The sequence below is a fragment of the Bidens hawaiensis genome, unplaced genomic scaffold, assembly GCF_021521415.1.
Source record: "Bidens hawaiensis isolate Kalapana, Puna unplaced genomic scaffold, B.hawaiensis_p1.1 tig00007840_1, whole genome shotgun sequence".
Taxonomy (NCBI): domain Eukaryota; kingdom Viridiplantae; phylum Streptophyta; class Magnoliopsida; order Asterales; family Asteraceae; genus Bidens; species Bidens hawaiensis.
This window is the reverse complement of record NW_027491543.1, coordinates 454,889-599,067: the sequence shown is the minus strand read 5'-3', so window position 1 is coordinate 599,067 and position 144,179 is coordinate 454,889. Positions and strand designations below refer to the sequence as shown.

The 144,179-nt window shown below is 36.4% G+C and overlaps 9 protein-coding genes and 4 pseudogenes across 12 annotated transcripts; 6 read left to right on the top strand and 7 right to left on the bottom strand.

Moving 5' to 3' along the window:
• Positions 1 to 2,500: 2,500 nt before the first annotated feature.
• On the bottom strand, positions 2,501 to 3,551 carry LOC143636240 (protein FANTASTIC FOUR 2-like). The gene has a single exon (XM_077103885.1). It carries the CDS (start codon positions 3,405 to 3,407, stop codon positions 2,646 to 2,648), a length of 762 nt encoding a protein of 253 aa, XP_076960000.1. The 5' UTR covers positions 3,408 to 3,551; the 3' UTR covers positions 2,501 to 2,645.
• A 34,560-nt stretch (positions 3,552 to 38,111) lies between these two features.
• Positions 38,112 to 40,168, bottom strand: LOC143636239 (RAN GTPase-activating protein 2-like; annotated as a pseudogene).
• Positions 40,169 to 44,379: 4,211 nt separating this feature from the next.
• Positions 44,380 to 46,945, top strand: LOC143636259 (cyclin-P3-1-like). The gene is made up of 3 exons (XM_077103904.1): positions 44,380 to 44,571; positions 45,313 to 45,725; positions 46,445 to 46,945. Exons 1-3 carry the CDS (start codon positions 44,548 to 44,550, stop codon positions 46,677 to 46,679), a joined length of 672 nt encoding a protein of 223 aa, XP_076960019.1. The 5' UTR covers positions 44,380 to 44,547; the 3' UTR covers positions 46,680 to 46,945.
• A 314-nt stretch (positions 46,946 to 47,259) lies between these two features.
• LOC143636258 (ARM REPEAT PROTEIN INTERACTING WITH ABF2-like) lies at positions 47,260 to 53,740 on the bottom strand (annotated as a pseudogene). The gene is made up of 19 exons (XR_013154206.1): positions 53,493 to 53,740; positions 52,238 to 52,386; positions 51,247 to 51,419; positions 51,036 to 51,156; positions 50,894 to 50,968; positions 50,702 to 50,796; positions 50,042 to 50,117; positions 49,841 to 49,948; positions 49,351 to 49,479; positions 49,183 to 49,251; positions 49,037 to 49,096; positions 48,815 to 48,938; positions 48,618 to 48,757; positions 48,468 to 48,531; positions 48,295 to 48,374; positions 48,124 to 48,188; positions 47,922 to 48,039; positions 47,713 to 47,837; positions 47,260 to 47,612 (listed from the first exon to the last, which is right to left on the bottom strand). The product of XR_013154206.1 is annotated as an ARM REPEAT PROTEIN INTERACTING WITH ABF2-like (transcript).
• Positions 53,741 to 58,323: 4,583 nt separating this feature from the next.
• On the bottom strand, positions 58,324 to 62,244 carry LOC143636219 (uncharacterized). Its single transcript, XM_077103870.1, has 11 exons — positions 62,022 to 62,244; positions 60,857 to 61,011; positions 60,222 to 60,394; positions 60,013 to 60,133; positions 59,867 to 59,941; positions 59,681 to 59,775; positions 59,209 to 59,284; positions 59,026 to 59,133; positions 58,707 to 58,835; positions 58,542 to 58,610; positions 58,324 to 58,446 (listed from the first exon to the last, which is right to left on the bottom strand). Exons 1-11 carry the CDS (start codon positions 62,242 to 62,244, stop codon positions 58,324 to 58,326), a joined length of 1,347 nt encoding a protein of 448 aa, XP_076959985.1.
• An 11,701-nt stretch (positions 62,245 to 73,945) lies between these two features.
• On the bottom strand, positions 73,946 to 75,706 carry LOC143636238 (putative inactive patatin-like protein 9). The gene is made up of 2 exons (XM_077103884.1): positions 74,771 to 75,706; positions 73,946 to 74,322 (listed from the first exon to the last, which is right to left on the bottom strand). Exons 1-2 carry the CDS (start codon positions 75,701 to 75,703, stop codon positions 74,101 to 74,103), a joined length of 1,155 nt encoding a protein of 384 aa, XP_076959999.1. The 5' UTR covers positions 75,704 to 75,706; the 3' UTR covers positions 73,946 to 74,100.
• A 13,483-nt stretch (positions 75,707 to 89,189) lies between these two features.
• Positions 89,190 to 93,242, top strand: LOC143636237 (uncharacterized protein At5g02240-like). Its single transcript, XM_077103883.1, has 7 exons — positions 89,190 to 89,436; positions 91,772 to 92,043; positions 92,133 to 92,169; positions 92,238 to 92,335; positions 92,441 to 92,502; positions 92,726 to 92,849; positions 92,946 to 93,242. The coding sequence occupies exons 1-7, from the start codon at positions 89,256 to 89,258 to the stop codon at positions 93,063 to 93,065; spliced, it is 894 nt and encodes a 297-aa protein (XP_076959998.1). The 5' UTR covers positions 89,190 to 89,255; the 3' UTR covers positions 93,066 to 93,242.
• Positions 93,243 to 96,587: 3,345 nt separating this feature from the next.
• LOC143636217 (blue copper protein 1b-like) lies at positions 96,588 to 99,443 on the bottom strand. Its single transcript, XM_077103869.1, has 4 exons — positions 99,302 to 99,443; positions 98,361 to 98,713; positions 98,281 to 98,310; positions 96,588 to 96,689 (listed from the first exon to the last, which is right to left on the bottom strand). The coding sequence occupies exons 1-4, from the start codon at positions 99,441 to 99,443 to the stop codon at positions 96,588 to 96,590; spliced, it is 627 nt and encodes a 208-aa protein (XP_076959984.1).
• Positions 99,444 to 99,695: 252 nt separating this feature from the next.
• LOC143636236 (fatty-acid-binding protein 1-like) lies at positions 99,696 to 105,604 on the bottom strand (annotated as a pseudogene). Its single transcript, XR_013154204.1, has 4 exons — positions 105,164 to 105,604; positions 101,117 to 101,363; positions 100,096 to 100,187; positions 99,696 to 99,994 (listed from the first exon to the last, which is right to left on the bottom strand). The product of XR_013154204.1 is annotated as a fatty-acid-binding protein 1-like (transcript).
• Positions 105,605 to 108,161: 2,557 nt separating this feature from the next.
• On the top strand, positions 108,162 to 110,188 carry LOC143636235 (uncharacterized; annotated as a pseudogene). The gene is made up of 2 exons (XR_013154203.1): positions 108,162 to 109,012; positions 109,684 to 110,188. The product of XR_013154203.1 is annotated as an uncharacterized LOC143636235 (transcript).
• Positions 110,189 to 111,545: 1,357 nt separating this feature from the next.
• On the top strand, positions 111,546 to 117,100 carry LOC143636257 (F-box protein At4g02760-like). Its single transcript, XM_077103903.1, has 12 exons — positions 111,546 to 111,826; positions 113,424 to 113,599; positions 113,715 to 113,918; positions 114,009 to 114,119; positions 114,238 to 114,323; positions 114,405 to 114,526; positions 115,406 to 115,470; positions 115,554 to 115,626; positions 115,820 to 115,882; positions 116,439 to 116,503; positions 116,589 to 116,660; positions 116,739 to 117,100. Exons 1-12 carry the CDS (start codon positions 111,596 to 111,598, stop codon positions 116,905 to 116,907), a joined length of 1,437 nt encoding a protein of 478 aa, XP_076960018.1. The 5' UTR covers positions 111,546 to 111,595; the 3' UTR covers positions 116,908 to 117,100.
• A 6,520-nt stretch (positions 117,101 to 123,620) lies between these two features.
• Positions 123,621 to 125,470, top strand: LOC143636234 (membrane protein PM19L-like). Its single transcript, XM_077103882.1, has 4 exons — positions 123,621 to 123,864; positions 124,695 to 124,914; positions 125,006 to 125,051; positions 125,152 to 125,470. The coding sequence occupies exons 1-4, from the start codon at positions 123,738 to 123,740 to the stop codon at positions 125,260 to 125,262; spliced, it is 504 nt and encodes a 167-aa protein (XP_076959997.1). The 5' UTR covers positions 123,621 to 123,737; the 3' UTR covers positions 125,263 to 125,470.
• A 1,133-nt stretch (positions 125,471 to 126,603) lies between these two features.
• Positions 126,604 to 142,932, top strand: LOC143636255 (membrane protein PM19L-like). Its single transcript, XM_077103902.1, has 5 exons — positions 126,604 to 126,730; positions 134,922 to 134,942; positions 141,016 to 141,208; positions 141,339 to 141,384; positions 142,822 to 142,932. Exons 1-5 carry the CDS (start codon positions 126,604 to 126,606, stop codon positions 142,930 to 142,932), a joined length of 498 nt encoding a protein of 165 aa, XP_076960017.1.
• Positions 142,933 to 144,179: the final 1,247 nt, after the last annotated feature.

Sequence of the window (144,179 nt, the reverse complement as noted above, 5' to 3'; positions counted from 1 at the left end):
ATTTTCAGGTGTCAATTGCTAGATATTAAAATATTACGTTTTAAATTCGATCGGGTTTTCATTTTGTATAACCTAGATAGTCATTATTCATTACATCATCTACAAAAACATTACCTTCAATTTTTTTTCAATATAAAAGTAAAAGTTATTATATATAACACAAACTGAGCTACATCTGAATAATGGGTAAGCGAGCAACAAGCTGCGCCGCTATCCCATTTTGAATCGCAAAGTCTATTCTACTAAATATAAATCCTTATCAACTGTTTTATAATATAACAAATATGACTATCTTTCAAATTCTCATCAACAAACTGATGACGCAAATCTGATTTCACGCAATTTATTATTCACTGCATATGAGCATCCCTCAATATTTGTTGTTGCTACGAGTAAAACGAATGTTAACTTCAATAAACTAATTATTATCTTGCAACAAGTTTTAAGAAATTTGTTGTATTCCGTCTTCCATGAACATCACTTCTGTAATGGATTCATGCACTAATGATAATAAACTTTTTACTTCGTCTTCCATGGTAACACTCGCAACACCAACCAAGGAGATCGTGATTTAGGGTTGGATCGATATAAGTTATAACCTTCAACGGCAGAAATCACAACCAATGATTCTGGTTAATTTGCAATTGATTTTTTGTATTTTAGATATGTAACTAAATTTGGTTTGTTTGCAATCAATTCTATTTTAGGTTCTCTTCTTCTCAACAAAGGATATTTGTATATAAGTTTGATTAGTTTATGTTAATCTAAAATGAATTTTGTTGGTTCATTCATTTTGAGTTTGTTCGCTGTTTTTAATTTGGACTGCGTTCTCATTTTATTCATCTAAATATAAATCGTTTACATCAAGACAGAGGACGAACGGGCAACAAGTTGTGCCGCAAGCCCTTTTTTAATAGCAAAACTCAATCTTTTAATTTTGGTTTATCGATAGGAGGTTCATGGAGATGTAGGTAATGAGATTTTGTGAAGAATGGGTATATTGGTAATCTTTGAAAAGTTCATGGAAAGTTTTAAATTCTAAGACATATAGAAAGGGTCGTTGAATTTCATCAATCAAAAGAGTTTGATGGAATTCATTTCATTCCAAAACCCTTTATTTTTTAACCAAACACAATTTGGTTGGAATTAATTTCAATTTCAATTCCTTTTCCAATGAAATCCATGTTTCATGAACCAAACGAGTCCTAAGAAAAGAGAAGATTATAACCAGATCACCCCCCCCCCCCCAAGACCTCGATTTTGAGAGTACGTTCACCTAACCAGTTGTGTTGGCTTCTCTTTGAGCATTCAAATCCTCTCCACGATTTTTTAATCTACACTTTAACAAAAAATCAAACTTTTCAAAGTTTCTCCCTCATTTTAAAGAAACTTCCACATCCCATCATCATTCTTATATTTATTCTAATCACAAACACTTATTTCATGGAATATAAATAGTAGTTTTTCATATGAAAAGCTACTATAGTAAGTTTTTATAATTATGTCAAATAAATGAAAATGTTGAAGGGGTGAAGTGTGTTTTTAGAAGAATTGCATGGTATTCTTTCTACCGTTATATGTTAATATAGAGATGGTTTCGATATAAATATTTTATTAATATAAAACACCAATAAAATGATATTTTTAAAAATAGGGGATGGTTGACGATGACTTGTGAATGCTCTTAGTAGGAAAGCTATTTTTAATAATAAACCTGAAATCCAATTCAAAGGATGTAGTATATTTCCACATAAAGAACATATGTGTATTCACTATTTTGTAAATAAAGATTGTATGGATAAAACGATATGATAGTGACTAAAATCTTGAAAATGTCCCAAATGTTGTCGTATTGAATGGAACATGTTTATACAAGTGGCTGTTCTTTTTATTTCTGTTCATTTCATATAATAGTTATTCATTTGGACATGTGTTTTCTGATCGAAATCATCCATGATTTGAAATAATGTTTGGTCCTTTTCACTTATCTACGTATGTTTTTATTTATCTAGAATTAGCTAAGTAGACATTCGTACCATACATTAATATCAAAACTTGATCTTTACACCTACAATTTACACCTACAATTAGGTAACTAAATATCTGAACTTGATATTTAAGGCAATAACATGTTCATATCAAATGAGTCAATCGTACATTCAAACTATCACCTTAATTATGATTCTATTAAGAGATTACATTTAAATCGGTCTGAGATTATATTTTAGTTCATTTAAAAGAAACATATTAATGTAGTAAAGCCTTTTAATGGGTAAGTTTTAAAAACATGTTTACTGATTCAGAGGCGTCCATTTACTATCGGTCAAGCGTCTAATCTTAATGACTTAATACAAAATTGTCAAACATCCTCAAATCTTAAGTAGTTTTGTTACAGTGATTAAATGCCATACTCATTTTTTTTGTTTGTTTAAAAAGATTACACATGCATTTATATACTAGTTAAAAAAATGGTTCACCCAAAGACAAAAGAGTCATCCAATAACCATAATAACTACCAACTATATTAGAAATACCCTATAAATAGGATATCAAAAACATGAAATTAGAAGGGAAAAAACATTAGAAATCACATGTAGTAATCAAGCATATAGCTTTTTCTTAAACAACAATCAAATTTTTTATTTTCAAGAAATTGCCACCCGACAAGAACCCCAATTATTTGTAAACACCTTGTTCCCATTGCCACCCTCTTTGCACCTTGTTAGCACTTTCAACTCTCCTTTTCCAGATTGAGCTTCAACAGAATAATTCGGAGTTCCAGTTAGCTGCCACTGGTTTCCGTCCATATCCCACCGCCAACCGCCCTCATCCTCCTCAGCTGCCACCGTCACCGTCACTGCCACCACATCCTCCTCCTCCTCATCAGATTCCACCTCACCACCTTTTTCATAATTTTCAATTTCAACCCTTCCACTTTCATAATTTACAAACCGGTCCCTCAACAACGAAAGGCGAAGCCTACCGTTTGCACGTTCCGTTTGAAAATGTGTACCACAGTTAAAAAAGCTCACAGCTTTTATAACCAACCTCCCACCTTCCCTATGCTGGTTGACCTTCACCGCGCCATCAGAGCCGCTGATGGAGGTCAACGGCGGCGGGAAGTCATTCCGACGGACTTTCCGGTCAAAATTCCGGCACTTGGACCTTTGAATTGCCCTCAATCTCTCCCTTTCCTCCATTGAAATTGCATAAAAATCATCACCACTTTCACTAACATCACTTCCAGTCTCACTTCCTAAACTCTCAGTACACATCTCCAAGCTCTTGGAACTCAATGCGGATGCGGACCGTTTGACCATTGGATGAACGTAAACTTCATCAAGATTCTTGGAATCCAATGATGGGTTCTCAAGAACTTTCAAAAAGCTCCAACCAGCGGACGCCATTAGAGCTAAAAAGAGCGGAAAAATCAAGAATTTTGTGTGTGAAACTTGGAATTAAACCCTTTTTTTGAAGGGATTAAAGGTTCAAAAACAAGTAAGATATGGAGAGGAGTGTGGTTATGGCATGAAAGGAGAGTGAGAGGGTGAAGGGTGTATTTATAGGTGAAGAAATGTGGGAGAAAGGCTGCAAATGGAATTTTTAGTTTTAATAATATAGTGTTTTTATTCCAGCCTTTTACTTGTCCACACATTTTATTATCAACTTGGATACATACAACGCATACACAATCCGTGCTCAACTGTATCTAAAGTGTGTCCGGGATAAAACTTTTAAGAGTGTGTTTAGCTGGTTGACACACAAAAACTTGTCACATATTTTTTAATAGGGATGAGATCGGTATCAGTGTACTTGTAGCGAGAATGCACGTATAGAATATTAACAAAACTAATGGCCTGTTTGGTAGCATCCTAACAGTTATTAAGAGGCTACCTCTTAATGGTTAAGAGATATTCTTAAGTCTGAATGGTTAAGGTTACTTCTTAACCATTAAGCCACTCGTAGTGGGCGACGGGCTTGGGTGAAATCTGGGCGATAGGGGGGGGGGATGTATTTGTCAGGCGAAATGTGTGTGTAAATAGTATTATTATTATTATATGTGTGTGTAGTATATAAATATGTGTGTGTGTATATATATATTCACTTCTCGCAAGATCCATCACAAATTTCTACCATTTGCTAACTGGGCGCTACGTGTCGCAATTCGTCCAATTTGTAACTCCTTCACTGTGCATAGCCTTTAGAGGTTATGAGTCATTAAGAGATAAACTCTTAATGACTATTAAGAGGCTACCAAATAACCCTAAGAGCATCCACAAAATGAGACATAAAAATATCAAAAAAAAACATTATCTAGTTAGCTGTGACGTCATAAAAACATTATTATTTAAAACCACTTAAAAAACACACCCAACAGAATCCTCATAACATCGAAAAACATTGTCTCATCACCCAACTAAAAACACTACCCCCCTCCCCTCACTCGGGCCCACCACCAGCAAAAGATCCTACCTCCATCTCGTTTTTTCTGATTTTTAGCCAAGAACTTATGAGAAAAATGGGTCATAAAAATAATACATACAATAGCTAAAAATGGATGACGTGTAAAAATGAGAAAAATATACTACCCAAAAATGAGCTATTGTGGATTTTCTAAGTACCGAATACCGTACCAAATAAGGGTATCGTACCCGCTTTACCACTTGCCCTTTTCTTCTTTCAAATCACTAATGATCTTACTTTCGGTACATGTTCGAGTAATAAACAGGCTAACTCGGTGCGATACGAGACGATTGCCAAATTTTCAAAATTGTTATGGAAGTAAATTGGAATACGTAAGAAAAACTAGGGTTATCAATTGGAATATGCAAGACTATATAATCGATTGAAATGTGCAACTCTATGTTTCATGATTTGAAAAGCCGACTTGATCTAAAGAGCATGACGATTCGCATGTGTTGGACCTATTTTTATCTCTTGAATATTGAGACTTCCTAATAAAACCTCTGCGTATTCCAAAAGGGTACCAAATACCGAAAAGTAATCATACGCGTAATTATCGTATACCGAAATCCTAATATATTGATATCGACACCGGTACCAGATAGGCTAAATTGGTACGGATATTTGGAGAAAAAGTCTCATCCCCATTTCTATTTAGTGGAAAAGGCTAAAACTTATCATTGTCACGAGTACCTTCTAAATAGAAACCCTAAACCCAGCCTCGCCATTCCGTTAGGCCTATCTACATGAACGAGTACCCCAAATATTAAGACACAAAGCCCAATGCTAAAAAACAAGCTCGAACCCCACATCATCACATAAACACCTAGTAATGATGGCCTTGGAGATTCTCTCAAGAGGTTTACAAAACTTGTAACAAAAACTTTGATACTAGTCTGCAGTTTGGACCGTTTTCCCAATTTGTTTCAACTTTATCTTACTTGTATTGCAACATTGTAATACAATATAATGTATAACATTATAGTGTATATAGTAATAAAATGTGAGTGAGATAAATATACAAAGTAAAAGTTAAAATAACAAATCTAATTTCAAAGTTTAAGAATTGTTTTACATGCCTTTAAACCTTGTATTCTTAAATTAAAACCCATAATTTGATGCTTAAACCCAAAGCTATATCCTTTCTTTTAGTTGTATTCCAATATGGTCACTAGTAGCACCTTTGAGAATGTAGAGAGCCAAGGGAAAAAAGGAAAGTCATGACTAAGTTGCCAAAAATGAGATTAAAAAAATGTTAAGTTGGAAACTTTGAGGAGAAAAGTTGAAACTAGTTGAGGGCTATAAACGTGAAGCCTTTAAATTTGATTGGCTAATATGAAAAATACCTAAACCAAATGGTAAAAAAAAGTTTTATGTTGGGGTGCAAAAGCATTATGATTGGCACATCCTTCTTTTATAAGCAAAAGTGAGCCTACAAAGGGACAAGATCCCTTAGTGATTTTTTAGGTCATTACTTTGCTTTCCATTCCTCCTCTTAAATTATTGCCTTTTATTACTATTTTTTATATTTGTTTTCATGTTTGCCTCATCCCAAAGGTCAAAACCTATGTTGGTTTAGAATATTGGTACGTATGCCAGCCTTATAGATTTTTATATTGGGTTAGTAACATGAAAATATAACATTCTTATTATATTATATTAATAAAATACCTGACCCGGTTATAAGAATTATTTTAAGTTGTTAAACTTGTTTAAACATAAACTGTTTTTAACTACTAGTTCTCATCCATAAATCACAATATTTTAGTATCCAAACAGAGTTGATTTGAACTCCTACGACTTGAAAGAAACACATTTTTTAACATTTTAATATCATTAGACTACAAGCCCTTTGGTGATAAGAGTGTGTGTAGTGGTTAACTTTAAAGTAAAAACGTAGACGTGGAGGCTCTTACTAACTTTTTGCTAAAAACGCGTATTGGTTTATCTAAAAACAAAATTATCTTAAATTTTTTTTATGAAAGTGTGAGTTTGATGGTTTGATTGGTTAGAAGAGTCTGGCCCCACACCCAAGCCCATAGCGCCTATCAAACCCCTTTCACGCCCTTGGCGCCCTACCACGTTTCGTTGTTTAACACCCCCAACCAAGTGATGTGACATAGGGTGCTATTCCAAACACTTGGTCTGAACATCAATTGCTAGCCGAATCATTACACACATTAATGTTATGTGGTTGATTTGTTTTCTTTCTAACAATGTTTTTTCGAGTCTAGTTATGACTAGATTTCAATCGTTCCTAGTTGTTAGACACTTCAGGTCCAACTCGAAAAGCCCCCATAGAAGGAAACCCAAACAACCAGGTAAACCCGTCCCCCAACGTAGTTGCCAAGGCTAGAACCAACGACCTCTCATAGGAGAAGCAACTGGGCTACCGCTACGACATAAACGTGAATGTCATCCATTTTTTTATACAAATTCATATCATGTTATACTATTAAAGAATTATCTCTGTTAGCATTTTTACACACTTTGTTTGAGGGTAACCAATGGTTTTCTCTATGAAAATTTACTAGCAAATATGTTAAAAGGTTCATAGATCTGAATATATCAACATGGTTAAAACATATTTCGAACAAACATATATAAAATACTAAGATTATCAGTTTATAAAATTTACTCTTGTATTCCATCTTAAGTAGAGTAATTTCATATTCACTTTATATGTGTCAAACTTAATCATTTTCTTTTTGATCATTCATATGACGTGGTGTTAAATAAAATACATGATGCTGATAAAGAAACTAGGTAACATACATACATATATATATATAGAAAAGAGTTCAAATAAAAAACAAGTGTCTTGTGAGAAGTGTAAGAAAAGCTTTAAAATAAAATAAACCACCTAAATATGACACTATACAATGTAAATAGTGGGTTTGGGCTACCCAGCAAAACCTGCGATTGCGGACGTTTGAGACCGTTTTTTTCCACTGGTTACCTCAGGTAACCGAGCTTTGTTTGTTGATATTTTTTTAGAAAAAAGATAATAAATTGTTTTTAGACATAAAAGGGTTAGGTACGTCATTTTAAAAAAGTAAGGGCATAATATTTTACATTTCCCTCTTTATATATTTGCTTTGTCCACAGGTAATGACAAGAATAGTTAGACTTGTTTAATCATGGTTTACTAAAGTATAAATGTCACTAATATTTTATTTTTAGTAGGAAAAAAAAGTAAATAAAATAAGATGCTAAAAAGATAACTGAAATCACAAGTCGTGGAACCCACTCTGGCCTACGTCACTTGCCTTTTTAGCATGTGTTTGTATCGACTTTCATGCTGGCCAAGATCAGGATTTGTCTATTAAAATCAATGTAATCGTACAAAAACATGGTGTCATGTGTTAAAACTTGAGAAAGGGGCCGCTATGTTAAAACTTGAAGAGAATTAGGAGAAGTGGTAATTAGGACACGAAACATGTGCGTCACCGCAAAACATAAAAATCTGGTAACATTAGGCTGAGTTAGTGAAAAATTGCAAGAAATGATTCTGACTAATCACATAATTTTCTATTATTTTTTGAATTAATAGTTTAAATGGGAATATTAGTCACGTGTCAATTTTCTTTTTTGAATTGTAAAAGTTTTTAATACATTTTCATGAGTCAAAACCTATGTATTCACCAACTATTTATAATCGACATGTTTTCTAATGTATTTCACGTATAAATGTTTGATGATTGCAAAATGAAAGACAGAGAAACTTTGGATCTCGTGAAATCAAGAAAAACAATATTATTATCTTTGCTTGTTATGTTCATGTTTTGTTGTGTGAACAATTTGTTTGTTGAATTCTTAAATTGTTAATAAATTATGAAACATTAGCCGATCATGTGCTTATGAACAATCGACGTCTCGCCCCGGCATATTACACCATCGGTTTGGATGTGATAGGAAACGCTTCATGTTTAATACAAAAATAACAAAAACACATAGAAGCAAGGTAAGAGTGGTACAGTGAAGGTGTCAACCCATTCACGATTTAGAAAGCTCTTCGTGTGATTGAAATACGAAATACATAACATACACTACCAGAACTAATCAAATTGTCTGAAGGAACTATGGTGGTGTAAGTCGTGTTGTCGGAGGAATCGAAGTAGTGTAGTGTCGAGGGAGGAATCAAGCAATAGTGGCCCTATGTTAGCATATTAAACTTTCAACAGTCAGAGGTGAACGCATCTGAAAAAATGAATATAAGTAGTTTTTTTGTAAAAGAGGACTTTGTGAAAAATGCAATGTTTTCAGACAATAGCATGGATGTTAGCCCGAATACCTTACCGAGTCAAAGATCGGACTGGTGACTCGGATGATGCCATAAATAATATATATATATATATATATATATATATATATAATTATAAATATAAAAAAATAATAATAATAACCAACTTCCTTGTGCAATTACATAGATTTTTTTAAATATATATTTTTTGAACGGCAGAGATTATATTAAAAAATGTTGAATTTGGCAAGAAGACGAAAACAAAAGAAACAACTTATATCAAGGGGAGATGGTTTTTTAGCCACCCATCCCAAGAAAATAAAACTTTATGGTTCCTATGAGCATACAAAAAATACGAATAATATAAAATAGAGTATAAATCTCTCCGTTTCTTAGCTTGGATGGTTGAAAGATGGATGTGTTCCTATATCTCCAAAGCACCTACCATGTACGACCACCTAAGTAAGCCTTTTCTTAGCGTTAATCCTCACACTATCAAGCAACCCCATCAACGTTTTAGGTCGTACCACCACCAAAAAATCAATGTCCAACAAGGATGCAATCAAGCTCCATGCCCACCGACATCACACGAACCACAAACATGATGGTTGTCCTCAACCTTCGTACTACAAGTGGGACAAAAGATAGATTGAATTTCACCGAGTAAGGGGTACGTTTGAAGAACTAGAAGGAAGGGAGGCTTTATCAATATGCTTTCTAAGATCCTTAACAGAAAATCCTTTGTTATTATTTAGAGACCAAATGTGACATTCGTCAATTTCGGGTCCTATTCATATTCGTTTTATATTTCGTTTCTCATTTAACCTGACCCGTTTTGTAAACCGAAACCTTTGAAAAAATCAAAATGATGGATTTTATGTTACATATTTGTTTCATACTTGTCGGATCTCAAAAACACCATTTTCTGTCCTTAAAATGCCTTAAAAACGTTTTAAAGCAACTCCAGGGGCCAAATATGCCAATTTTGCAAAGTTTGAAATGTCTGGCTGCCCACCCCATCACGATACGCAATGGGTGAGGACCTAGGGGTGTTCTTTGGGTTCGTTTTTTAGGTTTCGGGTTTTTCGGGTCGGGTTCTTCGGGTTTCAAAGTTTTAAATCTTGACCCAAAACCCAACCCAAATCTCTCAAGAGTTTTTTTGGTTTCGGGTAATTCTCGTTCGGGTTTTTTTAGGTTGGGTTAATCGGATTTCAAGTATCCTAGAAATAAAAAACACAAACCAAACTTTTTTTAAAAACTACAATGCTAACATTAAACAACATATTTTTATTTGCTTATAACACAAGTAATCAAATAATAAACTAACCGCACTTGATAAAACAATTAAAAAAAAGAGTAAAACTAACTCGAACCATAATTGTATTCAATCGGGCGTGATTTGGTTGCTTGATTACGGTTGATATTAGCAATAAACGGAAAACATAAATTAATAATAAGCAATTGATCCATAATGGTTAAAATGACAACAGTCGATTAAAGCCGGATAACTTTAATGGCTAAGACTTAGCCTATTACATAAAAATATGTTTTATTTCAAAACCAAAAAAGTTATTCGGGTTTTTCGGGTTGACCCAAATCTTATAAATCAAACCCGAGAACCAACCCGAATTACTTCGGTTCGAGTTAGTCTTTTCTCGGTTTGGGTTCTTCGAGTCGGGTTTGTTCGGGTTCGGATACGGGTTTTTTTGGGTTGGGTTCCGAGTTTCGGGTAAAAGTGACAGCCCTATGAGGACCTATATGGTCGCTGATGACCGTCGTTTGAGTCAATCAAAAATCTAATTATTCTAAATAGTTAGAGCAAGTAGGGTATCGTATCACAAGGAGTATGTGGTCAATGTATTCGTGTAAGCAACTTTAATATGAAGTACTGGTTTTTAGTGCTGATCACACAAGCAATAGTTTGAATTAAGAGAACTAAGCAACGAACAAGCAAACAAGTATTAAGCAGTTAACAAAGCAAACCACACCCGGGAATTCAAGTAAGCAACCAAACAGTATCTCATGCAACCTAACAGATTGATTATCAATGATTAACTGAAAACTGATCAACCAGACAAAACCTGAGACGTCAACAATTACTTTACACACGGCACTGGTTATCAAACAGTCCTTGCCAGTGTGACTTAGTTAAGGGTAAATGTACGTTTTATCGTATTCAATCTAACCAAACAGTTATATGACTAATTACCTAGCAACTGGTAACAGATTGTTCAAACCAACGTAAACCTAAACCGACCAAACACACAGAAATACTAAATATCAATAATCATATATCAATCATCAATAACAAAACATAAGTATTCTTAATCACATGAGAAAAACTGTAAATGGTTATAAACTATACATCCCGGGTGCGATTCTAAGAGATTAGCCGAGCCTAGACATCATTGAATCTTCAATATGGATGATAGAAATCATATGTAGGATCTTGACACGAGCTAGGATAGTGGAAATCGCCTATAGGACTGCTGGAAATCGCCTTTTGTTCGTAAAAACCGAGTTAGGGTTTTCTAAGATGAAAAATAAGATATAAACCAAAAATCCCGTCTGCACCTCCCATCGCGATACGCGATGGGGTCTTCAATGGTCCATCGCGTATCGCGATGGACCAGAAAATCAAAGCATAATTAACACCCCATAGCGATACGCTATGGGTCTTCAAGCGAGCCCATCGCGTATCGCGATGGGTCTCCTCGCCAGCAAAAATCATTTAACTTCTCGTTTCGCGTGCTGGACATCTCGGGTCTTCATTCCGTGCTACAACAGTTCCATATTGAGTACTTTAACGCATGTGACCTGAAATCCAATAATACACGTATGAAGTATCGATAGTTCTAGAATAAACAGTTAAAACTAAATAATAAACGAAGTAAAACATATACAAATTAACCGGCCATCACATCCCCACTCTTATCTTTTGCTTACCCTCAAGCAAAACTCTAAAGCAAATATCGACCTCCATCATTGGTATGTAGATTATCGCCATTAATACTAGTAAGGTTTAAGGTCATACCCAGTTTCCCAGACTGACACTGTTTTTAAATTGACATCTCACAAATACGGTTAAATGCTATAATAAAAACAATAGAGCCGCCTAGACAGGTGTACTTTGTTTCCGGTTAAGGCACACATGCTCATACCACTCGTAATATAACATCTCTCCTCTCGGTTTAATATATGGACTAGCAAAAGATGTGCCAATATCAATCAGCTCTCAATATCAATCATAAGTACATATTAATCCATCAAGCTGCTTTGGCACAAATGCAAATCAAGATAGATCATTAAAAGGGTTGTAACGGGGCCAGGTGTAAGGGTATGCAAGGGAAATATTTAAGTAGCTCAAACGATCCGACCCGACTTATTACAAAACATCTAAATAAACGAAACTAATGTACAACTAACTGACTGATTATATACATCTAAATAAACAAACTATCAACATCCTGATTTCACAAATTTTTTTTTTTTGACATAAACGAACTTCAACGATACAAAATACATAACTAAATATAAACAGACATCTTTTTATCTTTTTCTCATTTTTTTAAGCATAATAAGGTGAAGCTTAACAATGGAAATACAAAAACAAATACAATTACAGTTACAAATAAACCTAGTAAGATGGATCGTCTCGTAACATAATGTCGGGGTTAAACAAACGAAAAATAAGTCCAAGAAATGTTTTCTAAGGGAACCAACCTCCCGCCCCTCACATTACCCACGCTCATATGTATAATGTATGAGGCCTAACCCCCAGTACCCACACTCTCGATCATCCAGACGAGGCTTAACCTAATTGCCTCTATCACTTTTGCATTTTGTCAACTACGATCCCGTAATCCATGAACATCAGTGAAAGCACTCAAATGACATGTGTGTACTATATATTATATGTGTATTATATATATTTGGGTCAACTCACACACGTACCGGAGGAATAGGGTTGACGATATAAACATGTGTACCTGTCCCCATGACTCGTTATCCCCGCCTAAACGACCCCATTTTCAACTTCTCGTAATAAAAACATTTGTGAGCAAGACTAATGAGACGCTGAAAAACCAACCATGACCAGAAACCTATGACTTGGCATTAATGGCAATAATTAACAGTTAACAACTTTGGTTTCTGAACACTCTTCGAGGTACTATCGGGCTAAAATTTTTCAAATTTCCCCCATCCCCACACTTGAGGTTTACATTGTCCTCAATGTTAAAATAGATATAATGATTAATAAACATTTGAGGGACGGGGTTGAAATTGACTTTTTTACTAATAAGCAATTTTAAAATTCTGGGATCAAATGTGGTGGTTCTACTAATAATTATAAAATTACACTTTTAACATTTAAATTAATAAAAACAAAATAAATTATGAAACTGAAATCACCTGATATCAACAGGACTGGAGAAGGACCAGTCGGCTCGTGAACTCTCATAACACTCGTATACTCTCGTCTCATCCAATTACCAAACTGACAATCGAACATGCAAAAATCTCGAGATGTGTAGAAGCAAGCTTCTCACAAGTGTAAGACATAGTTCTTTTAGGAGTTAAGAAAATGAATATTTGTTAATTTTATTAAAACACTTACCGAGCCAAATTAATTCGTTTCATAATAAATTCTGTTAAATTAGTTAAAAACGTTAAAAGACCTAACTCGCTTTCGTAGGAATCACGATTGCATTTAGCGTATACAACAAGCCCTGTAAACCCCCCGGTAGCCCGGGAGGACGAGTGGGGTCTCGTGAGGGTTTATAGTGAACTACACCCACAAAGTTCAATTACAACATAATATACACGTACCTGGATTAACCACAGCAAAATGAACATGAAAGCACTCTGGGTTGCTTAACTGAAACCTCATTTTCTCGTGGAGCGGTATCCCCACGCTTAGCTTTTACTATGATGGTACGCTTGAAATACAATTAGTAATAAATAAAAAAAATGCAAACTAAAAATATACAAAATGTACAAATACCACCCTTTTGAAACTTGTATGCCATTCAAGGTGGGCGTCTGACCCGATCCCGTGCAACCTCATCATTATAAGCACGCTTCTCTTCAATCATTTGTTGCCAGTCTTCCGATAGGCTAGGATCTGGCCCGCACATCTTCAATTTCCACTCTTGATCATTTTGGTTGGGTGGATGTCTCACTTTCTTCTTCTTTGGTCGGCTACCTTTCTCTTCCACCTTCTCACTCTGTTGTTTCTCAAATCCCTTCTTATTTATCCTGTCAATCACAAAACATTCCTCTTTTCTGCGATCCTTGTCCAAGGATACACACTTGTCAACAAGAGTATTAGTAAAATTTTCAAAAAATAATAACCGTTTACCACAGTCTCCACACTTGATTCCCAAAATCCCATTAGCACAATCAATCACTGCATGTGTTGTGGCAAGGAATGGCCTACCCAATATGACTTGTGGTTGTGTATTGTTCACACGTTTAGCATAGTCAAGTACAAGAAAGTCAACTGGGTAGAAAAATTCCTCCACCGGAACCATTACATTAGTCACCATGCCCCGAGGAAGTGTATGAGTTTGATCCGCAGTGGTGTTTACCCTTTCTAACGGGTCAAAACTGATCATATAAACTACCGGGCATGAAACTAACACATGCTCCAAGATCTAGAAGTGTCTGATCAGTTTTAAATTTCCCGATTTGAATTGATAAAAGTGGCACTCCCGGGTCTTGGAGTTTACTTGAGGTGGTATTATTCTCCACCTCCTCATCTCTCATGTTGGTCAACTTTTCATTAAAACATTTATCACAAGAACAATTTTCACAAAAAGATGTTTCATTTGCTTTTAATTTTGAGCTATTTTGGAAAATCGTTTCATTTTGACCAAGACAATCTCTCTCATCACTAACATCTTCCACCACCCCTTCAACACACTGTGGTGGTGAATTAACTTCAACACTAGAAATTTAAAAATTAGGTAAAAGACTTACCGCATTGATGTGCACATTGTTTCCCTTCTTGGAGCTTGAGCAGTAATGGTTTGTGTTGACTGTAGTATCGCTCGGGAGTTGACCTGCGCTCTTTTGCAACTTTGCCATATCTGCTGCGAGCTGACCAATCTGCTTTGACATTGCGTCTGCTAACTTATCATGTAACTCAAATTGTTTCTTTATCTCAGCCTTATGATCTGTCATAAACTTCATCAATGCATCCAACTTTGAGTGCATCGACTCATCCGCATTTCCCGAGGACGCCCTCTGCTGCTCCGATTACCCGATGAATTTCCACCCCGGTTACCGTCTCTGTTATACCCCCGATTCTGATCATACGAACCTTGTTGCTGCTGATAACCGCCCTGGCGGTAATTACCCTGCGACCTGTTATGGCTCAATCCCTGAAAGTTCAGGTTCAACTATGTAGGCGCGTTCCCGTAACGAAAGTTCGGGTGATTCCTCAGGCCCGGGTGATAGGTGTTTGAATTCAACCCTTGACCAGTGGAATCCCCATAAGCATAATTAACTTCCTCAGTGTCTTCCTCCTCATCATCATAATACTCGGGGCAATTTTCTGCCTTATGCCCGAGTACACCACAATCTTCACAAACAGGGAATTTAACACCAACTTTCCCGACTTCTTTCTTCTTACCCTTTCTATACCCAGCCAGCTCACGTTCTAACTCAGCAATTCTTTCAGATTCACTCGTAACTGACTTAACTGACCTGGAGGAATTACCACGTCTTCGTCTTTCAGCTGCTGCTTCTACCTTGGAATCTTCACACATAAATTCCAAAAAATCCCAATCATCTTCCTCAGGCTGATTTAGCAACAGACCATTACACGAGGCCTTAAGATGCTCTCAGTCCTCGTATGTCAAACCATCAACAAAACACTTAACTAGTTCCCACAGTTCGATCTGGTGATGTGGGCATTTCCTGATCATGTCTTTGTATCTAGTAAAGGCTTCGTGAAATAACTCACCAGGTAACTGTGAAAAGTGACGAATGTCGGAACGGGCCTCGGTAGTCTTCGACTGTGAATAAAACTCGTTTAGAAAAACTTGTTGCATCTCGGCCCAGTTTTTGATACTATGCATCGGTAGCGAGTTAAACCAAAGTTTCGCTTTGTCTTTTAGGCAAAATTGGAATAACCACAACCGGACTTCATCTTGATCAAACGTACCGTCACCGATAGACCCGCAGATAGCCGAAAAATCAGTTAAGTGTGAATAGGGGTCTTCTGAAGCCATCCCGTTGAAGTGAGGAACGATGTTGATGTAAGATGGCCGGGACTTGAAAGTTGGTTGTCCCTGTACTCGTTCCTGTGGAACCAACGGGGATGCTCCATCTGAGATAGCCGGTCTGAACTGACTGTTAACACCATGAGCCGGGGCTATGTAATTTCTCCTCTGCCCCCCGGGGTTTCCCATGCCGCCCCGGTTAACCGGAATACCACGAACTCCTTCGGGCCGTTCTGCCCGATTTACCCTTTCTCGACCCCTCCCGTTTCTGTTGTCTGCTTCAGCCCGTCTTCGATTAACAGGCTCCTCCACCTCATCTTGATAATTATTATCACCCTCAATCTCTGGTTCACCAACCTCGTTCTCAAGCTCAGCCGCCCGATTCCTCCTAACCCATCGATCTACCTCATCATCCGCTGCCCGAAAACCTTCGTTTCTATTATTATATTCCCCATCATCCTCATCTTCAGTCGGAACACTCGATCGAACATCGTCAATATTTATCCGAACTCGGCGGTTGGGGTTATTGTTTGGAACTGATGGTCCTGCTTGGTCAAAGTTGAGGTTTAAGTTTCGGTTTCAGGTTTGATTTCGGGTTCTGGATGCACGAGCTGAGTTATTTTGGGCGTTTTGGTTATTTTGCTCGTTTTGTTTATTGAAATTGAGTGGTGGAGGTATGTTATCTGGGTGAAACTGGTTATTCTGTGGAGTGGGTCTTGGTTTTGGTTCTGGTTTTCGTTTTGGTTCTGATTTTGGTTTTGGTCTTCCATCTCAGAATTCCTGTTTTGTACTCGGTTCTGCCGAGCTAACCTCTCGATTTCGGGCACGTAAATTAACGGAGACTGTCGGCCCGAATGGCGGGTGTGCATAAACCTGTAATCTGCACAACTAACACAACCAGCGTAAAATACAGAAAAATAAAATTTAAACTAAAAATTGAAAACAAAATTGAAACTAAAATAAAAATTAAAATTAAACACAAAAATCAAATAACACAAAAAACACTAAGCGCACTAACTCCTCGGCAACGGCGCCATTTTGATGACCGTCGTTTGAGTCAATCAAAACCTAATTATTCTAAATAGTTAGAGCAAGTAGGGTATCGTATCACAAGGAGTATGTGGTCAATGTATTCGTGTAAGCAACTTTAATATTATGAAGTACTGGTTTTTAGTGATGATCACACAAGCAATAGTTTGAATTAAGAGAACTAAGCAACGAACAAGCAAACAAGTATTAAGCAGTTAACAAAGCATACCACACCCGGGAATTCAAGTAAGCAAACAAGCAGTATCTCATGCAACCAAACAGATTGATTATCAACGATTAACTGAAACTGATCAACCAGACAAAACCTTAGACGTCAACAATTACTTTACACACGGCACTGGTTATCAAACAGTCCTTGCCAGTGTGACTCAGTTAAGGGTAATTGTACGTTTTATCGTATTCAATCTAACCAAACAGTTATATGACTAATTACCTAGCAACTGGTAACAGATCGTTCAGACCAACGTAAACCTAAACCGACCGAACACACAGAAATACTAAATATCAATAATCATATATCAATCATCAATAACAAAACATAAGTATTCTTAATCACATGAGAAAAACTGTAAATGGTTACAAACTATACATCCCGGGTGCGATTCTAAGAGATTAGCCGAGCCTAGACATCATTGAATCTTCAATATGGATGATAGAAATCATATGTAAGATCTTGACACGAGCTAAGATAGTGGAAATCGCCTATAGGACTGCTGGAAATCGCCTTTTGTTCGTAAAAACCGAGTTAGGGTTTTCTAAGATGAAAAATAAGATATAAACCAAAAATCTCGTCTGCACCTCCCATCGCGATACGCGATGGGGTCTTCAATGGTCCATCGCGTATCGCGATGGACTAGAAAGTCAAAGCATAATTAACACCCCATAGCGATACGCTATGGGTCTTCAAGCGAGCCCATCGCGTATCGCGATGGGTCTCCTCGCCAGCAAAAATCATTTAACTTCTTGTTTCGCGTGCTGGACATCCCGGGTCTTCATTCCGTGCTACAACAGGTCCATATTGAGTACTTTAACGCCTGTGACCTTAAATCTAATAATACACGTATGAAGTATCGATAGTTCTAGAATAAACAGTTAAAACTAAATAATAAACGAACTAAAACATATACAAATTAACCGGCCATCAGTCACGTGGCGCGATGCCCTGCAGGTCAGCAGCTTGTTTGTTTATTGTTTGTGCTTTACATCCCATTATCCAATCCGAATTTTTATACACTAGACCTCATGCATAACCCTTTCAATCTTATCCTATATATACAAGACCCTCCTCTCCATTAATTCCTGCTCATACATCATCTTCTCTCTCAAATTCTTAAATTTTAATGTTATTTTTCATGTTCTTGGCAGTTTGACTTTCAAAAGTCAAACTGACCATAATACTTGATTCTAACTAACATATTATTACTATAACTTGTGGCACAACATATATATATATATATATATATATATATATATATATATATATATATATATATATATATATATATATATATAATATACACTCCTTGTTACCTTTGGTGGCTACTTCTCCGGTATCTGTCGGTGGAGTATCGGACCTCGTAAGGCAAGGCCTCATGGAGGACTTTCGTGGTCCTTGATATATATATATATATATATATATATATATATATATATATATATAACTTGTTTATGCTTACTAACCATGCTTAACTTCTGCTCATTTTAGTTTTTAATTCATATTTATTGAGTTCCATGGTTATGGGTTTGTAGAGACTAGCCTCGGTTTAATCGTAAATAGCTCTAAACCGTAAACCGAACTTTGTTTACTAGTTTTTGTTAAATAATTGTATAAACATGCTTTATGTTAGATTTAAATTTCTAAACTCATTTTTATGAGTTCCATGGTTATGGTTTTGTAGAATCTAACCTCGGTCTTGTCACACCCCAACCTACGGCGGAAATGCCGGGGCGAACTGATTGCTCACAGCTTTTCAAAGCAAGATTAGTAAATGACATTATCTATTTAATTTAATTAACTGTAGTTGTTACTATCAAGCAAGATTAGTAAATGACATTGTTGTAGTTTCTTTATATTTGATGTACTTAACTGTAGTTGTTACTATCAAGCAAGATTAGTAAATGACATTATCTATTTAATTTATTTAAATGAAACAACTACAGTTAAGTACATCAAATATAAAGAAACTACAACAATGATTAATTATTTGTATCCTAAAAGGCATCTCTACGTGATCTCCATCTTACTAAACAACCAAGCTGATAACCTGTAAATGCGTATAAAATATATTTTTGTCAACAACACATGTTGAGTGAGTAAAACACCAGTTTCAGACACAACAATAATAGTATATATAATATAAAAAGAAAGATGCAAACTGTTCCTGTGAGATAAACAGTTACACCATAGTACATACACAAACAATCAAACATAAAGAAAGGGCTAAACCGTTGCCAGATGGAGACTTCTCAGGAGGTCACCCATCCTAGTACTACTTCCACCTAAGCACGCTTAACCGTGGAGTTTTCATGTGCTTCAAAGCCAACTAAGCCCAAAACGCGTTGGTGATTGAAGAGGCATGACATTTACTTATGAACCAAGGATCTCTCTTGTCCACGGCCGATGTGGGATTTGCCTAAGAGTGGGACGATGTTGTGTTTGCCAAGGGTGTTACAAACAACCCCCTTTTGGACTCATCGTCCTCGATGAGACGTGTCCTATCATCCCGAATGGCACAAGAGTGGCTCTGATACCACCTGTAACATCCGGCCCCTCGCACCACCAATATTGTCCGCTCTGCCCACGAAGAGCTCACGGATTTGTTTTTGGTTGCTAGATGGTGACTTCCCAGGAGGTCACCCATCCTAGTACTACTTCCATCTAAGCACGCTTAACCGTGGAGTTTTCATGTGCTCCACAGCCAACTAAGCCCAAAACGCGTTGGTGATTGAAGAGGCAGGACATTTACTTATGAACCAAGGATCTCTCTTGTCCACGACCGATGTGGGATTTGCCTAAGAGTGGAACGATGTTGTGTTTGCCAAGGGTGTTGCAGGTCTTGACCCGAAACAAGATCCGAGCCGAAAACCGAACTTTCGTTTAAAGACTTAATTGTTGACTTTTTGGTTGTAAAACTTAAGTATCATCATTTATAAATTATTATACAAGTTCTTTGATGTTTGGGCATGTGGTGACCATTCTTGATCTTATTCCGAGTTGGAAACCGAACCAACCGATTTCACTCGCTTAAGACACACAAGTGTGTTTCTAGCTATCAAGACTTGTATATTTCTTTAAAAATCATTTATAAAATGATTTTAATTATTTTCTTAGAGTACTTGGAATGTTGAATCCAACTTGCTCTTATAACAAAGTTTGGACCGACGAAACCAAACACTCGCTTAACAAACATTGTTAGTTCTAAAACAATAGAACTACATACTTGGTTAAGTCTTCTTAAATTTTATTGAGTTATCTCATAATATTCATTGTTATGGAAAGTTGACTTTGAGTTTGACCAATTACCAAGACCCGAACCAACAACCCAAACACTCATTAATACCCGTTTTAGTATCTATAATATAAAGTGACTTGCAGTTTTGCATTTTACCCGCTTTATTACTTAATATAGGTTGAGTAAAATAAAGGGCTGGATACTTTAACCTGGTTTCTAGCAAACTTATATTTTTAAAGAACTATTATTATAACTTCTTAAATATTTACATTTTAAACCTTAAACTTTAGATTGTTTGCATTTCATATCATTTATTTTATTTAAAGACTCCCTATACAACCCTTCTAATACAAGATTTCCTTCCATCTAGGCTTTAATCGTTAAACCTCATCCTTGCGGTTACTTGTCATTTAACCAATCAAGTTTATTACTTAAATGTGAGTACTTTCATCCCCCATTTTTCCATCTTTCGTTTTGGGGGTGATATTGCATACCTATTCAAACTAAATGTTTTATACTTGAGTTTTAAACCACAAACTTTATTGTATACTTTACATAAATAAATGCTCGATTTGGTGTTATATGTTTACATGCTTAAATGTTAATGTGTTTACCGCTTTTGGTTGGTTGATTCATAAATCCGAGTATATTTGGCATCCCCTTATAGAAATGTGTCGTTAATGTATTCTTATTAACGATTTCATATAAATCCGAGCTATTTGGCTTTCTCTTATAACAATGTGTCGTTAATGTATTCTTATTAACGATTTTATACAAATCCAAGTCTATTTGGCATCCCCTTATAGCATTGTGTCGTTAATGTATTCTTATTAACGATTTCATTATCTAAATTGTTGCTATTATTTATTGTTTTGTATACAAGTTGTGGAATTTCCTAGTATATTTTCAGTCAACAACCAGATTATATATTGTGTATGCTTAATAAATAATCAACCATTTCAAATAAAATTAGTAAAATAACTCTACAATAATAATTGTATAGTATTAGTAAATTAATAAAAAAAAGTATAATTAAGAATTTAAGGTTTTACATTGAACCTTAATCATAAGCATTAAGAATGAGTTCCATACCAAAACAACAAAAGGTGCCGACATTTATTTTCTTTTTTAGGGTGAAACCCCACTACGAATGGTGCAATGTTTTTGGGCTTAACATACTATCAACAAAGTCAACCATTAGCATATAAGTAATATAATATTATAAACTCATTAATAAGTCTAGTTTATATGACACACATGAACCGTTTGTCAACGCATAACGTTGAATGGTTAGAAAATCTTTATATGTTATTTATGCATGAAAATACAACCATTATATGATCATACATACATGATACAACATGCATCCAAATATAGCATTTATAAAAAATTTAAATCAATGATTGAAATATTTAGTGGTATTAAACTAATTTAAAGCAATTACCAAACATCAATAAAATTTGTTGGTTGAAACAGAAATAGATAATTATCAGAAATAAATTAGTAGATGATAAAAAATAAAATAGAATCTAACTTTAGTATATAGCTAAATTTGTATCTATAAAATTTGTTTTTGAAGACAAAAAATATCTGCAATATGATTTCATCTGATTTAATGTCTGCAACTGAAGATGTGGTCTGAAGGTCTGCAATCTGAATTTTCAAACCCGAAAATACGACCCGTTTTAAATTTTCAGTTTTTATTTATAAATATATGTATAAAAACATATTATAATATCCAACTCCATAATAAAATATATATATTCAACATTTCTAATCCCTGATGTGACACCCGACATTTTCAGTTTAATCCTGTTGACTGTGTCAGTAAACCCAGTTAGTTCTGTTAACTAAGTTAATTAACTCCCCTGCATATAGTGTCATGTATGCATATATTGAGTCAGTGGTGTCGTTGGTGACCTAAGTGAGAGTAACCAGTTATTGATAACTAGAATAATAAACTTGTCACACATGTTATTATATATGATAGGTTATAATAAATTTGTCACACATGATATGTTACATGTATTATATGTGGTGGGTGAAATTGTGTTACATGATATATGATTAGTTGTTGTATACTTATATGTTGTAGGAGAAGTGAATAATTAAACTAACATAACCTGTGATATATTACATGACAAGTAACAAAAAGACTAGTACACAACATATGGTTACTAGAAAATGTTTATAATAGAATGTAACATGTCACATGTAATAAAAACTGACATAACCTAAAGTTTAATAAAATTAATTATGTCTTAATGATTGTGTTAATGATGAGTAAATAACAATTAAGGTTATAACTTTTCTTTTTCTTCCTTTTGTCCGTCCATATCACATCACACACACATACATTTTATTTTTCTAAAACACTCTCAAAATATCATAATCAAGTTGGGTGATTCTTGGAACAAATAGTGATATAGCGATCAAGCAAGTAAGTAAGCATGGTTAATATATATTTTGTTTATGTTTCTTTGATTTGGGATTGTGGTATTGAGTATCCAAACACATGTAATCATAAGAAATAAAAAGATGATCAAGTTGATGGTTTTAAAAGAAATTGTGTGTCTTGTCATAAAAGAAAATATGAAAACCTTTTGTACATAAATATTATTTTATAAATCAGTAAAATAATGAAATACATGAGATTTGGTAATAAAAAATGGTTCCTTGATGATTAAAGATCATAAGGATATAAGAATCATGATTTTTGTGACTTTTGGTTTGAATCTTCTTGTTGACAGATTCTGTATTTTAGATTGTAGATTGTATAACTTGATAATACGTTGGTGTTTCTGATTGATTTGTGACTCTATGATTACGTAATTTGAATCTACTTTTCAAAAAGTCAAGAATCATAATTTTTGGACTTTGTTTGACTAGCTTTTATTAATTTACAAAATCGGGTTGCAATCCTGATTGAAAGAGAAATTTTCCGAGTTGTGTTGTAAATTGTATAACTTAAGATTGAAAATAGATATGGGTGTTATTCCACTTCTAGAATGCTATAAATTGAAGTAGGATTTTAATCCAATTAGTCTTGCATCAATTGGACAAATATAGAATATTTGGCAAATATTTGTGTTTCATGAATTTATCATAATTGATTGTTGTAGATTTTGGAAGGTGGGAAAATTTTTGGAGGAAAGGATGTTATTTTGGATAAGATTATAGGAGACATAAAAGTGTATGGTTTCCTTTGATTCAAGTATAGGTCTAAATAAAGTTAATTAGCTTGAGTGAATTTGTGTGTTTTTTATTTCATGTAATTTTTGCTCATTTTGAAGGGTGATTTCCGACTTGTGGTGGTGGCCTTTGGGTGTTGGGTTAGTGTTTATAAAAGTTTGTCTTTCGGAAAAAAAATAACATTACACACCTTAATGAGTGTAAAAAATGAAGCCCATCCTGCTAGTGACAATGACGATAACATAACATCTTTTCACTCTAATGAATTTTCTCAATTTATTTAAGTAAAATTTCTAATATCATTTCAAATTGTGTAATGTAACAAAAAGAAAACCAGAATCTCTCACTATCTTACCAATGTCAGCACTAGTTTTGTTGTAGCCAAATACGAGAAAGTATGTATTGATAGCCAACACGTGTTTATAGTTTATACCACTTGTATTTGATACTTTTGGCTTACTTGCACTTGAGATTGTGAAAATACTTAGTTGAATCCAATAGGTAATGCATAGTAATAACTATGATTGTGAAAATACTTAGGTTTGCGACAGGGCCGGCCGTTTCCAATAATTCTTTAAAATTTTGGGGCTCGGATTAAGTAGAAAAATGAACCCCTAAAATCATGTTTTTAATAATGTGATAAATAAGTTGACAATCTTACCAATTTGGTAGCATTATCAAAGCCTAATACGAATCAAAGTGAATAACAACATTAACAATAATACTAAATGAGTTACTAAAATGACCATATAAAATATAAAAGAAAGTTTTTTCTATATATAAAAAAAAACACCATTCGTGAAAATTGAACCAATGACTTTTGGCTTCACGTACTAGCACTCTTTTCCATTGAACTAAAAAGTGATAAAAGTTGGCCTTGAAGGTTTTCGTTTTAAAACAAAATTATATATAAAATATATAATTCTTTTGTTAATAATTATTGGCCTCTTAGAAGACCGGCTTAAATCAGTCGCCCTTTTTTTTAGCCGGCCCTGATTTACTATCCATAAAGGGTTCGTTACACGAATATTAATGTAAAAAACTATATGATTATAGTTTTAATGAGAGATTAAATTAAGAAGAAAATTAATCTATAATATATATAAACGAAAACCCAAAAATCATAAGTGTCGCGATGTGGTCGCTCCCCCCTTTTTAGGAGTCACCAGATCTGCTTGATTTTTAAATGGAGGTTTCTCATGCATTTGACCCGAATTCACGGGTATGGATCTTACCAAACCCATATATTTCTTAAACGGGTTATAACATCTCATTAAATTAAAACTTAGTATCACCAAATATTTGATGTAAAAATCCTACAAAATAGGGATATATTAAAAATTAATATATGATACTTTTAAAATATATTATTATAAATAAGAAACAATTTTATGGTAAAACAATAAACGGATCTTGGGTCCCATCAAACTCATATAGCTTTTAAACTGGATTATAACATCTCATTTATTTGTGAAACAATTTAATATCAAACCATAAGTATATTATTAACTTTCATACAATAAAAAAAATAAAATTCAAAAAATAGATAAATATTAAAAACAAATAATATAAAACGACCCCCGTAATACGGGGGATAAAAACTAGTCTATATATAAACGAAAGCTTTTTAAATTCTCTTAAGCCATCAGATTGCTTTATTCTTAAAAGAAGGTTTCTCATGCATTTGACCCGAATTCATGGGTATTGATCTCACCAAACCCATATAGCTCTTAAACGGGTTATAACATCTCATTATATTAAATATTAATCTTATTAAATATTTGATATGAAAATCCTATAAAATAGGGATATACTAAAAAATTGATATCCATTAAAAAGATATTATTTATAATTAAGAAACCCAATTTTATAGTAAAATAAATAAATAAATAAGCGGGTCATGGGTCTCACTAAATCCATATAGCTTTTAAACCGGTATAACATCTTATTTATTTATGAAACTCTTTTATCATAAATCCCAAATATATAATTAACTTCCTTACAATAAATAAAATTAAAATTCATAAAAATATATATAAAACTTATAAACGAATAATATAAAACAACATATGAGGATGTAAATAAATTACAATACATGTTGCGTGCAAAAAAAATAAAAAAGCAAAAGGAAAAGAAAAGAAAAATCATAGAACTAAGAATTTTAGTCTTAAATATATATAAATGAAACCTTTAAAAGCTCTTTGGTTGCTTCTTATATTCTCTCAAGCCACAAATTGTTTTATTTGTAAATGAAGACTTTTCATATATTTGACCCGAATTTACGAGTATAGGTCTCATCGAACCCAGATAACCTTAAACGAGTTTATAAACATCTCATTATATTAAAATTTTATTTCACTAGATATTTGATATGAAAATACTATAAAATAGAGATATGCTAAAAACAAATATCTAATTTTTTTAAGAAAAATATATTATTTATATTAAGAAACAATTTTGTAGTAAAAGAAAAAAAAATAAGCGGGTCATAGGTCTCACCAAACTCATAGCTTTTAAGCGAGTTATAAAATCTCATTTATTTATGAATTACTTTCATCATCAAACCCTAACTAAATTATTAACTTTCTTACCATAAATAAAATAAAAATCTAAAACAATATAAATATTAGACACGAAAAATAAACACAATCCTTGTAATACGGGGGATAACAACTAGTAATAAGTATATATCCAATCTTTTCGAGACACCTACCATCAAATTTGCTAATCCACTTAAAATACTATTACTTCAAAGATAATGCCCACATTTCTTTTTCTTTTTTTTTTGAAAAAAAAAATTGGTTTTAATATTGTTCAGGTCTTTAGGAGGAATTTATATTTTGAAGGTTAATACAAATCTAAAATAAAAGTATATAAGATTGTAAATGTTTATTTACGTATATAAATTTATTCAACATTTTTGGTATAACCAAAGAATTATTATAATGTATAAATTTACAATCGTTCATAATCATTGTCTATTTTTACGATATCGGCAACACATTTTTCCTTACTTCTTTATCACAATTTGTTTTCTCTCCGATCCCTTAGAGCCTTGTAGCATCCCAATGCGGGATCAATGAGTTTCTGTCCGTTGCTGAATTGATGCCTGGGGTGGGGCATCTGTGTGACGTGGCCCGTGGGACATCTATGGTCACATATAGCTAATACCAGTGAGATAGGGTTGATTTGGTAATTTTCTCTCGTTTCATAATTAATCGGGAGATTGTAGATAACAATGGAAGCAATTTATGTATGGAGAAATGAGGATAGTGATGAATGATGATGGATCAAATAAAGAGGAGAGTGTGTTTATGGTGATCGAACTTAACTTGAAACAACAAAGATCTTGACTAGGTTGGGTGGATGCTATGCTAACATGTCAGATGAATAATTGAAACCAAAACAAATAATAGAGAAAAAAATGTCACTATGCACACCCGATGATATTAATTGATTCAAATGAATGTTAACAATTATGCTTCTCTCTAAAAGCGATAGTGATCACCTATATACAATCTTCTCTTTAAGATGGAAAACATCAAATTGCCTATATTAATCGTAAGATATAGTGAAATTAAAGATTAAAATCTAAACATTAGTTGGTTTGTAAGGAAAAGTTACAACCTTCAAATTACCTTGTATGTATATATACGAAGAGATTGGCAAACAAGAGCTAGACACGTCATAACTCAAATAGCCAATTTTGTCCTTGAAAAGGTCTTCTATCAATCTATCCTCCATGACAGGAGTACCATGTTGTACTTGCAGACAAAAATCCAACCTTTGATCATATTCCAATATAGCCTAGTACCATGAGTGGTAAAATAATGGAATTTTACAACATTTGTGACAAGAAGAGAGAAATCTTGTCAAAATTATTCTAGAAATGAATCTCGAATGTAGGTTTACGCCATATAACATCAAACTATCAAAATACTTTTTTTTCTTGTAAGAAATAAATTATTTACCAACGAATGAGAACATGACACGGCAAGATCACCCTTTTACTTAAAACCAAAACAAATCATAGTTGTTGATTGGTGGACACTTAGAGGAGATCTTGGTTGGATTCCAAAAAATTATAAGATGCTGCTATTTAATCTATGTTTTTTTACACGGCGTCTCAAACCATTTTCAACCCCTGACTTAGTAACGACTTAGCGTTACTGAAACCATATGCTAACCTTTCATACTAATTTTGAATTTTGACACTCTATAGTCTATACCTGACTCACCATAAACACATCAGTGAGCATTGTGGTAAAACCCACTTAAGTCAGATTTTGAACCCGATACCTTAGAGATCCCAAGTCTTAAACATCACTCTCATGCTATTGAATCAGAATGTCAATTAAGGTGATGTTTTATGATACTCACACCTATACATATCTTCCATTTGTATGCACATTTTAGATTATAGTTATATAATTTCGAAAACTTACAAATTTGATCATCAAGGTTTGTCAGGCCATAGCGGGTTTGGTTCTTTCAATCCAAGACGTTAAAAAATATGTTAAATCCATGTGAAATGGTTGTGTTACCCTTCTTCTTGGAAACTACTATTTGCATGTGAAGAATCAAACTTCATACATACTTGATTGTTACAGGTGAATGCTATCTTAACTTTACGAATTCGAGTCATTTATAAGATTCTAGATTTGACTGCACATGATGATAGTGGTTGGCTCGCTTGGATCCACTAATATCTTGGCAGCAGTTATGAAATATGTATCTCTTATATTCGTTACCTATCGAACTGGATTTGCATGTTTTATGTGCATAACAGTTGTTCAATATTCGTTTTTTCATGTTTAGTTTTAACCTAATGTTCAATGTTTATGGTTCTTGAACTTATTCCAAGTCAATCAAGTGAGTCTAAATATACTTTTGATATCTCTTTTATGCTACCTAGCAAGTTCCAATCACAAGTGATAGGAAACAACTCTAGACAATAAGATACGATAATATATTATACCAATTATTCAAAATCAACATAATCCCGGTTGGTATAAAAGTTCAAATATTACCCACACCATTTGGTGTGGGACAAAGATGATTTAGTTTTATAATTATGGTTAAAAGTCCGATTCTCACTAGTGGTGGTTTGTAAACATATATTTGGTTGTTCAATGAAAAAAAATTCAAATATCCGGCTTGTGTAAAACCTTTTCTCCATTTCTGGCACGTGTGTCTCGCCCTTTCCTCGCCATCTACTCCATTTGTACACATGTAAGGGGTTGTATGGTAGTCTTTTAATGATTATATTAAGAGAATCTCTTAATCAATTAGAGGTAGATCGAGTGTGCTGGTTCATTAAAAAACAACTTTTAATGGTTCACAGAGCCTCTTAATGTTTAAGCTTCAGAGACATATGAATCATTCAGAGACTGCATCTTAATCAATCAGACCTCTTAATGATTCTGTACAAGATTACCAAACAACCCCTAAGTTTCACTAACTAATATGAATCCCATGTAACTTGTAGGAAAATGATAAAATTTTATAGTATAAGTACAACCCCATCATATGTTATTTCTTCATTTCTTCCAAGTACTCAGTGGGTTTGTTTATCAATGACCGGTCACATTTTGTGGAAACAAACCTCATCATCCTTAGGTTTATTTACTCTGCAGTGAGGATACAATTTGGTCATACGCTTTACATTAACAACTTTTGATAATACTTGTCAATAAATGGACTTAAGACCAATTATATTGTTTTCATGGGAAATTTAACTCCAATTAACACAATCCAACTATGGCTATTATTTGGTCATGTTGGATGTTAAAAACTGGAACTTGAGCTCAAGGTTCCATTTCTATGCGATCCAAATAATAAAAATGAGTTTAATTACCTCTAATATGAATTTTAAGGTTTATTGAAACCAATTTTAAAACACATTTAGAAAAGCAAATTTTATTATTAAAACCAATTTTAACTCATTTGGCTAAGACCACTAGTTGCGAGGCTTCAACAAGGGCGACAAAAGTGATGTAGCGTGGTAACGGGGCTTTAACATCGCGTCGGGCCGTTAAGACCCGAGCGGTATACAAGAAAACGGTAACGTGGTAATGAGACTTTAAACCACAACGCAATGTTCAATGGGCGTGTTGATTAAATCTTCACTGCCTACGTGGCATTCGCGTGACGCTTTAACTTGACGTTTATAGTCTTACCACAACAAATAGCCTAATGAGTTCACCAAATTACCATTTCGGGTAAGAAGTAGTCGAAATAATCATTTTCACTGTTTTCACTTTGGACTTCTGATATTTCAAAACTTAAAAAACAAGGTCGACTTTTAGTCGATGTTGGTCAAATTTCTCTATGAGTACCAAGACTGAACTTAACTAGTAGCTTATAACACAATATATGATGTTCCTAAACTATGATACACTAGCTACATGTTTAATTCATGGTAATTTATGGGAAAAATGGATTTTAATAATCCTAACTTAATGCAATTGGCCAATAATAATTCCAACTTTGAAAATAGATGTCACTGGTCCCAACTTTCACACTATTTGTTTTCATTGAACCCCCGTTAAAAAAACTTAACGGCGTTAAGTTTTTTCCAAATTTCAAACTAATATTTTAGGGCTTTTGATCAGAATGAGAATATGAATCGATTGATGTAAAACATACCTCGAAACGACGTTTCAAACAACTTGATTTTTGTTAATTAAAAGTTTAAATACCAGAATTGAAGCATACTTTAGTCGTTTGGACAACCGTTTGGAGGTAAGTTTTATATCAGTCAACTCATATACTCATTTCGATCAAAAGCTCTAAAAATATCAGTTTGAAATTTGGAAAAAAACTTAACGTCGTTAAGTTTTTTTAACGGAGGTTTAATGAAAACAAATAGTGTGAAAGTTGTGATCGGTGACAGCTATTTTCAAAGTTTGGATTATTATCGGCAAACTGAATTAAGTTGGGATTATTAAAATCCAATTTACCTTAATTTATGACATGTTTAAAGCCCAAGTCTCCAAAATTAGAAAGTTGACCACAAGGAGCTTATCTTTATGATATTCTCTTGTTTCCCTTTAGTTCTCGGGCATGAAACTAAGCTTAAACAAAAATTTTGCAAATATTCATCGTTGGTTATCAACCTACTCCTTTTAATCTCGCAAAACAAAGTTCTTATGCACTAGAACAATGTTTATTTTTGCACCTTTATAAATAACATCCAAAATATATATTCAGATTTTAAAGGTTTACCATAATGATAGTTTTAGCCTCTTAAGTAACTAGAATAGGTAGTTGTAATTATGTCTGAGGTTGGGATATTCAAAGCTGGATATTCAAATTTCGGATCGTGAATACAAAATTTATTTATTTTTTCAAGTAATTATGTAGTAAGTAATATAACTGTAAAATCGGATTAATGTCGATAGTGACAGTGGTATGATTTTGTAAGCCGAATCCATGATTTTATTAAAGAAATGACAAAAACTACTATACATGCATATCAAATAAACGTCTATGTAATTCACTTTAAAAATATTAGTTTGTGATAGGAACCAAATAAAAAAGCATGACAAAGGTAATATAATATATTTAATAAAAATTTGACGACCGGTTAAACTAAATGGACGTAGAGACTATGAACTTAATTCATGAAAACTTTTGACATAAGAAGAAATTTGTAATTCACACCAAACCATACTTTCATTTGTTTGAAATTTTTGCTGCAGAGTTTAAAAAGCTGATTATAATGTTATAACTTTATTCTTTACTTTTTTTTATAATTTAAATATTTTCTTATTTATTCCTTTTAATTTGAACAATATGCTTTTATGACAATTCAAACTTTAAATTTAACCTAAATTTGTTAAAAAAAATTTGAATGGCAAAGATTGTATAAAAACAAAGAAATCGGCAAGAAGCCGAAAACAAAATAAACAACTTACATCAACATGAGAGGGTTTTTTAACAACTCGTCTCAAGAAAATAAAACTTTACTTTGCTGACTAAAATAACGTCAGAGAAATGAAATCGTAACTAATTGACCAACCTATAACCGAACTATAGTGTTAAGGAATTTTATTCACAATCACATAAGTCATGGTGTCTGAAGGTTAATTCTATTTAAAATTATTATTAGTTGAATGATTTTAATAAGGATTTTTGTGTACACAATAACCATATATGCTAATATTAAAAGGCAATCCATCGTATGACGTTCATGGCTAAAGGAGCTAAAGGTAGAATAGCATTAGGACGTCCACGACCAACCCTTGTTCTATGACTTTTTTGACCAATTTTAGTGCTTCCTCTCTTTAGATTTTTCTTTTTCTCTAAAGCTTCTCTTTATGCAATAATTTATATTTTACGTCACATTTATTATATATGTTTTTATTTCTTAATAGTAAATTTAAAAAAAGAGCTACTTAGTTGGTTATACTTATGGCAACATTAAAAAAATATATATCTAATAGCCATCCAGTGTTAATTTATATTTTCCTAAAACGATATAAAGTTAAAAATATACAACAACTTCCATTTGAACGCCAAAAATTAGAATAACTAAAGGATAAAATTATGGTGTAATGTAACACACATGCAAATACCCCTGTTATGGTCTAGTGTTAAGAGGCTTGCGTTCTTTAGTGAAGACTATGCATTTAGGCATTCTGCAAAGGTTGTTAGATTGAATTCTGAGCTCACCCGAGTTTTCGTCCCACCGTGTGTTACGTCAGAGAGTACTGCTCTTGTGGTGCCACAACGACTGTCAAGTTCCAGTCGGCGGTATTCCTGGGGGAACACCCAAGCCAAAGTCTGAAGTTAATAATCGGTTAAGACAATATAGTTTGGTCAAAGTAGGGCATCGGGGCTCCCCAAATTTGAAGGTGCCGTAACCTAAATAAAAAAAAAATCGTCGTTTTAACAACGAGAAAAAAAGAGAAATAAAAATAAAAAATTGTAACACACATGCCACCTTAATACACATTCATTTAAAGGAAAATTTTCAAGTGCTATATAACTTTTGGTTTTATTGGGCGTTCAATTGAAAATGGCCATGTGTGAAGCAATTAGTTTATTTGTTTTTTTTATTAACACCTTTTTGTTTACGCGTAACAAACAAAAGTTTATTATTAAAAAGCACATAAATAATTAATATGGGATATTATGTCATACTCTTTAGTTCACTAACAATTTTATTTTATTAATTCTAGCTATCGATTTTTCAGTCATTTCCAACTGTTTCTTCTAATCTCAAGCTAAAGTTTCATTTCAGTACGTAGGATTTTTGTTTAAACTACAACCAACTGTGTACTACTCATACATAAATAAATATAGAACGAGTCGATTGAAACACAACTTGAACAAGACACAATTTTAAACGGGTCCGACATGACACGCATAAGCATTCGGGTTAAGGTTTTTTATTTAAGCTTGCCAACCCATCAACTCGGCACGGTTTACACCCCTAGTATATTTCAAGTTGGTAGGTTATATTGTCAAACTCGAATATAATCTATACATTTATGTTTCGAATAGAGCAGTTCTAATATGGATACTCTTAAACCGTATAACTTAAACATGGTCATTCAGTTCATTTCATCAAAATGATCCAAACGAATTGATGGGTTATGATTGGATTATGATAAAGTTCGGAACATGTTTAACGAGTTTACGAGTTGTAATATATAAGTTAAATGGGTTGTAATGGTTTAACTAAGCATGTGAAAAATCCAAACACAACTTTTTTTAAAGCAAATTTCTTATACTTCCTAACTTTATTTTAAGACTCGAGTTGCCTAAGACATTTAGATGTTTAAGAGACTATCTCTGCAGCTGGACTACTAATCCCAGCACACGACATAGTTAACTAAGCATATAAACCTAAACCCACCCTATTTAGTTAAGCATGCTAACCCAACCGGCAACCACTACTCATTTACTAAACAGATTATATATGAAAACAAAAAATATGATTACTTAACTTTTAATATTGTCATAAACTTAAAATATCTCATCAACCCACTAAAAATGGACCCAGAAAAACTATTTAGTTATTTTAAAGTCATATGCACGTAAAACATATATAAAAGCTTAAAACAAGAACAGATGTTTTGCCAATACTAATCCAATTTGCTCGTATATTGTTTTTCCTTTTTGTGAACAAAAACTTTTAATATAGACCTTTTAAATTTGAGTATATTAATTCAACTTGTATTTAAGATGATGTGTACCATACAAGACCATAAACTAAACTAGTATTATGATATAAAAATATGATTTATGTTATATTAGTTAGATGCTTGTGGAACAAAGTTTGCATTATATATTATATTAGGGTACATGTCAATTATTATTATTTTAATTTTATGGTATGCTTTTATCATTGTGCATAAGACCCAAAAACGGAAAAGAATTGCATAATTGTCATCAACATAGAAAATGATCCTGATCTAGAACTTTCGTTGAATCCATAGGTTACCCGATTAAGTATACATTAATAGAACAACAAAATAACAAAATTATACTTATCGAATACAACTTTAATAGATATACGAGATTTGAGCAAGCGAATCAAGAACGCGAACACGAGATTTGAGCAACACACGATTGACTCTTTTATTAAGAAAACGACAAACGAGAAAAACTTAATAATTATGGTACAATGTATGGCTTATATAGAGCCCATACATGACTATTCCTATACTAACTCAAATACACAATTTGAATCTAAAACAAATAGGATTAAATAAAATAAGACTAACTTATCTTATAATAATAAACTAATTATTATATTAAATATTTCCGAGATTCTAGGAGCCTCCAATCTGATCTGGTGTTGGACGCGTTTAACACTCCCTCTCAACACCAAACTTCTTATAACCGTGACACACACGAAGCACCTCGACTCGAAACAAACCGCGACTCAACACAACCGGTCATGTCTTCCGACATCGGCTCAAATGCTGAATTCCAACGCTCCCTCTAAATTCATACTTTTTCCTTTAAGGTCTTTCACGACCCACAATACTCGTATATCTTTGTACCTGATTCTTTGACTCATCACACGCCTTCACACGAAGTTACATGAATCCATGTCTTGGTTGTTTACTCCTTAATCTACACAATATCTAGGATACCATTCAACTTACCTCTAAACACATTTGTTGCATGCCTTATCTTCGGTAGTCTCCTACGAACCCACTATTCGTAAAAACCCCAAAACCATCGAGCCCGCTATCTTCTATTTTGACAATCCCAAAACCATAACTATGTGGCCATTTTTAGCCACCGGTTCTAGCTCCATAACGCATCCCTCGCTGTTGTCAACAACCTGAACCGCTGCTGACCTGTACATTACGATTTGCTCCCGAAACCGGCCCCGGACATATGATGTTGATGTCTCGTTTAGACAGTCCGGCAACGCTACCACTCGGGACTATTGGGTCACCACTCGGGACTATTGGGTCATCTATCCAACCCACTAAACTACCCCGACAAACAAAGATTTAACCATACCGACACACGATTATGGCACAACATCATTGCTCGACACATAGAGATTTAACCATCTCGGCACACAGTTCTAACACTTCATCACTGCCCCGACACACGGAGATCTGACCATCCCGACACACAGTGTTGGGAACATTATCAGTGAAACCTTCAACAATTCGATGAACACCAAAACTAAGTTGACACACAACTTCTTTGCACTCCATTATATCGGCGGACCAAACCTCCTTGTAACTCCTTCGCCGTCACCTTTGAGCCATGACTTAGTGAGACTATACATTCACATCTTTGCCTTATCCATGCAAAAATTCAACTATGCAAGTCGGCTGCTACGTGTTCACCGGTTCGTCAGCCATCCAAGGCTGCTTTGCTCGGTTGCTCCTATGATTTACTTCAGCCTACCCTTCGATCGGACTCTTGCCATGATCAAATCTAGACACTTTCAAATTTCGATCGGGAACTTACCGTGATCGGAACACGGACACCCCATCGTTCGACCATAACCTCACAGCAATCGGTTCGACCGGAAACTCACCGCGATCGGAACATGGACTCACCTTTGTTCGATCGGTTTCCCTGTTCTAAACGAACTAAAACAGTCGGTCTTCGTTTCCCTTGATCAACTTGGATCAACTTTAAGGTTCCTCACCTTTGTTCGATCGGTTTCTCTGTTTTAAACGAACTTAAAACAGTCGGCCCTCGCTTCTTTCGATTGCGATCGGTTCAATCACCAACAAATACGACAACCACATGTCGATTCATTTTTTTTCTTTGTCGATCGCCAAATGAATTCCTTAGCTCCCCGCTCTTTCGTTTCTTCCGCGACACGGCCACTGGTTTTTTCCGCCATAAAAATTGAACTCCTCGCTGTGATTTTTCTCCTTAGCTAGAAAGAGTGTCCGACACAATAAAACACGATAAAAATAAAAACGTGTTAAAAACTCCCGCTTCTGTTCGATCATACCCTCATCATAAAGTTACCTTCATATCAAATCAATATGGTTTGATTCTCATGCAAGCCAATTAAGCATTTATCTCCACTGCCCAAGTTAATTCCCACCATATATAGGCACTAGGCACATGAACTACTTTGAACTATTATATATAAATTATAAAAACTCCCACCTGGATGTTTTCCACAATTTTGGAATCCATGATAATTTCACAGATCAACGGTGACTTCTTTTAACACTTCGGTCACTACCGAAACCGGCCGTTGTTGATCGAGCGTTTCTCCCCAGCCCCCGGACGTTACAAGGGCTGCTCTGTTGCTCGAAGGTCGACTCTCAAAACCACTTCCTTTAAGCCTGCCCTCCACCGACGGACACACCCGTTGGTGGAGGCTGCTCCGAATCTTCAAACCGCTTCCCAGTACGAGCCCTAGGCTCTGATACCACTTGTTAAACTTTGAGCAAGCGAATCAAGAACGCGAACACGAGATTTGATCAACACACGATTAACTCTTTTATTAAGAAAACGACAAACGAGAAAAACTTAATAATTATGATACAATGTATGGCATATATAGAGCCCATACATGACTATTCATATACTAACTCAAATACACAATTTGAATCTAAAACAAATATGATTAAATAAAATAAAACTAACTTATCTTATAATAATAAACTAATTATTATATTAAATATTTCCGAGATTCTAGGAGCCTCCAATCTGATTTGGTGTTGGACACGTTGTAATGACTTTTCTTCTAGGCTTCAAGATAAAGTGCACCATTCGATCATAATTAATATATCCTTCCTACGAGATTTCTAACCTTCGTATTATTTTCATGTCTAGATTAACATATCAAAACATATGGTATGATGAAAATTCATTTTCATCTAGATTTGTTGTCTATTTTTTTAAATGTCAAATAAACATGTATTCCAAATCAGTGTAAAAAGGCTAGCAATTTATATGAATCAATGTCATCAAGAGTATCAAAGTTCTCAATCATTACATAACCAGTTTCACGTTTCTCAAATACCCGATCGACGTTTACATCATATCTTTTCTCTCTATATCAGAATGTAAATCATTATAAATTGATGGCCATACACCCTTTACATCAATTAATATCTTCAATTAGATGCTTTCTCAAAAGCCTCATCTTCTAAATTCTAATTGAACATCAAGATATATTGTTTTGTATATGGCATGTAGGGATGTGTGTCGGGTTGAAGCCAGATCGATCGAACTCGAACCTGAAATTTATAAGAGTCTCAAAGTGGTATGCTAAACAAAAGCCTTGATAAGTTGGTATATTTATAAAGACTTTAACTAATGTTGGTAAATTTAAAAGGTATGATAAATAAACTAATTATATAAGTCGTATAGTACTTTTATAGATGCCTAATTCTATAAAAGAATTCAACGTTTTATAAATATAAGTCAAAATTTAAATTTTAAAGGAACCTTTTGTCATGTTAAGTTTTTTTACCGTTAATTGTTTTATCATTGGAATTGTTCTTGGACTAGAACAACTCCCAATTGGACAATGAGCTATCGGAATTATGGACATGTATTTCCCTTCTTTACGGGTCAATTTGAAAACAAACGAGGACAAATGGTTGTGGACATCGAATAAAATAGGGTTTTTTCGGTTAAATCTCGGAGGCTGCTTTATAGTGGGAAGGCCAAAACTAAACTGGATATTGTTTTAGACTGTAGTAAGTAGGTCCCAAACAAACTCAATCTCTTTGTTTGGATAGCCGATATGGGACGTGTCATGACCTACGATACTCTCCCCCCCCCCCACCCCCCCACACACACACACACAAATCGCACACAATGACAATTAGGTGATTATTTAGAATTCATTGTAAGCTTTGCGTTCCAAACAAACACATTTAAAAGGAGCATAGTTCATATGAAGAATAAACACAAAATTACATTCAAGATTGAACGATGATTTCATACTCAATTCCCATCCCAATGGCTCCCTATTAGTTATTATTTATTAACCACTTGCAATAGGCTTGGGCTTACATGGGCTGGGCCTCTTTTAGTGAGTTTGATCCACTAGTCACTCCTACTGTCCTACATCAAAGTACCAAACTCCCTATTGTTTTTGCTTCTTTTCAACATCTTTCAGCTTCGATTCAACCTCATTCAAACCATCCTCACCATGAGGATCATTCTCGTCGAATGGCCCGAGCATACGCGGAAAGCTCTTGAAGATCTCTCGCACACCTTCAATTCCCTTGTTCGATAACAAGTTCCCATTAATATTCAACAACCGAAACCCGAATTTGCCCACAACTGCTTTAGCCAATGCCATAGCTCCATCTGTTTTGATCTTGTTTTCACTCATATCAACGATACATAATCGTCCAAACTCGCCTTCGAGTGCCTTTGCAATCACGATGGCACCTTCATCTTTTAGTTCATTCGCGGATAAGTTTATTTTGGTTATAGAATGTTTCTTTGAAACAATGCAATCTGCTAAAGCATTTGCTGCTTCAGAACTGATGCTGTTTCCTGCCATCTCGATGATTTCAAGGGTTGAGTTCGAAGTTTTTAATGCGTTTGCTGTTGCGATCACACCCTCGTTTTCTAAATTCGTGTTACTTAAGTAAATTTCAGTGAGATTAGTGTGCATGGATAGGCTCTTACTCAATGTGACACCGGCTTTTGGTCCGAACATGTTATCACGTAAATCGAGTTTCTTCAAAAGTGTACATGTTTTAAGGGCTTCTGCTAGAGCCATTCCTCCTACTGACCCGACCCGTGTGGAGGAACACCTGAAATGAAATGGGCCGGGTTGGCCCGAGTGAATAAAATGGGTTGAGCAAGTACAAAGATGTTATAACTAAAACAATGTGAATAGTCATAATAAGTGTGTTTAATCTCATGAGCATAATCCAATTTAGTATTTGAAACTTGGGTTCGAACTTGTTTATTAAGCCAAGGGTAGATCTTTGTGTGGGCCAGGCCGTGCCACACCCACCTAGCTTTTTCGCACAGTGGTCTAATTTTTCTGAAAAAATTAAAAAAATGTATTGAGCCCGGCCCATCAAAATTATAGTTCAGGATCCGCCACTGTATTAGGCGTGTCAAACCGTAAACACCGCACCTAATCAAACTAAGACCCGTTTAAACACGTGTACCTGAAAGCCTCGAGATTCGAACACCCTTTCACGAGTTTAGAAATTGCAACCGCACCTTCGTCTCCAGTCTTATTATGATGAAAATGAAGAACCTTAAGTTTACTAGTCGCGGGAACCAACTCGCAAACCACCTTCGCCGCTTCGGGCGAGATCCCGGCATTCTCCAAATACAACTCCACAAGATTACTTTGAGACCTCAAAAGACTCCCAAATGCCCTAACCCCCTTTTCATTCAACACATTATTAGACAAATTCAAATAACTCAACCCGCACCCATCAAGAGCCGACGAAAACATCCTCATAACCTCAACAGCTTCGGGCTCGGGCCTCCTTGACACAATGTCCGATAAGTCAACTTCGGTCAACTGATCTTTGACACCCGACAAAACCGATGCAGCCACATGGGCTGCGGGTAACCCAAAGCTTCGGTTACTAAAACATATTTTTGTAAACTTGTTTCCAGGCTCTTTTTAACGGTTTCAACAGCTCCTTTGCTTCTTCCGCCTCAATAAACGCGCGACGACCACCAGAAATATCGAAAACATGATCTGATGCGATTATTTCCAGTACGGTTTCTCTATGTTCTTTCGGTTTGGGCCCGGTTTTGATGAATTCCACCATTAATTTACTAGCTTCTTTGGCATAAACTTGAACAGCTGATCCACCATCACTTTGGGGATCTTTTTCAAAGTGTTGGGTAGCTGCATTATAACCTGCTGATTCGATTAGTTTGGCCTCTTCTTCGGCTTCTTCTTTGCTTAACAAACCGCATTTTCTTGATAATATTGATGGTGTTGTGAGGTTTCTTATAATGCGTTCGACGAGCAGTAACCTCGTGCTGTGGCTAGGTGGCCATAGCTTGATTGAACGCATGTGGCTATGAGGTGACTCCATGTTAAACTTTCCTGAAAATATGCAGATTCATGCTTTCATTTTTGTAAATATATATATATATATATATATATATATATATTTTATAAATTGGTTTAGAATGCAACAAGAACTAAGTAACCTAACGGGTAAATGTTTCCAAAAGATTTTCAGGCATGTAAAGTATAGTATCCAAATAACATGTAACATAAAGTGTGACATAAACAAAACAAAGGTGATAGAAAAATAGTAGCATTAGACTACTTGTAACATAAAATGATGAGAGAATTATGTATTCAGATAAAGAAGCATAGTCTGCATAGATATGAATAAGGTAGCACAAAACTAAACTTTACGACAAGATCGTGCTAACGCAAAAAGTGAGGCTAAGAAAACCAAAAGTGTAGGAAAAACTAAGGTGCATGTAATTTGATGATTAATCTAATTGTCATACAACATCAATTATTCAAATCAACAATATCTTTGTAAATTGTAACAAATGCCTTGAGATCTTATATCTTTTTTATTGTAATTTGTAATAACAAAAATAAAAGTTTAGTTTTGCAAAATCCGGAAACATTATCATCTCCATCGAAGAAGAAATTACGAAATTTGTGAATTAAATATGAAGGAAAACAATGAGGTTGATGAAGATCTGAATCCAATGATTTGAAATGTGTTTCATAAAGACAAAGAATTTGATCAATGCGGTTTCAAACCGAAAGAACAGACATTGTACCGGTGATGAGGCCGGATAGAGTAGAACAGCCGGTGGGGGTGGATGAATGTCCGGTGAAAGGATATCAGATTGATGTGTTCTATGTTTTTTTAACGGAAAATAACAACTTTTCTGTAACTAAATTAACTGAAATATAAGACAGATGTTTTCTTAAGGGTGAAAGTATTATTTAAAAAATTAGGTGTTAAGTTCTACAAGTAACTTTTAACTAAATATAGTTATATAGTTGGTTATCGGTTAAGTGAATTGTAAACAATGATCGAAAATGTTGTAGCAAGGGGTTCTCACCTTTAATAATAAGAATAAATAACAAAATAATAATAATAAAGATACTCTAGTTATTTATGGGAAATTTTATAGTACATACCGTATAGAAAAACAATAAATAATATAAAAACTTACAATGTTGTATAAAATGCTTCGAACTGTTGTCTTCTCCAAGAATTTAAAAAATGCATGTCTTCTTGTAGTAATATTGACATGAGTCTTCAACTATGATGATCTTTTAACTTTGTTCTTGACTGCAAATTTGAACAAAGTAAATGTTAATGGTTGTGAATCGTTTAATTTCGAGCTCGGGCTCGATTCGTGAACAGCCCTAAATGTAACACGCGGGATTCTAACATAGTAATATAATGCATAAAATAATTCCAAAGTTTCCAAAAAGAAACATCTAAATAAAGGTGAACCGAAAAACAAATCAAAATTACTGGCCTAATAAATATATTTTGGGTCATAAAAACTATATGGTATACGGATCCTGTCTTGATCGATTTGACGAAATCCATGCCAAGTTAACCGATTACAAAGTCGAGTTGGCCTATTAAGCTCAATGTTAACTAAATCGAGTATCACTGACCGAATTGTATATAAGCCCGATTCTAAGGCTAAATTGACTGGCTTTGACAACACTTCTAATTCTAATACTAATATGTATATATAAAATAGTTCCGAGTTACAAACAATCTAAAAGTACCAAAAATTTAAAAATAACTAAATTAAAGAAACAGCCAATAAAAAAAGACTTTTTTTGTCGGTTAAAAATTTCTATAAGTGCTTTTTGCGAAGATTGATAACAGAATCCTTGATGACCTTTATATATTTTTTTATAAAGAAAAAGTTTAAAAAATAACTTATTATTATTTTCATACGCAACTTATTATTTGTTGCTTATTCTTCCTTTATATTTTTAATAAGCTTGCTCATATGTGATTTAACATTTTAACCCTAAAAAATTGGATTTATCAATTGAATTAGTTTGAATAGTTAATTTATTAACTTAACCTTGTTCCAATAATTGAATTAACATGCCATCTATAACCGGAAACTTTAAATTAGTTTGAATTTACTTACGTTCAAAGCTGAAAATTAACCGACGGTTAACCGAATCATATTCCAATAACTACATTAACTCAATGCTTATAGCCTAAACCAAAAAGTTATGAAAATCTAAAAACCAAGTAAATCACACACTCTTAAAAGCTACTTCTACTTTTATACATTTGTTCTTTAAACCGTGCATATTGGGTGTTCAATGTTAACCCGCTGTCACATCACTACAAGCTGACGCCAAACACCATTGCGAATAGGGAGAGAGGCGGGCAATGGGATGGAGGCTTTATGACAATGGCGCTAGAGGATAGGGTAATAGGTGGGGCCATAACTTTTTTCAGTCAATCATACTCGTCTATACATACTTTTTCATAATATAATAAATAAATAACCTAGTTAAACCATTAAACATGTTTATTGGTTTAGCTAGTGGATGCCCATCCGTCTACGTTACGTAACAGTGACGGGATAACGCTTGGGGTCTTTTTGGTATAAAGTTTTGTTTGACTTACAATGCGTGAATGAGATGAATCATTACTTTGGGTTAGAGGTGCAAAAAAAGCCCAAACCCGAAAAAAACCCGGAACCCGTTTTTTTATACCCTGTTTTTAATACCCGAACCTGTAACCTGTACCCAAACCGGGCCCGATTTGTATTTGGTAATACCCGAAAACCGGCACTGGTTCTATACCTGGAACCAGGTGTTTCCGATACCCGACATTGGGTTTTTCAAATACCCGATCTATACACGAAATTACCCGGAAAATACCTGAATCCGAAAAATACGTGCAATCCCTTAAAAAATCTAATCTGTACCCGAAAAATACCCGGTAAAAAGCCCGACAAAATAGGGGGTTTTTTCAATACTGGGAAATAGGGTATTCAAACACCTGGTTTTAGAATACACTGTTCTACACCCGACCCGAACCCGATACATAGGGTATGGTTTTTAAAGGCAATACCGAAACCGAACACGGCCCGGGTATTGCCAATACCCGATTTTTCAATTCCCGGTCATACCCGAACATGGTTCCATACCCGAAACCAGGTATTTGAAAAACCCGATTTATGCACCTCTACTTTGGGTTGTTTAGTTGACGAAGAAGAATATGAAGTAATAAAATAAAACTGATGGAAAGTGACGATGACGATGGCAGGTGGCGGGAATATGTAATTCCATTTCATTAACCAACCAAATACTCTTTTATTCATTTATTAGTAATTTATTTCATTACAAATTTCATTCTTGCAACCCAACAAACTAGAGGTGCACAAATCGTGTTTTTCAAATACCCGGGTTCGGGTATGACCGGGTATTGGAAAATCGGGTATTGGTAATAACCGAGTAGGGTTCGGGTCCGGGTATTGCCTCCAAAAACCATACCCTATGCATCGGGTTCGGGTAGGGTATAGAACCGGGTATTCTAAAACCGGGTATTTGAATATCCCATTTTCGGGTATTGAAAAAACCCTATTTGTGGGTTTTTTCGGGCTTTTTTTCGGGTATTTTTCGAGTATATATTGGATTTTTTAATAGGTTGCACTTTTTAGGAGTATTTTTCGGGTATTTTTAAGGTATTTTTCGGGCATACATCGGGTATTGGAAAAACCAGGTTCCGGGTATTGGAAAAAACCGGTTCCGGGTATGGAACCGGTTCGGGTTTTCGGGTATTACCGGGTACAAATCGGGGTCCGGTTCGGGTTCGGGTTTTAGTGCCGAAATGCATACCCTATCCGTACCCTACGGGTAGGGTCGGGTATGGGTTCAGGTATTAAAAACCCGGGTATTAAAAAAACCAGTTATGGGTTTTCATTTCGGATCTGTTACCGGATTCGGGTTTTTGTGCACCTCTACAACAAACACTATTATGTTGGTCTATTAGTAAGACTTGAACTCTTGAATACAACCAACTGACCAAGTGACCAAACCTTATCTTGGGCCGGATTATGTATGAAAAGAAAAGATTAAAAGAAGCACCACCCACCGTCCACCGACGCTTACCTGGCTTCCATCCATCCATTCATCATGAATAATATTAATAATATTATTATTATTAAACAAACATACCAAACAAACCATCAAATTTATTTTTATCTTTAAAGTAACCTAAAACACACCCAAACCCAATTTTTATTATCATCATCATTTCTTCAATTTCACATTATTAATCATATTCATTCATTCATTCATTCATACCCGCCAGATCGTGACATCATTAATCATTTATAATGCGATAGTGACGTGTCTTCTGTTCATCCTTCACATCTCCTTCTATTAAATAATAAATAATAAATAACAATATTCATTTCAGAATTTCTGACCCAGATGCTGCTGCTGCTCATGTAGAATATTGGTGAGCTTGTCTCTGTTGCCATTATGGAAGCTTCAAAAACCTCCTCTGTAAGTTTTATTATTATTATTATTGTTGCACACCAGGTGTTTGATTAAATGCCTCACTGGCTTGCTTTTTCTCTTTTGAGGGTTTTTGTTTACAGTTTGGAATTAATAAGAAAAGGGTTTCTTTAATTTGTGTTTATTTTGATTTATTGAAGGTTAAATGGTGTTTAGATCTGGTTTTTAATGCTGTAATAAAGTCTTAATAATTATTCTTCTATTGGGGCTGATTTATAGCTTATAAACTGGTTTCTTTGACAGATCTAAGTGGTTTAGTTTTTTCATTTATTATTTATTTATTTATTAATTTAATAAATTAAGTTTTGGGGTTATTTGCAGTGAAGCAGGTGTTGTTTAGGATCTAGGTCTACAACTACAAATTATTATTTTTAATTTTATTTATAAAACCAACCAATTAATTTTGCATTTAATTATGATATCTAGTCATTAGATAGCATTCTTTTACAAAAGCTCACGAATTTGTTACAATTACTTGCTTTTGGGTAGAAACTTGTGTAACTTACATAAACTCTGTTAAATTGATATCGATTTGTCGTAAATCGTGTCTTTATGGTGTCTTTACATGAACAAAGCCTTTGGATTTTGTTTTGTTGGTATCTTCTTGGATTAATGAGGTCTCATATATAGTTTAAGAAGCCATCAATATAAAAAATTTAATTAAAAATATTTCAGTTTATTACTTTATTTAATTGGTAAACACAATCTGAATCATATATCTTTGTACAGATTTGCTTTGGTATGGAATCCTTAGGGCTTGAAACTGATATCCCGAGCTCAAAAACATACTGTAACCTAGGATTGAAGCAAACATCTAAGCAAAACCATGGGAATCCTAAAGTTTTATCACTTTTGTCTTCAATTCTTGAGAGGTCGGTCCAAATGAACGAGACGTTACTCGATAAGACACAAACGAAAGATATAATAACGGTTTTTCATGGTTCAAGGGCGCCGGGACTCAGCATTAAAGAGTACATTGATAGAATATTCAAGTACTCGCACTGCAGCCCCTCGTGCTTCGTTGTCGCGCAAGTCTACATGGATCGGTTTATTCAGTGCGGAAATGTTAATTTGACTTCTTTAAGTGTGCATCGGCTTCTCATTACTAGTGTAATGCTTGCTGCCAAGTTCATTGATGATGCGTACGTGTTCTCTTTTGTTTTTATAAGTTATTGTTTTGTAGTTTTATTTTTGGTCGTTTATTTATTGGTCCGTCAAACACCGAGTGGTTTATTATCTAAAATTCCGGCTTCAAACAGCCGAATCGCGTCGAAACACTTAACTTATCCTAGTTGGTTGATATTTTTATGGGCGCAAACGAGCTGAGTTTGGGCTCGGCTCGTGTGGTAACTTTTAAGTGTACTATTTTACAAGTTGAGGAACTTTATTATACAAAATTAGATTTGAGAGACTTTTGTGTTTGCTTTTTGTGAGAAATAAGAAAGTATAGTGGTTTATATGGTATTAAACTATTAATTCTTATCTTTATTGGTTAATTAATTGTATTTTCTTTGAATTGAAGCTGAGCACAATTAGTGACTTTTTCGTGAAAAGTAAGAAAGTACAGTGGTTTTTTAACCCTTGTTTTTTATTAACTAATATATTTATCATTTTAAATGAAGTTTACTTCATTTATATAAAAAATAGGCTCGTTTATTATTGCGAGGGCCTAGCTGAGCTCGGTATATGAAGCTCGGGCTCTTACGAGCTTAATTTTGTGCTGAGCTTGTTTAACATCGGGTCAATTCAAGCTTTTAGCGAGCCAACACGTTACATGTTTGTTCTATTTCTTCTAGTATACGACTGCATATACTGAAATTATACTGAAGTCGCGTCTTTTGTTCTTTGTATTTATTTGCAGATTCTACAACAACGCTTATTATGCAAAAGTGGGAGGAGTAACAACCGCAGAAATGAACAGATTGGAGATGAAATTCCTATTTGGTCTGGACTTTCGGCTCCACGTCAGCGTCAGGACGTTTGGAAGATACTGTTCCCAGTTGGAGAAACAAGTATCATGTGAGCTGCAAATTGAAAGACCGCCACGGTTGATTCACGCCCCGTGTGGACTTAAAAGAATCCTGGTCCAGAAGTGAAGACTCGAGTACGTACACTACAACAGAGATACATATCGTATAGGTAGAGTGTATGTTTGCAAATGTTTTAGTGACTGCTTTTAGTTGTTTGTTTTGATTGTATTAAAGGGTAGGCAGGTCTAGAAATAAGATTCATTTTCACATTGAACTGAAGATTTGTTTTTGTTTTTGTTTTTGTTTTGTTGGAGTGTTCTGTGAGGAATGAAATGTGGAAGATTTTTTTTTGTTGCTTTTAATGGAAGTGACGTGAAAGAGTGAAAGTCGTTTAATGATGAGCATCAAAACCCTGTTTTGACAGAGAGGATAAATCATCGGATCATTGTCGAGTCAAATCGAACCGCTTTACTAATCGAGCCCAAGCACGCCAGCAAGCCTAGCCTATCATTCTACCGCTATATATACTCATATTTACCCAATCTGGGAGGCAGCAACATCCTTTAATGTTTAGCATGCCAGCAGGCCTAACCTATCATTCTACCGCACGACACATGGTGGTTCGTTGTCCTCAACACCATTGAAATCGAATTAATTTAACGAGTTCTATAGCAACAACTCAATTTAGGGTTGAGGCTCCATAGAGGATTCAAAAGATGAAAATCATGATGAGACGAGAAGTATAATATAAGTGACAGTTGATACATTTCATGCATGTCAACATCTAGTAAAAGCATGATTGTAACTTCAAACGACAAACAAACTGCCACTAAGATGCAAAACTTCGGGTCCGTTAAGATCTTAAAGAAAAGGCCAGCTGCCACTTTCTGTACAACATTCATTCTGATTTCTGCTCCTCCTAAGTTGGTTAAAATCAGTTGGATCAAAATGTTAATCTCAGCCGTCTATTGCCTCATGTCACCTTCCACTGCCCTTTCAAGTGTCCTCACAAAGTAATCCCGCATCTCTGGCAATATACGCTTGATCAACTCCCCGTACCTATAATTTGCCATTCATTAATCATCAGATTAATAACAGTTTCGAGTGTTTTTAAATAACTTGCACTACAAGTCATAGTATATTTGTTATAAACATATACCATAATTTTCCATGTAACTTATCAAAATTCTCCAGAACAAACAGAATGCAGGCGTTCCTTAGTGACACAGCATTAAAGGCCTCTGATAAGTCGTACATAAGTGACACATTGTCAACACGTATGTCCTACATGAAAGAAGGTGACTTGATCAACAAACTAATATAAAAAGGTCAAACTATGTATTTTTTTTTTCAAATGTGATGTCTTGCCTGCGCAATGGTGTATTCACAGAGGCGTTTTAGACCCTCGAGAAGATATTGATCTGCAGCTCTAAGAAGATCCTGAGCAATTTCCAGATTCACATCTACGGACCCGGTATATATGTATCTATAGTTTTTAAGGATGTAAAAGATTTAGAAAGAATATAATATATATTTATTGTAATATTATGCTCCTACGGAAAATACATACCTCATCATTAACTCGCAGACATCCCATCTAATATTTGGAATCTCTATATCTTTAGCATCTTTCTCCTACACATTTTCAAAATAGAAAATATAAAATAAAAAAATAATTAGCATTTAGTATTCTAAATAAAACAAAACAAAACAAAACAAAAAACATGTAAGTGCGACTTACCTTGTACCCACCATCAAACATTGCCCGGAAGGCGTCAGAGGAAGCAAGAAGACAAATTCTGTGAGCGTAGAAGCGTTTACCTGAAACCACATTCAAGACTTAAACTTTAAATAAACACTAAATATTACAAGAAATATTAATGTAGCAAAAATTAAATTAAATTAAATTATCACCTTCGATTAGAAAAGTTACATCAGATAGTGTAGGGTTGTTCACATACTGCTCGCCTAAATACACCTGCAGCAAAAAGCGTAATATAATACCGTACAATTGTAAAATCCATTTATATATTATTAAAAAAAAAGAAATTAAGAAAACAAAACCTGAGAAATTGGAGATGGTGGTCCCGCGTCAACAGGAGAAAGTGAGCTAGCTTTTTCAGCCAACTTGCACAACGCAACACAAGTATCACGTTGGTTTTTTATATTGCTTGACTCCAAAAGCTCCAAGAGTATGGATAATCCTGCAAATTTTTATTAATATTTGTAGAAAAGTTTATAGATTTAGTTATGTAATTTACCATTAGCATCGACGAATATTGTTTTCTGGTCATCTGGTGAACAAAGATGAGCAAGACTCAAAGCAACTCGTCTCTGAACGGATCTCTCAGCTATCCGCATTATGTATAATAAAAGACTCAATACCTGTAGAATATAAAATACAAAACTTAGGGTGTTTATGGATAGGATTGACTATTTAGGAATTGGCGGTACGGTATGTTTAAACAGGATAATATTATTACCCGTCCCTGAATCTTCTCCTCTAGCCTTTTCAAAGTCTTGGCCACACAATCCCGAGTTGGCTGCAAAGTCAAATAATTAAATTAAAAACTTGCTCATGTCAAATGAAATTTAAAAAAATTAAGGCATTAGCAAAAGTAGCGCTTACTTGGACAATGAATTCACCATCTTGTAGCTTTTGAACCCCGCCAACTTTTATAAGGTCAGCAACATTATCCTAGAAAAGGATTTCCACAAAATGTTCATTTCATGAAGTATGAATCATGATGCCATGATGGAACTATTGATATTATTCTATCGAGTTATAAAATATTACCTCGTTATCAGCAAGACCGTATAATGCAAATGCAGCGTTGTGCTGCAAGGAACCGTTTCTAGAATCGAGAAGTTTCAACAATGGAGGTATGCCACCGCCATGTGCAATTCCTGCTTGGTTGTGAGTGTCCTGGTGAATGAAAACGATTCAGCCACACATATCATGAAAGTAACTTGACCTTTGATTAATCTTCTAAGCATAGATTTTTATCAAAATATTGGCGATTTATGTTTTGCTTGATATAACGTGTTTCTGATCATGAGAATGCCATGATGGCGTGTGACTAGATTTCTAGAAACAATGATCATAAAAGATTTTCTATAAATTATCCAAACAACTTGATTGTAGCCTTAAAAGGATACCTCTTTTATGGAAGGTTATCTGTTTACTATTAGAAAACGTGTGGATTTATGATTGCCGTTATTAATACTTCAAAAACCCTAAAGTCAACTACAATTGTTTAATATACATGGCAGATGGTTTTGAGTACCTGTGCCAATCTTCCTAAGGCGAAAGCAGACATCTCCCTTAATTGAGCATCTGGTGACTGCAACATCTCAACTAGGGGGATAACAGCACCTCTTTGAACCATGTGAACCTGCAAGAGAATAGTTAGGGATTTTAATACACATCTAAAGACCAAGTATAGAAACAAACATGAATAAATGGATTAATTATTATTTCTATCAACCTTGCAATCTGTATCGGCAGCAGCAAACTGTCCAAGCAACAAAGCAGCTTCACGTTGACTCTCTGAACAACTCGAGCTGGTGATAAAAAGATGGGCACTCAACAATATGCTAAAAATATTATAATATTGAAGCTAACCAACCATAACTTAATCGAGTTAAGAAAATATTATCCTGTATTTGTTTAATTGGAAAGTAAAATATTTAAGTATTCCTCTTTGTGCTAAAGTATCCTTATATGCCTTTTGAAATGCAAATGTGAACTTACTACTTTTTTCAAAATACATCTTTTCATACAAAACATTTCAATGTTAAAATCTAAATAAGGCAGTTTCTTTTAATACTTGAATGTAGATCAAATATCTAGAATTCTAGATCGTTTCAAAAAAAATTATTAAATATCTAGATGATAGATAAAAAAAAGTTTCTAATAGGTACTTTTAGGAGCAGAGAGCAGTTGTAATCTTTAATTCTACCGTCTAAAAGCGCCCACCAAGTTGTCGATTACTCCATAAATAGTATGCATCATTCCAAAATCAGTACAAAACCAGTAAAGTTATTGTTTTAAGTTTATAGCCGGTTAATGCTATTTTTATGATTTCAAAATAAGATATGAAGCAAACCAAAGCTAAAGATGATAATAAAGGAGCATATCATCTTACCTAAGCAACTCAATCACGGGTTGTAACGCCCCAGCAAGAAGAACTTCCTTCTTTATATGAGGAGACGAATGAACGAGATTCCCAATTACACCAACCTGAGGTGTCATTTAGAACTAGCTATAAGTAATGTTATAATAGCCAAAAATAATTGCAAGACTTGATTATCAATAAAAAGATATAAAAAGAACTTACAGCTTCATAGTGTATTGCTGCATCTTCGGACCGAAGCATTAGAATAAGAGTAGGCAAAGCATTGCATTCCACTATCTGCAGACTCTGATGTTAGAAAGCCCGATCACCAAAACACATTCTATTAATCAAGAGAGTTGTCAACCTGAGTTTTGTTTTCATCATTTTTGAAGGCTAGCGTACGGAGGGCCCCTGCAGCAGCTCTCTGTACCTTAGCGTCAATGAATTCAAGCAATTCAACAAGAGGAGGGATTCCACCTTCAACCCTGAACATGAAATTACGATCACAATTGTCAAAAGAAACTGTAATACACAAGTTGTAAACTTGTAATGGTAGATGGTGCAATTAAAGTGACCTAACACGGGTCTTGATGCTGCTATTTTCATGAGCAAGGTTTGTAATTGCATCTGCTGCTCTTCTTATAACACCATTCACTGCCCGAGTGTTCTCACCGTCCCTATGTCTCCTAAGCAAAGTAACAAGATGAGGTAAAGCTCCAGCATCAACAATGAGTTGCTGATGTTCGGGCTGTCAACAATAGAAATCTCTTTAGTAATGGTGTGTAATGATGAAAATACATCGTACTATGGAAAGAGTTCTTTAAAAAATGTTTTAATGGCAAATTAAATCTGCAATTAAGCAAAAAAGGAGTCTCATGTAGATAAATACTTTACTTAGCATCTAATGTTTTCTCAGCTTGGTAGGGTAAAGGATCACCCCCAACACAATAATTAGAATTAGACTAGAAGAAACATTGGAATTATAATAAAACTTGGTGGCCCAAACTACATGAATCAATTGCAAATTGTAATTGGGTGAGAAAAAAGAATTTATAATGACTAATGATCTTCAGGTGGGGTGAGGGAAGCATAAACAATCATGAAAAGTAATTTGATATCCACTACAAGCATGATGCATTAACTTTAGGATATTTTCTCTCAATATTAGTTTCACTTGCAAGCAAGCTAAATCATTATTGGTCGAAAATTAACTTTCTAAAGTAGTAAATAAGTGATCTGCAACTTTGAAAATCAAACATATATAAAGATATGAAAGTTGTAAGATTATAAAGATAATTTTAAAGCTTAAAATGCTAATTTCATACTCCCAATTCACAATTATACTGTGTAAAAGAAAATAGATGTAGAAACGAGTAGGTAGCCTTTTCTGGCAACCCTATTGATCCTATATATGAAACTTATAAAACCGAATAGGACATGCTATAAATTTACATGATTAAGAGGTTACATGTGCACATTGAAGGAAGTAATTTACTAGTCCAGCTAACCATAACTAACACCAGACACGCCACAACAAGAAACAACCAAGCTTTAATGGACAAATACCTTTATAGCAAGAAGTCCAAGGGTAAAAGCACTTCCCTTCTCCACCTCATGCTCACATGCCCTCGGTCCTGCATTCCACTGCGGAGCTTGAAGATGCCGAACAAGCGCCGGAACAGCTCCCGCTTCAACAATCAAATTCACAATATCCTCTGCAATCACACACAAAAATAATTACATCAAACCTCCATCCAACAATAAACCTAAACGAAACTTTACCCGCTCAGAAATTCATCACACTGTTAACTACAAAATCAAAGCAATTCAACAATATAAATCACAAATTTGCCTCTATAATTCATAATCAACAATAAAACCAACAGGAGCTCATTATACAACATAATTGGAACACAATCATCAACTACTCACCCAAAAAATAATCACACCGTCATATAAAAAATCAAATCAACTCTATAATCCATATAACAAATTCACCTCCTATAAAACAAAATCAACAACAAATAATATTGAAAAAAACAGAAAAATTACTCACTGAGAAATCAATCACACCGTCAATTAAAAAAATCAAAGCAATTATGTTGTCCAAATAACAAATTCGCCTCCAATAAAACATAATCAACAATAAATACTACCAAAAATATTCAAAAAACAGAAAACTACATCTCCTGATTCCGAAAATCCTGATCGGTGCACCGAAACAGAGAAACGTAAAAAGACGTTATAGAACATAATTAAGGGGTGTTTGAGATTCCTTATTTTACCTCCTTTAACTTTTCATTAAGTTAATAATAAGTTACAAAAGTGTAACTTATGGAGCTTTTTCTCTCACAACATAAGCAATCCCAAACACCTTATTACTTTTCAAAAAGTTTATAAGTTATAAGTTGGTAAAAATAAGCAATCTCAAACACCCCCTAAGCATAATCATCAACAATCACTCACTCAGATATTAATCACACCGTTAATTACAAAATCAAAGCAATTCAATAATCCAAATAACATATTAGCCTCCTACAAATAGTACCAAAAACAGGAAAATCACGTCTTGTAACTCGAAAAAACCTAATCCGTAAAATTACAAAAAACGACGAAAGAAAGAAATTAAGCGTAGGTAGATTCATACCGGAACTCGTTATAGAAGATAATTAAGCATAATCATCAACAATCACTCACTAACAAATCAATCACACCGACAATCCAAATATCAAATTCGCTTCATATAAAACATAATCAACAACAAAAAATACCTAATCGGTGTACGGAAACGGAGAATCGTAAAATCGAAGGAAATTGATACCGTTCTTGGCTAGCTCGGAGAGGATATGAATGGAGCGTTTGACTAAGGCACGATCTGGCTCAGCGGAGGAGAGCGTGGAGTCTAGGATTTGGACCTGAAGGCGGACTTGAGAGAGTAGATCTTGTGGAGCGGAGGATGATGATGATGATGATGATGATGATGAATTCGTCCTCTAGCTTCCTCTTCAAGCTTCGTCTCACGGAGTTTGTAGGTTGTTCATGGCGTTGTTGTTTGTTATGCTTCTCCATGAGAAATGAAATGATGATTAGGAGGAGAGGTGTATGGAAACGGAATATTGGGTTATATTTACATAGTGGGGATGGTTTTGTCCGTTTTTTAAACAGAGACGGGCTGGGCTGGTGGGTGGTTTGTATTTAAATCGGGTCCTTTTTTGTGAATTTAAAGTTTTGTATTGTAGGGCAAAACGGATACTGCCAGTCTAGTACTTACATTTGTATTGTACCGAGTCGGTGTTAAGTTTTGAGTTTTCGGTGGTACTGTGATAGTAAGATATCGGTATGGAACCGGTATTTTCTAAATTTTGGATGAAATACCGGTACCGAACAGAACATTTCAGTACCGGTACCGACTCAGGGCCGGCCTTTAGGGAGGGCGGGGTGGTCGACGGAAACCGGCCCGACACCCCGTTAGGCCCGAATTTTTTAAAAAAAAATTATATGTATTTTAATGAATAACAAGATGTATATTTAATGTCTAAACCAAATTACATAAAAACTAGTTTGGCTTAGTGGCAAAGAGGTATTACTCTCAACCAAAAGGTTGTGGGTTCTAGTCCCATTTGGAACATGTTTATGCATATTTTTATATATTTTTTTTTACATAACTCAAATCATAACCAAGTATGTCTATTTAAAAATTTAACTGTTTAAAGATAACAAAATACTCATTTTACTTGAGGCACAAAAAAATTTTCGCCTTCGGCCCAAAAATATTTTTGGCTTCTCGGAGCCGGGCCTGGGTACCGTTTCAAATTTTAGGATTGGTATTTTCGGGATAAGTAACGGTACCGTCCCGAATTCATCCCTATGTGATTGGATGCGGACTGTGTGTACTGATTTTGACGTTCATATCTGACTTACCCAGAAATATTATAAAGAACGAAAACCTCCGAGTTTCAAATTTGAGACCATAAAATTTCAAGTCTTAGCCATCACCTTCTCATGTTATTGTACAAGAATATCAAGTACACATGAAAACTTCATTTTTTAAAAATTCTTTTTAGTTTTTGAACTTTTAGAGTTTGATTAGAGACTCGTTAGAATATAAAATTTGATCTTTTTTAATAAGTTACAAATTTTTCGTTTGAGTAAAATGACGAACCAGGCTGAAAATTTTGACATTGGGTTGTAAGATACTCGATAACCGAAAAATAGAGACACGATAGGAAACAAATCAAGCATGATATCCAGTAGCCCGCTTATTAAATGTGTATGTGTTGATTTGAAGGAGAGAACATATTTAGTTAGATGTATCGTGTTCGGGTTTGATATGCGGCACAACCCGTTTAGCGAAAAAGAACATGTTAAGCATGGCGTGGACACTAGTTTTGCATAGACAATCTTTGATAAAAGTATGTTTAGACTTTAGACTAGTTCATTTGTTGGCATATAGTCTGTCTTAATAATGTGTGCTCCACGTTATAGTGGTGAGGGCCTGAGAATAATTTCATGAAGGGTATGATCATGTGAATTTAGTGAATATATAGTCACCTGATCTGATCCATTATTTGTGGATTTGGATGAATCAGATGATGAAATAAGATATATGGATATATAGAGGGTTAAAGGATCACAAAGATGGAGATCTGTCATCTATGAACTTCCCATTACTAGCTGAAATGTCCTTTTCAACACACACACATAAATATATATACACACAAGATCAAATAAGAAGTGAATAATATACACACTAGATCATATAAGGAGTGAAAGGATATTTTAATCAACTTGTTGGTGCACGTTTATTGGGTAGTGATTAATTTTGAAAAAAATATATATATATGTGTTTATGTGTTATATTTCTTTACTTGAATGAGTTATATTTTGTATAAGTTTGCATGAATTTTGAGGTAATATATGTGCTTTTAACAATCAATACGATTACTTTGTGTCTTATTTAAGGTTGTCTGATCATATGATTTTTTATTATATATGAATAAACGTGGTTTTATATTTAGTCTAACATAGTTGTCACAAATTACTTGACCTTCAACAACAACATATAGTCTAAGTGGGATTTGGACCAACCTCCAAATCTCAGTGTTTACCCTTTTAAATCTTGAGTGAACAAGCAAGCAGGCTTCATTACTTATCTCTATCCTAACTGGAGCTCATAAGCTATAGATCTTTGATGACAAGTGTTGTCACAACAAAGATAAGACCAATGATAGTGAATGGACTGGTTAGGCTAAAAGGCTTCAAGGGTTCAGGTTAGCCTAATGCAGGTCGTGGTGTCCCTCTACGTTTGCAAAACGTAGAAGGAGGTTCACTAGTTTGTTGTTTGTTGTTATAGCTCACCGAAGATCAAGAACCGTGATGTTTGGAATCGGTTTTAGGATGATGTTCTTGGTGAAGCTATGGAGTAGTTGAAGTGAGAAAGAAATAAGCTAAGAGCATATCTCTCAAGGAAGAAGAGAAGATTAGGGAGATGGTGTTATCTGCCCAGATCTTGGTGTGTCCTTGTTTATGGCTAAGTTCTTCTTATATAGAAGAAGAGACCAAGCCTTTCATCCAGTGTACAAACTATGTTACCTCCAGTCTGCATAGAGAGTTGACCTTTATGGGCGGGAAGCTTTGGTCCATAATTAAAATAATAATACTTTATCTGAGCATGTCCTTTGCTCAGAGGGGACAAGGATGTGAACAGTGATGTGACATCGTACTGTAGCACGTGGGTACTTGTTTACATAAGTTTGGGCGGGAAATGAAGCCTTTAACCTTTTAACCTTTTTAGCGTTAATGTGTTTCAGCCATTTTATTATTTTCTTGGGCTACCCCCGTCATCAACAACTAATGCAAGGTGTCATACTTCAACTTGTGTTCACAACATGCTAAAATATCCATATCATATCAATTTAATTATTATAAAGGTTCATTAGTTTGTAAGCCTCGAATATGATCCAAGGATAACTATTTTGAGGCATAATATAATATCAAACATGTTGTAAAGTTTTAAAACAAAATCTGTTATAACACTTTAAAACTTGCATAAAAACTAAAAACAAAATTAATATATAAATAATAATAATAATAATAATAATAGTAATGAACTATTGGTATTAACAAGTAAATAATACATCTGCAAATACTAGTATCCGTGGCAGAAATGATAAGAAATAAGATGATCACGAAAAACCTTGAAAGAGGTCTCAGATTTTTAAACATAGTAGGTGGATATAGAAACGAAGTCTCAAAATTTTCAATTTGCAAAATGTATAGCGGAAGCATCATATATAGAAACTACTAACATCTACAAATAAAAGACTCAATCAAGTGGTGGAGAAGTGTAACTTTGATCTTGAGATTCTTGAGTACCTTAACTGCCAACTTGTAATCCTTTACCTGAAAATATTCATCCAAAAACATATTAGCATAACACCATAACTACACAAGCTAAAGGAGCTCATAGACTTAGATATATGTTTTCATACTTAAAACACCATGTTTGAGGTGACTTAAAATCAATCCAGCATTGAAACTAGCATTAGAGCTAGTCGAATTTCCAATAATATAATTTTGACCCGTTACGGACTGTTAATAATATTTATTATGTATTTTTTTTGTTCAAATTAATCATTCATTAATCCAATTCCAATAGAGAGGTGGATAAGCGGGCAATAAGCTGCGCCCCCGGCCCCTTATGAAACTAGTTGAACTTCTAAGATATGGATAAAGTAATACATAAGTAGGCCAGATAATTTTTTAAAACATACCTTATAAGTATATATTAAAAAGAGAGTCTAAAAATCGGTGTAAAACTATTTACATATTGTATCCCACAAGTTTCAATTAGTTAAAAAATTAACCTCACACACTTTTCATATTGTAACCCTCAAATTCGATTAATTACGCAATTAACCCCATAACTTTTTAATATGTTAACCCTCAAGTTTCATTAAGTTAGAAAAACAACCCCACAAGTTTTTAATATGGTATGAACAAACACCGTAACGAACCGACACGATACTGACCAAGTTCCCGCCACGTCCCCGTGGAGGTTTAAAGCAACTAGTTAACCTTAAAATGGATATATAAAGCATTTAAGTCACCTGGATCACTTGAAATTTCTAGTTCCTGGATTCTTGTACGCTCCTTGTCGACTTCCTAAAAGTCAAACATTCATTAGTGTGCATCTTGTGTACAAATGGATACTTATTAACCACTTGGTTAATTTCACTACTCTAACATCCATACACACTTCAAATATGTTAGTGAAGTATTGGGATTTAAGCTTAATGTTCTCCAAACACTTTTCACAATCCAGAAGACAATATAGCTCTCAAATTCTACCCACATTTCAGATTCATTTTAAATACATACTCTGTAAAAAATCATCCTTAGGCATAACATATGAACAAGAAGCATATTCATGATATTCAGAAATTAATTCATACTTGCCGAAAGCAATTTTTTACCTCACTCGAAGGTTAATTCAATCTTACTTCAACCACCATGTTAATACATACATCCTCCTAAGTTGTGTTATTCAAAGATTTAGATTATTAATCTAACATTAACGTTTTTGTAATCATGGTTAACTTTAAATGGACAAGAAATTATATGCATTCTAGTAAAATACATGTTTTGACGTGTTACCCGATCCATTCGATCCCCCATCTTGACATCTCTAATATAAAGGTATGTAATCTTATTACCTGTTCATGAATCTTCTCCTCGAGCCTTTTCAAAATGTTGGCCGCCATATATCGAGTTGCCTGCAAAATCAAGCATTCAAATTACAAACTTAAACATGTCAAATGAAACTACAAAAACAAAATAAGGCGTTAGCAAACGTAGGAGTGTAGACTACTTGCAAAATGAATACACCATCTTGCTGCTTTTGTACACCACCAAACCTTATAAGATCAGCAGCATTATCCTAGAAAAGGATTTCCATAAAATGTTATTTCATAAAGTATGAATCATGATGGCACATTGGCATTACTAATATTATTCTAAGAAGTTGTGACCTTACCTCATTATCAGCGAGACCGTATAATGCGAACGCAGCACAGTGTTGCAGGTTAACATTTGTGGAATCAAGAAGTTTCAACAATGGTGGTATACCACCACCATGTCCAATAACAGCTTGGTTGTGAGTATGCTGTTGAATACACAAGCCATCTAATATTTTACTTTTGATCAACTTACAAACATGGTTTTTTTATTAAAATACTGGCAATTGATGTTCTGCTGAACATATATATAGAACTTTTCTACATATAATCCAAACAGAAAAACTATATCCTTAACACGTCAATTTAAGAATATGAAATAATAGACAATTTGAGTACCGTAGCCAATCTTCCCAAGGTGAACGCTGACATTTCCCTTAATTGAGCATCTGGTGACTGCAACATCTCAATTAGCGGACCAACAGCACCCCTTTGAACTATATGAACCTGTAAAAATAATTATTAGGGTTGGTAATAACAAAATACAGAAACGAATATAAAGTAATTATCATTTCTATCAACCTTGCAATCTGTATCGGTAGCAGCAAACTGTCCAAGCAATAAAGCAGCTTCACGTTGGCTCTGTGAACAGGTTGAGCTGTTAAAAATACGAGAATTTTAGAATGCTTAAAAAGTATAAAATTTAATCAAGCAAAGAAAGTTTTTTCATGGGTTCATTTAAATGCACTATAAAATATTCAAGTACCTAATACTTCAAAATTTACTACTTTAGCTGATCCAATTAAATTAAGAAGCAAACAGTTTCATATATAACAGTTTAATGTTTTAATCTAAATAAACCGCTTTCATTTAATGATTGAACAAAGATCAAATGCAAGCCGAGTTATTGTTTACTGCATATATAGTTTGCATTATTCCAACAATCCAAGAAAAAACCGGTAAAGTTCCTTGATTTGAGTAATTGAGTTTATAGTTGATTACTGTCATTTTTTATAGTTTGAATATAATATGAAGCAAACAAAATATCATATACCTAAGCAACTCAATTACGGGTTGTAACGCTCCAGCAAGAAGAACTTCCTTCTTTATGTTTGGAGACGAGTGAACAAGATTCCCAATTAAACCAACCTGAGATATCATTTAAATAGCTATAAGTTATAACCAATCTTATAACTGAAGATAACAGTGAGAATATATCACTCATGAAATAAGAACTTACTGCTTCATAGTGTATCGCAGCATCGTCAGACCGTAGCATTAATACAAGAGTAGGCAAAGCATTACAGCCCACTATCTGCAGATTTTAAGAGAACTTTAAAGTTAAAAAAACATAGCCACTAATCCCCAAAAACACGTTCTGTTAACCTGAGTTTTGTTTTCTTCATTTTTGAAAGCTAGTGTCCGCAGGGCCCCTGTAGCAGCTCTCTGCACCTTAGCATCAACAAGTTCAAGCAATTCAACAAGAGGAGGGATTCCGCCTTCAACCCTGAACATGAAAATGTGATCTCCGTTGTCAAACAAACTGAAATAAAAAGTTGTAAACTTGTAATGGTGGATGGTGAAATTAAGGTGACCTGACACGGGTCTTGATGCTGCCATTCTCATGAGCAAGGTTTGTGATTGCATCTGCTGCTCTTCTTATTACACCGTTGAGTGCTCGAGTATTCTCGCCATCTTTGTGTATCTTAAGCAGAGCAACAAGATGAGGTAAAGCTCCAGCATCAACAATGAGTTGTTGATGCTCAGGCTGTCAACAAAAGTGTAAAAGTAATAAACTACATCTTAACACAGTTGAATCCTAATATACTAACAATCTGATATATATATATATATATATACTTAACAAGAGGAGTCACCAATAGTATCTCTTTAGTAATGATGTGTAATGATTATTACAATTTTGAAGCATTAACTTTAGAATATTTTCTCTCAATATTAGTTTCACTTACTAGCAAGCTAAACCGTTACTGGTTGGAAATTAACTTGTAGTAGTAAATAAGAGATCTTCAAATTATGAAATCATAACTATATGAAGATATGTATGCTGTGATATTATAATGACAGTATAAGAGCTTAAAATGGCGATTTCATACTCCCAATACACAATTATACTGTGAAGCAGGTAGTCTTTTCTAGCAACTTCAATGCTTTGATATATAAACTTACAGAACTAAGCAGGACACGGTATGAAACCACACAATTAAAGTACCTTTATAGCAAGAAGTGAAAGGGTAGAAGCACTTATCTTCTCCACCTCATGCTCATACGGCCTTGGTTCTGCAACTTCTTTCCACTGTGGAGCTTGTAGATGTCGAACAAGCGCTGGAACGGCCCCGGAATCAACAATATAATCCACATTTTTCTCTGCAATCATACAAAATAATGATATCGAAACTCCAGCCACAAGGCTAGTAAATGAACCGAACTAACACAAATCAATTAATCAAACTTATTTTCTTGTTCATGTTCATTAAGAAAATGAACGTGTTCGTTTATGTTCATCCGTTAATATTCTAAACGAACGGCTCACAAAAAATACACAAACATAAATGAACATAATCAAACACAAACGAACATAAACAAATATCTACTAAAAGTACACGTATCATGATCATTAAATGCAACATTTAAAAAGTAAACAAAGATATATACTAAAGGTTTTGAAATATGAAATTCAAATTCATTTTAAATTATAAAAAAAAGTTTGAATTAATATTTAAAGGAACATAACTAGGGCTATAAACAAACCAAACAAACACGAACAAGGTCTTGTTCGTGTTCGTTTGTTAAGGAATATAAGTGTTCAAGAACTGTCCATGGACACTTACAGAACGAGATTTTTTGTTCGTGTTTGTTTGTTATAAGGAAATAAATGTGTTCATGTTTATAAACACTTACCAAATACCTTGATTAAAGAAATGGACATGTTCGTGTTTGTTCACTAATTTTAGGTAGCAAATGCAAACACACAAACAAGCGTTCATAAACACAAATGAACAGAAACAAGTGTTCGTGAACATAACAAACACAAACAAAAATATACAGCATATGAACACTTATTAAATATTAAAATATAATATAAAAATTAAAAACCCTAACGAATTATCGAACACATTACGGAACGTTCATGAAAATAAATGAACGAAAGCGGCCTATGTTCATGTTCGCTCATTTAACTAAACAAAGGAATATTTTTGTCCGTGTTCGTTCATTTATTATATTTATTATATGAACTTCTGCTTCCTTTACAGCCCTAAACTTAATGAATGAACATACAAAAATGAAATGATCGGACATAAATGAACGCAAATGAACGAACATAAACCGAAGTGTTACGGAAAACGTGAAGGGAGAAATAAAACGTAGATTGATACCGCTTTCGGCGAGTTCCTTGAGGAAATAGATAGAACGCTTGACTAACGCACGATCAGCTTCAAGCGATGAAAACGTGGAGTTGAGGATTTGAACTTGAGCGTGAACTTCAGAGAGTAACATCATCTTTTGATTTGTGATGATGAGTTCTTCTTCGTCCTCGAGCTTCCTCTTCAAGCTTTCGTTCATAGGTTGTTCATGGCGGTTATGGTTATGGTTCTCCATGACTTTTGGAGGTTGACTTGTCTATAGATGCGTTGAATTTCGAATACAAGAATTTGGTGTTTGAATAAATTAGGTGATTATACTTATACCAGCAGCTTTGACGTTTTTAATTGCCGTCCAGGGTGTCATGTGTGTGTAGTTGTAACTACAGATGGGCGTATAAATCGGTTAACCGAATCAATCCGAAAACTGAACCATAAACGAATCAGTTTGAACCTGATTTTGCAAAAACCGGATTTTAGTAGTTGTAAATCCCCGTGTTAGAACCAGTTTAAAGTTTTTTACAAGTAACCGGCTTGGTAAAAACCGGTTTGCCTATGTATTAAGGACTGAGTTATTTATCTACAATATATCTAATTAATATCTATGATTAATCTCAACAGACTCCATTTAAGACTCAACAGTTGCCTTAAATATTCAGTAAATTAAGGCTCATCATTCCTTAAACATTCATTTATTTGTGGTAAATTGAACTCAATTTAAACATTCAAAATTGAAACGATGGACATTAATGGAAACCAGTTACCACATTTAATACAGATTGAAAGATTTAGTTGTGCACCAAAAATAGTCAACTTACAAATGCGAGGCCTGCGTTTTTATAATTCAAATCTGCAAACCTGTTTCAACCCGGTTCAAGAAAAACCAGTTTGGAACCGACCCCAACCGGTTACATCAGTTTATAGTCCAATGCTTCTAACCGGTTCGGGTTCAAACCGGTTTTGACTGCTTTGACCGAAAACCGGTTCGGTTTAACACAAAACCGGTTTATGTTAATAAACCGGTTTGTGCACCTCTAGTCGTAACCTCCTGGCGTGTTAGCCTGTTAGAAACTGCTATGTGCTTTAACTGTCACACCACCTACCGGCTACAACATAATATCTTTATAAATTATTAGCCTATCTTCTATGGAGCGGCAACATAGGCCTTCCACACAGAGGCGGATTCAGTGTTGTGTTAGGGAAGTGTGCCCCATCCATGTTGTTTCTACTTTCTAGTGGCCCAATCATAACTTTCTGACCCCAACAAACACAATTTTAATTTTGTTTTCACAAAATATCAATTAAGCTTAAATTGCATCAATTAGTTATTAATATAGTGATAAATTCTTTAGTTTAATTGGACTGTTATGAAAATTAGACCAAAATATCATTTCTTTTTTATAGTTCTACATCATTTAAATTTATAATTTTTTACTAGTAAAGTAACAACTTTGAGCTATGATAGGTTGGCAGCTGCTCAAAGGTTTTCGTCAATTATACCATATATTTTGTTTATTATGTTTTGATGAAATTTATTGCTTGCATTTCTATTTGTGGTTTAATTAATGTAATTTCTTTTGATCCGACCTATTTTAGTTTGACTTGACTCGTTCTAGGCTGACCATTTTTGGCACTCACTGGCTAAAATTCCTACATCCGTCACCGCTTCCACGTCATCACCAAGTATAAAATGGGGCTTGAAGCCCCTCTCCATAACGCCCAACTATGGTTTGTTGCCTTTTGTTGTCCCATTATATATATGCATATGTGTGTGTGTGAGAGAGAGAGAGAGAGAGATTCAGGCCCCACCTTACCCTATTTAATTTCTACCCGATTACCCACCAATTACAACATTTATATAAAAGTTATTATTTTTTTTTTTACTTTGGGTTCCCCTCACCTTCAAAAAAACAACAAAAACCAAAACACTTATGGAAGGGTTTGGTTGCTAAGGACAAAGTTCTCCCATGGTTAAGGACTACTAAGGAGCAAGAGCTACCAGTGACTTAATTTAACTCATTCATTGGAGATAGTGAAAGAAGGTAAATCTCTATTGATTTACATTATGATTTACAATACTATAAATAATAATACAATAGAGAGAATAATGGTAAGTTACAACAAACTTGACTATTTAATTTGAATATTGACTGGAGTAACTTTAGGAGAGAAATGTGAAGACTATTGACTTTGTTGAGTTTGTTGATTTGATTGAGTGATACGGTTGTTACCCCCCGGCAAGCGAAACGGCGGCGGATGTACGCGAAGCAAGTCTCGAAAATGTTCAAAGAGAGGTCTTGGCAAGCTCTTTGTGAATATATCCGCAAGTTGAATCTTGGTAGGAACAAATTTAGTGTGTAACTTTCCTGACATAACTAGCTCCCGAACAAAGTGATAATCCAAATCGATGTGTTTAGCACGCTTGTGAGAAATTGGATTTTGACTCATAAACAAAGCACTTTTGTTGTCGCATAAGAGAGTTGGCCGAGTTTTGGGAAGAGCATGTAGTTCCTGTAGCAAGTGAGTAACCCAAACAATTTCAGCTGCAGCATTCGCCATTGCCCGATACTCTGATTCACAGCTTGATCATGATACCGTCGGTTGTTTCTTTGCACTCCATGAGATCAAGTTTCCGCCTAAGAAAATTGAGTAACCATAAGTTGACCTTCTAGTTTCGATACACCTAGCCCAATCCGCATCCGAATACCCTAAAGTTGAAGCAGTAGTTGGTCGCGTGAAAACTAAACCATGGGAGATTGTTCCTTTGACATAACGGATAATACGTTTAACAAGTTGAAAGTGGTGGTCGGTTGGGGAGTGAAGGTATTGGCAGGCTTGATTGACGGCGTAGGAGAGGTCGGGACGGGTGATGGTGAGGTATTAAAGAGCTTCAACGAGGGAACGGTAAAGGGTAGGGTCGGAGAAAGGATCACTTTCTTCGGTGAAAGTGTCGGTTGAGGCGAGTGGAGTGGGTGTCGGTTTGGCTTCGGTCAGGCCGGCTCGGGTTAGAATGTCATTGGCGTATTTGGTTTGGGTGAGAAAAAAACCATTGCTGTCATGAACTACTTCAAGACCAAGGAAGTAACTTAGCAAACCGAGGTCTTTGATGGCAAATTTCTGATGTAGCCTGGCCGTAAAAGAGGTGATCATGGAGGAATTATTTCTAGTGAGTATTAGATCATCTACATATACAAGGAGATACATGATGGAGTCTCCTTGACAATAGATAAAGAGCGATGGATCGGTGCGGCTACATGTGAAACCAAAAGAAAGAAGGAACGAGCTCAACCGTTAGAACCAAGCTCTAGGAGCTTGTTTCAAACCATAGAATGCTTTTTTTAGTTTGCACACATGATTCGGAAATTTGGAATCGATAAACCCGGGAGGTTGTTCCATGTAAACGGTTTCTGAAAGATGACCGTTTAAGAACGCATTGTTTACATCTAGTTGGCGAAGAGACCAACGATTAACGACGGCTAATGATTGAACAATGCGAATGGTGGATGCCTTCACAACCGGGCTAAACGTGTGATTAAAGTCTAGTCCTGGTATTTGAGTGAAGCCTTGTGCAACGAGGCGTGCTTTGTGCCGATCAAGCGATCCATCCGAACGGTATTTGGTTCGGAATACCCATTTGGAGCCTACAATATTTGTAGAAGATGGGCAAGGCACAAGTGACCACGTGCGATTTCGGGTGAGAGCCGAAAGCTCATCTTGCATTGAACTCATCCAATGAGAGTGTTTTGAAGCACTTTTGAAGCCTTTAGGGACACTGTTAGTAAGCAGAGCCTCATGGAGGCAAGAGTGCATTATGGTAGCAAGGTAGGTCGTGTGTTTCGGATTGGGTTTGAAGGTGCCAACTTTAGAACGAGTTGTTATGGGATGAGATGAAGCAATGGGAGAGGGGGATGGGGTGGGAACGGGTGAGATTAGAGATGGAGGAGGGGTGGTGGACGGGGGTGGTGTTGATGGTGGTGGTGATGGTGGTAGAGAGTGTTGATGTTGTAAGGATGGGTTATGAGCCGATGATGAATTATCGGTGGAAGGAGGAATGGATTGAGAGTCACAGAGAGAACATGCTTGGGATAGAGTGGTGGTGGTAGTTGGAGTTTGTTGAGTTGTTGGTGATTGAGCGGATGGATTGGAGGAGGTGGTTGAGGATTGAGTGGATAAGTTAGGTGGACTTTGTTGATTGAATGGGGAGTGGGCCGAGGGGTTGGGTTCAGGAGGGGAGGAGTGAGTGGAAGTAGGTGATGGATTATTATTAGTGGGATGGGCCGTGGGTATAGGAGGAAGAATGGGCTCATCAGTTGTGGAATGAGCCGAAGGGTGTGGAACAGTTGTGGTTTCATCAAAAGTGGATAGGAATAATGAAGCAATATCCGATTGTGAGGAGTTGTCCACACATGGAAATGAGGTTTCATCAAATCGAGCATGTCGGGTGGTATACATACGTGAGGATATAGGATCGAAGCATTTGTAACCTTTGTATTGAGGAGCGTATCATAAGAAAATACAATGTATACTTCGAGGTGCAAGTTTATGGGGAGCATAATCACGCAAGTATGGATAAACACGACATCCAAATATACGAAAGTTTGAATAATTTGGCGCCGTAGAAAATAAAATTTCAAATGGAGATTTGTCATTTAAAATTTTAGTTGGCAAGCGATTAATGATGTATGTGGCGGAACTAAAGGCATCAATCCAATGAGTGATAGGAACACTCGCATGGAAAAGCATAGCGAGATCGGTTTCTACTATGTGTCGATGCTTTCTTTCGGCACGACCGTTTTGAGGAGCGGTATACGGACATGAAAAACGATGAAATGTGCCATTTTCATCAAATATTTTTCGCACGTATTGATTGACAAATTCCGTGCCACCATCACTTTGGAAAACCTTTATTTCGCGTGAAAATTGAGTTTGAACGAAACGCAAAAAGGTTTGAAGAACCGAATAAAAATTGGTTTTGTGCTTAAGAGGATACAACCAAGAGAATCTAGAAAAGTCATCCACAAACACAACATAGTATTTATATCCATCTTTACTGGTTATTGGTGATGGTCCCCATAGATCACAATGAACGAGATCTAGAGGAAAAGAAGCACGCTTTTTCATTCAAATGTAAATGGAAATTTATGTGATTTAGCAAGTTGACATGAAGAACATAAAGTAGGCTTAGGTAAAATAGATGTAAAAGATAAAAAACCAAGTCTTTTTAATACAAGAATAATGTCAAAAGCAACATGACCCAAACGATTATGCCACAATTCAAAAGAGGCATTATTAGACGAAACAAAAGCAACAAAAGCAAAAGACTTGTCCCGGAGCACGTAAAGACCGTTTTCACACCGACCTTGAGCGAGAGGTTGGCTTGTTTTCCGGTACTGGATTATAAAAAAAGAGTTAGAAAAAAGAACATCAACGGGAAAATCATTTGTCAACTTGCTAATAGAAAGAAGGTTACGGGTTAAAGATGGAACAACCAAAACATCATTTAATTTAACATGTGTGGTTAACGAGACATGACCTTTGTGAGTAATGGGCAGAGATTGACCATTACCAAAGGTGACCGAAGACCCTCCTTTGTAAGGAGAAAAGGAAGATAAATTACCAGTGTCATCGGTCATGTGACGATCTGCTCCCGTGTCGGTAGCCCAATCGGGAGCATCCTCATTTTGAACATGACATTGAGCGTGAAAAGCACGAGCAATATCTTCGTTTCCAGAAGCCGAGGCCACGAAGGATGAGAGTTTTGGACACTTATTTGCAAAGTGTCCATGGTGCGGCACAGTTGGCAATGTGGTGGCCGACGGGTTCCATTGGAGGAGGAGCTAGAGGAGCCGGATGATTGACCACGGGTATAGGAACCGGATGAAGAACCGCGTTTCTGGTTGCGGTTTTAGGAAGAGCCAGTGGACTGAGTTTGGTTGTTGTGAGCAATAAAAGCCACGGGTGGGTTGGATGGGGGGTTAATGGCTAAAAGAAATTGCTCTTGGCTCTCAGCTTTTGTGAGTAAGTCAAGAAAGGGAAGCGGTTCACGGGTGGTGCGGATTGCGGTGGACCAACTCTCAAAAGTAGACCCTAGACCACAGAGGAACCAATGAGTTTTGTCTGTGTCTTTAACAGGATGGCCAATAGCAGAGAGTTGATCACAGATGGCCTTGAATCGACGACCGTAATCTGCTACGGTTGAGGATCCTTTCGTCAGGCGACGAAGATTATCATTGAGAAGATGCATCCGTTCAAGAGAGGTGTTGCTGTAGGCCGCTTCAAGGGCGGTCCAGATTTGGCGAGAAGTGGTTAAGCTAAGAATTTCAGCAACAGCCTCTTCGGTGAGTGAAGAGTTAAGAATGAGGATGGCCTGTTGATCGGAAATCGACCAGGCCGCGAACTCGGGGTTAGGCTGCTCAACAGAGGCGACGGTAATTGATTTTGGGGGTGGAGGGATAGAGCCATCGACATGGCCGAGGAGCTCTTGGTTAGCAAGAAGTGGAAGTAATTGATTTTGCCAATAGAGATAGTTAGTGGAAGAGAGTTTGATTGTGAGCATGTAGAGAATGGTGGCCATGGGAAGCTTAGTTTCGATGGTGGTGGAGGAAGAGGAGGAAGCGTTGGTGGTCATGATGGTGATGGTGATGGTGAGGGTGAGGGTGAGGGTGATCGGCTGATTGAGAAGTTTACAGGGAATAGGATCTTGAGGGTGATACCATGAAAGAATGTAAATCTCTATTGATTTACATTATGATTTACAATACTATAAATAATAATACAATGGAGAGAATAATGGTAAGTTACAACAAACTTGACTATTCAATTTGAATATTGACCGGAGTAACTTTAAGAGAGAAATGTGGAGACTATTGACTTTGTTGAGTTTGTTGATTTGATTGAGTGATACGGTTGTTAGATAGGCTTACGGTAAAAAACGAAAAAGAAAAAAAAAGGTGTAATCGTATTAATTATGTCATCTGTCCAAACCCAAAATCTATCTACTGATTACATAACAAGACTCTTACTAAACAGCAAGCAGCAGCCCACCATCAAAAGCCCAAGTTGCCCAGCATTAAGCCTAAATATACGTCTTCAACTGTTAAGCCCTTTAATTCTCCAATTACCAGCCCAGTCACATGTAAGAAATACAAAAGAAATGTAAAACCGTTAAACATCCAAGCAACCTATTCGGACACAACACGTGTTATATTTTCAACACAAGCACTTAAAAAAATCATACAACATGGCCAAGTCAACCTTTTTGGAGGCCTAAAACAAACTCTAACAAGAGAAAATGACACAAACCTATTAACAAAAACATATTAAGTTTTGAGAGTTACTAAATTTCAACATATAAATTACTATCTTTCCCCACAAACAAACTTCAATGTATCATGGTTTCCCATCAAAAGGTTTCAAATCATCCAGACATCATAATCATACTCAAAATCCGATAATTCGCAAACACAAAAAAAAATTGTCACCATTGTAAATTATTGCCATCGTTATTGAATGAAAAACACCCTGATTATGCATGTTGCTAAAGAAGCCTCTATATGAGCCTCGAACATGGTACAAATGGTTTGCAAACTATGTGTTCCGCTTTGGGTTAACTCATAGTAAATGCGATAGTTCTTTATTTATCGTAAAGTAAATGAATTAGCCTATATTCTTATATACGTGGATGCCATCATCTTGACTACCTCATCTGAAACTCTTTATCCATCATGGGACTTCTAATTTCAGAATTTGCCAAGGATTTTGTTCCGTTGAAATATTATGTCCTCGAGATATCAGACCGGTACGATAGTACGGGTCAGGTAGGGTTGTAAACGAACCGAACCTGACGAGAGTTACAATTCCACGTACTAACAAAATATAATTCATTGATAAATTTACTACTACTACTACTACTACTAATAATAATAATAATAATAATAATAATAATAATAATAATAATAGATCAAATGATAAGCCAATGATAAAAATTAATTCGCTTATGTGTATGTAATTTGGTTTTAAAAACTACAATATAGTGTGTGGTTAGAGATCCTTAAGTACTGTAAGTTCAAAACACCTTTTCATTATATATCTAGCACTTGAGCCCGATTTATCTTTATATATTATAACCTTCTATTGAATAAAATGAATCAACTAAGTACTTTACTATGGTCCTTCCAAGCTCTCATCATTCATGATTGTGGACTAATTATGCTTTAAAAACCCTAAGTATGAACTCATCTCTGCAACATATTGTAAATATAAGTTCAAAACAAAACTATAATTTCATATCATTATTCATGCCACAACAATCTAACTCTAATTGGCACCAAAACCCATTAAAAAAACTCCTAAAATAAAATGTTTTCACAACCAGAATAGTCAAAAACAAGATTCAAACCCAGATGCTCAAACTTAATAACTTATAACGTATCCACTACACTAGTTGTCTGGCTTTGTAAGGGGGTTCACTCCAACTTTATAAGAGAGTTCACTCCAGTTTTTCTATATAACGTACCATTATAATTTCAAAACTCTGAGGGTTCTCATGAACCCCTTCGGACAACGTAGGTACGGCCCTGGTAGTAGAATGGTAGGTGGTTATATATATATTTTTTAAAGTGCACCATTCTAATAAAATCACCTTGTTATTTTTCGTAGATGACAGACAAGTTGACAACTTAACTTGTCAAAGTGACTATTTCGGTCTAACCTTTCAAACTGTCAGTGATATAAATAAGGCAAAACATACATACAATGAAACATGTAATTAATGAAATAATAATAATTGTACTAGTAGTTTGTGTTATATGTGACCCCTACTTGCAAATTTCATTATTTAGACGAGATCACCGACCATTGATGGGATGAGACGATTCACAACAGTGTCGGGTACCAAACAATTTACCAGAATATTTACTGTGAACTTCGTATACTTAATACATATTTGGTTTCACTATGAATTGAAGTAAGTTTTATCTAAACGATGAACATATGTCACATGTACATTATTGGTTCTATAGACTAGGCCAGGAAAGGCATTTGCGTCACGCAAAATACAACAAACGTATATGGTATAACTATGTTGGTTTACCATTTGTAAGTGTCATGCTATACCATATAATGATATAACTATGTAATTATACCATATAAATTTGTAGTTATAATCGTATAACTGTACATTTGAAATGATACAACACAATTATAACTGACCAATGCAATTATACTGGTAAACCAATACAATTTCGCATAGTATAATACACTTTGTTTCAAATTCTTTTGAAGTGTGCATGTGTGTGTATTAGTATTTTGCTCATATCGAAAGAACATCCACATTGAAATTCTTAGGATGTGGGCTATACCTTATTGCGCATCACTAGTGGTGTTGAGGTGGCACCAGTTGCCTCACGCGAACATCGCGTCCCCCACCCCCAGACCATCAGTGGCTGGGTCTCAATGACCTATCACGCACACACACATGCCCACTCAGATTTTATTTTCTTTTTTTGTTTCTTTTCAACTAATATAAATAAACTGAATGATCTGGATTACCCTTTCTTTTTCTTTCTCTTGTGTATCAAAAAGAATATGAAAACCACATAAGCACTCAATTATATTAGTGGGTGTCATTGTGGGACTAACCCACATGATTAGGTGGGATGTATTTGAGTTCAATTTCAAGTAAAAGTCTAAATTTGGTGTAATTTAAGAGTTGGTAATTTAGAAGTTAGCAGAGGTAGAAGTAACATTTGACATTAAAAAACAAAAACTTAATTATAATAAGTTGGATGATTATGTAACCACATGACGTCTTCTCTTTCTCTCTACGATATATATTTAGAGCATGCATATGAATGTTTTATTCAACTTATACTTAATACTTATAGCATATATTTATCTTGTATTTTTGAGTTTGTGTCAAGAAATTAGTTTTTTTTTATATAAATATCATTCGAGGCAGGTTAAAACAAAATCACGTGCTAGTGGAGGAGTTGGGTTCTCAGGCTGATTGCACCTGGTTAATATCAATTATGTAATGAAGACCAGCATTGACCCGGAGTTAGAGACAAGGTGGGCTTCTGCCCGAGGCTCACTCTCCCCAGGAGCTATAACTATTAATTAAAAAACTATTTATATTCTACATATTAGTTTATTTTAATACGAAAGCTTACCAAATATCTCTTTAGCGCAACGGAAATAATGTTTGTGTCTATGTAACCAAAGGTTTTGGATTCAAACTATACTCTAGGAGTGACATTTGTTTTATTAAATTTTAAAGACTTATTTCTTTTTACTCGACCCATATTCCGGAATATTTATGGGTTCTTCGAGACAACCACAACGTTGTATATGTATTGCATTTTAGTCGTCCACTTTTCATAAGATCAAATATAATTATGATAACATATTGAGCTAGTTGCATCTCTATAAAACTTAATTATGTTATTTGTCGTCCTTTTAAACCAATATGAATTAACAGAAAAAAAAAACAAAAATTTTAATATTATTTTTAATAACAGGTAATTGAGTAAGTATGTACTCTATTGGAAGGTGTCACATTATGAAGTGAGCAGGGCCGGGGCCGGAGCGAGAAATGAGCACCGTCGGTGAATAGAATGAAGAGGCCCTTAATTGTGAAAATAGCAGCAGACTTTCTATATTTGACCCGGTTCAGATACTATTATTAACCGGTTATAATTGTCCTGGACCATTTTTTAATTGTTGTGCACCACTTGCTCTTGTACATCTTTAACTATTTCTCAATACCTTTGACTATTATTATTTTTTATTTTGTTTTTCTATAAAAATGAATGTGTTATTATGTAGTAATTATTGTCATAGTAATTATTATGTTATATGCACATTAATTATTTTTAATTGTTTGCCAAAGAAAGTGAAAAGCTATTGTGAAATTGAGACTCATATTTGTTGACCTAATTAGTAGTTAGATGTATGTGCATGACAATTCATTACTGATATGACTAGATAAGTGTTCACGTGTGGGGACATTATTAACAAACCAAAAGATCCTCTTTCATAGTTCATTATGATGTCGCATATAAATATTTTTTTTTTCATTTTTGACTTTTTAATATTGATTGAAAATATAAGTTGTGACGACGTACACGTAAAACTTTATATTGGTTCAATATACTTTTGTCTTCAACGAATGTAATATACTTTTATCTTCAACGAATGGCCCGACATTCTATCACTCGAACCCAGGGCTAGCTGGTTCTCTCCATGTGTTGAGACGTATCAGTTGATTACCCATTTTTAGTCATTCATTGAATGATAAATCAATACAAGTGATGAAGATAAACAATTTCCCATATTGTAGGGTGAATCTTGAAAGATATGAAATATCTCCCTCCAAAACGTTCATACGCCTTTCATCGAATACGGATTTCCATATAATTCTTTATGTATATATGAGATTGAGTATGGAATTCTGTCAAATCTCTAAAGTTTGATGTTCTTTAATCAACTTAAGCAACAAATCAGTGAAAGGAAACATTACATAAGGCTTATTTATATTTACTTCTTTTAGCACTCTATTCAAATTTGAGGTTAAATCAATAAATAATGGATATTAGATACCTTATGAATCTTTCAGTTTTATGTCAGATACGTTTAAATAAAGAATAAGTCATATTGATTCAAAACATTGAACGTAAAGCTTGAGTTCTACTAAACCTTACAAGTCAAAACTCAAAACTTGGCCCGAGCTCGATTGAGTCTCCATGTAGAATTAATTTATACTTGTGAGCTAGGTTAACTTGATTATCGTTAATGAAAGAAAACACAATTAAAGATTCCATATGATAATTTTGAATATCATTCAGTTATATGATATTTCAATAATCTAAAATATTTGTAAATCACTTTAATAACTCACAATTGACAAGTCACTTTAAAGTTTTAACATATCAGTAATATTCGCTGTGAAAAATACTCGTCGATGAAAATGATAGTCGCCACTGTTTTATTACTAATTGAACACCACGTGGGTTTCACTGCAACCATGATACAACAACATTTTACAAAATACCTAAAATGCAAAAATAATAATAATAATAATAATAATCTAAAACACTTAACGGCCGTCAACAAGTTGACTAACGGCAGCACTTTTACACGGACTCGGAGGTAAACTACTAGTTCCAGATGCTACAAGTCGCTGAACAAAGTTCTCGATTCTCTGTCCGTTAGTCTCCGTTAGTAATCGCTTACCGCCAAACGGCAACGACCCCACACCTCTCTCAGTCAACACCTCCTCCGTTGTCGCCCCAATTCCGCCGTTCAAGTAACCATTCGCCTACAAAATCGATATTAGACACAATGCAATTAATATAATGAGATAGTTAAGTATACAAAGATTGATCTAATACAAACAATATTTACCGTGTAATGTGTGCGAATCAAATGGGAAAAAAATTAAAGCATGGTAACATTATGGTAAACACTTATATAACGTAATAATTATACAATCACACAACATAACTGAAGTCATAAAATTACACTTCAAACACTACAAGTAACGTAAAATTACACTACTTGTAACCGTGTGATTTTACTATTTTAGTTATTTTATTTTATATAGCGTAATTACTTTAAACAAGTATCAATTTACCAAAATGCCACATCATCTCTCTTTCGCTTCATATCATATGTTTTTTTTTTACTTTATATATTAACCGCGCCAAAAAAAAACATAACATCCTCATTTACACACATTTAAGAGTTTAACTGTCAGTAAACATTACCTGAATCCTAACGTAATCCATATGATTCCAACAAAACGCGTTACCCAACATTTGATCAACAGTTTCCGACACGCCATCGCGCACAACACCAACAACATAATCACTCCGACAATAACCACGCCGACCAACCTTCCGTTGCGCCGCACAATTCAACTGACCGTTACCAATCGAAAGAACCAACAGATCTTCAACACCCATAACCGACGGAAAATCGCGCTTATTATGCAAAACATGAGTCACAACAGCAGCAGACGGATTATTCATCACTAAACCCCCATCAACAGCCAAACAAGCCGTCTTACCGTCAATCGAATCCAACCGAAACGGCTTAAACATCGACGGATCAGCCGACGTGGCACGACACACCTTCCAGAGCTCGAAATTAAAGCTAGCCGATTCACAAGCATCAGCTCGCGAGAACACAAACGGGGCCGAGCTGTTTAGATCGTAACACGGGACAAGCATCGGCTTACACGTGTCCGCCAACGTCAAAACCTTACTGTCATTGTCTCTAGTAAACACTTGTTTCAAAACCTTTTCAATACTTTTGTCCGAAAACATCCGTTTTCGGTTAACAATGCCAACTTGTATCACCTTAAACAATTCATTTCTGTTCTCAGATACAAATTTAATCGCTTGTTTGGCCGAGAACAGCGGACGGCCAGTACCGTCGTCCGCATTGATCATTGCTGCAACCACAGCTCCGATTCCAGTACCCGCAATAATATCGAAGAAATCGACGATTCGAGAGTTGGAATTGCCGGTTTTGAGTTGGATCTGGTGTTCGAGGTGGATTAAGGCGGGACCGGAAGGTACGGCGGTGGTTCCGCCGCCGTCGATGGTGAGGATACGTATCTTCTTGTTGGGTTGAGATAGTAGCCATTGTTGTTCAAGCTTTGAGAATATTTCTAGTGTGACATTGGTAAGGTCCATATTATTGTTATGGGTTTAATTTTGTAAGTGATTTGAGAGTAATAATGGTAATGTGATTGATTTGATGATGAGAATATACGTGGAGGGTTTAAGGTTAGAGTTACTCAGAGTTGTTCTCACAGTTCTAGGAACTGGACTCAGAGTGTGTGTTTGTTTAAAGGAGATGATGATGGAACAGCCACTAATATTCTTGTATATATAATGCCAGTGTGTAAATATATTTATATTTTATATAGTATGTAATAATATTTTATGGTAAGCATAAAATAATTAGGAACATTGCATTTATAATGAAATAAATATCTTGCCTTACAAGTTTGTAGTAATATAGAATTCAATTAATAATGTTTATAAGGTCACCAGGGCATCTATAGTGGTCACGTCTAAGAAGCTGAGGAGCAGGTGAGAAACAAACGTGGTGGCACTTTTGGGGCGTGGTCCGCGTGGAGGGCGTTTGGGGCGGAGACGTCGTTCTACAAAGTGTGTTTGGGGCAGTTTGTCGCTACACCTCAGACGTGTGTTTATAAACATATGTGCATTTTGCATCTTAAAATATATTTTTATCATCATATTACTGAAAATGAGTTATTTTGTTCAAGTGTATATTTACTGGTCACAACTCACAAGTGAGGATTCTGTCAAGTTAGTAAGAATGTGGCATCAAGGAACAAGTCAAGAACACTTATAATTGATCAAAATATTAAAAATGACAAGAAATTATATGCCTATGGGTGTAAATTATGTCACACCACCGTATTTTACACCGACCTTCTCTTTCTTAGCATATTTACATCGCGTAAACAGTTCATCAGCTAGCTGTAAACATAATCCAAGTTGGCTAGGTTTCAACACCCCTTGACATAAATTTACAGTGCACACGTAAGTCTTATGATAATTGTAAATTTGTAATTTGTAATTTGTAATTTGTAATAAAACATTAAAATATTGATGGTTAATAATCGTCATATATATCTCGTTTGAAGCATTAAGTATAAATATTTATGTTCTTTTTGGTTCTTTAAATAAGTTGGTTGTACATCATACATTTTCAATTTTCGTAGACAAGTTATTTATATTTAGTTGTGTGAACATCATGTAATTTGGCCCTACAAGTAGAGATGGCCAAAAAAACCGGTTGGTTTACCGGTTTAAACCGGAAACCGGTTTTTACGAAAACCGGAAACCGGTTTTTACGAAAACCGGTTTTTTAAAAACCGGTTTGACCGGTTTAGAAACCGCCGGTTCGTCTTTCGGTTACAAGTTCTAGATCCAAAACCGGTTAACGAACCGGTTAATGGAAAAACCGGTTTTTTTATTAACCGGTTATGGAAAAACCGGTTAACCGGTTTATAAAAAAACCGGTTAACCGGTTTATAAAAAAACCGGTTTATAACGGCTATATGCCCGTTTTTTTTGTTTTTGGACCGTTTTTTTTTTTACCATTTTACCCCCACAAACATCTATATATAGTTTAGGTTGGGTATTGGTTAGATCACACTCGATTATACAACTCCAAACGCTCTAAACGTTTATTTCATACGCGATTATTTTGTTATCTCACGCTCAATTATACCACATTACCACTCCATACGCTCTTATTTCGTAGTCGTTTATTTCATACTCGAGTATACCACTCTTATTTCGTAGTCGATTATCATGGCCTCCCAAAGTGCTGCTTCATCCGTCAACATGGGTGCCTCGAACACGGGAGAAACGGTCGTTCGGGTCATCCCAACGAAACGAAACCATGATGTTTGGCAACATTTCGACCTATGCGAAATGTCTAACGGTAGCTAAAAAGCTCGATGCAAACATTGTTTGAAGTTTTATGGCAAAGATGCAAACTCCACTTTAAAAGCGCATGTACAAAGGCCCTTTTGCAAGGCCTTGAAGGACGAATCGGGAAGTAGTTCGCAGCCGGAGATGACGAATCAAGGAGCGGTGTTTACGTACGACGTTGAAGCGGTACGTCAACAGTTTTCAAACTTTGTGATTCAACAAACACTTCCTTTCAACCACTTCGACAACCCTCAATTCACGGAGATGATGCAAAACTATGTTCAACCACGCTACCAACACGTAAGTCGTTCGACCCTTAGAAGAGATTGTCTTAAAGCATGGAAAAACGTTAAATCCGAACTAATTTCATACTTTTCAAACTTACAAACTGGTGTAAACTTAACAACGGATGTGTGGTCGGTACCTCATGGTTCGCCCGACTCATACATTTGTGTGACGGCTCATTGGGTTGACCCCGAGTCGTGGCAAATGATGAAACGAACCGTTGCGTTTCAATTGTTTGATTACCCGCACACGGGTAGAAATATTTTTCAAATCTTGGATAAAGTCATTCGACAATACAAGATTGAACATAAAATCTTTTCAATTTCGTTTGATAACGCGTCCAACAATACGGCCGCGGTTGGCCATTTAAAATTAAAGTATAAACCTATTTGTGATGGAGCGTTTTTTCATAGCCGATGCATTGCACATATTATCAACTTGGCCGTGCAAGATGGGTTAAACGTGATCGAAACGCAAAGAAACAATTTTAAAAGAATGTTACGAGATGTTTTTAGCAACAATAAAACATTTTCAAGATACAAAAAATTTTGTGTAGAAGCTAATTGTCAATGGTTGGGGCCAAATTGGGATTGTCCAACAAGATGGAACTCGACTTGTAATATGTTTGAGAAAGCCATCCAACAAAAAGAATCATTAATTGCGTTTCATCAAATTTTGTCAAGTAGGGGTAAATGTGCACCGTACGATCCTAGAAACTGGTTATTGATTGAGATCGTTACGGAGGTCCTTCAAATTTTTAAATCTTGCACAACTAGTTTATCCGGGGTTTACTATCCAACAAGCCCCATTGCTTTACCAAAAATTGCTGTCATGTGCACAAAGTTGAGTGAACTTCATTGTAGGGGTGCACCTTATTTTGATATGGGTGTAAAAATGAAAGAAAAATTTAGAAAATATTTTCAAGAACTACCCGCTGTTTTGACATGTGCTGCTGCGTTAAACCCTTGCATCAATGTTGGTAGTGTTGAAGCTTTAATAGAAAAAATTTGTGATGAGCTAGGGTTAAACGACGATCAAAACCCCTATTATAGCCAAACTTTAAAGAATGCTTTCAACACCACCTTGTCAAACATGTATGATGTCTACCTTACAAAATACGGGTCGTCTTCCCAAATTCATGACTCGTTAAGAGCTGTTGCCCAATCCCAATCCCAAACCGACCTTGAAATGGGGATGTACTACATGATTTGGGAAGACGCCGGTAAACGTCAAAAGGTAAACACCCCAAGCAGTGAACTTGGAAGGTATGGTGGTACCAACTTTGTGAAACACATGACTCCGGATGAATTTAGAAGTCTTGATTTGCTGGCTTGGTGGAGAGGTAAGGAGGATGAGTTTCCGATCCTCGCCGCCATGGCCAAAGATTTACTAACGGTCCAAGCTTCCACGGTAGCTTCGGAGTCTGCTTTTTCTGTTTCTGGCAGGGTTATATCGATTAGGAGGACTCGACTCACTGCACCAGCTATAGAGATGTCGATTTGCTACAAGGATTACTTGGACTCTTTAGATAGGGCACAACATCAACGCTCACTCGAGGGGGAAATGGAGTATGAAGCGGGCTTGTATGAAGACGAGGTCAATGAAGGACACACTCAACCAATGACCGATGAAGAAGCCGCGTACGACGATTACCTAAGAAATAGCTCGGGATCGGGTAGCGAAGAAAATTAGTTAAAGAAACAGCAAACATGGAGGCAAATCATGAACAAACTGCGATTGGGAACAACAGGAGCATCTGCTAGTTCACGATTTAATGTTTGTATTTTTGAGTTAAATCATGAACAACAGTTCTTGGCAGAGATTTCTTCAGTGTTAATGATTTAATGTTTGTATTTTTGAGTTACGAATATGCGATAACGATTTAATGTTTGTATTTTTAATGTAAAAACTATAAATGAAAGTTATGTGTTTTTAATCTTTGGTTTGTTGAAAACACATTCACCAACACACACTCATACTCATCTTCCAAGCAAAGAACCCTAACAACGAAAGCAAAGAATGGCTTCGGTCAGTCCGTTTTGCCTTTTAGTTACCGTTTTGCCTTGTAGTTACCGGTTTGTTTATACTGTGAAAAAATAATGGTCTTCATTAAGTACAAAATATAAAAAACAAATATTCGTATTTGAAACCGCGAAATTTAAAAAAAAAAAAAAAAAAAACCGGTTAATAAAAAAAACCGGTTAATAAAAAAACCGGTTTATTAACCGGTTCTAACCGGTTTCTAAACCGGTCCTAACCGGTTAGACCGGTTAGGGTTTTGACAGCAAAAAACCGGTTATTAACCGGTCCGGTTATTAACCGAACCGGTTTTTTTCCGGGCAAAAAAAAAACCGGTCCGGTTAATAACCTTACCGGTTTTTTTAAAAAAACCGGTTTGTGCACCTCTACCTACAAGTTTCTTGGATATTTTTATATAACATATAAATAATTATTTTTTTTGGATTATACGCTATAAATGTATAAATTCACAAGATGAGTATGCCACAAGTTTGATTATAAATTCTTAGTTTAAATAAATTCAGTGATATGTGCAATATTGTATTAGTACTCACACTTGATTATTTTCTATTTAATTACAATGAACTATGGTTTGTTTTAGAGGTGAATATTTTTTGTTTTTCTAGATAATATTCTTAAATCTATAAGTTTTAAATTGGGTGTTGTATCGGAATGAACTTCTTAGCAAAGTCGGGTTCATACTTTCTTAACACGTATTTACCTACAAATTTAGTGGGCTCATATTTTTAATTATGCTCGTTTAAGATATAAACTTAACTTACAGATCCTCTAAATCGTATCAAAGCTACATTTGTTCACTATGATAGTAGAACCCTTAATCAACTGAAAAGATACATTTTATTATACACTTTAGAACTTTTAGGCTACAAGCCCTTTTGCTAATCGTGTATGGGTTTGATATATAAGATTTAATTACACTTTGATACCGAGAATACAAGCCCTTTGGCTATCGTGTAATTGATATATAAGATTTGGATGTTTTCTAAGTACAACTCGAAACCCAGTTAGAATTTTATTAATTGTGATAAAATTGTAGCTACGCACATTTTACAATCCACTAAATAAACTTCTAAATTACAAATAACTCGATTATTATTAGCGTTACCTCTGCTTATGCTATTATTGGTATCTTAGTATCTCAAAATAACTCATTTAAGAAGAAAGATTCTTTATATGATCATTTTTTTGTATATTCTAAAAATAGCAATACAAAACTCGTCGGTGGTGAGAAGTTTGAACCAAATCCGTCGACGTCGACGAGTTTTGTTTGAGCCAATCAAAACCAGCAAGCCAGCCACGTGTTGTAAATTCATCAAGGGCAACAACTTTTGATTGAAATCCGTCAGCTATGACAAATTTTGAATCAAACTCGTTGTCCCATGGAATGACATAATAATTGGACCGAAAAAGAAGTTATGAATTCCACGCTCATCGACTATGGTTGTACTATGGGCAACGACTCACAAATGTTAACTATAAGAAAACTCATTCAATCATCTTCTAATTATGTGGTTATGTTTTTGTAATAAACATAATTAAATATTACTTACTTTTAATCTTACATTTTTTGTAATATTATTTATGTTATTTTTTAATTTTAGTTATTTTTTGCACAGGTTTTTTTTATAATTAACAGGAAAATAGTTTAATAGGTTAATATTTAATATTTTATTTATGTTTGAAAAGGATGGATAGTGGGTTGAGCTAGGCCAGTGCCCCTCCCGAATTAATAGGGATGATAATGGGTTGGGTTTGGGTCGGATTTAGGTATTTCTAAACCCATACCCGGTTATGAAAGTCCGTCTAAACCCGTCCCAAACCCATCGGGTTTTAATCGGATAATTACCCGTCGGGTATCGGGTTTTCTCGTCATGTTTCGGGTTTCTTATCGGGTTTTGATTAAATACCCAAAGGGTGTATCCGGCTCAAAACCCGTTAGGTTTATATCGGGTTTTGAATAAATATAACTAATCGATTACAAAGATGGTTACCATAAAGATAGAATGTCTCAAATAATTGACATAAACAAGTTCCGACAAATAATTTACTTGGAATATATTATATATATAATATAATAAGCTATATTGGGTACATCGGGTATATAATCGGGTAAATGGGTTTATGTTATCGGGTAATCGGGTATATTAAAAATCCCAAACCCGTCCCAAACCCGCGAAAAATTTCAAAACTAATCCCAAACCCGTCCCAAACCCTAATGGGTCGGGTATTACCCGTCCCACTTATATCGGGTTTCGGGTTTTCCTATCGGGTTTGGGTTTAATTGACATCCCTACGAATTGGGTTGATTTGGGTTTAATTATGTTTGGTGTGAGTTCATTTGGGGTGCTATTTTACAAATATATAAGATGTTAAAACTTTGGGCATAGAGTTAGTTTTAGAAAAATGATGTAATTTAGAAGTAGTGTGGTTTGTAGTTAAAAAAATGTTAAGTATTATCATAACAATATTAATTTTAATTTGTTTACAATAAAGTAGAACTAGTCTTGAATACGAGACTAAACAGTCAGACCGGTAATCAATACCACCTCTAGGTCAATTTCTAAAGTTGATGTTCAAGTCATATTTTATAGAATTTAATTTTAGTTTTCGTTTTTCAAAAAATATATTTCTTTTCATTTTATAAACTTAATATAGTATTTATACTAAAATGTAACTATTCTGTAAATTTATGACGTTATCCTGTTCGTGAGTTTAATTTAACTTGTCCGACTATTAAACTGGTGAGATGGTCGTTTTGATAACTCATGAAAACATTTATTAAAAAGATTTAGGTTATCATTCTAAACAATTGATTCTTAATTTATTTTTTTTACTATATCACAAAATTTAATGTATTTTATTATTATATCAAACATGTGTGTTCAATTCTCTTATTTTCTTAAAAAAACATATTAACAACTATATTAAACTCTTTAAAATCAGCTTTTAAGTCAATTCTTTTTAGTTGATTAACTAAAAAAAAACATCGACTACCTCTTGGGGGCAGTGGCATCAAACATTTATCCCTATCTTTCACAAAATAGACTTCATTTGGATTGGAAGTAGATTTTATTGGGTGCGTATACGATATTAAAAAAACTACAAAGCTAATATGAACTATCGGAAAGTGAGAAGTTTGAAACATTCTATTAAATATCCGTTCCAACTAGTATTTGGATTTACTATTTTTCTCGTTTAATAAAATAATTATCATCTTCTAGTTTTATTTGTGATCTACGAGACATGTATGTATAGGTTTGAAGTTCTCTCTACAATAAACCTATTTAACCAATTTTGTATTTATCTTTTTAAATTCATCGTCAATAGTATAAGATTAACCAGTTTTATAATTTAACAGAACATGTAATGTGACAGTTTTATAGTAAAAGACGTAACTTTATAGATTCTTGATTTAAACTAGTTACACATGCAAGACCATAACACTTTATTTTTATATAATTTAGTTCCATTACCTCAGTATCACCTAGGTCCTAGTATACATTTACCAAATAATTGCTTCCAATTAAAATTGTTTACATTCTTTTTAATTACGGTGTATTTACACATTAATAACTTTTAATCCAGTACTTAAATATGTAGTTAGCTTATTACAAAAGGGAAAAAAAAACTATTTAGTTGTTATGACGATTTAAAATTATAATTTTAATCGCAATTTGTAATAACGTAATAAATACAATTAGTCATTTTAATAATATCTTTGTATATGAAATCCGTTAAAAATATATCTTTGTATATGAAATCATATCTTTGTATATGAAATCCGATATAATATTTATGTAACAAAAGTTTAAGATGAAAAATGCAAGAAAGATTAAAAAACCAGTTACACCCCCCCCCCCCCCCCCCTTTATTTTTAATATTTTATGCATTAGTGTAGAAAAAATTTATATATGTGTTATAATTGAAATTAATTCATTTACCGTGATTTATGTCGTTATTTTGACTTTGGCATGAATCAAAATTAACGTTGGAAACCATAATAATAATATTTTAAAACTAGGAACCTTATGATATTACGAAAGTTATGTAAAATATAATCGTATATCTATAAAGTGTTTATTAACTATGGATTCTTTAACCTTTTATTTATTACGTAGGTAGCATTAGTACTCGTCGAGTAGTAGTGGACATTTTTCTGATTACATTGTTCCAATCTCACGTGTAAGTTTTGTCTCTACACGTGACCAAGTGTGCCAAATTTCACATGCAATTACTTTATTAATTCAGCTTTTTGTCAAATTCTATGTTAATAGAAATCTTAGATCACTATTCACTACTTTGAGCATATTTCAAAATGATTTGCTACATAAAAAAAAACTATTAGTTTAGTGAATGGTAACCCCTAAAATCCCTAGACGTACCGGGGCAACATAGCACCGGACCTAGTAACATCAAAGCAACAAAGCTCCGGGTTAAGTGACTCCGAAGCTACATAGCTCCAGTATCATATCTCCAGATCAACTACCATTGCCTTTGGAACCAAGTCTAACAAGATACTATAAAAGCCAAATCTATGAACGTTCGGAGCTCTTAGCACATGCCAAATCTATGAACGTTCGGAGCTCTTAGCACATGATAAGTGAGCATTAAACACCCTAGATAGCAATTATTGCAACTTATATTGACGGACACAATCTATTGAAACATGGACCTACTGTCAATACTTGAACATGACTGGTAATACATAGAAATCGTGTGATGTTTGACAACATTGTATTTGATAGCGTGTGCTGAATGACATGGATAGTATATAACATTCATGACTAAATGGTTCAAAATAGGTAAATACTTTTATTTTTGTACATAGTGAGTGTTCAATTCAGAGAAACCACATCACATTTACTATACTTAACCACTTAGAGCATCCCTGTAGGTGCTTTCTTGAATGATTTCGAGGAGAGAGAAGAGATACTTGTATTTTTCAACTGATGAGTCAAAAAGATTTATGTATGTGCCGAGAGGCTGTGCGTGGTGACGCACCATCATCTCACCCACTAGCGATCTGCCAATCACAATTGTGAACGTATCAACTGTAATTAAATCATCTCCACTTTAATTTTTCAAATTTATATTCATTATATATTTTATTTTATGTGTATAAAAATAATATCCATTAAACATTTTATTAGAAATGTTTTCAAATTAATTAATGATTCAAACTAAAAACTTAGTGTGAATGAATAGAATTTCACGTGAGCTATTAGAGATATTCTCGTTAAAGCTCAAACAGAGCCGAGCTTAAAAAAATTATATATAATACATACTATCTTGTATATAAGAAAGTATATATATGTAACTTATTTTTGTAACTAATAAATAAGTTAATTAAAACTAGTCATTAGAAATACTTTTTATATATAAACAATAAAAAAATGAATAACATAAATAAATATGCAATATATTTTTGTATTTTAAAAATACATTTAAATAGGAAAACTGAGAAACATAAGGGTGACACTATCCTGTTTGAGCGAACTAAGAAAAACAAAAAAGGTTGATGCGATGGTACGACATCAAGGAAAAACAAGGGGAACGAGACGACTCCCTCCCCTTTCAAGAGCATTCAAAATTGGTTTTCCAATATATGTGAATGTGTTCTTCATTTTTAGCGTGTGACTGGGAGTACTGGATATGAGTAAGTGAGAGATAAAATGTTATTATTAATGAGTAAATTTGGAGAAACAGTGTTTACATTTCATAATTTTTAAATAATTTTTGAAAGTGATTGTGATTGAAAGAAAAGTTAATGATAAATTTATAAAAGAATATTATTTAAATAAAAATAAGAGGAAAAAAGATAATAATATGAATATTATTGTAATTTTAAATTTAGAGTAAATGAACTGGAAATGCTCAAAGATGGCCACACTGTCCATGCCCGTATCCATCCAATTAACAATAGCTTGTACTTTAACCAAGGACAAACCCATGAAGTGCTAAGTCTAAAGATTGATATAAATTAAATGTAGTTAAAGAAAAACTTATAAAAGATGTGTGTGAGAGAAGCCTAGCTAGGAAATAAATAAAAGAAAGAAAGTGGGAAATTGTGAAAAGCATTTGGTGTTTTTCATGTTTGAAGGCATTTTATTGGTTTTGGGGCTACATTATGTTAACTATATACTAATCTTTAATTAATTATATAACTACGACGCTTTCCACATATACTAATCTTCACAAATATTAACACCATCTATCTGATACATAAAAACATGCAATTAATTTACAAATTCGAAGCTACCAAAACAACCCATCATACCCCAATGTCTTGGTTCTCAACACCACCCTTTTCAACTCGACCAAAGTGCTAAATCCAAAGCAAGAAAGACAAAGGGAACAACAAACGAAAAAACCAAAAAGATGAATCAATGCAATAGCGTACTCTATACGTTTGTTTCATATATGTCCAACCCAGTTGATACAACTTCGACTCACTTTTTAAGCTTTGTTCTCTTTTAATGTGTTTTGTAGGGGTAACACCCCAAATATATAACCGAATCCAAGCTGTGTATCACATCGACATATATAACAAAGCGAACCATGGATAGATCAACATGTGCAAAAGAAGGCGTTATTAATCACTATCAATAGTGAGATCCATAAGACAACAAGAGCTTCTCCAGGATAACGACATGAAGTGGTACTAATACGACACCACCACATGTGACGTTATTGTATATGCAACTAGCCTATGTATATATATTGTAAACATGTAGAAATGTTCATTATTAATAATATACACGAAAACACATTAATTCGTTAATTGTGTGTTTACTCACTCTTACCATTTTTTTCGTTGCATTCGACCTATATTCTACATGCTATCGGACTTGTATAGTCTGGTGGTATCTGCTTTAACAGTTTTTTTTTGGTAAAATAGATAATACGTTATTTGTTTTCATTCAAATATATTAATTCAATTACAATAAGATAGATCAACAAAATAGACAAATCTTCACCACGTTTAAGGTTGACTCATTATCAAGCTCTTGATTTTCTTTATCAAATGGCGTTGCGATTTTGAACGATTATGATGGCATAGGCTTTGGCAGATTTTGTTTGTTTGTTTGTTTCTCGATTCATTTGATGTTGTTTTGTTTTTTCAGGGTGTTTTTTCTTCTATTTGCAAAGTCCTTTTTTGGTCGTTTCGTGTTGTTTTACTCCTTCTCAATTTAGCCCATGTGGTGACGTGTTCTTTGAGGTGTCGTGTGATATTTGTTGGGTTTTGTATTATCCATCCAATGCCTAGTTTCTTTCTTTTTTTTTCTTTTTGAATAAATTTGGTATTTTTAATGATTATAAGATAAGCATGTTGAACAAACTTGTCTATTTTGACTTCCTGCATGAAACACATAATTTTTTTTCAGTTATAAAACCTTATATCCATAGAGGCAAAACACTATTGATGTTAAAATTATAGATAGGGGGCTTGATTTTGACCGACTTAAACCTAAATCTTTGTACAATGTTAATTGCATTTCTAGGGTTTAAAATGAAGTAAGACGGACATTTGAACTGTTGTGAAATCAATAAATAGGAACAATGGCAATTACTTGGTGAAGATGACAACATGTGTTTGGTGTATTGATGTAAACGAGTCAAGCCAAGCCTAAGTTTGACTTGGCTTGTTTTGACTTACGAGAGTAAAGCTTGTGCTAAGCTCAAGAGTCGTATTTTCAAGCTCGAAATCGGCTCGGGTTTGTGTAGTGCCCATTAATTAAGTTATATACATTTTTTATTATTTTTATATTTTTTGAGTATATAACATAATATACATTATTTAGTTATTTTTATCGTAACTTTGTATACAACAAATATTATTATATACATATATATTTTACTCATTAAATAAATTTATAAAATAAGTTTGTTTAGGTTTGTGAGCTAGCTCGAGCTCAATAAAAGAAGCTCGTGCTCACTTATTATATAAAAAGGAACACCCTATATGCATAGTAAAAATATATGTACTCCATACTTTACATATTTTCGGGCAAGGATTGAGCTAGTGAGCTACCGGTTTTTTGACCATATACACACATGTATGAAAATTTGGACTAAAAGGACAGATTTTACACGATATACACACACACATAAGTTGAAATATAATAAAAACGACTCAAATAATGGTGTGCTCAAACATCACCTAGTTAGTTGGACATTGGTATAATATCACAATGCGTTAGTGTAAAAGATACAAAAAGTTTCATTTTGAGTATCGAGCAACTTAGTTGTTTTGTGGAATTATAAATAATGTATGATGTTTACCAGCAGTTTACTTAACCATTAGAGTTTGACAATGCATCATTGGAGTTCATTAGACAATAAAAATATGTATAATAATCTTTTACAGATGTGTAAATCATAAAACATGTACACATACATGTGTATACTATGAAATTACAGAAAATTAGAGTAATTTGCAACATTTGTATTGATATTATATCATTATTATAGTTAGGTCCAACTGAATATTTGCAGTGCTTTAAAGGCTTAAACAAAGGGTTATGTTAAACTTTGGTTAAGATTAATACATATGAGTCTTATGACTCTATGACATATATGCACCATTTAGGCCTTTACATTGACAAGGCAATTAGCCCAACATTCCAGAAGCCCATTTTATTAATTGCTTGATCCAGTCCAACCTAATGCATCTTCTTCCATGGTTTTATTACTTTATATACAAGTAAATCCTTTTTTGTCTATCCACAACAAGTTACGGCTTTATTTTTAGTTCCATAATTTCAATTTGTTGCTTTCTAAGACGTTTTCTTACGTTAGTAACCTTCATACGTTAAATTCTTTTAAAATGAGATTACATGGAAATCAAACAACTTTTTATCTTTAATTTAAGGATAATATTATTGTATAAAAAATAAGAAATAAATTAATAAGCATGTTGCTCTGGGTGAGAACATTCATCATGATGTTTTGATTTGATCAACATTGTGTTTATTTATACACTAATAAAAAGACATGTGTTTCTATCAGATATGCTAGCTTCATATTAACACGGTTTAGACTAATCTAACTTATGATTTTTGTGTTAGATTAATTAATTTTTTTTTAGTTAGATAAAAATAACTTACTTAAAATCAATAAAAAAAATTTCTATATAATTGAGCTATGCTTTTGTGGTGACACAACTACTGTCAAGTGGTAATCGGCGGCATGATATATCCAAGCCAAAGTCTGAAGCTAGCATGAGCCCAGATAAAACAACATTGTTTGACTAAAATACCGCATGAGACTCTTCAAATTTAATGAGTACCGTATCCCAAATACAAGAGAGTCCATTTAAAAAAATTAAAAAGTTAACCAAATGTGAAATAATGCATCCGGATTGGATAAGGAAATCGAAAGTAATCTCCAAAAGTTTCTGGAATTGTGTACGTTACCAAAGCACCATAACCATTAACTAACTAACTCCATGGCTTCTGTTACACGTGTACTTGTATCACATTTTCCCCAATTACTCTCCAATTCTAACAGTCTAAACCCTACAACCACCACCACCACCACCACCACCACAAGAAGGCGATTCTCGGTTGTCTCCATGGCGGATTCCAACCGTCCCACCGTCCTCGTCACCGGCGCCGGCGGCCGAACCGGTATTAACTTCACTCTTATTTCACTAATTCGACCTCAATTCGCATGCTTAAATCATTTTCTTTTGTCTATAATATGAGATTTTTTTAATTGAAGTTAAGTGTTTGTTAAATTAACTTCAGTCGTGTTCCTTCATTTGATGATTTAAGTCTCGTTAGTTAGTATAACTTCAATCGCATGCATATTCAATCGTGTATGATATGAGAATTTTCAACTTGAATTGTTGGAATCCTGGTGTTTGTTGATTCAGGTTAGCTTCAATCGTATGCCTAAATTATTTCCTTCGTGTATAATAATAATATGAGAATTTTTTAAACTGAAATTGAAGTGTGTGTTGATTTCATGATTTAGGTTTTGTTATTGTATGCCTAAGTCCTTTTCTTCGTGTATAAATGTATAATATCAGAATTTTCGAATTGAAGTCGAGGTGTTTGTTGATCTGATGATTAAAGCCTCATTAAGTTAACTTCAACTCGTATGCGTTAATCCTTTTCTTCGTGTATAATATGAGAAATTTCAAATTGAAGTCCAAGTGTTTGTTGATTTGATAGTTTGGTCTCGTTGATGTAACTTCAATAGAATGCCTAAATATTTTTCTTCGTTCATAATATGAGAATTTTCAAATTTTTATATAATTTACTATAAAACGATTACAATAAAGTGGCAGGCAAACGGGCAACAAGCTGCGCCGCAACCCCCTTTTGAACAGCAAAGCCAATCCTGCTAAAAACGAAGCTTTGGGACCTAGAAGCTGAAGAGGTTCCGTGTACGACGCGCTGAACCCTACTCAAAAATTTCACAGCCTCTGGAGCCAGAAAACCAAATGTATCAAAGGCAAATGGTAGAAAGACATGTTGATTATCTAAACAAGCTTTCTCGTGTTTAACAACTTTGCCCGATTCAGCCTTCAACGCAGCCTGACCCACAACAAACCCACGGTCCCTGAGCCCAACAAGAGGAGACACTCCTGTAAGATCCACACAGGCGTGTTTCCCCCCTGCCCACCCGAACACAAGAATATCAGCCGGTCGTAAAGTAGACCTCCCTTCAATAGGATCCGTGAGAAAGTTAACAGGGGCCTCCTTTTTAGCAGAAATCCCTGCCCGTTTAAGAACATCACACAGAACATCCCTAACCAGATCATGTCTGTATTTAAAGCCAGGCAATTCTTTGCAATGCACCGCATGGTCACCAAAAGAATCCAAACAGACCTTGCGACAAATTGGGCAAGGTTCATCCGTTGGGAACATAGGGATCATTAACCGGTACTTAAGGATAGCCCGATACTCCAAACCCGACATACGTTGGCCTAATCCTTCAATGGGGATAGCCGTTAGAAAATCCTGAGCCCGAGGAGCCCGAAGGCATTCAAACACCGCCTTTTGGCGAGGGGATAGATCAAACTTCACTTCTAAACTCTTGACGATTCCACTAAATAAGGCACTCGCCACAACATGTTGGGCTTTAGGGGGGGCGGTGTCCTTATTAGAGAACCCGCTAAGATCAAAATCTGGAAGTGAAGTACATAAACGATCCATCGCACACCCATAATCAGAGTCCAACCCATAAATATCACAACCCCGAAGAATATGGTCTTGCAAACACCACGACTGTGCTCTCGAAGCCACAAAAGCATATGTAGATACATCCTCGGCCGAACAGAGACCCAACCCCCCATAACGGATCGGAAGTGAAGCCAACCTCCATTGGAGATCCCCAAAGAACGGACCTCCACAAACCACGATGTCCTCAATCGCCCTTCGAAGACCATTGTCAAATATAGAAACAGCTTCCCCCACATACATAGGTTGGCATGTTCTCAAACCGAACAAAAGCTTGGCGACTCCCATACATGAGCGAAGCAAAAGAAGCTCGCATTGAGGATCCCGAAGTCTTGGGAGACAGCTCATCAGTTCCACAGCGCTAGATGCCCTTTTCATAGCCAAACTGCTGATAAACCCCGCATCCTGGCTTACAGCAAGATCAAAATCCTTTTCTTCGTGTATAATATGATGAAATTCAAGTTGAATTGTTGGAATCCAAGTGTTTGTTGAATTGATGATTTAGGTCTAGTTAATTTAGCTTCAATCGTATGCCTGGATCCTTTTCTTTGTGTGTATTCAGAGTTTTCATATTGAAGTCGAAGTCTTTGTCGATTTGATGATTTAGGTCTCGTTAATTTAACTTCCATTTCAAATTGAATTCGAAGTGTTTGTTGATTTGATGATTTAAGTCTTTGTTCATTTAACTTCGATCATATGCTTGAATCCTTTTCTTCGTGCATAACATGAGAAATTTCAAATTAAAATCGAAGTGTTTGACGATTTGATGATTTAGGTCAAATTGTATATAAGAAGCTTAAGGAGAGGTCAGATGAATATATTGCACGAGGTTTGGTTAGAAGTGAGGAGAGTAAGCAGAAAATCGGGGGATCCGACGACGTTTTGATCGGAGATATAACCGACGCGGGAAGTATTGTTCCGGCTACTGACGGCACAGATGCTATTGTTATTCTTACCAGTGCAGTCCCCAAAATGAAACCTGGTTTTGATCCAACTAAAGGTGGAAGACCTGAATTCTACTTTGAAGAGGGACAATATCCTGAACAAGTAACTGATTATTATTTCTTGATTGTTTGCACTTTCAGTTGATTTGTTTCGTTTTGGTGATTGACTTGTTGAATGATTGTATGTGTTAGGTTGATTGGGAAGGACAAAAGAATCAAATAGATGCTGGTAAGTAAAGGTGGTTAATTAACGTATGATTTTGTTTTGTGTTTTAAATTTTTGTGTTTGTTGTACAGCTAAAGCTGCTGGAGTGAAGCACATTGTGCTGGTTGGGTCAATGGGTGGAACAAATATTAACCATCCTTTAAACAGCCTTGGAAATGGGAATATACTGGTTCGTTTGAGATATTATTTCGCAAGCAAACGCTTGTGGCTCGGGTTTGAAATGAATGGCATTTAATTATTAATAGTTTTGTATGTTTTCCATTGTTGGTTGCAGGTCTGGAAGAGAAAGGCTGAACAATATCTAGCAGATTCTGGGATTCCATACACGATTATAAGGTCAGTTATCAAGATCGTTTTCATCTGGCATGTAATATAAATTTAAGGGAGTAAACAAGCCAAGCTCGACTCGTTTAGCTTAATAGGTCAAGCTCTGCTTAACTCGAGCACTATATCCAAGGCTCGAGCTTGGCTCGTTTAATATTTCTCAAGTATTTACAAAAATGAGTTTATATATATACGAAAATGACTTGGCTCGTTTACACCCTTGATGATGATGCAGGGCCGGGGGGTTACAAGACAAGGAAGGTGGAGTTCGGGAGCTGCTTGTCGGGAAAGATGATGAGCTTCTTCAGACTGAAACTAAAACCATTGCCCGAGCGGATGTGGCTGAAGTCTGTATCCAGGTATTATATCCATCTTTTCGTGTTGGTGCTAAAAATATTTAAAATGAGCAGCAGTTGGTTTGGGGCTTTTTGTGACATTTGGTGAATTCGGTGCAGGCGTTGAAATATGAGGAGGCGAAGTTTAAGGCATTTGATCTTGCCTCCAAACCTGAGGGAAGTGGAACCCCGACAAAAGACTTCAAGAGCTTATTTGCCCAGATCACTACTCGTTTTTAACCTATCATTCACTGTACTATAATAAATTCCAATGGTGTCAATTGTTTGATGTATTGTCGGGATCTAGTGTGAATGCCGGATACGGATGAGATGTAATAATGTCGGATATATTCAGACACCTTTATATTAGATAAATTATGGATCATTGTCTAGTAAATTGAAACCCAATTCGGCTAAGGGTGGTGTTGCATTATTATCAGTAAAAATGTGAGTTTTTATTTTTTGCTACATAAACTCATAAAGAGATGGTAGTAAATGTCTCATTAATTTTAAGATGAAAACTTTTGACCAACTTTATCAAAGGTCATATAATGCCATTATTGATTGAAGTTTAGCAAGCGCCCTCGGCGACAATCTTCAGTCATCATTGCGTGGCATAAAACTTTTTTTAGTATTTGACAATGAGTTTCATTGCGAAAAGTCATCAACCTTGTCAAAATTCAAATTATTAATCCTTATAATTTATCTGAAAAACATGAGGTTTTTTTATTATAATCTTTATAAATGATCTAAGATACCTATTTGTTTAGAGCATTCACATCTCATCTCTAGTCTATAACACCATACTTATTTTAGGGAAATTAAAAAATAATAATAATACATAAAGCACCTTCCTATCCCATCCCTCGTTATGGGAAAAAAAAACTATAGCGAGAACCTTAACAACCTTTATCAACAAAAAAATTGTGGAGAACAACATGACTTCATGAAAATCGATTACAACTCATGATCTCATTTATACAACAAATTAATTCACACTACTCATTGAGCCATACAATCAACATATCATCACACTACACACTGAAACTCAATAGTCTCCAAGTGAGACTTTAATCAACATACAGATTTATGAAATTCAGTTTGCACGTCTAATTAATTTGATTATACGCTATTCAGAACGAAATTTAATACACCACAGATACATATCTAGTTCGCACAATACACTGAAACTCACCACATAAAACTTATACTTACCTACTCATAGGTATGTAAAGCGTAAACATCAATGCCCGTAGGGTCTTCAATTCGTAGATATTCTTCTACAACATGTTGACTTTTGAAGTCAACCATACTCATTCCCATTTATGGCATGCAAGCTTGAGCATAAGAACCCATATCACAGCATATTGGTTAATTGAACAAGTTCTACCCTTAACAAAATTCCCATAGCTAGAACTCGTTCTTTCATCACTTTAACACCTATGTCACATATCCCCAATTTTGACCTGTTGATCCATGTGATAGCTAACTCACAACGATTCATACTCAAAAGAGTCAAATGGTTCCAAATATACTCTTAGCATGTTATACTCATTTAGTTAAGTGAGTTTTATCAGAATGCTTCAACATAGCCTCATTAAACTCAACAAACACAATTTAGCAACTTCAGTAAAGTAAATGACAGTTTGTGGGTATTTCATCCAAACTCGCCATTCATTATAATTTGACTCAACATATGTTTATAAGAAGTTTATTCACTATAATTCCCCAAATCCACTTGATCAGAATTTTAGCTGATCAATCTTACCCTTATATGTGTTAACCATCACCATTAATATGGCGGGGTGGTCATGAGGTTTTCCTTTAGGTTTCCTTTTGAGGGGTTTTCATGTTTGATAAACCTAACTAGAAGCGCATTTTTTTAACGTGATATAAATATAACATGAGATGTACAAGTTTAATTTGATAAAAAGTTTTTAAAAAATATGTTTTTGTCCTAGTTAAACCTGCGGTGCTAAAATACACTAGAAGAAGAGAAATTGTAACCATGCTTTACAAGTATAAACATAATCGTTTATACATATTCGTATAAAATTCACATTTAAATTAAAAATATTGTGAGCTTTGTCATATCTAGAAACTTAAATTTTATAACAAATTAACTATTAGTTTTTAATTATTTAGCAATTTATGGCACATTTGGAAATTTTAGTTATTTCGTATTACGTGTGCATAAAAAGAAGGATGTAAAACATAAAAATATCGACTAAATAATTGTAATTATTTGATACTATGTTAAAGTAAAAAATATTAGTGTTAACATATGATAAAAGTGGTGTTATAAATAATTATTTCCGTTTTACCTTTTATTTAAATAAATAAAATGGTTATAAAATTTTAAGTATAGTATGGCTAATATAATAATTAAGTCAATAGTTATTTAATTAATGCAATCCAATAAAATTAGGAGGAAGAATTAAATGACTAAAACACTATTATAGTAAATACTTTTAAACCAACACCATTTTGACAAATATTTTTTCCATCAACACTATATTGGGAAAAAACTCAAGAATAGTATATGAATTGAGAAGATTTTGTTTACTTAATTGCAATATAAAGCTATTAATATAAGATTTTTTATTTCATTGTTTCCTTTTATCAAATACATTTAAGCAAAATATAAACTAAATTCGTAAATATTTTTTGCATATCTGAAGGTTAAAAAAATTCAGAAATCCAATATTACCGCTTTAAACAAAATTTTACTATACCGAATGAAAAACTTTGATCCAAGAAAGATTTAACAACTTTATTGGAAACTCATTTTATATGTTTCAGTATTTTTTTAATTGTAAAATGATCAGATTTAAACATTTTGATAATATTATTTTTTTATATCAAATTAGCAAAAATAAGTTACACAAATACAATTGACCAAAAAAAGAAGTAGAAAACATCTAAGCATTCCCATTGGATTCGAGGAAAAGTTCTCTAATGTTTTTATTAATTTTTGTACTAATCCAATTTCCTAAAATATGATACAAAATATATGAATTGAAAAGCGATTATTTCACACCATATATTCATTCCATATAATATTTGTAACTGGAAAAAAAGACAAAATTTTAATACAAAAAGAATAAATAAGTATTATTTAGCTAAAGAGGTAACTAGGAGGAATCAATGTAAATGCTATAAAAATAAATAAATAAGTATTATTTAGCTAAAAAGAGGTAAATATGAGGATTCAATGTAAAATGTAAATGCTATACATGTGAAATAGTTTGTATTTATCTTAAAAATATTTTCATAAATGAAATAACTTTTACCGACAAATAAATCAAAAAATAATCGTTTGATGAAGGTAGAGTTGTTCAATAAACCATTGTCAAATTATATGCAGATATATAATCCATCTATAAAGGTTAGAAAAAGTATAACCAACAACTCTAATAAAACTTTTTACTAATATTTATAATTTTATATAATTAAACTTTAAAATTACCAACAAGTTAACCCTAAATAGGTGGAACGTTAGGAGCTCCGTCCGTCCGAACTCGTGGCCGGCTCGGGCTACCTTTAACCAATGAAGACAGCTTACGGGATACCAGGTGTTAATTAGTTGGTCGTTTAAACAAAAAATTCAATACAATTAAAAAGAAACAACAAAACGAAATTTGATCAATGTGAGATTGAAATAGCTTACGAATGGTGTCACCAACTCGAAAACTCTTTGAAGAAGCCCAAGTTTTATAGTTCACATAACCAATGTTCGTCCAACCAACTTCATCACCAACCTTATAAACTACTCCGCCCATCGCCGCTGTCATCACCGTCGTAACCACCGCCACCAACATCATCATCTTGACCATTGCTCCCATTATTTTCCTGTGTTTCACTCTGTGTTTAAGAAAAAAAATATAAATATAACTTTGGTGGAAAGAAAAAAATAACCGGTTTATTTATGCTTGATTTCCAGCGAAATATGGTAAAATTTTCATATTTAATATTTTGATACTGTGAAATATTTCCATTTATTAGTTGCTTGGTTTCAATGCGTTTTACTTACCGAATTAATTAATTTTCTGATTTTTTACTAAAGCTGATGGCTTGTTAATGCAACGTTCCAAATCTTTATTTTATGGTAGATATAATTAGCATTTTTGACTCCATATAGACATATAATTAATTGCATGTTCCAATCTAGGAAAGTATAAGGCCGACTTTTAATTTTGAATGGCATTAGCTTTACCATTAATTATTATTGTGCATACTGAATTCTAAAACAAAAAAATTAAAGCGATAAAAATATTATACGATATCAAATCAATCGGTTTTATTTGGATAAAAATAGATCGAAACATAGTTATATTCTTTGGAGAGATTAGTTTAAATTCTCGTTTTGTAAATCATGTTGTAATTTGTTGTGTTGTTTACCCTTTCTCCGACACGGTGTTTCTAATAAAATTTGTATTTCGAAAAAAAATCTTTTTAAAATATAATTTCTTAACTAAACTTAATCAAAATAAATTTTATATTTAGAAGGAACTTTAATATAGAAAGTAAATAAGTACGAGAATCATGTATACTTTTGTGTGTATTACTTTACAGATAATTCATAAATTGTTTATTTACTTGCAATATGTGCAAGTGTATTAAAATTTTGTATTTAAAGTTTGCAACGTGTTAAACTTTAATATGGTATTTACCAAGTAAATTTTCACAAACGATATAAGAATACATGATTAAGTTTGCCATTTGAAATCGCGTGCTTTGAGAGAGTAAAAAACGAACACCTTATAAATAAAGTGCATAAGGTTGCAACATTTATCTTGTTGAATGAACACAAGCCTCATGAGTTCACTAAAGAGATGCCATAGCAGGATAAACATGATGTGTATTTGCAGTCATTTTTTGTTGTTAGATTTTCGAATAATAAACTTGAGGAAATTTATTATATACAAAATGATAGAAGTGTTTTTTTTTGTTTTGTTAGATCTCAGCAATGTTGTAGGAAACCATTTAAGATCTAGTTCACCTAGTGATACGTGAACACCCCCCCCCCCTCTCTTAAAATCTACCTCTGGAATCCACGCCTCGACTCAAATACGCAACACCTTTTGCGGACCATATAACACCTAATGAGAAACATGCCTACGTTTTCTTGTAATGAGCATTGTTTTCCTCTTCATAAGCTAGATCGCCCTCGTCCTCCTTAAAATGTGGATAATTCAATCCAATATGAGAACATACTAAAGAACTCTCTTCGATAATCATCCACTAAAAGACAGTATAATTTGAAACGTAATACCTAGTGATATCAAAGTGTATATTGGTGTTTATCATCAAAGGGTTGAGAGTTCGAGTCCCGCCGTGAAATTAAAAATTTGTTAATTTAAAGGTATTATTAGTGGGGGTGTGACTTAGCTGAGAAAATAAAAAAAGAGTGATACCTCACAAAGTAAGATTTATCATTCCATTAAATACTGACCAACCACACATCATATATCACAAACAAAAACTACATTAAAGAACCATAAGCAAAAACAACATAAACTATAACCACCCAACCCACATTGCAGCATAAATTGTTGACAAACCAACAATGCACCTAAGCAAACAATTAGGTATGGTTGCTAGTGTTGCAACCGAAGCAATCATTTTTGGTGGCACCGGCGAGCTAACATTTGCATGTGAGGTGGTGGTTACATTATAATTCTTTTTAAGGACTCTAACATCAAGCTTTTGACCAGCTTCACAGTGACTTGGAAAGCTGCAAATGAAGTAGTAATGCCCAGGTGCCCTAATAATAAACGAGTCGTTACCGGTTTTGAAAGTTTTCCACGGTGCGGTCATATTGCATGATCGGAAACCACGCTGGTTCACTTGCATCACGTCGTGGTTGGTTGGGTTATATTGAAACACTGCATGCCATTACAAACCTTTTACACACAACACCAACGTATCGTCACAATTATTATTATTTCTTTATTGCTTTACATTGGGATGTGTATGAGTCGGTTTTGGGCTCAACCGAATCAAAATCCGAAAATTTGGTTTTGAGTTTTTTAAAACCGTTGGGTTTCATTGTTTTTGTTCTTTTTTTGGCATTTCGTTTTCATTTTTCAATTTTAGCTTGAAAGGTTGGCCGAAAATAGCTTAGTTCAAAATAATGAATTCGAGCCTATTACTTTAGGCATACATCTTTTTGTTAATAAATGGTTAATTAAACTAACCAGAAATATTTGGATTACACAATTTATTATGTTATTATATATTACTTGACATTCAAACTAAAAAATGAAAATCCAAAAATTCGGTTAGGTTCAGTTTTAATCACATACAATACCGAAACCGAACCAAAAGCTTGGTTTATATAAAAAACATAAACCAAAAGGTCGGTTTTGTTTTGGTTGAGTTTTTTTCCAGTTTCGTACTCACTAACACACCCTTACTTTTACATGAAGAAACTTTTATACGAGTTTATAAGTTATAAACGAAACTATACTTACGAAGAGTGTCACCGACACGAAAACTCTTTGATGATGTCCAACTTGCGTAACTTGAACCAACAAGCATCGTCCAACCTTCAGAGCTACCCACGTTATACACGGCACCCATCACCGTCTCCATCAAGACACCTCCGATTATCATTATTAACATAAAACGAAACATCATTCTTGTCTTCAACATCGTTACACACTTACACACACCAGCACTCGAGGTTTGATGAATTATTTATGTGAATTAAAGCCATACCATTATCATGTTATCAACATGAGTTGTTTGTTAGTACTTTATGCATTTGGTTGAAAGTGAACTTCTTGTGCACAACATGCCCTTCTCACTTTCACCAAATCTTTGCCTTTTCTGGTTGTAAGTAAATGTACAACTACCAATGCAACATGTACAAACCTCAATGCATAAGCCATTATTATACATAAACATTATTTAAGGATCTTTGAACATCAAAATACACATATGCTTACACAATCACTCATTCTATGAAGCTTATTTTAGATACAAAATTCGTAAAGCCGAATATGATTCCTCGAGTAGAACGTGTTACTTTGTGATGGTGGAAACGAGTTTGTTATCAATTTCTTGTTTTGCTTTGGAGTCAAACGGGTCATCGCCAATGTAAAGATCCAAGATTGACCGACATAATAGTTGACTCTCGACACTTCCTATCTCTTTGCCATCAACTACACGAGTTAAACCAAAAAAAAGGTTAAAACTGTAATTAAAACAACTTATAATGGGAAAAAAAGGATAAATTATATAGGATTGAAATACGTAAACTTACTAGCGGTCCGGAGCACGTAGCCTTTCTCTTTGGAGAGGTCTATAGTCGATCCACGGGGAGTCTTGTATTCATCTCTAAACTGAGAAGTGAACCTGTCATGTACATGAACAAAACAAAAGGGAATTTATTAATGTTAAAATTTTAGAACTCATCATTTCTGTGTCTCTTTCTTTAATTTTATTAATCTTTAATGTATCAAATGTTATCACAGAAGCTAATACGCACAAGCTAATTTCAAAAGAAGTGGAAACTAAGCTTATAGCAAGAAAAATACTGTCTTAATTTTGCAAAGTTTTACATAAAGAAGATTATTGAAGCAAAGATTTCTGTACATATGAACTTTGGATGAGGACCGATTACTCAAATGGATAGATTCATGCATACACCGATGGGAATGTGGAAAGAGTGAAGAAACAGGTCAATAACTCAATACCTATAAAAATAAGCAACATATAAACTCTTTTTTATAATTTGGTTTTTATTTAAACTGATTTTTATTATTTATTTTCACTAACTTTTAGAATATTGGTTATGTTGACTGAAATTAATATTTCAGTTATTGTCTTTTATTTTATATATGTCTCTAACTAATATGCTGGTTATTTTGGAAAAATTAAAGTAAGGCTAGTAGAATAGGCTATATATAATTATATAAAGGCTCGTCTTGTTATAGCTTAAGAGCTAATATTCATTACATGGTAAAAAGTTAGAGGTGGCACAATGGGCGGGTCTACTAGGTCAAAACGGGTCATGTTACCACATAGAAACAGGTTGTGCTGGTAGGCATATAGTTAATTAATGTGTTAATTATGATCACAAAACAATATTATTACTGTGATAATTAAAATTATACATTATTAAAATAGACTTTGGCCTACTTCCAATTAATACGGTCCATTTACCCCTTTTACCTAATTCTTTTATGGGCCAATCTAAGACAAAACCACCCCAAACCAACCCATTTATAACCAAACGGGTCAAAATTCTCACATCTAGCAATGAAGATGAAATAACAACTTACTTTTGAAGTAACTCCTTGTTATCAGATCCACCAAACTTCTTCAACCTGCTTCCAACAGAATCTTCAAACGCATTACGAACAGAACGAATGCTAAGTTTTCCATAAACTATTTGCAGCCTAACTGTAACACTTATATCACTATCCATCAAATCTTGAGTGATGTCCTTGTTCTTCAATTCAGTTGTTGAAAGTGTTCCATATTTCTCATTTATAAACCTCTTTATATCATTATCGTCAGCATACACACCTAAACAAAGTCACATAATAATTATATCAAAACTTTTATAAAATTGATGCAATTATATGTATCATTAGAAGTGATCAAGATTAAGGGCGCAACGAGCCAGGCCGCTCGTGAGCTAATCGAGATCAGCTTGCTAAAAGTTCGAATTGAGCCGAGCTTGAGTCTGAGGTTGAGCCTAAAAATAAGCTTATTAAATAAACGAGCCTGAGCCTGAGCCCAAGCTTCATTTGTCGAGTTCAAGCCAGCTCAACAAACCTAATATTTTATTATACCTTTTATTTAATATATTAAATAAATACTTTATAATAATAACTACTATTAAATATAAAATTAAGATAATATTAACTAAAAAATATATATTAGAAAAAAAAGTATAAATAATAAGTAAATAACTAATAAATCATTAACGAGACAAGCCCAATCCAAGCTCAAGCTAGCAAAACAAGGGGGCGTGCAGGGTTTGGTTTGGTTAATAGCCATAACCGAGACCGAAGTCATGGGTTAATCTATTTTATTAACCAATCGGTTTTCGGTTAATAGGTTAGGTCTATTTAGCAACTTTGTCAGCTTTCGGTTCGCTTCACTAAATTTCGGTTAATAATCAAAACCAAACCAGGGCCAAAAAGTGTTGCCTATCATCATCATCATCATCATCATCATCATCATCATCATCGTACTCAGTATATCCCACCAATAGCAAAGCTATGGTAGGGTCTGAGGAGGGTAAGATGCAGACAGCCTTACCTCTACCCCATAAGGATAGAGAGGCTGCTTCCGGTGAGACCCCCGGCTCGATAGTAGTTTTGCATCAAGCCTTGGACATAAGGCACATAGCACTCAATCATCGGGACCGGCTGATCGGTGCATGTACCCTTTGTTGGGTTATGAAGGCCTTTGGGCCGGTTTTATTAGGAGGCCCAGTTTTGGTTCCTAATTATGTTTAACCCTAATATTGTTTATTATATATATCCCATCATGTAATTGTAATCTTTGTTCTGAGCTAATAAGAAAACCTAGTTGCAGCCCGTGGACGTAGGTCCCCTCGCGGGGACCGAACCACGTTAAATTCTTGTGTTGTTTATATTTTCGTTTATGCGTGTTTATCGTTGTGCATGTGTGTGCTGTTTCGCTTCCGCGCGCCGCTTTGTTCCTAACAAGTGGCATCAGAGCTTTGGCTTGTTGGACACACGGTTCGTTGCACTGGTAACGATTTCGCAGAAGGTTTTGGTTCGAATCTGTTTTTTGGTGATTAGGGTTGGGTAGGTCCGTCACCGTGAATAACTCTTGGAGATCGCAGGGTTAATTTCTGGTTCGTGTTCATCAGTGATCGACAGTCAAGATTGGTGGCTGTCAGGCTGAGTTAGGGTTTGACTATTTATTATCAACCGTAAATTAGGGAACCGGGTTTTGTGAAGACCATTTAGGTTCGGGTTCAGATTTGTTTGCAAGAGATTAGTCTGAGGTAACTTTATATAGTTTATTTACAGTTAGTTGATTTATCGGTTATTGCAAGAGCAAATCGGTTTATTTGGCAGTGTTCTGTTGAACAATCGTCAAGTTTAGGCCCGTGCCCTTGTTGTGTCTGTTCACTGTTTTCGATTTGTTCTCGTTTGTTATTGTTATAACTGAAGACGAGGTGGTTATGATCGGAATGTTGACGGTTATGGATTTTGGTTGATTGGTTTGTCATGTGAACTTGGATATAGTACTGGTGATGGATAAACTTGGAGAAAATGGAACCAGCGGGTGTGCTGGTGACGGCATAAGTGAAAAAAAAAATGAGGTTAGTGGCAAGTCATGTAAACTATTGCTCGTTTGGATGATCTTTCGGTTAGGGTTTGAGTTAACTAATCGTGTGTACGGTCATAGAACCCTTGGTACCGCTTGATTTCATGAAAGTTCTACTGTTGTTATAGCTGTTTGCCTGTTAGCTGGTTCGAAACTGTGATTATTACTTCTTGTTCGTTTGGAATTGTGAAGTTATATCTTGTTTGGTGGTGATCAGTGGTACACCATTTGAGAGGTTCATAATCTCGTGTTGGGTAAAGTTATTTGCCGGGATAGTACGAGTGGGGTTCATCTCATGGAGTGTTGGTGTGGCATGGGTTGGGATAACAGAAACAGTGGGGGCTGGGCATAGTCGACTTGGTAGGTTGCGTAGAGGTGAGACATTTTAAGGGTCGATGTCGAAAGGTTTGGAATTCTGCTTTTGAGAATGTATCTGAGGTTGATGCATTGGGACTCAGTGAAGGCGGTGACGACTCTTGGGTTCAAGATTATGGTATGCTTTATTTGTTACTCACTTCAATGAAGCATTGTTGAATCTTTTAATTAAAGACTTTTGGAAGATACGAGTTTTTTTTTGTATCGTCGGAAGAAGTGAACCAACTTCCGAGTTATAAGGTCCTGGCTCGCTGAATCGGGTAGAGCTAAGGGGTTTCAGTTTGCAGACATGAAGCCTGGAGCCACAGTGATGTTAGTTTGAGCGTATTCGGAGGTCTGAACATGTTCGGGGTTTTGGCAACAGTGGGAGCACGCGGTGTGTTCTAGGTTCGTTTCCAAAGGGACGTTGGGTTCGGAGGACCAGGAATCCGAATGTGAAAATCTCTCCTGGTATAGTCTGCTGATTTGGAGAGTGTTTATCCTCTGGAAGTCTTTGAAGCCGGTTGTGTGAGTAAGTGAGAGTCGGTTAAGATTGAGGATGAGTCATTGGCGAGTTTTGTCATGGCTGGGTCTGGGATGACCGGATTGGAGTTCTCGGGAGCTTCAATAGGCCTTTCAGGTAACTGATGAGAAGGGCGGATGCAACCAGGGTGTGGATTGGTAGAAATCTTAGTTTGTTCCTAGAGAACTGGAGGCTTGGAGAACTTCTTTTGTTGAAGTTTTAGCTTGTTCTTGGAACTGGAGGCTTGGTAGATTTCTATTACTGAAGATTACTAGAGTTACTGGATGAATGAGATTGTTATATTTACTTGGATGGCAGGCTGGAATTTATCGCAAGGCCTTCAAGTGGGAGATTGTTGGGTTATGAAGGCCTTTGGGCCGGTTTTATTAGGAGGCCCAGTTTTGGTTCCTAATTATGTTTAACCCTAATATTGTTTATTATATATATCCCATCATGTAATTGTAATCTTTGTTCTGAGCTAATAAGAAAACCTAGTTGCAGCCCGTGGACGTAGGTCCCCTCGCGGGGACCGAACCACGTTAAATTCTTGTGTCGTTTATATTTTCGTTTATGCGTGTTTATCGTTGTGCATGTGTGTGCTGTTTCGCTTCCGCGCGCCGCTTTGTTCCTAACACCCTTGTCTTTCGGCTATCAACGCCACTACATGATGCCTGATTAACCGTCCGTCACTTTTAACGTTATTTTCACGAGATTATTTTCACGAGATTAGTAAAAAGTGTTGCCTATAAATACATGAAATACATGGAATGAAATGAAATGAAATGAAGGTATAAAAGCTAGAAAAATATGAAAACGTGAATGGTTTGGTTTGGTTTGGTTTGGTTCGGTTAATTTCGGATAACCAGGAGTACCCAGAATAAACCCGATAATCAGTTTTCGGTTAATTCGGTTTTCAGTTAATTTCGGTTGATTTTTGGTTAATGGTTCGGTTATTGCTCACCCCTAAACTTACAAGCCCGAAAAACTCGGGATCAGCTTGTTTACACTCCTACATGATTGATAATTCTGATTTTCCGACAGCCAGTAAACACATTGTTTTATCAAAGAATAAACAAATGCTTTGAAATCAAATTTAACACATTGCTAATTAAACACACAATTCATAAAACTAGCTTACCGAAAGCGTAAACATCGATATTCTTCAACCCAAGCACCGCCTTCTTCCTCAACCCAATCCCCAGAAGCCCCTGCGAGTCATTCAACACCGCCGGAAACGACACGCCGGTCTTGGACTCGGTGACCACGGCGGCAGGGCCGTCTGCGAGTGACAGTGACCCCCATAGTGGAGAAGAGCGTGAGAAATTTGAAATGAAGGAGTTTAGTGCGGTTTGGAGAGATGGGTTTGTGGGGTTTTGTGAAATGGTGATTCCGGTGGCAATTCCGGCGCCGACTGCGACGGAGCAGGCGATTGTTGCCGGAGGGGAGGCGAGTGGTGGTGGGCTGAGTAAACGAGAATGGGAAGCGGAAAGAGACCATCGTGTACTCCGGTGAAGTTGGTTGCTGTTATCGGTGGGTTTTGTTGACATTTTGTTTATTTATTATGGGCCTAGAGTGGGTTATTATTTTGGGCTTTGCACAGATTTGGCAAACTTTGTAAATGTTGTGGTGCATAAATAGGTTTAAAACTCAAAACCAGGTTGGTTTGATCAACAAAAGTCAAAACTAATTTACAATCGGTTTTGGTACGGTTAACCAGGTCGGAACCAGTTTTGGTGGAGAAAGTTACACCGGTTCGCCGGTTTTTGCATAATCGGTTTCAAACCGGTTTGGTTTTGGTTTGATTTTTGGGTTGGTTCGGTTAATCGGTTTATTTGTCCACCTCTAATTAGAGCTGTCACGATAGCATGGTTCAGTTAACCGGGTTATTTTGTCTATTGTGGGAACACTTTTTAGTACTCGTTTTTTAAAGATGTTCTTGGACAAAAAACTAGAAAGAAGGGATGATGTGTACATGTGGTGGGGTCGGGTGGATGATGTTTTTAGGATTATTTTTATTGGATGGGTTTGGATTTTCTTTAAAAAGATGGTGTTTTTAATGATATGACAGTTGAATAAACATGTTTTTTTAGTGTCATTGTCATAGGTTTAGATTATGAAGCTCAGTGTGTTAAACTCGGTAGGTCAAACCTCCATATGGAGAATTGGTTTATAATGCTTGTTATATAAATTTTCGCATTTAACTTATAATATCCATGCATTTACACTTGATGCGTAAGATTTGTGTTATAACGTTTTAATACATGTGTTTCGACTTTATAATCTTTTGTTCACTATAAAGTCTAGTATATGTGGCATAACTTATAAATTTTCATCATAAGGTTTCACTAACAATATCTGGACATCCGGTATATACAGTTTTAAGGATAAAGCCTGATGGTGGCCATGTGTTGGCCAACCCCTTGGTTTTTCTCAATAGTGTAAATCCGTTCATTTTTACCCGAAAATTTTATTCATGATGTAAATTTATTTGTTTTCGTCGAAATTTCAAAATTCCAAGACTTATTTTATTTACATGTAAATGAAATATAACAAAATAACTAGGAATTGTACCCGCGCCTTGCGGCGGGCCGAGGCGGTGCGTTGTTCTGTTTGTGTTAAGACATGTTGATAAAATTATAACCAATCATAACCGATAATCGTTGATAAAAGTATACATATCAACCTAACATACACGCAAGCTTAATGTACCAGTATTATAAAATTATAGTCGACACCTACCCAACCCATCCATTTAGATACTTTCTTCTAACCATCTTGGATGGTAACTCATGTATCTTGTCACACTTGCAGTGAATTCCTATTATCTAGTTTGTGAATTCCTATTATCTAATTTTTGCTGCTTCCCTTTTTATTTTTTGGAAATCTGCTGCAGCTTTTTCTTTTCTTCTGAAATTGTAACATGACATCTGGAGAAATAGATAAATGCTCAAATTGTTAGCAAGTTGACAGAATCTTACATATTTACCCTAGAACTTAGTTTGTCATCAAGAAGGCCTTTACTTTTTTTGTATTCATTATGAAAATTACAATCACCTACATCCCAAAACATAAATTACAAATTATATGCAAAACCAAGTATAATGTATAAGTGACATGTGAAATCCATTAGTTTTCTTAAAGGAGTCTGTCCAATTGCAATTCTAATTTAAATGAATGTATATTACCAACTTATTTCTTTTGAGGGTTGTGCACGAAAACGCATTCACTGCATTCGATCCTACGACTACAATATAAGCAGAGCTCCTCTCTTTCTGCGTTGAAATTGAACTTTGTTTTAGAATGCGTTAACATAAGTTATGTTTGTTGTTGTGTAATATATTTTCTTTTGTACCACGCAAGATGCACATCATGAAATTGGAAAGCGAATTCTTCTCTAATTTGAAACAAACATGAACAAACATAATACATCAAAGAAGAAGGTTCACTTACCTTTGAATATCGGCTGCTTTATCCTCCCAACAATAGTATACATCAGTTAAATTTTGGTTTACAAAGTCCTTCTATTGTGAGTAGAAGCAAAATGTAGAAATCTGAACCCAACCAAATAATGTATCAAAATTCAGCATAACACCTCCTGATTTCACATTCCTAATTTCATCAAATTCAAAAACCAAAGCGAATAATAAGCAACAAAAAACAGTTGCCTTACTTATTAACAAAAACACAATCGAACTCGCCAAAGCACCGGATAATCGTTGGAGGAAAGCTGAGTCTCGTCGTTCAATTCTGACTCCCTGCAAGCGGCCAGTCGCCCCTTTATAATTTCACCCAAATAGATCGGTATCGGAAAGTTACATATGATCGAACATATCCACTAAGTACCTTTTTCTGTCTCTCTCTCTGTTAATTTAGATAGAGAGTCCCATATCCATCACCAAGTTTAATAATCGATAGAGAGCATGAGAAAAATACAGGAGGAGTAGTTGGATTAGGAAGCAGAGGAACCTGTAGCACGTGTGGTTCTAGGTGGCAAGGATGCTATAAGTTATTATTGTACATCACGCATAATAACCTGTAGCACTAAAACAGGAGAAAAACAACTCAACTTCTCATTTAATATAAAATAGACCCAAATTGAAACATCTTCAAACCCTCATCAGTTCAGAAACCCTATCAATCGCCATGGATATCATAAAACAAGAGATGCTAAAGAAACGAAAAAGCCTCACCGAAGAAACCGGTGGCCGTAAAGTCTTCAAGCGTTCAGAAATCGAACAGAAGCGAATCCAGAAGCTTCGCGAAGAAGAAAAAACGAGAAGCCGAAGCCAAACGCCTCCGTCAAAACCAATCCCAGAACGACTCAAACCCGTCCGATCCAAACTCATCAAACCCCAACTCAAAACTCGACTCAACCAAATCCAAATCCGAATCCGGATCCGGGTCATCTTCAAAACCCTTAGTAAATAGCGACGAACAGAAAATAGACTCGTTAAATTTACCCAAACAGGAGGTTATTCGAAGGTTAAGGTTTTTGAAACAACCCGTTACGTTGTTCGGTGAGAGTGATGATGATAGACTGGATAGATTAAAGCACGTGTTGAAGGCCGGGTTGTTTGAGTTAGACGATAGCGATATGACGGAGGGGCAAACGAATGACTTTTTACGGGATATTGTGGAGTTGAAGAAACGGCAGAAGTCGGGGATTGTGACCGATAGGAAGCGGCGGGCGAATGAGGAGACGGAGGATAAGGATGGGGGAGGAGGTGAGGATGATGTCAGTGGCGATGGCGGGTCGTCGGGTATGGATCAGGATAAGGATTTTAAGCGGATGAAGGCGAATTTCGAGGAGTTGTGTGATGAGGATAAGATTTTGGTGTTTTTTAAGAAGTTGTTGATTGAGTGGAACCAGGAGTTGGATGAGATGAGTGAGGTGGAGAAGAGGACGGCGAAAGGGAAGTCGACTTTCGCTACGTTTAAGCAGTGTGCGCGGTATTTGAACCCGTTGTTTAAGTTCTGCAGGAAGAAGGTATTTTTTTTAATGTCTGGTTATTGATTAAAATTACTATGAAGGGTTTGAAACATCTTCTATACTTTCTAGTTTCTACAAGTACCATTTGTAATTAGCTTCCTTGTTTTACTCATGGAAAGACTACCTCATATTTGAGAATAAGTAGGTTGACGGTCTGAACACAATAGTATCGTACTTTCTGCAAGTATCGTGTGTATTTTAGAAGTCTTTAGATAACACCATAAGATGTTTAGAAAACATTGAAAAACTGTACAACTTTATTCTGCGTTTATATATTCTTGAATCTGTGTTTTGGAATCAAACAGCTCTGTGTTCTTGACTCGAAGATGACTCTGGTTCATCATCGCTGCTTGTTTATATGATAATGTCTTGGGGTGTTTTAGTCAAATACTATGAAGGGTGTTGTGATTCATACTAAATATGATAATTTTGTAACGTTTTTAAAATTCAAACAGCAGAGCAATAGGGCAATACAGTTCATAGGTATAAACAAACATTTGAGGAAGTCAAAAATAGAAGTTTAAGATTATTTGCAAGATCACATCACTATGACTACTTGATTTAGGTTCTGTTTTATCTTATCTGTTAGGTTTTATTTACATGATAATATGATATGTTTATTAGAAATATTCTTGTTATTGTTTTGACTCTGTTATTAATATATACAGGTTCTGCCCGATGACATTAGACAAGCATTGATGCTAGTGGTGAACTGCTGCATGAAACGGGACTACCTAGCTGCAATGGACCATTACATTCGAATGGCAATCGGGAACGCACCGTGGCCTATTGGTGTTACTATGTTTGGTATTCACGAGCGTTCAGCTCGTGAAAAGATTTACACCAACAGTGTGGCCCACGTGATGAATGACGAAACGACTCGAAAGTATTTGCAGTCAGTTGAACGGCTAATGACATTTTGTCAAAGGCGGTATCCAACAATGCCTTCAAAGGCGGTGGAGTTTAATAGTTTGGCAAATGGTAGTGATTTGCAGGCTTTATTGGCAGAAGAAAGGAGGAATAACGCAGGTGGAAGTCAACAACAAGAAGATAAGCTTATGTTGATGCCGCCACCAATGGATGACTAACTCAATGTATGCTGTTTATTTTGTGTGTGGTTTCTAAAACATGTTATGTACTACTTTCATTTATGATGTTGATATCTTAAGACAATGTCATATGATTATAAAGTGGACGAATTATGTAGGTTGGATTGAATTGTTAAACAGTAACAACACATTATGCCCGAATTTTTAATTCTAGCAACCAATTATTATTGTGAGAACTAGCAACATATGTTTTAAATTTTGTTTTCAATATCAACATTATATAATATCTGAGCGAATGCGCATTGTCATTAAAATATTTAAAACATGAAACAACCTACTAAACAGAAACATACACCTAACACAACACTCGTGCACATATCTCATAACATCTTCGGTCCTATCCGCAATTGTCTTCCTTTTGTGCGTCAACCATCCTCTCCCTCTCCTTTCATGTGTGTGCGTTCGCATATCCTTTTTTGTATTGTGATGTTTACGATTTCGTTATGTTTGTGTTCTATTTGTTGTTTTGTGATCTCATTATATGTGTTTGCGTGTGTATGCTTTAACCTCCTATACCATATGATAAATGTGATTTCGTTGTAGTGATTTTTGTGACTCCGTCATGTTTAATACTGATTTCCAACTAATTCCAAGTGTGTTCGCGTGTGTCTGTGTTCGAATCCCCTTCTATTTGATGTGATTTTTGTTATGATGTGATTTTTGTGACTCTGTCATGCTTAATACTGATTTCCAACTAATTCGAAGTGTATAACATCTTTATTTTAAAAGAAAAGTTAATTTTAAAAAAAAATTATATAACGTTAGTACGTTTTACCTTTTTATCACCGTAATAAATATCGAAAATTACTAATGCTACTTTATATGTATTGTAGCTAAGCCTGACAAATGCAACTCATTCGGGTTATATTTTAGGTCATAATTAAAATCTCATGGGTTATTTTAGGTTTAAGTAAAATATTTAGCGGGTAAAACTAAAAAAAAGGTTGGAATGAGTTGGAATACATCCAAGAGAAAAATTGGTTGAAAAATGTTTAACGAATATGTACACACGTAACACGTATTGAGCACATACAAAAGCGGATAGTGTAACCAGACAATGGTAAGCGCGTAAACTTAATAATGATAATCCGTCAATCACATATAAGCTTCAAAAGATTATATTATCTTTCTATTTTTAAATTATGTTGTATTATCAAATAATATTTATTATTAATAAATAATGATGAAAGGAATCAGATGACGTGAAAAAAAAACAATAATAGAAAGAAGGTGGTGGGTAATATAATAATTAATAAAAAAACAAAGTCCTCCAATAAACACCTTTCTCTCTACAACCAATCCCGTCCTACACGTACACCCTCCCACTTCCACGTGTCACTCTACCTTTACCCACCCCTGACATCATCAATCACACTCTCCATCTCACTCCATGGATTCCAATTCCAATTCCATCCTTCTTCTCTCACTACCTTCACCCAAACGCTCCAAATCCAATTCCAATTCCTATTCCATGGACGCTCTCTTAACCTCCTTCTTATCACTCTCCGATTCGCCGTCAATTCACACTTCCTTCGACCGCTTGATTCAGTCCACGGTTTCCGATTCCGATCAGAACCGGCTGATTCAACGCACGTTGCGTCTCGGAACGGTGTTGCTGGAAGCTGGTAACAGATCCGCCAGGAGATGCTCGTCGGTTCATAACGCCGTTGTGTGGCCGCTCTCGCCGGATCTTACTGTCAAGGTATATTATATATATATATATATATATATATATATGTTAGGTTATGGATCCATCTGATTACTTGAAGTGATTTGAATACAGTATCACGTTACTTATCTGATTGATTTAGTTTACTGTATGCGTGTGTTAATTAACCGCGATTAGCTTTAGATTACTGTTGTATGTTCGTGTTCTAGTGAATTAGGATAGTGAAGCAGAAGAAGAAGAATAGTATGAATTTAATTTTTAGTTTCAGTCTGCTTGATTTGATTTTGAGTGTGTGTGATTGATTTAGAGTTTAGGTTGTTGTATGTTCATATTCTCGAGAATTAGGATAGTCAAGAAGAATACTGTGAATTTAAGTTTATTTTCAGGTGCTTCTCGCTCGTGCTACGACTGACTGCTTCTCCTTATCTGGTTGATTTAATTTTGTGTGTGTCAGTGTGTGATTGATTTAGAGTTTTAGCTTGTTGTTCGATCTGTTTATGTTGATATTCAGATTCATATTGTATGCATGTTCATATGCTGGAAAAGTAGATAGTGAAGAAGAATTTTATGAATTTAAGTTTTAGTTTCAGGTGCTTCTCACTCGTGCTATGACTGCTTCTTTAATTGATTTGATTTTGTGTGTGTGTGTGATTGATTTAGTGTTTCAGCTTCTTGTTCGATCAGTTTATGCTAATATTTCAATTCCTATTGTGTTCATATTTTCGAGAATTAGGATAGTCAAGAAGAATTTTATGAATTTAAGTTTTGTTCCAGGTGCTTCTTACTCGTGCTACGATTGCAAGCTTAATTGAGCTGATTATTGATTTAATTTTGTATTCTAGCTGGATCTGATCATGTGAATGGTTTTGTAGCTGATTTTTGGTTTTTGTATTAAGAATTAGGTTAGGGAAGAAGGATTTGATGATTTGAGTACCGTATGACTTAGCTTACTTATCTGATTGATTTATTTTTGTCTCTGTGATTAAACTAATGGCTTTAGATTTTGATTTAGATTATGCGAACAGTTTTGTAGCTGATTTTTGTTTGTTATCCCGAGTATTATGTTAGGGAAGAAGGATTTGATGATTTGATTACGGTATGATTTTAATTCGTTATCTTATTGATGTAATTTTGTGAGTGTGTGATTGATATAGAGTTTCAGCTTCTTGTTCAATCTGTCTATGCTATTTATTTAGATTCCTATTGTATGTTCGTATTCTGGAAATTTAAGATAGTGAGAAGAATATCATGAATTTAATTTTAGTTACTGATAAATTTATTGTTGTGTTTTGAACTTAAATAATTTGTATCCTGGAATCTACGGAGTTTTTGTTTGGATTTGTGCATGCAAACTGTTTTTTTACTACTTTCTGACATTCTGTTCGTATTTTTGAGAATTAGGATATGGAAGAAGGATAATGAATTTAGTATAGCTCAGATGCATGCTTCCTTACCTGATTCAATTGTTGTTTTTTTTTAACTTAAGTTGTTAATGCTGTATTGAGTTTTTTTTATAAATTTTATATTTTGGATTTTATTTGATGTGTCTATGTAAATAGCTTTCTTTCTGGTCTCTGTTACTTATTGCTGGTTTTTAGTTCACTCATCTGTCTTGTATAATGATTTGTAGATTTTTTCAATGCTTGATACACAAAGTGTGTGTTATGTTGCGGCTACATGCTCGTTTTTTCAGAAGTGTGCTATGGATCCTTTGTGTTTTGCTAACATTGACTTGGCTACATTAGTCCCTAAAGTCAACAATGCTGTGGTGTCAACTATGATCAGTCGAGCCGGAGATGCACTTAGGTGAGACCATTTATTACTTTGCCTGTGCAATTTTGTCCTTTTAAAAGCTTTAAATGGGCTGAAATTGTCATCTGCTTGTGTAATTTAATTTTACTTATAATTTTTAAACTCTCAGGTCTATAAGGCTTGGTGTATTGCCAGCCATTCCTGCTGCACCTTTCTTTTCCTCTCAACCATTAGTTTATAGCATTAGGAATGCAAATGATGCATCGGGATATTCATGGAATGATAAGAGATCAAGGCAAGGAAAGGAATCTTCCATTCTAACAAGGTCCTGTTTGAATTCTTTGAGTGGAAATGGTGGTGCACCTGGGTACGAGTATGAGTTCTTTGTTATAAAATGAACTCAATGCTTTCAAGTGTGTGGTATATACTGAAGTTAAATTGTAATTTCTCTTGTAACTGAAAGGTTTCATTTGAGAAGATTACATCTTTACAACATTGAAAGAATGGACAATGCATCCCTCTTGACATCATTATCAGCTTGCCCAAATCTCCTTGACCTAGAAATTGTGGGACTGTAAGTACTTTACATGTTTAGCTGAAATCAATTATTTTAGTTTGATTATTATTGTAATAGCTAGTTATCGTAATCATAATTAATGCATTAACCATTAATAAGAAATCTGTAATGTTAGGCATGTTGAATTGAGGCATACGTTGGAGTCAGTAAGTAGAAATTGCCCCTTGATAGAACGTTTGGTTTTTGAATCTTCAAAAACAGGTGTGTACCTCTTTAAAAATTTAGTTTTCTTTGTCCTTGGAAACAAAGAAACAATTAAAATACTTATGTTCTTATAAGCAGGTAGAGATGACGGTTTGAAATTCCCAACCTGCAATGAGTTTGTCCTCAACTGTCCTAACATAACCACTTTAGCACTAAAAGGATTTAAGTTACATGACTACAAGGCTCGTATGCTGGTAAAGGTAGGTATACACATCTGAAATTTCATATAATCAACTAAGGGGGTTGTTTAGGTGAGCTTCTAAAACTTGCTTATTTGCTTATTGGTTTGTTGTAAAGCAAAAAGTGTTTGGTAAAGCTCCTCCAAAAGCTTCAAATTGGAGCTTTTCAAAAAGCAAATAAGCAAATTCAAAAGCTCACTCAAACACCCCCTAAATATGATCCTTCATTTTAAGCCTGGAAAAATGACGGTTAGGTTACAGGTCATTTAAAAGAAGTATCACTTTGGTTTGGGTCAAAATGATATTGAGTGGAACAGTTTGTTTTAGAATAAAATAAGTATCAAAATGGGTTCACCTGCTATATTTGTTTTATGGCGGCTAGCTCTGGTGGGGACCGCTAGGTGGCGATGGCGAGGATGGTTATTGATAGAATTTACAATTTAAAGAAGAAAACATATTCAGTACGCGATGAATGTTTTTATGTTATTCAAAGGAGAAAACAAAATAACATATATGGTGAAGTTTTTGTGTTAAATATAATTTAGAAGGTATCTCATTATATAATAGAAATAATACAAGAAGATAAATGCCAACAAACTCTTAAACAAGGGAGAGATAAGATAAGCTCTGTAGCATATGTTAAACTCTATAATATATGATAACTCATATATATATATATATATATATATATATATATATATATATATATATATATATATCGCTAATATTCATGTTAGCGGCGGTGGGAGGTGGGTGGTGCTGCCGCTTAGACCCGTTCTAAGTTATTAAGTTTTATAAAAGTGATTCGTTTGATCCATTTTATAATTTGAGTGGACCTAAATCAACTCATTTGACAAAACAAAAATGATCCAAATCAACTTATAGTTTTTCTTTTTGCAGGGGTTACGAAAATTGAAACATCTTGATCTTTCAACATCTTACTCATTCACTGGTGCATTTTTAAAGTGAGTAGCCTATGTGTCGGTTTTGCTAGACTTTTCTTGACTGGTTTTTAGCGGTGGTTCTAACTTGATGTCCATGATTATAGGAATGTCAGTGGCAATGGCGGCGGTGATAATTTGGAGGTGATGATTTTACGGGACTGCGTGCATTTAAAGGAAGTAAGGAACCTTGCTTTAGTCTTTTTTTTGTTGCACACTGCTGCTTTGTGGTCTTTTACCATTTTACCCTTATCAATCACATTGCCCATGTTTATTATATCACGGAAAAAATGGTCAAAAACCACTGATTTAGCGGTATATGGATTATAACTTCCCTACACTTGTTTAGCTTCTTTATTATGATTATCTGCAGAGTGAAGTTGAGCGGTTTATTGCAGCTGTTCTCGCTGGGGAGTTCAGGCTCCTTAGATATCTTGTACGTCTATTTTACATACCTTTAATTTATCATTTTTGTAAATATTAAGTTTTATTTATGTTTACAAAAACGATACTACCTTGGGTATGAAAGAGAAAACACATTAAGGGCAAAATGACGCGCCTAATGTAATTATAGGTAAGAATTGGTCAAAGTTAAGGCCGGTAGGAGGTTTATATGTAAAAACATTTGACGGGATAGAAGAAATCACAAAAGGTTTACTTAATAAATAGGTTGACATGTAAAACAAATGAGAGACGCAACTTATGGCTGTAAATAAAAGCTTATTTGGTCGTGCATAAACGCACATCTCGGCCTTTGGGGATCTAAACACCTCGAAGCGTGTTGTGTACTCTTTTCTAAACCAAGTTAATAACATAAATTCACAAGAGGTGGTATTACTATTTATTCAAACTAGACTTTTGACGTGTTTCGTCATGTTCTTCTCATTCTCATTTTGTTAAAAGATAACATGTTATTTGACGGTTTGAGTCAAAATTAACACATATAGTAAGAATTTGACCAAAGTTTGATGAAGTTTCTTATCTTTGAACAGGATATATCTAACAGGGAGGGTCTAGCATGTGAGGGTGACTGGAACACTAGATGTTACAATGCTAGGTGTTTTATTGTATATTGTTTATTCTTTTATTTTTTTTTTAAATTAAATATTTAGTATCTTAAATACATCTGGTGTATTATGCAGTTTTATTCCTATACCGCAATTATTAGAACAGAGGCCTGATTTCTGTCTGGTAGTTGAATTCCCAAAAGGAAGGTATGCTTATTACTTGGGGCTTCAAAGTTGAAACAATATTTTAAACTTTGCTGACATTTGTTTTATAACATTTTGCAGTTATATGGACACTGATCAAATGACAGGTAGTGATGTAAGTTTACCATCACCGTCAAGCAGTAGCCACACATTTGATGGATCAAGCACATCAGACGGAAGTTATAATAGTGATCACGGTAGTGGTGGTTATGTCATCGACGAAGAAAACTCAGACTACCTACTGAGTTGAGTTGATTTGAGTTGATAATTAATAAGCATTAATTTGAATTTGAAATATGATGGTTAATAACCCTGGTGGGAAAATGGTACGAATACCTACTGTTTTTAAGCATTCTTCCAGTTTCATGGCTGATAGTTGTCTAATTGCTTTATTTAACCCAGTTTTAATTGGTAAATAATTAATTAAATTGTTAAGTAAAGGTAAATGATGAGATATAGTTTGTAATAAAACCTAACTGTGTTTACTTAATAATATTAATCTTTGGCCAATGATGCCATAATTTCGTAGCAGGCAAGACATTCGAATATGAGACATAGTATAAGATTAGTTTTAACATATATTACCGGCATAGGATGGGTATCTCAAGTGATACCTGATCCAATCAGTTGAAAAACACATAAGCTCATCCGAACGAGTAATTAATTATCTTATGCCATTTGATGATTAAATAAGTTATTTCTACTTTATTATCAAAACAGCTTCAGTTATATTCTAATTACTTTGATATAAAACTATAGTAAAAGTCTATTAGGAAATTGTAACTAAAGTAATTTTCTAACAAACTGACAGTTACACGTGATACTTGTAGATCTATTAAATACTCGGTAAGTATAATGAGTATGAATGCATACATACAAAAGGAGAACACATACAGAGGCAATATAGCTTATAAAGTCATAGGGCCAAAGGGATGCTTATCCTCTACCTGGTGCAAGAGGAAAGAACTTAAAATCATTTCTTCGTACGGAAGCCATCACAAGGTTCAAACCTGAAAAAACATGAAATGAATCTGACCTGATCCAAGACGATGTTCCTCGGTGTTCGAGATAAACGAACCACAACTTCATCTTCTTCTCCGGTAGCTTGAGATCTGCAATGGCTTTTGGGGGTGTGGAGGTGACTGCTAAGAAATCTCGAGGATCTCTTGTTTACAGACACAAAAATGGTTATGGTGGTGGCTCTTATTGAGAACAACCACACCTAATAAGGAGGTGGAGACCTCCTTATATAGGGAGCCTCATGGCCACCATCATGGTACCCTAATGGGCCTAGCCCAGTTAGGGTTACCTCCACAAAACCCCCTCAGCCCAATAATATTGTATTAGTCCATATAATAAAATAAGCCAGACATAATAAATTAAGGTCGTAAGCCGGGTTTAGTACCATACCCCTACAAGCCCCCCAAGTCCAGTGTTGCTCCTAGGCGTGCAAGCGTTTAGGTGGAGCGCTGGACTTCATAAGGTGTGTTAGGATATGAGGCGGTTTTTCCCCTTTCTTCGGCCTTGTCTTTATTGTCTTTGAGTTTTGAGAGGTTTTCTTCATGATGGTGACATGTTGTGATCCTTATGATAATAATGGTACACTGGCATGAATAAGATATAGCATGCATCATAACAATAGTGGCGCGGGGCCTGATAAAAGATAGAGTGCGCATCTCGATAATAATGTAATGCAACTTGCGCGCGAGGTAGCTTACGAGCTATAAAAATAATGAAGCTTGCGCGCGAGGCGACTCACGAGCTATAAAATAATGGAGCATGCGCGAGTTGCGGCTTACGAGCTATAATATGATGATAATGACTGGCCCACAGGGGCCTCTTCTACGCAGGATGACTATCCCAACTTGTTTTCAAAATAATAATGGAGGCACAAACGGCCAGATAATAATAATAATATCATAGGTGCTTGTGCGACTCGTAGCCGAACCTGCAAGAAAATATCAACTAAAAGTAGATGTATTACAAGGTTCCCATCCTCGGGCCAATTATGAGGTGTGCCCAACCTACGTTGGCGCGTGGCCGTTTGGGATATTATTAGGCTCCCGACCTTTATGTTTGGCGCGTGGCCATGTGGGATATTATTAGGCTCCCGACCTTTATGTTTGGCGCGTGGCCGTTTGGGATATTACTAGGCTCCCGACCTTTATGTTTGGCGCGTAGCCATATATTTTGCATTAATATAAGCACTTTTTGTGCCATTTCATGCAAATCCTATATACTCATACATCAAGAAAACACCTTCATTCATCATACGAAAGACATCCAGATCGCTTTTTCAGTCCCCGATGATGGTGGTAGTGAATTTCATCCATGCGGAAGCGTGACGAGCCCCGGTAGTAACCCGCAAAAGTTGTTTAAGGACGCGGAATGGCGCGAATCAACCCGCTATGGAACTCTCGTGATCTGCGGGAGCCAGAAATGACCCGCGATACATCCATGATGGCTGAAGTTAACTTGTGGGAGTGCACATGCGGCTCTTTATGGTTGCTTGTTGATCCTCGTGAGTGCCCAGATGACACGCCGTTAGTGTTTCATGGTGGCACTGTGCCGGGGCTGGAATATCTGAGCGCTTATGTCACCCGCGGGAGTTGAGCGCGCACGCATGGCGGAGAGTTGAGCGCGCACGCATGGCGGAGAGTTGAGCGCGCACGCATGGCGGCGAGTTGAGCGCGCATGCATAGCGAAGAGTTGAGCGCGCATGCATGGCGGCGAGTTGAGCGCGCATGCATGGCGGAGAGTTGAGCGCGCATGCACGGCGAAGGGTTGCGTGCGCATGCATGGCGTTGGAATCTTTCATAGGTGGTGGAATGTGATACGCGACTGCGCGCAAGCATCATGGCGGTGCGCATGTAGAGTGGCGGAAGGGTTGATCTGCGACTGCGGTGGCAGAATGTTGATCCGCGGTGGCGGGTGTTAATCCGCTGTGCCTGTTTTTGTCCGCCTACGCGCATGAGAAAGCGGTTGACACGCCGTGAACGGAATACAAATAACAAGCATGGTGGTCTTCGTGATGGCGGCCTTCATGTCTTCCCGCTTGAACAGTGATGCGGATGGAAGAAACCAAATTTTTGGAGGCGCCCATCCATAATGACGCGGTGTTGTTCCGCGACGGCGCCCACGCATGTGGCGCAGTGTTCTTTTGTGACGTGATTGCGTAGTGTTGATCCGCAAGTATGATGGCGGTGTGTTGTTTAGCGATGCGCATGCACGGTGGCGAGGTGTTGGATCGCGGTGGTGCGGTGCTCGGCGCCAGCGCGCATGCGTGATGGCGCGCTGCTGCTTTATAGCGGTGGAACTCATGCATGGTGGCATGCATCGTGGCGGCCAGATGGTTATCCGCGGTGGCGTGTACGCGTGGTGGCGCAATGACATTACCCGGTGACGAGGTTCACTTGTCGTGGTGCGCATGAATGTTAGCATTGTATTGAACCACGGCGAGCGCATGCGCGGTGGCGGAGAGTTGTGCCACGGTGATCATCACAACTTGCGGCTTGCTTGCCAGAGCAAGAGGCGGCGTGGACTCTAATTGCCCACCATGTTTTTGTTTTTTCCGGTGATACGCACTCAATGAAATTCTTGGATGATGATAAGAAAATTGGAAACTGGACCCACCGGGTATTTAGGATCCTACCTCCACTAGTCCCCCTAGTCCAGTGCTGCTCCTGGGCGTGCAAGCGGTTAGTTGGAGTTCTGGACTTATTAGGAGTGCTTGTACGGTTTTTTGGACCCGGTGCTTCCCAAATGTACCTTTTTGCATATGTATACTTTGCTTCGGGTTATAAGAGGTTTAATCATGATGGCGTGTTGAGCGGAGCGGAGCCGCGTTCGGTCTTGTATTCGGCGCGAAGCCGTATGGGTTTATGAGGATTCGCAACCTTTAAGTTTGGCGCGCGGCCGATGGCCGTATGGGTTTATGAGGATTCCCAACCTTTAAATTTGGCGCATGGCCTTATGGGTTTATGAGGATTCCCAACCTTTAAGTTTGGCGTGTAGCCGTATGGGTTTGAGGATTCCCAACCTTTAAGTTTGGCTCGTGGCCTTATGGGTTTATGAGGATTCCCAACCTTTAAGTTTGGCGTGTGGCCGTATGGGTTTATGAGGATTCCCAACCTTTAAGTTTGGCGCGTATGTTACCCGCGGTGATCGTGTCGGAGCTTTAACTTGGCCTGCGGGAGCCGCACCTGACCGGCCATTTCTTTGCTCAGAGCGTACATGTGATCCGCAAAAGCCGGGCTTGACCCGCGGAAGCTCTTGTGACCCGCAGAGGTTGTACTTAAGCTGCTGGAGTTTCTCGCCATGACCCGCGGAGGTCAGATTTGATCCGCGGTTACGCGTTAGTGACCCGCGGTATGTGAGGTTGGTCCCTTCCAACATTTAAGTTGCCCGCTAGAGTTGTTCATTGATCCGCGGGAGTTCACAATGTGATCCTCCAATTATTATTTAGCACGTGCGGCATGCTATGGCGGAGTTGAATCGCCGGAGCACGCATGCGGCTTGTTTGTTTCGCGAACGGCGTGAAGGTTGATGTTGATTGCGGAAGCTAAAGTTGACCCTTAGCGTTCATAAAGCTTCATTCGCAACGTGGAAGCAAAAAATGACCCGCATGAGATTATAGTTGATCCGCGGGGAGCGATTTTGATCCGCGGTTGATTGAAGTTGACATGCGGGGGCTATGGCGGAGAGTAATCGCCGGGAGCGCGCATGCAACCCGCTGTGGCGGAGAGTAATCGCCGGGAGCGCGCATGCAACCCGCTATGGCGGGGAGTTGAGCGCGCATGCATGGCGGGAGTTGAGCGCGCATGCATGGCGAAGAGTTGAGCGCGCATGCATGGCGGGAGTTGAGCGCGCATTCATGGCGAAGGGTTGAGCGCGCATGTGCTTTGCCTTAGTTGTGCTTAGGTATTTTTATGGTCCAGCTGCGCAATACGTAGGATGGATGCTATGAGTAATTTGAGCTAAGGCTCATATTATTGGGCTAAGGCCCTAACGTTTTAGAGTTAAAACTCGTTAACGCGTCTGAGCTTGAAGCTCGCGCATGTATGTTTTACTTCGTTTTATTTTTAGTTTGATGTCAATACAATGTTGTCATATTGCTCAAAATTAATAAAGGGAAGTGTGAAACATGTATGCAAAAGGTAATAGAACGCATGTTAAGAAAATATAGAGCGTATCATTATTCATAATGGCTTAAAAAGCCTAGATTACGAACTTGACAACTTTTACATGAGACATTTTCTAAGTTGTGCTGCGTTCCATGTGCGCGGGATTTTCCATAGGTGGTGGAATGTTGATCCGCGGCTGTACGCATGCATAACGGCGGAGTGGTGACTCGCGGGCGCGCATGCATCGCGGCGAAGTCTTGATCCTCGGCAGTATGCATGCATGGAAGCAAAGACTTGATCCTTGGCAGTGCACATGCATGGCGGCGGAGTCGTGACTCGCGAGCGCGCATGCATGGCTGCAAAGTCTTGATCTTCGGCACTGCGCATGCATGGAAGCGGAGACTTGATCTCCGGTGGCACGCATGCATGGTAACAGAATCTTGATCCTCCGCAGTGCCCTTGCATGGCGGCGGAGTGGTGACTTGCGGGCGCGCATGCATGGCGGCGAAGTCTTCTGCGCAAAACCAAAGGCACGACCCACATGGCGGTTTCCGCGGGCGCTCATGCATGGCGGCGGAGTCTTCTACACAAAACCAAAGGCATGGAGTCGTCCTCCAACCCACATGTTGTCTTCTGGAAGGTTGTCTGATGAGTATAATCATGGTTGTCCTTATCTTGATTTGGATTAGACTATTGTCTCATTTGTTGTGTGTCGCTTACGCGCGGCCTTTATGCGCCTATCCCAGGGATGCGCAAGGTCCTCTTTATTCTCACACTAAATGTGTGTTGTGTGCATATGTGATATGCGCCACGCGCAGATGTTTCATGCGCTTGCGCATAGGTTTTGGCTTTGTGTCTTCATGACATCCTGATTTCAAGCCTCTTGTCTATATCTTGTGGGTTGACCCGCCCCGCTCGATGTTAAGGCGGGTGCATACCCCTTCAAGCCCCCCAGTCTAATGTGTGTCTTGTCTCGCGCGAGCGAGGTAAAATAGATATTAGACTTAATAGTTTGCTTTTTTTTTCTTGTTTATAAAGCAGACAAATCTGAAAGATTTTTGGATCTACAAATTGAAAGTTAGATCTGTAATTTTCAGTTTTTGGATCGTGTAAAAATTCCTCCTCGAAAATAGATCTGAAGCTCGGAGTGGAGAGAATTTAAAACCATCACAGATCCGGAGGCTTGACCGTCCGAATCAGGTAGTTTCTTTTTTGGATCTACAAATCTTTTTCAGCTTCATTTTTAGATCTATGGATCTTTTTGAGCTTTAATAGAACAAATCTTGAAGCATCTTTCTGTAAACTTCCAGATCTGGATTTTTCTTGGGAGAAAAAAGAATCATAGATCTGAAATAATGGATGAACAGATCTGAGAACCGAGACAAAAATCGAAGGGTAGCTCGTTGCCGGTCCCACGGATGGCGCCAATGAAGAAACATGAAATGAATCTGACCTGATCCAAGACGATGTTCCTCGGTGTTCGAGATAAACGAACCACAACTTCATCTTCTTCTCCGGTAGCTTGAGATCTGCAATGGCTTTTGGGGGTGTGGAGGTGACTGCTAAGAAATCTCGAAGATCTCTTGTTTACAGACACAAAAATGGTTATGGTGGTGGCTCTTATTGAGAACAACCACACCTAATAAGGAGGTGGAGACCTCCTTATATAGGGAGCCTCATGGCCACCATCATGGTACCCTAATGGGCCTAGCCCAGTTAGGGTTACCTCCACAAAACCCACTCAGCCCAATAATATTGTATTAGTCCATATAATAAAATAAGCCAGACATAATAAATTAAGGTCGTAAGCCGGGTTTAGTACCATACCCCTACAAAACCCAAAGCAAAACATCATCCATAGAACAATTTAATATTAATGATTAATCACCCTTATATATATCTTAACATCCCATAACAAGAAGATGATAATAATAAAAAAAAATCAATAAATCGTGCCATGGGTTCGAGTGGTGCTAAACCCGCAACATTCTTCTTCTTGTTCGTGAACCTCGTTCTTTACTTGATAATCACTATAATTGCTTCTTGGTTGGTCAATCATGGCATCCAAGACTCCCTTGAACAAGGTACAATCTATATACATTTGTGTATTCTATATATTTTGATGGGCACATAAAATATGTTTTTTTTAAAGAGAATACCAATAAACTTCTTGTTTAACACGATTTATTTAAATTTTGTCTTGTTTTGAGTCATGTGGTATTTAGAAAACATTAAGGTCGAAACATTGAGTAGCATGTTAAAACTTCTGAACTGAGTATGATAAGAAACACATAAATATAAATTAACATATTACAAAAGTTACATAAATAACATATTAATTAGGCTCGCGAGCCGGTTTGAGCATGATAAGTAGCATTGGGGCTTATTGATAGAAATCATGCTCTAGTTCTAGGCTAAATGTTATTTGTTTATTTTGGGGTGCAACTTATATTCTATAAATAGGTATCAATAACTTCTTAGGGGGTGGCGGGAATTTATTCAGTTTGTTAGGCTCTTTGTTTGGCAAAGAGAGAGGGCATAGCCCTGCGAACACTTCAGTGTTAGTCTATCGAGTTGGTAAGATCCGATTGGACCATCTTCTTCATATCAATTCTTATCACTTATGCTCGTTTATTAGATAAGTTTATTATTTGAGCTCGGTCTCAAGCTATTTGAGCTCGGCTTGATTCAAACTTTTAACAAGTCGATTTTGAGTAGCCTACGAGCGGCTTCTAGTTTACACCCCTAATTACATATGCCAAAATTTTAAGAAAAGTAACATTAACATATCATGATGTGAAGTCAACAATCAACATTATTTCCTTGCTTGCTTAAGTTCTAAGACATTCAAACCATTTTCCTTGAGTTTTTTGTTTGGTAACAAATTTATGCATAACTTTTCAATGCCTTGCAGCATCTGTTCTAAGTATTCCGGCGAGAATATTTCCAATATACTACCCGTTCGGCAACATGGCAACTGCCTATGTGGTCATCTTCTCTCTCTTAGCAGGAGTAGTCGGTTTTACAACTTCCCTCACCGGCATGAGTCATGCTGCCCAATGGAATGCTTCTGATCTATACGCAGCTTCCGCTTCTTCTCTAATCACTTGGTCATTCACATTGCTTGCCATGGGGTACATTCTTATTATCTTTCTCAATGTATATGTAACCAATGATCATTACTTAATTAACATGTGCTAATTAATTCATAAAATGTGTCTCTAGATTTGCCTGCAAAGAGATAGATATTGGCTGGAGTGGATCAACCTTGGTACTACTATTTGATATTTCAAACCGGTTTAGATGAATAGATATATTATTAATATGTTTAAAGTTGAAAATTTATAACACGATAACAATGTTGTGTGCAGCGCGTTCTAGAGGTCGCATTGAATATTGTATACGGGACACAATTGCTTGGCATGATCGCGATTCATGCTGGGATCGAAGAGCTTTCAAGATATCGTGGGGGGATAGTTTAAGTACCAAATAGTATATTTCAGGGTGAAATGCTATATTAATTAATTTGGTATTTGTTCTTCAATTATTTACATGTAAAGCTTGAGTTATTGGTTGTTTATGTTTGATTTTGATTCAACTTTTATTTATTTATTACAACCCTATTAAAATTGTTTTATTTTATTTGGGACAAAATCATAATCTAGGCCATTTAATAAAAGAACTCAGCTATATATATTTAAATCTTCTAAAAAATACTCTAAATATGTTGTTATATTAATTCGAGTCTCGCCTAGAACAATTTGTTCTGAGCTGAGCCTTGAGGTTTCGTTATTGTGGCTTCCTCCTGGGTGGGTGGGCCATGTCACCACGCTTTCTTCTTCAGATGAAAGAGTGATCTATTTGTCAGGGTAATCCCTGGTGCCCGGATCTTTGCTTTTATGAACAAAAGAACTCAATTGCATGTATATATTCAAATCTTCTAAAAATAACCTAAATATGTTGTTATATTAATTGAGTCTCTTCTAGAGCATATTTGTTCCGAGTTGAGCCATCAGCCATGGTGTTTTGCTAGTTGTGGGTTTCCTTCTAGATTGGTGCGCTGGCCGCCGGGCCATCATGGCCAGTTGGTCACCACGTTTTGTTCTTCAGATGAAAAAGTAATCTATTTGCCAAGATGATCCTGAGTGTCCGGGCCTTTACTTTTATGAATAAAAGAACTCAACTGTATATATTCAAATCTTCTAAAATATAACCTGAATATGTTGTTATATTAATTTGAGTCTCGCCTAGAGCAGTTTGTTCCGAGTTGAGTCATGGGATTTTGATAGTTGTGGGTTTCTTTCTGGGTGGGTGAGCCAGGTCAAAATGTTTTCCTTCAAACGAAAGAGTGATCTATTTGTCAAGGTGATCCCGAGCGTCCGAACCTTTGCTGTTTAAAAAAAAGTGTACTATATGATGAGATTTAGTTTGTAATAAAACCCAACTATATTTGCTTAACAATATTAATCTTTGGCCAATGACGCCATTATTTCGTAGTAGTTAATAACAAAGTAATGCTTTTAACTTTATTGAGCCATAAAGTTATATAAAAACAGCTTTAGTAACATTCTAAAAATCTTAATAAATTGCAGTTACCTATTACAGATTTATTAAATACAAAGAGACCAAAGGGATGCTTATCCTCGAGAGGAAATTAAAGCATTTCTTTGTGCAAAAGCCATCACAAGGTTCAAACCCAAAGCAAAACATCATCAATAAATTAACAATTAATAGTAATCCATAATCACCCTTGTATATATATCATAACCTCCAATAACAAGAAGATGATAAAAAAACATATTACAAAGTATTTAAATCATGCCATGGGTTTGAGTGGTGCTAAACCCGCAACATTCTTCTTTTTCTTCATAAACCTTGCTCTTTACTTGCTTGTAATTGTAATTGCTTCGTTGGAGGTTGATCTTGGCATCAGAGACTCCCGTAAACAAGGTACAATCTATACATTTTCACATTTCATATTTAAGTATATGTTTTTAGAGAGAACATGTAAGGTTTATTTTAACTGTATTTTTTGTGTCATGTACCAAGTAAGCATATCAAAGTCTCATTTACTTGATCATCTTGTGTTTTGTAATTTAAAAAGGATCATGCTAAACACATACAAAAACTTTTTTTGATAAAACAAAGATTGAATAATATATTCACATAACTTTGCATCCCCCCTCCCCCCCCCCCCCCCACCCCCTTTTTTTTCTTGATAAAAAAACACATACAAAAACTTTCATATCCCCCCTTCAAATCTTGTAATCTACAAAAGTAACACAAAACAAAGATTGAATAAAATATTCACATAACTTTGGATTGATAGTGTAACTTTTTTCTATTAAATTAAATATTTTAACCGTTTTGCTATTTAATGTTTTCAACTCTTTTTATACAAAAACTCATCATGTCTTAAAAATACAAATGATCATATTTGTGACTTTTTCCCTTGATTAAACCTACCTTTTTAAATATTAACACCGTTTCTATATTAAAATATTAATTATCACGTAACATTAGGTAATTTATTCACAAAATTTGTGAACTTATTACATAACATAGGTTAGAGTTCGTGTTCCACACGGGTGAAAAATATTATAAAAAAATTATTTGTAATACGTAAAATTCAGTTATTTCGTACAATAATTTTTATTTATGACTTTTCTAATAAGTTTTTAATATATTTATGCACAATTAGTTTTAAGTTGCAAACCAAACCTGATGTTTTATTTATTTTAAAAATAAAACATGCATATCCATATTATTATTTAAATACCGTGTGCTTAAAAATGATATATAACAAAACGTTGTTATGGATTTAGAAACTAATTTACAAGGTTAAGGTTTGGTTGTAAAAGAAAATATATAAAAATAAATTATGTTTTAAAATAAAAAGAGAAATAATGAACAATTATAAATGGTTGGGTTAGAGAAATATGATAAGAAAATGTGATAAAATAAACAATGTAGGGCTACATATAAGATAGGTGTCCGTTGGTATTAAAGAAAAAAAATATGAGTTAAAGGGAATCGGAATTCAAAATTAGAGAAAATGATTGCGATAATTATGTTTGTTTTTTTTTACATATTATGGGAAATCTGAATTTGAAAAACTCATTTAGTATCAGAATTTTTTTATAATGAAAAAAAAATACAAATTAATATTTACATAGATTTTAACCTTAAACAGTAAATGTAACAACAAAACTGAAGGCAATGTTGGAAGTGTATTTTCGTTGTGTAATTCTTATAATTCACTTTAATCTCTTGAATGTGCTAAATTTGTAGCACTTTCTGCGTTGCTTTAAGTTCGACAACCAAAACATATATCATATTACATAGTCATCAATAGTAACATGATTTTCTACTTAGTCAACAACAACATAAGAACTTGTTGTAGCATCCAATTTAAAGTATAATAAAATAAGGCGGTAACAAAAAAATAAAATGAAACTAAGGTCATACGAATCTTGAATTGATTTTAACATACCTTTTTCGATCATATTATACGCATGTCCACCACCATGTTTCATCTTAAAAGTCAATACAAATTCAAGTCCAATTAAATTAACATGGTAGTTTTAACAAGAATTTTATGCAGTTTGATAAATCTTTGGTTGTGGGTAATAGCTAAAAACATGGTGATTGAAAAATCAAAGGGAAAAAACATAATATCATAGAAAAATAAGCCAATCTGGATAAACTTCTATAAAGGTAGTTTGTTATAATAAACAAATAACAACATAATGTTTTGTGTTATTTTAAAAAAATTAAAAAAAAAATCATTTTTAAATATATAAAAAATTAAAAGAAAAAAAGAAGTTAAAAAAATATGTTTTACTAATAATAACAATAATAATAATAAAAGATAACAAAAAAGAAACAAAATGGTTTAAATCATGTAAAATTTGATAGTGGATATGTTAAGTATAAAAACAAAGACATGTAAACCATTTTCCTAAGTTTTTGTTTACATTTTTAAGTTTTGAATAGCCATATGAAGAGGTAGGTCCCCGCAAAGCCCAGTTGGACCCGCAAGACTCACCTTGAGGAGGTACGTCTGCGCATAGACCAACTGGATCCGCAGGACCCACCATGCTCAGAGATGAAGACCTTACACGCAGTAAGCCAGCTGTCCCCGCAGGAAAGCCTCCCTTGGTACAGTACCCTGCCTGTCCCCGCAGCTGTGGGTACAAGCCAAGAAGAAAGGCTACCCGCACTAACAGTAAGGCTACACGCATAAGGCACTAGCTCTTATACTTCAGTAATGTCACCTGAAGAAGGAATGAGCAGGGCGGGAATATTCCCGCCCAAAAGAGCCAGTCCGTACGCTTCTAGAAGATCTTTTGTACTATACCTACCAAGGTATGGACAAATAGACAAGATCTGGCAAAAGCAACCCATGAACCAATCACAGGGTGACAGCTCACCGACAATAGTACGAGGAGGAGTACGCTCCAGTACAAAATGTCACTATCAGCCGCTGCCTACCCACCAACTCCCATCGTGGCACGAACATAGCCCATAGTTGGTGGAAAAGAAATATTATACAGCTTGCCGTACCTGCTTGGAAACCTACATTCGGCTATAAATACTCCAACACCTTGGAACGGTATCATCATCTTCTCTCTGGCTATTTCTCTCTATATACACTTATATTCAGAGCAACCTAGTCTGATTCTCACGCCGGAGGGTGGTCACAAGGAGGAACCCCCCCTTCTCGGTGACGAGCTTACGGTGTCTGTTTTGCAGGTTGAGAAGAATAACCATCTTTGCCGGACCTAACCCTCGTGGGAAACATCTACTTAACCCTAAGATTATCCTTAATCTGCCGGGGTCACTTAGTGTTTCTTCATTGGCGCCATCCGTGCATTAAGCTAGAACTAATTCTTCTTTTTCTCAGTTTTTTCAAACTTCTGGAAAGATGGTTAAGGTTACTCCGATGCCAAAGCCACCGAGTAACCAAGAAACTCCGGTAACTACAACCCTAGCTACTGGGGGGAACACCGGTGAATACACGATTTTTACGAACACTACCCCGGTTACCCAAGCCGGGGAAAGTGCAGTAAACAATCCTCCCCTGGGATTCATTGATACCCAGTTGGAGAAACAACAGACGAGGCTTCCCCGACAAACACTAGATCAAGTTAAAGCTTGGGCGGAAGCACGTCAGAAAGAATTCCAAGCCGAGTTGGACGAACGTTTATGTTCACTCCAACAGGCCAATGGCGAATTCGGAAGCACTCGACAACAGCTCAACATGAGCAATGATTGCGAGTATTTGGATGATGAAGATTGGGAAGAATCTGACAGTGACGCAAACCCTCGTCATAAGGCGAAAGGGAAGCGTAAAGAAGCAGACTTCGACTCGAGAAGAAATTTCGAGGAACCTTCAAACCAAAGAACACGGGGGGAAACCCACGTGACTTCCAAAACTTTCAGACCAACTGTTGCGAATGCGGGAACGTCCTAATTTGCAAGGGACATTGCGGAAGCAATCGCTCCGAAGAGTGCCAAACAGATGTCCAACATAGGCACTTACGATGGCATATCTGACTCGGACGATCACTTGAACAGATTTATAGCGCCAACCGTCAGTAATTGGACGGAACCCACATGGTGTTACATGTTCCAGATGACGCTCGTGGGGGCAGCCAGAGCGTGGTTTGATCGTCTACCGGTCCACCACATCTATGATTGGGCAGACTTCCAGCACAAGTTCAGCCAGCACTTCAGTCAACAAAGAAAATATACTGAAGAGCAATGGACGATCCTCAACTGCATCCGAGAGGAAGACGAATCTTTGCTAGACTTCATCACTCGCTTCAACTCAAAGAAGCTAAGTCTGGGCACTATAAGCGAAGATCTTGTTCGAGCCGCTTTCATCCAGGGCGCTGAGTACCCAGAGCTCATCCGCACGTTGACAGGTAAAGATGGCATGCCATCCACGTGGGATGCCATCATGACGGCAGCTAAACGCTTTGCCGAAACGGAGAAGCAACTGGGTAGAAATCTTCTCCAGAGCACAAACCTCTACACGCAGAGAACAAGAGAATATAACGTCCGTACCGCCCGACAAAATAAAAAGAGGAAGCTTGGTATTTGGCAGTCAAGGATAAATTTTGACACCTCATCCAGCTCTCGCCCTCTCTTAGGCGGAAGGGACAACATTCACTCGTCGAACCGGAATCCCAGATGGACGCCACTCACCAAAAGCGTCACCGAGATATTTGCCACCGAAATGCTCCCACGGCCAAAGGCTCCAATAATCCGACAGCGTCATAACGCTGATAAGAGCAAATCCTGTGACTTCCACAGGACAAAAGGCCACACCACGGAGGAGTGCACATCTTTGAAGGATATCGTCGAAACATTCGTCAAAGATGGGAAACTCACACACCTCGTGGCGTCAATCAAGAACGGAGGGAGGAATGACAATCGGTACAAGGGTAATGGACGAAAACCCGTCGACATCAGCATTCACATGGTTCATGGCAACGTCAGAGGAAGAAAACGACGAACAACAGAGCCAAGTGCGTGGAAGAAATCTGAAGTGCGCTTCCCGCGTGTGCCAGGAGGGCCCAACAAAGAAGGCCCCATAGTCATCAAAAGCCAGCTGGGGCACTACATCACCTCCCTCACTCTTGCTGATAATGGCGCTTCGTCAACGGTCATGTATAGGCAGTTCTTCGACAAGCTAGACGACGAAGACAAAGAACGCCTAGAAACAGTTTACGCCTCGATGGAAGGGTTCGATGGCAGCACAAACACCCCCTTGGGTATCCTATCCTTCCCCGTCACTCTCATGGACGGGAAGTACTCCCGCACAGAAGACGTGGACTTCGTTGTAATGAGGAAGCCACACCACACATACGACATTCTCTTCGGGAGAGATGGGATGGCAAGATTTAATGCCGTGGTGTCTTCGGTCCATGGGATGATGGGATGGCCAACAGCCGAGGGCGTTGCTATGATCACGGGCATTCCCCAGGTATGCATCGCATCTGTCTCATCTAAACCCAAACCAAAAATGGCTAAACCAACCACCTCTGAACCAGAAGAATGGGCCTTCAATGGCAAATACCCTAACCAGGCTGTTACCATTGGCCCAACGATCACTAACCCCACACGCACCTTACTCAAACGCTTGTTCCAAAAAAATGCCATCTTCACATGGACACCAGCTGACATGACTGGTGTACCTCGAAGTAAGGCTGAGCATAAGCTCAAGTGTGACCCGGCATTTGCGCCGGTCATACAAAAGCGTCGCGTAATGGGTGCTGAACAGGCTAACGCGTGTAGAACCCAAGTCAAGGAACTCCTTGACGCAGGCATCGTACGCATTAGTAAATATCAAACATGGGTTGCAAATCTCGTCATGGTACCAAAATCCAACAAACAATGGCGCATGTGCATAGATTTTAAAGACCTAAACAAAGCATGCCCCAAGGATTGTTACCCGTTACCTGAAATTGACCTTAAGGTAGATTCATTAGCACCGTTTCGCCTTAAATGCTTCCTTGATGCGTATAAAGGGTACCATCAAATCCACATGGCTGTTGACGATCATGATAAAACCGCATTTCGGACGCCCGATGGCACATTTTGTTACCAAATGATGCCATTCGGACTTAAGAATGCCGGGTCCACATACCAACGCCTGATGGAAAAAGAGTTTCATGCCCAAATTGGGAGGAACTTGGAAGTTTACATGGATGACTTGGTCATCAAAAGCCTCGACCCAGAAGCGATGTTGAAAGACATCGAAGAAACTTTCAACACGCTCAGAAAGATAAACATGAAGCTCAACCCGAGTAAGTGTTCCTTTGGGATGGAAGAAGGGAAGTTCTTAGGAGTCATCGTTACCAAAGATGACTTCAGAGCGAACCCTGAAAAGGTTGAAGCCATTATGAAAATGGAATCACCTACTACCATCAAACAGGCTCAGACACTGAATGGACGACTAGTCGCACTTAACCGCTTCTTGGCAAACCATGCGGATAGGTCGTTCCCATTCGTGTCAACATTGAGAAATTGCTTGAACAAAACGCACTTCCGCTGGACACCAGAAGCGGAAGCAGCTTTTCAAGAGATTCAGTCACGCTTGATCGAACTCCCAACGCTCACAGCACCAGAAGTGGGGGAGGAATTAATTCTCTACCTCTCCGCCACAGACAGAGCAACCGGGGCAGTCTTACTAGTAGAACGAAAAGGCATTCAGATGCCCATCTACTATGTAATCCGCGTCTTAATAGACGTGGAAACCCGGTACTCCACCCTGGAAAAATTAGTCTTAGCGCTTGTACAAGCTTCACGCAGGCTAAGACGATATTTCCAAGGCCACCCAATCACCATTCTCACCAACTTCAAACTTGCAAACGTTCTAGGCAAACCCGAGTTGTCAGGGCGCCTAGCCAAATGGGCAATTGAGTTGAGAGAATACGCGATAAAGTACAAGCCAAGACCAGCCATAAAAGGCCAGGTCTTGGCCGACTTTATTGTAGAAGTCCCCGCTTCGCGGGAAAAAGAGTGCCAGGAAGAGGCTCAACCCTCCCCAGCACAAGACATTAACGATGTCTGGCTACTCTACACTGATGGAGCAGCCAACAACGAGGGTTCAGGCGCAGGGTTGAAACTAACTAACCCAGCAGGCCAAGAATACACTTACGCTATTCGGCTGGATTTCCCAAGCACGAATAACGAAGCGGAGTACGAAGCATTCTTGGCCGGATTAAGAATTGCGCGTAAGATGGGAGTGAAAAACTTGGAAGCCCACGTGGATTCCGTGCTAGTAGCCAACCAGATAAACGGGACGTACACGGCCGTGAACGACACAATGGCCCTGTACCTCGCACAAGCAAAAACCCTTATGCGCGATTTCAACGATTGCAAAGTTGTGCACATCAAGCGAAGCGAAAACAAATCTGCGGATGCGTTAAGCAAGCTTGTATCGTTGGCCTTCACCCACTTGGGAAAGGACATCCGCGTTGAACTTCTTAGTGCATCATCAGTCCCGCACAAGGAAATTTGTGTCATCCAAACCGGCACGGAAACATGGATGACGCCAATCATAAATTACCTTGCGACGGGTGTACTACCAGAGTCAAAGACACAGGCAAGAAAGATACGCTGTAAATCACTGAACTATCAACTTGTTGATGACATACTTTACAGGCGTAATTTTCTTGGCCCACTCCTCAGATGCGTTGACGACCAAGATGCCGACTACCTCCTAAAGGAAGTACACGAAGGCATCTATGGAGTACACGCAGGTCCACGCGCAGTTGTAGCCAAGCTAAACAACGCGGGATACTTTTGGCCCGGGATGCATACGGATGCGCTGGCCTACATCAGAAAATGTAGATCCTGCCAGCTCTACGCACCCAACACGCATCGCCCGAAGAACGAACTTGTTCCAGTCACTTCTTCATGGCCATTCTAGAAGTGGGCCATCGATGTGACATGCCCATTTCCCACAGCAGCAGGGAACGTTCAGTTTCTAGTGGTAGCCATCGACTACTTCACCAAGTGGATAGAAGCAAAACCCCTAGCCCAAACAACCGCAAAACATATCAAAAAATTTATTTGGGAATTTATTATTTGTCGTTTTGGACTTCCATAGAATTTGGTGAGCGATAACGGCACCAACTTTGCTGACCAGAAGCTACCAAAGTGGCTAAAAGAGCTTCAAATCACCCACACCTTTACCTCAGTGGCACACCCGCAGGGTAATGGTGTGGTGGAAAGAGCAAACAAAAGCATCGTCAACGGCATAAAGAAAAGAGTCTTGGAGCATAGATCCGGCTGGGTGGACGAAGTTCCACATGTCCTTTGGGCAAACAGAACGCTAAAAAAAGCAAGCACGGGCGAAATCCCGTTCAGCCTCACCTATGGCACTGAAGCCATGGTTCCAATCGAGATTGGTCTACCCTCACCAAGAGTCATAACTCAACCAGAAGACAATGATGCGGAAAGACGGTTAGACCTTATGCTAACCGAGGAGCGCAGAGACTTAGCCGCAGCGCGTAAAGAGAACTACAAGCGACAAATGCAAAAGTACTACAACACGCGGGTGAAACTCTGCAACTTCAATATAGGAGACTACATACTGCGTAACAACGAGGCTTCGAACCAGGAGCGTCCAGGAAAGCTGGCCCCGGTCTGGGAAGGGCCTTACATTATTAAAGAAATTTTGGGAAAGGGCGCATACCGGCTCGAAAGGCTCGATGGCACCCCCATCCCAAGAACATGGAATGGAGCTCAATTACGCAGATGCTACATGTAGATCAATTCCAAACTTGTAACGAACAGGCCTAGAGCCACTTCTAATGGAAATGATTCTCCTTATCACATTGATGTTGATAGCCTTACCTTTATACTTATGAACCGACCACACTGATATGCCGGTATTCACCGCATAAATAAGTGAGGGAAGAAGTAATTCGTTGCGTGTGGAAAGCGGCACAACCCGCATAAACACAAAAACAGTAAAAATTTCTAAGGGGAAGATGAGGAAAACCTTCACGCAGGTCAGATATAGATGAAGTTTGGTCATCCTACTAAGTGAAAGTGACGGTCCTACCCGCACAATCATGATAGAGGAAACGGAACATTAACCTATTATCTGACACGCGTCGAAAGGTTAACTTATTCAAAACACTTAGAAAATTGCTAAGTTAAACTAAAATATGCATGAGCAAATCATATAATGTTACAAGGCAAGGCGTTAACAAAACATTTATATTCACATTAAAAGCTGTTCAAGCATTACAAAATGGCTAGGTATCTACCCGCCTACAAAAAGTACAAATCTATCCTAACGGCTGGGAGGAATCCCAAGATTCAGGCTTCGGGACCACTCCCTCCAAACCCACTTGAACCCGCACCATCAGTTGGCTGCGGCTGTTCAAGGAAAGATTTGAGAACGGCTAGCCCGTCATCAGCAGCAGCAACTTCGTTCACCTTCTCCACAACCGGATGAGAAAAAGCAGTATACAGGTTCACAGCTTGGTCGTAGGCAGCTTCAGTATCAACATCATGTAGAGGAAATTTGGAAGGCGGGATGCCTTTCTCTGCAAATCCTAGACCAAGCAAGAAACCAGCTTTCTCTCCATCCTCATGAGAAGCGTTGAGGGCTGCACTCATGGCATCATCATAGGATGTGTTCGCGAAAATCCGATGCACAACCTACAAAAAAAAATACTTTTCTAAGTATAAAGAAAAAAGCAAAAAGCAAAGAATAAGTGAGCTATGCATACCTGCGGCAACGCTTCTCGTAAAAGCCAATCGTTATTGGACAAGGACTCTTGAAGGGTAGCTTGAGCTTGATCGCGTGCGCGTTCGGCCTCATTCTTATTAAGGTTGGAAAGCAACACTTCTTTGGCAACAGCCTCCTCAACGCCTTTAAGTTTACGCTTAGTGCGATCAAGCACACCCTTCTGATCCAAGAGCTCCTGTAGCTTCTTGGCGTCCTCCAAAGCCAAAGCCTCATGAGCCTGCTGAAGCTTCTCCAGTTTGGCTTTCAGTTCCTCATTTCCAGCGCGTAGAGGCTCAGCAACGGCTTCAGCTTTTGTGGCCCTTTCAGTGGCATTACGCGCCGTTTCCTTAGCCAACCTAAGTTGTTCATTAACAATTTGAGTAGCCTTGGAACGATCCTCATGCCTGGCTTGGATTTCGGCCTCAAGATCCTTGAAGGCCTTTTCCTTCTCAGCAGCGGTGGCGGCAAGCTTCTTGTTTTCCTCCCGCAGCAATCGCACCTGAGCCCCCTCCAAGCTACGCGCAGTCTTTAACTTGTCGTTTTCACGACAAAGTAACTCGACACGCGGCTGTATCCGGGCGAGAAGGATTCGGAGCTCAGTAGACAACCGGTCTTCCTGGTAACTAACCATGGCCTCCCCCAATGCACCACTTGGAGCAGCATGGCGCGCCCAGTCGACGCAGTCTGCAGCCGTCCTGAGAGTCGTGCCTCGGCGGATATTCCACCTTAGGGCATAGACCTCATTGGAATCTGAAACTGCAACAACAAAACAGTTAAGAAAAAATGACGAGGGATAACAGGCCAAAGTAACCCCACGCACCTGTAGGGTCGATAACAGGCCGATAGCCGCTAAACCCATCACCTGAACCTAAAGGATATCCATCCAACAGGTCAAGGAGATGGGAAGGAAGCAGAGATTGGACTCCCTCATCAACAGAGGTAAGTCTAGAGGTCCCAACTCTAAACATACCTGAAGAACCGGCCAAGGACGAGGTAGTCGCTGACGCCGAATATGACACTGTAGAAGCCACTGAGGTAGAGACCATCGGAGATGAACTCATTTGAGATGAACTCATAACCGTGGTAGCCGCTGCGGATGAGCTCACAGAAAAAGTCACCGCCGGTCCGGTGAAGGATGTAGTAAAGATGGCACTGACGGCCGGCGGAGAAGTTGAACTGCTCAACGCAGCAACGAAACTGGACGCCATCGTCGGCACAGCAGCCATGACAGATGACGTCATAACCGGAACAGTTGCTTCAACAGTATGAGCAACTGAACCAGTACCAGAAACAGGTGCAGCCGCCTGAGTCATCGCCTCGGATAGGTTGACCAAACCTATCATCGTGGGTCCTGAACCGCTTCCTCCCGCACCGCTCTCGAAAGCAGATAAGTCCACTTCTGCATGAAGAAAAACAAAAGATATAAAAAACAAAGGCGGAAGGAAATGCGGAAAAGGTACACAAAAAGTATACTTACTGGTTTTCTTGATCTTGAAAGCCCTGACAGGCGGAGATGGACCCGATGAAACTGGCCACTTCATGCCAGTCACCTTCGCAGCGCTTGGTGGCTCGGAAGTAACAGCCGTTGTCTCAACCTCTGAGACAATGGCCTCGTCACCACCACCAAGGTTCCCCGCCGCCTCCTCACTTTCAGTCTCGGGATCAGACTGATTCCCCAGGTCAACGAAGGTAGTAACCTTCGTTTTGCCCTTCACGCCGGCCGACTTCTTTTTCCTTACGATAAAAGACCCATCTGCGGATCCCTCATCAGAAGATGACAAGATCAGAGGAATTCCAGCAGAAGTTTGAGCATGAATAGGACGAGGATTAAAGAACACCTTACCAGGCCGAGTGGCGCTTAAAATCTCGTGGCCTGGCGGGTAGACCTCTACGAATCTATCCGCAGTCTGCTCCAAAATGGGCAACTCGTTCTCATCGAGATCACGAGTACCCAACCGTGCGGGACCACCAGTCTCCCGCGGGTGCAAGAGCGAATGTAAGTTGTTCCCTTTTGAAATAAAAATGATAAAAATGTTAGAAGGAAAACCCTAAACCAACACAAAAGACGGGGCGTACCAAAAGGAAGATAGTTCAAACCGTATTCGAGAACAATGGGTATTTGCGGCGTCCCAGACCCGGCATCCTTCCACACGCGGCTCATCCCTAGCATCACCATCACAGACTCCGCGAAGCGATAAACCGGAGTCTGAATCTGGGAGATCTTGGTGAACCATTCCGTCTCCTGGTAGTTGGAGGCGTGAAGGTTAGGAAGTGCCCTCCCATTCTTGAACGTCATCGCGATGGGAACGACACGAGCGGAAATGTAGAAAAACTCCCGCTTCCAAGAACGAAGACTACGCTCAGTAGCGCAGATCTTCAAACCCTTGATCCGAGTGACAAGGGTATACCAACCCTGGATGCACCTCCAAGTATAGAAGGTCATCAGGCGGTCGACTCGGGGCTCGATACCCAAAATACGGCACACCCATTCGAAATGGCGAACTTTGGCAATTGCCATTGGGTGCACCTCTGTCGGATGAACACCGTGTTTCTCCAAAACACGGTATACGAACTTCGTTAATGGGAATCTTAGATTCCCATATAGGAAGAACGAAGCGTAAACCCCTATCTTGCCCTTAGGGGCATCGTACACCGTCTGGTTGGCCTCCGGAAACTCAGGCTCATAAGACTCCAGCAGGAACTTCTTGACGATGTAATGGTATACATCGACAGAAAGAGTACACTGACACTCGCCAGCAGTACTCTTATCGTCCTTATCGGACGTAGACGTCGGGTTCTCGAGGTAAACGTCGGACTCCTCGACGTTAACCTCTGGGTCATGAGTAGAAGAAGACATTTTTTAGTGTTAAGAAAGCGGTTTCAGGAGAATGCTCGCCGGAAAATATGACTATTCGCCGGAAATCGCTTAAAAGGAAAAGGAGAGTGAAGTGAAGATGATGGATGAAATACACCCTCTCCCCCTTATATACTCATCGCAATGAATGCGATGAATTTAATGCGGATGAGAGGGAAGGCGCAGAAGCAATGACACGGCGACACGTGTGGATAAAGCAAGCTGGCAACAGGTGTCAAAAGGGCGCGTGCCATAAAACTCGCGCCCATGCGCCTGAAAAAGCGTCCTGATTGACCACATGCTGTCACGTCATAACTTCCTGCACGTCCTGAAACCGTTAGAAGACGCCAACGTCCCTTCAACCGTTTGGACTGTCCTTATCCTTTCACCAACTCTCCGAATTCCAAAAAGATTCAAAAATAAGAGGGAATATACCCCCCTTACCTTGGAAAGCAAGAAACCATAAGACAAGTGCGGGTACAGCGTCAAGGCGAAACCCTTCACATAATTAGCACTTGCAGGGAATTGAAGCCAAGAAGGAACTTATGGGCCATGCTTGCGGAAAGAGAAATAACATCCCCGCATGGCGGGAACGTTGAGAACTAGATTGTTTGAAGCTTCAAGGTGGAATTGGTTGTCTAACATAACTGATCACTATGTCTAAAACTACCAAAACCTCGGAGAATCTATACAAGTGAAACTCAACGCTCCCGACTTGCGAGGAGGTTACACACCTACCCGCATCATACCCAAAGATCAGGCAGAAAAGTCGGGAATTTCTGCAAGTTACATTAGGAAAACTGCGGGAAGAATCCCCACGGAAAACCTTAAAAACGAAAACCCCTCTTTAAAACCCCTTGCTTAAAGTCCAAAAGTTCACCTCACTTATTAACAATTCATGAGAAGAACAATGGACTGGGGGGGGGGGGGGACTTGAAGAGGTAGGTCCCCGCAAAGCCTAGTTGGACCCGCAAGACTCACCTTGAGGAGGTACGTCTGCGCATAGACCAACTGGATCCACAGGACCCACCATGCTCAGAGATGAAGACCTTACACGCAGTAAGCCAGCTGTCCCCGCAGGAAAGCCTCCCTTGGTACAGTACCCTGCCTGTCCCAGCAGCTGTGGGTACAAGCCAAGAAGGAAGGCTACCCGCACTAACAGTAAGGCTACACGCATAAGGCACTAACTCTTATACTTCAGTAATGTCACCTGAAAAAGGAATGAGCAGGGCGGGAATATTCCCGCCCAAAAGAGCCAGTCCGTACGCTTCTAGAAGATCTTTTGTACTATACCTACCAAGGTATGGACAAATAGACAAGATCTGGCAAAAGCAACCCATGAACCAATCACAGGGTGATAGCTCACCGACAATAGTACGAGGAGGAGTACGCTCCAGTACAAAATGTCACTATCAGCCACTGCCTACCCACCGACTCCCATCGTGGCACGAACATAGCCCATAGTTGGTGGAAAAGGAATATTATACAGCTGGCCGTACCTGCTTGGAAACCTACCTTCGGCTATAAATACTCCAACACCTTGGAACGGTATCATCATCTTCTCTCTGGCTATTTCTCTCTATATACACTTATATTCAGAGCAACCTAGTCTGATTCTCACGCCGGAGGGTGGTCACAAGGAGGAACCCCCCTTCTCGGTGACGAGCTTACGGTGTCTGTTTTGCAGGTTGAGAAGAATAACCATCTTTGCCGGACCTAACCCTCGTGGGAAACATCTACTTAACCCTAAGATTATCCTTAATCTGCCGGGGTCACTTAGTGTTTCTTCATTGGCGCCATCCGTGCATTAAGCTAGAACTAATTCTTCTTTTTCTCAGTTTTTTCAAACTTCTGGAAAGATGGTTAAGGTTACTCCGATGCCAAAGCCACCGAGTGACCAAGAAACTCCGGTAACTACAACCCCAGCTACTGGGGGGGACACCGGTGAATACACGATTTTTACGAACACTACCCCGGTTACCCAAGCCGGGGCAAGTGCAGTAAACAATCCTCCCCTGGGATTCATTGATACCCAGTTGGAGAAACAACAGACGAGGCTTCCCCGACAAACACTAGATCAAGTTAAAGTTTGGGCGGAAGCACGTCAGAAAGAATTCTAAGCCGAGTTGGTATACTACCCGTTCGGCAACATGGCAACTGGTTATGTGGTTATCTTCTCTCTCTTAACGGGAGTTGTCGGTTTTACAACATCTGTCACCGGATGGAGTAATGTCGCCCAACCTAATGCTTCCAAACTATACGCAGCTTCTGCTTCTTCTCTTATCACTTGGTCACTCACATTGCTTGCTATGGGGTATAAATATATACTTGTTATCTTTCTCAATATCATTATATTTATTTTGTTAATTACCATTGGTTAGGTATGTTAAGTATATGTAACATACACATGTAAATTAATATTAATTCATAAAACGTGTCTTCAGATTTGCGTCCAAAGAGAGAAATATTGGTTGGACCGGGGACAACTTGGTACTACTATTTCTATTTCATACTTAGTAACCAATTTAGATAAGAGATTACTCCATAACCAACTTTGAAACTTGTTCTAATCAGGTTACTGATAAAAACTTTTGTTCCAATTAGGTCATTAAACTTTTATATTTGTTTCAATCCTAGATATTTTACCTGGATACTAGGTAATCTAGGTTTTTTTTTAAAAAAAAAATTTCAATGTTTTTACTTTGCATAATAACTTTTAAATGTTACGAAAATTAGTAAAAATGCGAAATATAATTTTAAAATTCCGAAAATCTGCAAAAAAAGTTGGAAAATTGCAAAAAAATTGAAAAAAAAATGCAAAAATGTTCATTTTTTTTTGAAAAATTGCAATAATTACAATCCTTTTAGTTATATTGTTAAACTAGAGCTGGCAAATGGGTTGGGTCGAAACGGGTCATGGGTCGGAACGGGTTAGGGTCGAAATGGGTCACTTAAAAAAAGGGTTGTTTCGGTTCGGGTTGGAACGGGTTAGGGTCAACTGGTTCAGGTTAGAATGGGTCAAGGTCGGAACGGGTCAAAATGGGTTTCGGGTCAGTTTTTTTTACCAACAAATCAGCGTTTTCAACACGTTACAGTTCGTTTTAACAGCAAAAGCTCGTTTTAGCGATTTTTTCATTTCGTTTCAGCACTTAATAGCTCATTTAAGCGATTTTTCAGTTCGTTTCAGCACCTAACAGCTCGTTTATGCGATTTCTTATTTCGTTTCAGCACCTAATACGTCATTTAAACGATTTTTCAGTTCGTTTCAGCACCTAACAGCTCGTTTAAGCGAGTTTTCAGTTCGTTTTAGCACCTAACAACTCGTTTAAGCGAGTTTTCAGTTCGTTTCAGCACCTAACGGCTCGTTTAAGCGATTTTCCAGTTTGTTATAGCACCTAACGGCTCATTTAAGCAATTTTTTAGTTTGTTTCAGCACGTAACAGCTTGTTTCAGCACGTTTTGGCCAAATTGGGTTGTTTTGGTTCGGGTCGGAACGGGTTAGGGTCAACAGGTATGGGTCAGAACGAGTCCGGGTTGGAATGGGTCCAGGTCGGAAAGGTCAAAACGGGTTTCGGGTTGTTTTTATTCGTTTTTTTTGTTTGTTGAACGAGGACAACGGACGAAACGTTTTAGTTTTTTTACTTTTTTTGTTTTTGTTTTATATTTTGAATTATGGTTTTTTTATTAATTTTTTTGAATTTTTTTTTGGGTTTTTTAAAAAAAAAACTAGATTACCTGCTATCCAGGTAAAATATCTAGGATTGGAACAAAAATGAAAGTCCAATACCTAATTGGAACAAAAGTTTATCAGTGACCTGATTGGAACAACTTTCAAAGTTGGTTACTATTCTATGGAGTATTCCCTTTAGATAAATATATATGTTTTAAATTGCAAATTTTATAACACGGTAACAATCATGTGTACAGAACATCCTAGAGAGCCTATTGATGATCTTAAGCGGGACGCAGTTACTTGGCTTGATGGCGATTCACGTTGAGATTGAAGAGCTTGTGAGGTATGGTGGGGGGCTAGTGTAAGTTACTAAATTGTAGTATTTCAGGGTAAAATAAACTAAATACATGTTGTTATATTTTGATTATTTTTTAAGTTGAAGATTTTCTTTTCTTTTCTTTTATGCTTATTCTTTAATTAATTTCGTGTAAAGATTGAGCTATTGATTGTTAATGCTTGATTTTGATTTAACTTTTATTTATTTACAATTATATATTTATGTATAATGCATCGGTTAAGGTATTAAGAGGCATGTGAGACTTGAAGATGCATTTTAAACTAATCTGAACGGGCTTAGAAAACACAAAGTATTTCTAGACAGTAAACAAGCAACAAACTTGACTTATGGTGTGTAAGTACTAAGTTGTAAATTTCATGGTAAAATAAGCTACATATTTGATTATTTTCGAAGTTGAAGATTGTTTTCTTTCTTTCTTTTCTTTTGTGCTCGTTCTTAAATTATTTCCATGTGAAGACTGAGCTATTGAATGTTTATGTTTGATTTTGAGTTATTTCACATTGATAATGATAGCTACATGTTTGGTCGCTGTAATTTGTAAATATTACATGTGTGATCCTTAAACTTAACTAATTACAACTTGATTCTAATAGTTATAAACTTATTACTAAAGTAGTCCAGATTCCAAATGTATGAATTTTGTAACTATGGTGATTTTTACTAGCTAACATTAAATTTTTTAGTTAAGTTTGTTTAAAATTACCAAATTAAAGCACCCTCAATAACAATAAGAAATCAGGGTGTTTCGAATAAATATAAAATTTTTTCAAAGGTATGACTTTTGTAACTATGGTGTCCCGCCTCGTGTCTCGTCCTAACATGCACGCAGGATCCATTGCTTACAGAAGTTGACAATGAACAAAATATACAACATAACATTGCTCAATATTTTTTGAACGACCAATGAATCCTTCAAGTGAACTACTGGCTACATTCATCATATCGGGATACACTCACATTTCGATTCAGGGAAAACTCTCACCTAAGGCCTACGCCCTTGAACATTTGTCTGAAGGCACGACAGTGCGGTGGGATAAAACCCGTTCGATTCAAGAAAAACCAACTAGTGAACACCACATACTCGTTTAGTCTCCCATCATCACCCAACCTTGGTGTCGCTGAAACCAAATGTCAGGGGCATGAATCGACCATGGGTCACACGAAACACCAAAAATATTCATTACCACTCCACCACCAGCTAAAAACACAATATTACTCAATTAAAAATAAATCAAAAATAAATCACTTGAACCA

What these genes read in the sequence shown, in the direction of transcription:
- LOC143636240 (XM_077103885.1), bottom strand. Translation starts at nt 3,407, where the DNA reads ATGGCGTCCGCTGGTTGGAGCTTTTTGAAAGTTCTTGAGAACCCATCA.
- LOC143636259 (XM_077103904.1), top strand. Translation starts at nt 44,548, where the DNA reads ATGGAAGCTTCAAAAACCTCCTCT. An exon ending in AAGCTTCAAAAACCTCCTCT is followed by an intron (nt 44,572 to 45,312) that starts GTAAGTTTTATT and finishes ATCTTTGTACAG; the next exon opens with ATTTGCTTTGGTATGGAATC. An exon ending in GCCAAGTTCATTGATGATGC is followed by an intron (nt 45,726 to 46,444) that starts GTACGTGTTCTC and finishes ATTTATTTGCAG; the next exon opens with ATTCTACAACAACGCTTATT.
- LOC143636219 (XM_077103870.1), bottom strand. Translation starts at nt 62,244, where the DNA reads ATGGAGAACCATAACCATAACCGCCATGAACAACCTATGAACGAAAGC. An exon ending in CAAGGAACTCGCCGAAAGCG is followed by an intron (nt 61,012 to 62,021) that starts GTATCAATCTAC and finishes GTATGATTGCAG; the next exon opens with AGAAAAATGTGGATTATATT. An exon ending in ATGAAGAAAACAAAACTCAG is followed by an intron (nt 59,942 to 60,012) that starts GTTAACAGAACG and finishes TAAAATCTGCAG; the next exon opens with ATAGTGGGCTGTAATGCTTT.
- LOC143636238 (XM_077103884.1), bottom strand. Translation starts at nt 75,703, where the DNA reads ATGGACCTTACCAATGTCACACTAGAAATATTCTCAAAGCTTGAACAA. An exon ending in TGGATTACGTTAGGATTCAG is followed by an intron (nt 74,323 to 74,770) that starts GTAATGTTTACT and finishes TCGATTTTGTAG; the next exon opens with GCGAATGGTTACTTGAACGG.
- LOC143636237 (XM_077103883.1), top strand. Translation starts at nt 89,256, where the DNA reads ATGGCTTCTGTTACACGTGTACTTGTATCACATTTTCCCCAATTACTC. An exon ending in CGGCGCCGGCGGCCGAACCG is followed by an intron (nt 89,437 to 91,771) that starts GTATTAACTTCA and finishes TTGATGATTTAG; the next exon opens with GTCAAATTGTATATAAGAAG. An exon ending in AAAGAATCAAATAGATGCTG is followed by an intron (nt 92,170 to 92,237) that starts GTAAGTAAAGGT and finishes TTTGTTGTACAG; the next exon opens with CTAAAGCTGCTGGAGTGAAG.
- LOC143636217 (XM_077103869.1), bottom strand. Translation starts at nt 99,443, where the DNA reads ATGATAATCGGAGGTGTCTTGATGGAGACGGTGATGGGTGCCGTGTAT. An exon ending in TCGTGTCGGTGACACTCTTC is followed by an intron (nt 98,714 to 99,301) that starts GTAAGTATAGTT and finishes AATGGCATGCAG; the next exon opens with TGTTTCAATATAACCCAACC. An exon ending in CAATTTATGCTGCAATGTGG is followed by an intron (nt 98,311 to 98,360) that starts GTTGGGTGGTTA and finishes TCTTTAATGTAG; the next exon opens with TTTTTGTTTGTGATATATGA.
- LOC143636257 (XM_077103903.1), top strand. Translation starts at nt 111,596, where the DNA reads ATGGACGCTCTCTTAACCTCCTTCTTATCACTCTCCGATTCGCCGTCA. An exon ending in GGTGGTGCACCTGGGTACGA is followed by an intron (nt 113,919 to 114,008) that starts GTATGAGTTCTT and finishes TGTAACTGAAAG; the next exon opens with GTTTCATTTGAGAAGATTAC. An exon ending in TTCACTGGTGCATTTTTAAA is followed by an intron (nt 115,471 to 115,553) that starts GTGAGTAGCCTA and finishes CCATGATTATAG; the next exon opens with GAATGTCAGTGGCAATGGCG.
- LOC143636234 (XM_077103882.1), top strand. Translation starts at nt 123,738, where the DNA reads ATGGGTTCGAGTGGTGCTAAACCCGCAACATTCTTCTTCTTGTTCGTG. An exon ending in CCAAGACTCCCTTGAACAAG is followed by an intron (nt 123,865 to 124,694) that starts GTACAATCTATA and finishes AATGCCTTGCAG; the next exon opens with CATCTGTTCTAAGTATTCCG. An exon ending in TTCACATTGCTTGCCATGGG is followed by an intron (nt 124,915 to 125,005) that starts GTACATTCTTAT and finishes ATGTGTCTCTAG; the next exon opens with ATTTGCCTGCAAAGAGATAG.
- LOC143636255 (XM_077103902.1), top strand. Translation starts at nt 126,604, where the DNA reads ATGGGTTTGAGTGGTGCTAAACCCGCAACATTCTTCTTTTTCTTCATA. An exon ending in GTCCAGGAAAGCTGGCCCCG is followed by an intron (nt 134,943 to 141,015) that starts GTCTGGGAAGGG and finishes AAGAATTCTAAG; the next exon opens with CCGAGTTGGTATACTACCCG. An exon ending in GTTGGACCGGGGACAACTTG is followed by an intron (nt 141,385 to 142,821) that starts GTACTACTATTT and finishes TCATGTGTACAG; the next exon opens with AACATCCTAGAGAGCCTATT.